This window comes from Malus sylvestris, chromosome 17, assembly GCF_916048215.2.
Source record: "Malus sylvestris chromosome 17, drMalSylv7.2, whole genome shotgun sequence".
NCBI classification, from domain to species: Eukaryota; Viridiplantae; Streptophyta; class Magnoliopsida; order Rosales; family Rosaceae; genus Malus; species Malus sylvestris.
This window is the reverse complement of record NC_062276.1, coordinates 27234696-27353745: the sequence shown is the minus strand read 5'-3', so window position 1 is coordinate 27353745 and position 119050 is coordinate 27234696. Positions and strand designations below refer to the sequence as shown.

General features: G+C 39.2%; 15 protein-coding genes and 2 long non-coding RNA genes across 21 annotated transcripts; 10 read left to right on the top strand and 7 right to left on the bottom strand.

Annotated features, from left to right (window-relative positions):
- The first annotated feature begins 216 nt into the window (after positions 1-216).
- On the top strand, positions 217-2743 carry LOC126609989 (chaperone protein dnaJ 8, chloroplastic). The gene is made up of 3 exons (XM_050277926.1): positions 217-619; positions 791-859; positions 2354-2743. The coding sequence occupies exons 1-3, from the start codon at positions 401-403 to the stop codon at positions 2543-2545; spliced, it is 480 nt and encodes a 159-aa protein (XP_050133883.1). The 5' UTR covers positions 217-400; the 3' UTR covers positions 2546-2743.
- A 4433-nt stretch (positions 2744-7176) lies between these two features.
- Positions 7177-11549, top strand: LOC126609975 (magnesium transporter MRS2-1-like). The gene is made up of 6 exons (XM_050277906.1): positions 7177-7538; positions 8050-8668; positions 10467-10595; positions 10689-11021; positions 11124-11171; positions 11275-11549. Exons 2-6 carry the CDS (start codon positions 8069-8071, stop codon positions 11503-11505), a joined length of 1341 nt encoding a protein of 446 aa, XP_050133863.1. The 5' UTR covers positions 7177-7538; positions 8050-8068; the 3' UTR covers positions 11506-11549.
- Positions 11550-11841: 292 nt separating this feature from the next.
- LOC126609991 (uncharacterized) lies at positions 11842-14343 on the bottom strand. Its single transcript, XM_050277928.1, has 2 exons — positions 14035-14343; positions 11842-12350 (listed from the first exon to the last, which is right to left on the bottom strand). The coding sequence occupies exons 1-2, from the start codon at positions 14234-14236 to the stop codon at positions 12256-12258; spliced, it is 297 nt and encodes a 98-aa protein (XP_050133885.1). The 5' UTR covers positions 14237-14343; the 3' UTR covers positions 11842-12255.
- Positions 14344-15967: 1624 nt separating this feature from the next.
- On the top strand, positions 15968-18865 carry LOC126611938 (putative disease resistance protein RGA3). Its single transcript, XM_050280243.1, has one exon. It carries the CDS (start codon positions 15968-15970, stop codon positions 18863-18865), a length of 2898 nt encoding a protein of 965 aa, XP_050136200.1.
- Positions 18866-21456: 2591 nt separating this feature from the next.
- Positions 21457-47733, top strand: LOC126609965 (putative disease resistance protein RGA3). Of its 2 annotated transcripts, XM_050277892.1 has the most exons (4): positions 21457-22028; positions 43599-46234; positions 46893-47021; positions 47099-47733. In XM_050277892.1, exons 1-2 carry the CDS (start codon positions 21774-21776, stop codon positions 46149-46151), a joined length of 2808 nt encoding a protein of 935 aa, XP_050133849.1. In that variant the 5' UTR covers positions 21457-21773; the 3' UTR covers positions 46152-46234; positions 46893-47021; positions 47099-47733. The 2 variants fall into 2 exon arrangements, with proteins under 2 accessions (XP_050133849.1, XP_050133850.1); XM_050277893.1 differs by lacking the exon at positions 21457-22028 and having other exon boundaries at positions 43282-46234; positions 47176-47733.
- On the top strand, positions 22714-24267 carry LOC126609988 (uncharacterized). The gene is made up of 4 exons (XM_050277925.1): positions 22714-23042; positions 23137-23319; positions 23834-23977; positions 24060-24267. The coding sequence occupies exons 1-3, from the start codon at positions 22742-22744 to the stop codon at positions 23836-23838; spliced, it is 489 nt and encodes a 162-aa protein (XP_050133882.1). The 5' UTR covers positions 22714-22741; the 3' UTR covers positions 23839-23977; positions 24060-24267.
- On the bottom strand, positions 23987-52380 carry LOC126609966 (probable disease resistance protein At5g63020). Of its 3 annotated transcripts, none has more exons than XM_050277896.1 (2): positions 49660-52380; positions 23987-24473 (listed from the first exon to the last, which is right to left on the bottom strand). In XM_050277896.1, the coding sequence occupies exons 1-2, from the start codon at positions 52092-52094 to the stop codon at positions 24362-24364; spliced, it is 2547 nt and encodes an 848-aa protein (XP_050133853.1). In that variant the 5' UTR covers positions 52095-52380; the 3' UTR covers positions 23987-24361. The 3 variants fall into 3 exon arrangements, with proteins under 3 accessions (XP_050133853.1, XP_050133852.1, XP_050133851.1); XM_050277895.1 differs by having other exon boundaries at positions 23987-24706; positions 49893-52367; XM_050277894.1 differs by lacking the exon at positions 23987-24473 and having other exon boundaries at positions 49116-52379.
- Positions 27506-29716, bottom strand: LOC126609985 (uncharacterized). The gene is made up of 2 exons (XM_050277922.1): positions 29420-29716; positions 27506-28983 (listed from the first exon to the last, which is right to left on the bottom strand). Exon 2 carries the CDS (start codon positions 28234-28236, stop codon positions 27562-27564), a length of 675 nt encoding a protein of 224 aa, XP_050133879.1. The 5' UTR covers positions 28237-28983; positions 29420-29716; the 3' UTR covers positions 27506-27561.
- Positions 52381-54035: 1655 nt separating the features above from the next.
- LOC126609997 (uncharacterized) lies at positions 54036-55134 on the bottom strand. Its single transcript, XR_007618337.1, has 2 exons — positions 55061-55134; positions 54036-54240 (listed from the first exon to the last, which is right to left on the bottom strand). It is a non-coding gene; the product is annotated as an uncharacterized LOC126609997 (long non-coding RNA).
- Positions 55135-63764: 8630 nt separating this feature from the next.
- On the top strand, positions 63765-67315 carry LOC126609972 (pentatricopeptide repeat-containing protein At1g80880, mitochondrial). The gene is made up of 2 exons (XM_050277901.1): positions 63765-64689; positions 65737-67315. Exons 1-2 carry the CDS (start codon positions 64088-64090, stop codon positions 66800-66802), a joined length of 1668 nt encoding a protein of 555 aa, XP_050133858.1. The 5' UTR covers positions 63765-64087; the 3' UTR covers positions 66803-67315.
- Positions 67316-69238: 1923 nt separating this feature from the next.
- On the bottom strand, positions 69239-70385 carry LOC126609996 (uncharacterized). Its single transcript, XR_007618336.1, has 2 exons — positions 69512-70385; positions 69239-69440 (listed from the first exon to the last, which is right to left on the bottom strand). It is a non-coding gene; the product is annotated as an uncharacterized LOC126609996 (long non-coding RNA).
- A 1205-nt stretch (positions 70386-71590) lies between these two features.
- LOC126609986 (lamin-like protein) lies at positions 71591-73320 on the top strand. The gene is made up of 2 exons (XM_050277923.1): positions 71591-71887; positions 72785-73320. The coding sequence occupies exons 1-2, from the start codon at positions 71695-71697 to the stop codon at positions 73120-73122; spliced, it is 531 nt and encodes a 176-aa protein (XP_050133880.1). The 5' UTR covers positions 71591-71694; the 3' UTR covers positions 73123-73320.
- A 117-nt stretch (positions 73321-73437) lies between these two features.
- LOC126609980 (serine/threonine-protein kinase ZRK7-like) lies at positions 73438-75221 on the top strand. The gene has a single exon (XM_050277916.1). The coding sequence runs from the start codon at positions 74102-74104 to the stop codon at positions 75119-75121; it is 1020 nt and encodes a 339-aa protein (XP_050133873.1). The 5' UTR covers positions 73438-74101; the 3' UTR covers positions 75122-75221.
- Positions 75222-78582: 3361 nt separating this feature from the next.
- LOC126609967 (putative receptor-like protein kinase At1g80870) lies at positions 78583-81366 on the bottom strand. Its single transcript, XM_050277897.1, has one exon. The coding sequence runs from the start codon at positions 81004-81006 to the stop codon at positions 78859-78861; it is 2148 nt and encodes a 715-aa protein (XP_050133854.1). The 5' UTR covers positions 81007-81366; the 3' UTR covers positions 78583-78858.
- A 3770-nt stretch (positions 81367-85136) lies between these two features.
- Positions 85137-86300, top strand: LOC126611937 (uncharacterized). The gene has a single exon (XM_050280242.1). It carries the CDS (start codon positions 85137-85139, stop codon positions 86298-86300), a length of 1164 nt encoding a protein of 387 aa, XP_050136199.1.
- A 16247-nt stretch (positions 86301-102547) lies between these two features.
- On the top strand, positions 102548-104914 carry LOC126609987 (phosphatidyl-N-methylethanolamine N-methyltransferase). Its single transcript, XM_050277924.1, has 2 exons — positions 102548-102892; positions 104461-104914. The coding sequence occupies exons 1-2, from the start codon at positions 102648-102650 to the stop codon at positions 104708-104710; spliced, it is 495 nt and encodes a 164-aa protein (XP_050133881.1). The 5' UTR covers positions 102548-102647; the 3' UTR covers positions 104711-104914.
- Positions 104915-105693: 779 nt separating this feature from the next.
- LOC126609973 (photosynthetic NDH subunit of subcomplex B 1, chloroplastic) lies at positions 105694-108807 on the bottom strand. 2 transcript variants are annotated; one of them, XM_050277903.1, is made up of 7 exons: positions 108171-108807; positions 107376-107566; positions 107242-107277; positions 106912-107169; positions 106602-106707; positions 106185-106270; positions 105694-105998 (listed from the first exon to the last, which is right to left on the bottom strand). In XM_050277903.1, exons 1-7 carry the CDS (start codon positions 108753-108755, stop codon positions 105833-105835), a joined length of 1428 nt encoding a protein of 475 aa, XP_050133860.1. In that variant the 5' UTR covers positions 108756-108807; the 3' UTR covers positions 105694-105832. The 2 variants fall into 2 exon arrangements, with proteins under 2 accessions (XP_050133860.1, XP_050133861.1); XM_050277904.1 differs by lacking the exon at positions 107242-107277 and having other exon boundaries at positions 108171-108806.
- Between the last annotated feature and the right edge of the window lie 10243 nt (positions 108808-119050).

Genomic DNA, 119050 nt, shown 5'->3' with positions numbered 1-119050 from the left:
ATTCTCCAAATACGACTCGGATAAAACCAGATAAGCATCGCAAAGAGGTAAGAAGGAGGACCCTCTCTCCTCCTCTTCCTTCTCTTTCTCCTCCTATCTTTTTATCCACATAACAACACAATACACGTCACCCTTTGAAACGGACCCCGTGGATTGATGGATAAGGACCCTCCTCCCTCTCCCTTCCCTCTATATATACACACACCTTCCCCCTCCCTTTTTAAAAAACAAGTCATCTTTCCTCAGTACCTCCATTTTTTTTGTTCTGCAAATTGCAATCGTTGAGTTTCAAGGAAAAATCTTCTGATTTAATTGATAGGGTCGCGTTCCCAACTCAAGAGGATCATTGGGTTTTCTTTAAATAGCCGGAGGATTGTTGGGTTTTCTGAGATTTTTTCGAATGGCTTGCGTTGGAGCTGGTTTGATCGGGGGCAGTGGGTCGTCCTGGAATCTGTTGAAGGATAATAAGGCGAGGAGGAAGAAGATGGTGAATGATAAGAGGGGGATGGTTTCTTGTGTTGCTTCATCTTCTGTGATGGATCCTTACCGGACCTTGAAGATTCAACCTGGTGCCTCTGAATCTGAGGTCAGGAAGGCTTTTAGACAACTTGCCTTGAAGGTTTGTATTTTTTTTTTCTAAATCTAATATCTAATCTGTATTTTTTTTCGTTTTTAGTTTTTTTTTTCCTATGGTTTATATAATTATAATTAATTAAATTTGGTTTATTTATAGAATTTTAAGTGATTTTTGTGGGACTTTTTTGGCTGATTGGGTTTTGATGAATTGCAGTATCATCCAGATGTATGCAGAGGAAACAATTGTGGAGTTCAGTTTCACCAGATCAACGAAGCCTATGATGTACGTAATTATATTCCCTAGTGTCTTATATTGTTTTTTTTATATATATTAAGCTTGCTATTTATTGAAAAATCGGGTCTAATTGCTATACTGATCATACATAAAATCAAAGAATAATTCATGCAGTTAAATTAATAATTTTATGCTTATGCTCATATAAACAATACCAAATGCACAAGAGAATTGGGTTAGAAACGGTTGAAATTGGTCGAGGCAAATGTTCAACATCATGTCCTGAATATAAGTTTACAACTTTTTATTTCCATTCAATTTGAAAAATTAATATTTAATATTTAAAATTTCCAACACTATTTTGTATTGGATGGTAGTGTCATATTTCCTTCTAATTTGTTTTTAGATTCTAATCATGCTAGTTTAGACGAAATCTGGTAACATCTTACAAAACGATTTTTGAAAAACTCTTTTGTAAAACGAAAATGACAATTTTACGTTTCTATGATTTGAAAATGCATCTGGTATTTTAGTCGAAAATGATTTTAGTAAAAAAGAAAAGAAAAAAACTGTATTTGGTAGTCATGGTGGTAGGTATGCAGGTGACAAAGAAGGTGTTAGTAGTGGTGGAATGTAGTAGCTGACAATAGCTTCAGGGAGCTATGATATAAACTGTAAATAAGATTAAATTACATACTAATAATTAGGCACTAAGCTAGTGGATATATAATAATTAATGGGACATATGTCATTAGTCCCTTGGCATTTGTCTGAAATTGTTTTCTGATGAATAAAACTTTGAAATTTAATGAAGAATTTCATTTAGTACTATGGTCTAATAGTATTCCTCTTCACTTGTAAGTGAATTGTCTTAGGTTCGTTTCTCGTTAAAGGCAAATTTGAACCACATTATTGCTAGCTGATTGTGAGGCTGAGCTACTCATTCCACGTAGTATAGATAATATCGTTTGTTTAAAAAAAAATAAAGAATTTGCATCATCTTTGTGAATTGTGTTTGTTTTCAATGATGTTGACGTAATGGGGCTACATCTCACATTGAATTATATAAGTATCTTTTGAGATATTCGCAAGAAGGTCTCTGGTATTAGGTTCCGGGATAAGCCTCTGATTGAGATGTTTTACCAAAGACTTTTAGCTAAAATGGTCATTGAGATGAACATCTTTGATTCTTGAGATTGAAAATTGATAGAAGTGATATTGAGTTTCTCCATCCGTCAATCATTTGGATAATTTCGTGAAAAATCTCTGTTAGTTGGAAAAGCAAGGGGAGGGTTGATTAGACAAAAATACTCTAAAGTTAACGGAGATTTTCATGGAATGATTAGAATGATTGACAGTAGAGAAAGTTAAGAACCACTTATCAATTTTTAATCTCAATGATCAAATTGAGGAGTTACGTCAAATCTCAGAGGCCATTTTAGCTAAAAAAAAACCATCTCAAATGGTATGGTCCATTACAATGTTTTGTGCCCACCTGAATAATCATCTGATATATTTCTTTTGTCGATGTGTCTGGTGCAGATTGTAATGAGCGATTTGAGAGGAGAAACGACGACGACGACTCCATCGCAGATATATGAGACGTACGACGAAGGGGATGACGAGCCGATGAGGGGAATGAACGATCCAGATTGGGACATGTGGGAGGAATGGATGGGATGGGAAGGAGCTGGAATTAGGGACTACACATCTCACATTAATCCTTATATTTGAAGGGAAAGTTGTAATTAATCAATCGATACATGGGTTTAAATCAAAATTAGTCCCATTGCAACCTAAAAATGGTTGTTCTTGTATATATAATGGAACTGAGGATCCGGTTGTCCATTTTGTACATAGCTCTCTGAAGCCGAGCAATGCCTTGGCAAATCAAATGAAGAGTGTCGAGATTTCTCGTCTTACTATTGCAAATTGTGTTTAATTTTCTGGTTTTATTTTTTTTTAGGACGAACGATATTAATATTCTAAGTTAAATCAAAAGAATGAGAGAGTTATCAACTTGGATGTAATTTTAGAAAGAAAAAAAAGATACACCAGTTGTCATGTTTGTCATCCGCAAAAAGAATCTTTTGTGACAGATCTACACATGACACGATCCTACTATCTTCATCCCACAATATATTTTGTTTCGGGATGGATTCAAATTGAACGAATTGTTTATTTTTTTAGGTCTTTCTTTAAAGATTGTTGTTATAAAAAATCACTCACATTTGAAACTTTGTGGTTATTGGATTAAGGGTTTAGAGTTGCTTTGTAAAATTGAATTTGTTTATTTTCTTTACTACAAATAAATGTCTTAATGAATTCAAATTTGTCTAATTTTTTAAGATGATTTATGAATGATGTTTTAAAAGATAGATAATTCGGATCGTTGAAATATATAATGAAGTGAGCCTTACAAAAACTCGTGTAAAAAAAAAACAGTATCACTGATCCAGCCGCATTTTGTTTTAGGATTCTAAAATTATGTTTTTAATATACAAACTGAAAATATAGTAGTATCTATTCTCTAGGAAGGTTGGTTGCATATTTCAATTACTTAAGGGGGGAAATTAGAGATCGTTATGTTCGCACTCTTAGTATCTCTATAAAGATGTTCTCAAATTTCTCTTGCTTCCGATGCTTTTTGTTTAATAATATTTGAATGCTTTGTCACTGCTTACATGTGCCACACCTGCGCCTGCATGCTTTGGCGTGAAGCACTCTCCTCAATTAAGTTTGAACTTCTAATCGTCCATTTTGTAGTGGCACATCCTAATAGACTTGATTTTATATTCGGAGGATGTTTGTAAGGAAAACTAATAAAAATGGTTTGAAAATTTTGAGTTTTAATGATAAGAACAAAATAAAGGGTAAAATAAATAGTACCAGGATTGACTTTTTAGTGTAAAAATATGGGTTTTCGTTAAAGTGAATAGTATCGGGAGCTTTTCATTAAAGTTTGCATGTTTGTAACCTTCTCATTTCAATTTTCTCACTTTTATTCATGTCACGTGTATTCCACCAGCATGCAAAATTAAAATTTTAAATAATTTTTAGTTTACAAACTAAAGTTTTAATAATACTAACAAAGGAAAACAAATAATGAAATTCTAATGTGATTAAAATTTTAGATTTGATTGATAGTAGTACACGTGACATGAGAAGAAATGTAAAATTACTCTTTCAAAAATTTGAATTTCTTGTACATCCTATTTGGACACCCACAAGGAGTTTGATATTAAAGAATATGTTCATCAAGGTGGTCAACTTGAGGGTAGGATGCAGTAGGACGAATTCCTTTTGCCATGCTGCAAAAAATATAAAGAGAAATATGTTTAGACTAAATTTCTATCCTAAACCCCACGCAAAACCAAAATATCTATTGCTCTTCTGTCTTGGGACGAGGAACATAATGTATGTTACTACCTTTTTAGCATTCTCTTGATAAGTAGGTTGCTAACGGCCAACATCATAAGCGGAAAGGAATGCAATCTCTTTTCTCTTCGAGTGAGAATGAGGCGAGGAAACCATTCATTTCTCCAGTGAATGGTCTAATCGAACCCACATGTCCCTACTGAACATTTTAAGCACATCCTAACTAAATTTTGCAGGTTTACGACCTAGGTTATTCAAGTGGGTAGGTTATTCAAGTTTTGCTATTATTATTTTATATGATTGTAAATAAATCTTGGTTATGTTTATAAAAGGAATATATTATTATCATTATTATTATTTTAGTTTCCTTTTACTTATTCAATTAGCACGCGTTCCAAATTCTGATTTTTTACCGACTCCGAGTTCGATATTCTCCTGATTGTATTATCAAGGTGATCAGCTTGAGGCTATTATATTGATCTTATTGGTTAATTAATGTGATTTGGTGTTAATTGGATAAATATTCTCTGGGTGTTTACATGATATTAAAATTTTTATTGGAATGTTATTCTTTGAAAATATGATCTGATCTATTTGAAACATGAGTTGAAATTATTTGTACACCAATCACATGTGAGAAGAAGTGGTTGGAACTTTATTGTTGAGAAAGGAATTGGAAATTAGTGTAGTTGGAAATGATCTTTGTTGAGTTTAATTCTTGGTAGGTATCAAATCTCAAGTCAACCTACAGTGCACATGGTTTTACCACGTAATTTAGGACTGGCGACAAAGCGTTAATCAAGATGAGTAACAAAAGGGGAAATTAGGATGATTATGTTACCAGGGTTGGTTTGTATAATAGAGCATTTGAACCACTACTGCAATGGTAAAATGCACAGTAAGGTACATGCAGGTCTGTTCATTTTATTATATGAACCAACAGGTAGAGACGAAGAGTATTGCATTGCACTCGTGCATTGTTATCGACGGTAATTTGACATTTGGTTATATGATTTCATGACACTTAATTTAGTATAGTTAATTTTATTTTGGTAATGTTATGTCCCTTCTGAGCTGTTGAAGTTTACCTCTCTATTGTTATGCAGATTTTCAAACTAGACAGTCAAAGGGATAAGCGGGATGAGATTGAATTAGATGCAAGACTAGAAGTGTTATTTATTTATTTTGACCTTATAAAGAATTCTTGATTTATAAGAGGATTTTATTTTCACCCATTTCAATTTTTTTTATTATATTTAATTTTAATTTTATTTTTACTCACACATATTATTTTTTCACCGATTCCGAGTTCGGATTTGAGGGGTGACAGAAAAGAGTGAAAGAGTCTTGCCCCTTGTTTTTACTCCATATCCATAGGGCAGCGACGATCATTCCGTGGAATCAACTACTAGAGATTGTACGCTATATATAATCTTTCTTATAAATAAAAATATATTTCTTATTTTTTCATAATAATAATTTTTTATTTAGAATAAATATACAGATGACTTTTTCGTACTCTCAAGTTTAATGTCTATATATATTTTCATTTTTATATTGGTATTATTAGTCTTCTTTCGCTAAGACCATCTCCAACCCTTGGGCTAAAAGTCAAATTTTTTAGCCCGGAAAATTTAGCTTTTAGCCCAGAAACATCTTTTCTGCTCCAACCCTTCTACCCTAAAATTTTAGTCCGGAATTATTAAAGAATGAAATTAGCCTAAATTTTTTTCTTAAATCAATTTAAAAAAATAAATAAATATGTAGATTATTGTAAATTAATTTTATGAACATTTTAATCTAAAAAAAATTTAAATTCCTATAAACATTTCGCATTTAGCCCAGGGGGAAAGCTGGGGGGTATTTGGCCCAGAAATAGCATTTGGCATTTAGCATAAAATTTTAGCGTGGGTTGGAGAGTGTTTGGGGAGGGTAATTTGGGGGGTAATTTGGCTTTTAGCCCAGGGTTGGAGATGGTCTAAGGAATTTTTCAAATAAGGTATTCCTTCAATGATTATTTCTACTAAAAATCATTCAAATTTAAAACTAGATAACGGTTGGATTAAATAGTATCCATTTTAGTGTTTATTTGAAGAAATTATATTATTCTATTTTCTTCACCACAATTAGATGTCATAATTATTTTAGATTTGTCTAATTTTTTACAAGAATAATTTATGAACGATTAATTAAAATTTAGATACCTCGGATCATAAAAAAAATTTACAAAAAATAAATTAGATGCTTGAAATTTGATAGGCTGAGTTTCAAGAGATAAAATATGAATTACATCCATTACTCCTAATTGATCAAATTCCTCGTCCGATAACGAGTTTTAAAGCGAAACCTATATACTTTTGTGTGTTTTAAGCATGAAAAAGTCGGAAATTAGAATCATTTTTCTTTCTTCTTCCGCACTCAATCCTAATAAGCAAATATGCTAGAAAAAAAAAATTAGTAAAGACACTTAATCAAAACAAAAGAAATGAAGAAGAAGAAAACAATTCGGTTGGATTGGGTATGAATGTTTTGGGTAGGCCTGCAAATGGGTCATGTTAGTCGGGTTCGTATCGTTTTCGTGTCATACCTGTTATCTTAGCAAATTCTTAATATGTGACCCAATCGTGTTGAATTAACGAGTTATGTAAGAAATTCTCATGTCTAACATCTAGATCCATCAAACAAAATCTTATCGGATTCTTAACGACTGCCCAATAACGACCTGACACGTTAATGAATTCTTAATGAATTTGCTAATAACGACCTGATTTTTTAATAGGTTGATCTAAAATCCATTATCTTTGAATCGTTTAATGTCCGATTAACGGATCATCTAAAAAATTGTCAGGGCTAGTTTTGGTTTTCATTTAAGGCCCGATTGACCCATTAAGCAGTTGAAGTAGGATCCAGAAAAAAACGGGTAGAAACAAAAGCAGACAAAACTCACTCACATTCTTCCTACTTTCTACTCCTGCACAAAACAAAACAAAACAAAACCATTAAATATTGATTTTATCTTCAGAAAAAAGAATTATTAATTTATTAATTATTTAAACCATTTTGAAAGTAGAGGATTTTGTTTCCAGGACGTTGCCCTCCCATCCCATGATTCTTTTGGTTCCTCCTCCAACGAACCGGTAGACAAACCACCTGATACGCCCGCCGCGAATTTCAGTTAGCATCTCGATTGGGCATGCTGAAATCCTCTCGATTTCTGAATCTAGGGTTCCGATTCTTATTCAGGCCAATCGATTCTTCAATTTCGTCCGGAAGAATTGTTCAATTGTGAGCTGAGCTGCTGACGATCATCAACAACCACCAGCTTTTTGCAGCAACCGACATTTTGCAGGTGCTTTTTCTTCTGCTCTATGTTATCTGGGTGTGCCTGTTTACGTGTTTTTATGGTGTGGAAACTGGGATTGTGGAGTTTGAGCCACCAAGCTTGTAGCTTTTGGATTTCTGATGCTTTCGTTTTTGTTTTGGTGGCACTGGGATTGGGATTGGAGTTCTTAAAATTTTGGTTTTAGATTTCCATGCTTTGTTGAATCGTATGCTTATATCCCATAATTTATTTTCTTGAAATTTTGATGAATTGGGTCTCTTTATTTTAGTTTAAGATATATTCTTGAGTAGATACAATCATATTTAGCACACATGAACTATAGAAAGTATTTTCCTTTATGGCGGAAATGATTTTCACACACCCCTGTTTATTTCTGGGACCGAAAATGGCTGTGAGGAATTTATTTCCCTTTATTTTAATCAAGAAGTTATGCAATCGTTGGCCCTGGAATTGTATGCATATAGATATAGACAAGTGTTACATCAAAATTAAAGTCGTTTGTTTTTTAATGTTGCAGCATTGAGAGCTCATACATAATGGAGGACCTCAAAGAGAGGCTGCTTCCACCAAAAGTCCCAAAACCTGCATCAGCTGTAAACCTTCGCGAAGCATCTTATCGATCATCTGCCTTTGGAAGGCAACCTTTTCAAGGAGTAGATGTTCTGGGGCTGAAGAAGCGGGGCCAGGGCCTTCGGTCTTGGATTCGCGTTGATACGTCTGGCAATTCTCAGATCATTGAGGTTGATAAGTTCACCATGATGCGTCGTTGTGATCTTCCTGCTCGTGATCTACGCCTGCTTGATCCTTTATTTGTTTACCCTTCCACCATCCTTGGAAGAGAGAAAGCTATTGTGGTTAATCTAGAGCAGATTCGATGTATTATTACGGCCGATGAGGTTCTGCTTTTGAATTCCCTTGATAGCTATGTATTGCAGTATGTGGTGGAGCTTCAGAGAAGATTGACAACAAATGGAGTAGGTGATGTTTGGCAGTCTGATGGTTCTGGCTTGAGTCGGCAGAGAGGAAATAGAAATTTTGATAGTGTGTTTGGGAGCACATCACCTGATTATTTGCCCTTTGAGTTTAGGGCTTTAGAAGTTGCTCTGGAGGCTGCCTGTACATTTCTCGATTCTCAGGTATGTAAGGGAACACAAGAATTTAGGATCTCTATCACTGCTCATTAGTAGATGTGGGCAATGACTGTTATTTCTGCAAGGACATATTTCTAAAAGTATTTTGATAACTATGCAACAGGACCGGTAAATACTTAATAGGTTTTGAAGACTTGTAAGTAATACAAAAAAGTGGAGTGCATACCCTAATAACCATATCTGTCACATTTTGTTTAGCTCAAGTACCACAGATGCTTGAGCTGGCATTGAGACATGGTGCAAATTGGCTATAGAACTTCATTCATTTACTGGTACATTTAATATTGCCTTTCTTTTACGATTATATTTATGTTTGGTTAATGAAATCTAGTGTTGTCTGTCGAATGCAAAAATGTTATTTGTTTTAGTGGGAGACTAGGCTATGTCGAATCATGCTTCTTCTGCCTTTTATTTTACATTGATAGGATCAAGGGTTTGTGTACCCTCTTGTCAAGGTGCTATTGCAATACCAAATATTGTTATTATTAAAGGAAAATGTTTTGTTTTGATTTTTTCCTCTTTTCTTAGTCTCTATATGATGCCAAACAATAGTATGGTTGTACTCTTTCACTAGTTGAAGAGATGAAGTTGCTGAGGATTTAGAAATTCAGTGGATTTGTACAGTCCATTACATAAGGATTTATATAGTTTTGAGTTCAGTTCCTTATTGGTGACTGATAATGATACTTGCCGAGTTGCCACAGCCGGTTATGTGGTTAAATTTTTTTTTTGTGATGATTGGAGCTAAGAACCGAGCGTAATGGCGTTCTAGGATTCATATAGCCGACCCCACTTAGTGGGAAAAGGCTTTGTTGTTGTTGTTGTTGATGATGATTGGAGTTAAGGACTTGGTTCCTTGTTACTTTGAGGACCTTGTGCCCCTTACGTTTTATTCATCAAGCACTCAACATAGTGGTATCTGTGGTGTGGTGTTTGAAATTGAAAACATGAGGCTTTAGACAGTGAAGAACACTGATGGTTGAATAATCTTTTTGTCATTGAATATTCGCATGTACTTTTAAGTTTTAAATAAATTGGTAAGTTATTGGAGGTCGAGTGAACCTTTTCAAATTAAATCAGCAGCATCTTTTTCTAGTTTTGGTAAGTGGGCACGAGACAGTGCAGACTTAGTTGGGGAAAAAGAAATTAGTTTATTCATTTCTACCCCAATATTTTACTTGTAGTTCAACATTTTGCATCTCCTTTTGCATTTTATTTCCGCACTTTTAGCATTTAGAGTTGTATCCTCGTGGAAATTCCACAGGGAGTAGTATACAGAACGTTGATGGATGCTATTAATTACAAAGTTCCTTTGATTATTGTTGTTGATTACAGCAGTTGCCATGTAGCCCAAAGAGAGATTGCATTTATTTGTACGTTGATGTTTTATTTTTTTTAATTTTTTTTAATTTTTTTCATCATTTTTAATCACGTCAGAGTTCAAGAAATGCCCCAACGTTGCTATTTTTTCTGCTTAGAGAGTTGTTTTTGTCAAAACAAAATTACTTCTTTTAGTTTCTTAGCTTCTAACTTCGGTATTCAGCAGACTTCTTGTTGTCTGTTTTGTATTCTTGCGAGATTAATCAATTTTAATAATATATTGTTTCTCTAAAAAGTAAAATATACATGGATTTGTTATATTTACAGTATGCCCGTTGATTATTAATGCTGTACACAATTTTGAAGACACCATCCGTAGTTTGAAGTATGAACTTGGATCATTTTCTTGGTGGCTAAACATTCTCCAAGTTAGTAACTCATTTATTAATGGTGTATTGTATAGGCAGCCGAACTAGAAATTGAAGCATATCCATTACTGGATGAGCTCACGTCAAAGATCAGTACACTAAACTTGGAACGTGCACGTCGTTTGAAAAGCAGACTTCTTGCCTTGACTCGGAGAGTTCAGAAGGTATTGTATATTTATCTACTAATTAGCTTCATCCTGCTTAAGCCACCATGACAACCAAAACTGTGTTCCAACATTTGAGCTGCCTCTGTTTAGGTTCGGGATGAAATAGAGCAGCTCATGGATGATGATGGAGATATGGCTGAGATGTATCTCACTGAGAAGAAAAGTCGCATGGAGTCAGCATTTTATGGTGATCAATCTATGATGGGGTACAGATCTACAGACGGTCCATCTCTTTCTGCTCCTGTTTCTCCTGTGTCTTCACCTCCCGATGGCCGAAAGCTTGAGAAAAGCCTGAGCATTGCAAGGAGTAGACATGAAAGCATGAGGAGTTCAGAAAGTGCCAAGGAGAGTATAGAAGAGCTTGAGATGTTACTGGAAGCATACTTTGTTGTCATTGATAGCACCCTCAATAAGCTGACATCGGTAAGCATAGAACTTGTTTTTTAAATTGACACCACTATATGTATATCGACGACTATATCTAATCATTCCTTGTTATATTAACCCGACTGTCCCATGTCTCAGTTGAAAGAGTACATTGACGACACCGAAGATTTCATTAACATTCAGCTGGTAAGTGCCTTGTTATCCTGAATAAATTTCTCTGCCTGGTTTCATTGAACTTTCATTGTATTGGTGGAACCGAATTTTAACATGAGAAAGTTTTTGCGCTCAGGATAACGTTCGAAACCAGCTGATTCAATTTGAGTTGCTACTCACGACTGCAACGTTTGTTGTTGCCATATTTGGGGTTGTGGCAGGAATATTTGGGATGAATTTCGAAATATCATTGTTTGATGAGCCTGCTGCATTTCAGTGGGTACTTATAATTACAGGAGTAACTGGCTTTTGCATATTTTCTGCATTTGTGTGGTTCTTCAAGTACCGAAGACTGATGCCACTTTAGATGTAAACTTAAACCTCAATCAAGGAATATTTGTTGCCATTTTATTTGTACCGTCTCAGAATAATCGAAAGTTGGCTCGATGCTTCAATTCTTTCGATATGATTCACAAGTCTGTATTTGATCCATGTATACGAAATTTTCTCCCGGTCTTGATGAACAAGGGTGGAGACCGAAGAACGAAAGAGGAAAGTGTTGTATGTGCCGGGCAATGGAAAAATTTAGGTGTCACAAGCACGTCTTACATCCTTCTTGAGAGAAAGTGACACCAAGCAATGAAGGGAAAATGCAACGTTTTAACTTGCGTTTCTTTCCTGTTGCCGCGTTAAAAACATCAACTACATCAACCGATCAACAAATTCGCCATTCACACAAGGGCGTCCTTGTTTTGGTTCAACAATCAAGACACCGGAGTTTTTAACCGAATGTTACCGAACAATGCAAGCTCAAGATGATAACGAATGGAACCCGTTGCGAGCTAGAAATCAAATGAATTCCTCACATGGATGCACCTCAACATGACTGGAAACAGAAGTTCGGTTCTGCCTAATCATTCAAAACGATGCCTCATAAGCCGTACATTTGTACCTATCGAAAAGAAAATAAGCAAAACAACCCATTGCTCCTCAAGGATCATGAGAAGCCACTCTTCTGGAAAACGGGTCGAGGAAGGCAAAAAGAGTGTCAGACAACAAAGATACATTGCACCTTCCAACCATTATGAAAAACCAGAGGAGATTCTTCAACATGAAATCATTTAGCAGCGGCAGGCGCCCCGGAAGAAAGTCTTTGACTCCTTGCCTTATCAGCTTTTTCCAAGTAATCTTGATGAGATTGATGCTTTGCCCCTACAGGAGAGAAGATGAATTATATTAGATTGGCCGATGAGGAAACAGAGACGGGCAAAATGGCGACTACCAACAGGTAACCGAAACAAAATCCCATAACGGCCCCTACAGGAGAGAAGATGAATTATATTAGATTGGCCGATGAGGAAACAGAGACGGGCAAAATGGCGACTACCAACAGGTAACCGAAACAAAATCCCATAACGGAGTCTTAACTCCATCGGACAAAGCATAGTCATGAACTATAACCATTCAATCAAAAAACTGCCACGAAATCGGTAACATGTATTTCGCTACAATATGGTGAAATCAAACAGGGCATGATGCTGTGGAAAACAGTAGTGTAGATTGCTGGCTCTCTTTTTTCACAGAATAGAGTAGCAGAACAAAATGCTGCTGAAGTTATAGGAGCCCAAATTCTTAAGTAATTGCATCCAAGATATAAAATATCGATGATATCATAAATATTGATAGTCCAAAAACACGGAAATTTCGATGGAAATATCAGGATATTATCGATATCGATAAAAATTGAATAAAAACCACGGAAATTGTAAGAAAAACTTGAAAATTTTTATTGAAACTTTGCAGGATGTTTATTTAGTCAATTATCTATTAGTTTATCACAAAAAATTGGAAGGAAATGCACTGCATGATAGATATAGCGAGCTAACAAACATTGTGAGTGTAGAAAATATGTAGTAATTAATGAAAGAAGTTTAAACACACCATAATCATTTATATATAATGAATTAGTACAATATTTTACACTTGAGTAAATTGTACAAATGGTCCCTCAACTTTAATCAAATTGGAGCAATGGTCCCTCAACTAAAAATCCATTACCATTGGTCCCTCAACTTATCAAAATGTGTAGCTATAGTCCTTTTCATCAATTTTGTCAAAATTTTGTCAAAATAAGCTATGTTGGAATGACCATTTATATAATTAGGGTCCCTTAACTCATCAAAGTGTATAATTATGGTTCTTTTCGTCAACTATGTTAAAAAATTTGTCAAAACGAGTTATATTGGAAGGACCATTGCTACAATTGAGTTAAAGTTAAAGGACCATTTCTCCACTTGAATTAAAGTTCAGGGACCAATGGTAATGGATTTTTAGTTGAGGGACCATAGCTGCACGTTTTGATAAGTTGAGGGACCAAAGGTAATGAATTTTTAGTTGAGGGACCATTGCTCCAATTTGATTAAAGTTGAAGAACCATTTGTACAATTTCCTCTTTACACTTTATACATTGCATGGTAAGATACATGAGTGACTTAGCAAGGTTTAAAATATCGATGATATCGGAAATATTGGTAGTCCAAACAAATATCGGTAGTTCAAAAACACGGAAATTTCGATGAAAATATCGGGATATTATGAATATTTTAAACCATGCTTGCAACAGTTAATTCATGAATGCAAATTAGAGTAACTTTCACTGCTCAGATAGGCATAACCCAAATATAATTGTTAACTAATACATTGTAATCAATTAACAGCAACCAACCAACTGCAAAATTTCAGATGATTACGGGAAATTTGATTTAATTTATACATTTCCAGTGTTTGGTTGCCAAGAAAATGAAGGAAAATTCTAAATCCTAAAATCCGTAGCTGTATTCACCAAAACCCAAAAACGGCAGCATATAAATCGAAAGCGAAGTAAGGAGATACGAACCTCGATTCATGAGGTACCAAGGAACGGCAAAGACGGCGCTGATAATAACGATGCCTGCAAATACGTGCTTCTTCTCACCGCTGTACAAGTAGTGCTCCATCCTCGCCCTAAATTCCCTTCCGCCACCTCCGCCACCACCGCCACCGCTTCCTCCTCCTCGTCCTGCAGCTGTTGTGCTATTGGTTTTGGCCTCGCTGCTCATCTTCTTTTGCTTTCTCGCACTCTTTCTTTTCTCTTGCGGTTTCTTACTTTTGCTAAAACTCAGGCTTCTGCGTCGTGTTTGGCCACGGGGTTTTAAGGCCCAGTCACTGTAGAATTCCAAGCCACCGGTTTATTTTCTTTGTATATTCTCTCTTTTATACAAATAAATATACAAAAAAAACAAAAAAAAGCGCTACTCATTTCGATCTAGTAATATTCTTTTTAATTTGTAACCAGTAGTTTAATTCGCGTCGAAGGAAAATTTAAAACATTATTGCTAGCCAATTTCAATACGATTATGAATACGAGCATGAAATACTAAAATTAGCTGAGGCAAAAATATATATTAAAGAAAAAGTTGTTAAGGGTGTTACTGAATAAAATGGCTGACTCATTAATATCATTGGTTGGATTTAAATATATGTTAATTTAATGGGTTAGATTTCGATAATCTGTTATAAAAATGATAGTTGTCGACCCGACTTAAGCCCATTAAACACAACCCATTGCCAGATCGAATAACATCAAATTGAAACTAACAAAATCAGTGGTTAGACAACTACAAATGTCACCCCTAAAACCAAGATTAGTACATCAGTAATCACAATTTAGATTAAATACCGAAAAGATGTAAAACTTTTAACATTCAACAGTTCAAATTAAGATATTTGCACGGTAAAAAGTGTTATATCACTGTACACAAGTAAATAGACAAACATTGTTCCTAATGAAAAATAAATAGTCATAAAATGACAAAAACACCCTAACCTATTAATTTTAAACTCCTAATTAGAAAGTTTTTTTCTATCAAGGTAACTTTATTACCAAGAAAATAAATTTACAAGAAAGAGACCGAATTGCAATAAGCACACAACAGAGGTATGGAATCAAAGTACATCAAAACAAGCCCAAAAGAAAATTATGGACCCAAAACAAAAGAAAAACCGAAAAAAAAATCCTAACAACTTGCGATCGTCACCATCGTCAGAAGAACACCTATCGAACTAGCGCCACCAACAATCGCCTGAAATCGAGCCAAACAGAGCCCTCGAAGTGGATAAAAAGAAGACTGCGACTTCCTCCAAGGAGCTCCACATAGTTCTGCACCACAAATTGAAAGAAGCTCGCACGAAACAACCCGCAAACAACAATATCAATAAGAGCAACAAGAAAAAATAAATAAATAAAAAAAGAGAAAAAGACTGGTGTAAACACACGAGCAGCGAAAAATCTGAAAGCTCTACGCACCTTCCTAGGAACTCATTCAAAAGGCAAACACTTAAATTGAAAATACAAGATTGAATCCGGATCCTCGCCAGATCCTCTTTGTGAGAATTTCGGGAATCCCTGAATCATATTCGTTCATCGTACATCATGCGGTTAGAAATTATTTTAAATATTTTTATTTAAAATTAAATACAAACAGTAGCTGACAAAAAATGACCACATAATGTACAATAAACGAATACAATTTACGGATATCAGAATCCTCACCAAAAGGATCGAGAGGATCCTGTTGGTACAAGATTAAACTCTATTTTGGACACACGTGAAACATTATTATAAAATTGGGCAACGGCATATTTGATATCTTTCTCATTCCCTTCCTTTTTCTTGTTTGGTCAACGTTCCTTTTTCTAATGGGTATTTTCTTGTACAAATGTATCTTCCTCTGTCCTAACTTTCCTACCCTTTTCCGTTCTTTCTTGTTAGTCAAGCTACAGCTCCGATCATGGCTGATGCAGTCGCCTTGGTCTCCAGACTCATAGACCAGCTCCAAGAAAAACACAGGTTCCCAGAGCTCGCCAGAATCCTCCGCGACATCGAACCTGTTCTAGAGGACGCCGAGAAGAGGGGAGTGAAGGAGGAGCCAGTCAGAGTGTGGTTGGACAAGCTCAAAGACGCCAGCTGCGACATCGAGGACGTGCTCGATGAGTGCTGCAGCGCTGCCGTCCCTGAATCAGAAGATACCCAGAAGGAGGAAGAAGAAGAAAGTCGTGGAATATCGAAAGCTTTTAGCTTTGTGAAGGTATGCTTTTCCCAACTCACCTCGTGCTTTTGTTGCACTGATATAGTCGATTGGCTTCGAATTGCAAAGAGGATAAAGTGTTTGAGGGAAAGACTGAGTGAAATTGCAACTGAGAGACATAGGTTCAAGTTTAATTCTGTAAAAAATAGAGAGATTGAACAATCCGGGAGACTAGGAATTGGAACTGCCACTTATAAGTTAATTGAAGAAGTAGAGTCCGCAATCTATGGTCGAGACGAAGATACGAAGATTTTGATAAGCAAATTGGTACCTGAGAGGAGTGAAGGGTGTTGGGGGAATGGTGTAATCTCAATTGTTGGGGTGGGTGGAATGGGGAAAACCACTCTTGCCCGGTTAGCATATAATGATCAAAGTGTCAGAACCCATTTCGATCTGAGGATATGGGGGTGCGACTCTGTTTCGCCTGATGAGCCGAGGGTTGCCAGAGAAATTCTTGAAGCTATCCCTCGTAAGAGTGGAACGTTGAACTCTGTTGAACGGGAAGCTTTGTTAGAGAGTATTCGTGCATCGATTGGTGGAAAGAAGTTTCTTCTAGTCCTTGATAATGCGTGGGATCTCCGGGATGGAGACTTCTCAAAGGGGTATGTTCTTTGGAAGCTTTTGCGTTTTGGTGCAGCAGGGAGTAGGATTTTGCTGACTGCAAGAACTAGCAACATTGCTAAGATGATGGGAGCTACTAGCGTAATTGATCTAAGCGCAGTGTCGCAGGAAGATGCGTGGTTAATGTTTAGACAGAGAGCTTTTTTCGGAAGGGATGCAAGTGAGTGCAAACAACTCGAAAGAATTGGTAAGAAAATTGTAAAGAAGTGCTATGGCTTGCCTCTTGCGATAAAGACCTTGGCGGGTCTCATGCACTTTAAGAATACTAGAGGACAGTGGGAATCTGTTTTGCGAGAAATGGTGTGGGAATTGGGACATGCCAACAACATAAGCACTTTTGACCTGCTTCTGTTTAGCTATCATGATCTGCCACCTGTGCTTAGATGTTGTTTCTCATATTGTGCAATATTTCCGAAAGGTCATGTCATTGAGAGAGACAATTTGATCAAAATGTGGATGTCGCAAGGTTATCTTGGTTTCAATGTCGACAGAAATAAAGAGAAGGAAATACTAGGCCAAGAATGCTTTATGAATTTAGCGATGCGGTCTTTCTTCCAAGACTTTGAAACAGACTATAAAGGGAGCATTGTAAAATGCAAGATGCATGAAGAAGTGCATCGCTTGGTCCAATATGTCACAAGGTATGACTGCTTTATCACGGGTATTGATTGCATTGAAGAGTCTGGCAGTGGAGGCACCTGTGACTCTTCTTATGTCCTAGCACCTGGGGCTGACCTCGGAGAGGCAAACATTGACGTAGCCCGTCATTCTACTTTTGTCCTAGCACCTGGGGCTGCATTTCCTAACTCAGCATGCAAAGGAAAAGGACTGCGTACACTCTTCACATTGAGTTCAATGAACATTGCGATAAACCCTGATATACTCTTGCATCTAACATGTCTGAGAACACTAACTCTGAGTCGCTGCTGGTTCAAAGAACTACCGGAGGACGTTGGAAAGTTTATACATTTGAGATATCTCAATTTATCTAGCAACGAAGAGCTGGAAAGGTTGCCTGAGACGCTGTGTGATTTATCTAACTTGCAAACTTTGTTGATCAACGATTGTATGCGAATTAGAAAACTACCAGAGAGGATGGGGAAGCTATTGAACTTAAGACACCTTCACATTGATTGTTCTTTTAATCTAGAGAGTTTGCCCAAGGGAATTGCAAAACTGACTTCTCTACAGACACTAGATATGCTCGTCCTACCACAGTATGACAACGAAGAAGCATTTAAGCTGGGAGATTTGAAAATTTTGAACAAGCTTGAAGGGTATCTTCATATATGTAGGTGTGGGAACCTAGAAGATGTGAATGAGGCTGAGAAAGCGGAACTCGTAAACAGAGGAAACCTTGTTGATTTGACTCTAGATTTTGATGGGAGTGAAGAGAGGGGGCTCGAAGATAAAATTATACTTGAAGCTTTACAACCACATCCGAATTTGGAATCTTTAGAGATTCGGAAGTATAGGGGCAGAACCGTGTCTCCAGATTGGATGATGAGTTTAACGAATTTGAGAAGGCTTATCCTGCATTCCTGCCTGGATTGTGAGTCTCTACCTCCTTTGGGGAAACTCCTGTCCCTTGAATCACTCGAAATATGTCATATGAAAAGCATGAAAAAGGTGGGGTGCGAGTTTTTGGGGATAGAAACCGGTGGTGCAGAGAAGTGCTGTTTAGTTTCATTCCCGAAACTGAGGGAACTTCGTTTTTCTTCCTTGTTCAAGTGGAATGCGTGGGTAGGGGCATCAAAGTCCAAGAAAGAAGATAGTTGGACCCAAATAATGCCATGTCTCATGTCCTTAGAGATTGACTCCTGCTTTTGCGTAAAGGCTTTGCCACACTTCTTGAAAGAGATACCGCTGCAGAATTTGACGATCAGCAAGTGTAAGATCCTCCAAAAACATTGCCAAAAGTCGAAAGGAAAAGAGTGGTCCAAGATTTCTCACATCCCAAATATCAAATTTAACGTTTGATGCGTGCATTCGAACAGGACACCTCTTGAGTTACGCTTTGAGACTCTCAGGCATTGCAGATTTGATGAACTTCCCCTTCAGACATTTTTTTTTCCTTTTCAAGGATATGAGTTTGTCATAGTTCGTTATTGCTTGTTTTCCTTCAAGTATTACTACATGAATGGAAGAAATGTACATACATTAGCAGTTAGATAACAAATTTTCGGGTTTGTATATATATTTGCTGGATCGACTTTGGATACATTAGCAGTCGGTAACAAATTTAAGCGTATAACGATTAACGAAGTGTGGTTGCAACCAGATAAAGCAAGCTGACTAGCCAGTCATCTGAAACTGAAAGCCCTGGTCAGCTTGCTGTATTGGGATGAAATAGTAGATGATGTTCTCGTATGCGCACCTGGGTTCTTAGTATATAGCTTAAGTTCTAATTCATGCAGAAAAGTAGATCATGTTGACGTTGATTGCAAGGGCAAACGTTTATCCATCCACGTAATCAATGTCAACATGAAAAGATGGTTTGACGCGTGGGTCAAGCAGAGATGATCCTTGAACTAAACTACTTACAATAGGTCCATTTACAGGTGCTTTTATGCCAACGAAATCTTGAGTGTTTTTAGTTTGAAGAGCCTTTGGATTTAATCCAGGAAGTACTCTTTGAAGATTGTAATCCTTCTTAATTTTTTAAAAGCATAATCTACTGTTTGGAAGTGAAACTTACATGGAACGACAAGAAGTTCGCAACTACAGTGATGTCACATTTTATTAATGTATTGGGTGGTGATGAACATATTCCATGTAAGTACACGAACATAGTTTAATGACTTAGTTCGATGATTTACTAGGATTATTTTTTATTTATAAGTGAGAGATCTTATATTTAAATATCATGAATAATGAGTTTGAGATCAATTTGTGGCCAGTTATATTAAAAAAAAAAATATATATATATATATATATATATATATATTTAAGAGTGCCGAAGGTGGAAGGAGAGTGCAGACTCCCCATTTATTTAATAAAGAACAAAAAACAAGCTTTTACCCAAAAAAATAAAAATGAAAACAATGTTAATTGCGTTTAAATCATCCGTCCATGGACTATTTCGACAATAAGTATTTTACGCTTTTCGACGAATACTCTAAACTATTGTTACACAGGGATTAAATTGGTGCAAGACGTGCTTCAAATGTAAATCCAATTTATGCCACGTCAACACTTAATTTTAACGGTAAATTACAAAAAATTAGCTTAACAATTGAGTTAACCACAGTTTCATACAACATCTTAAAAACATTTTAATGTCATACCTTATTTTCGAATTTATTGCAATGTCATACATTCCGTTAGTTTGTTTGTCAATTCTTCTATTAAATGCTGAAGTGCCTTGAGGCATGACCCATTTTCTATTAAAAAATTTAAAATACAATTATTTAAATATTTTTATAAAAATAATGTGGGACCCATCCACCTTCTTCCTATCCCACCCGTCTCCCCCACCCTTCCTCCCTTCACTCCAAAACCAAAACCCTACAGTGACTCTCCCTCGCCCTCATCCTCCCCACTTGATCGTCTTCTCCACCTAGCCACCCATCCATCGACACTCCGATCAAGCCATTCCTCTCCATGCCCGTCTTCCCCTACACCCCTCTCAGCTACCGCACATGCTGCTCCGTCCTCAACCCCTTCTCCACCGTCGATTACGCTGCCAAGATCTGGATCTGCCCTTTCTGCTTCACCTTCAACCAATTCCCTCCCCACTACACCTCCATCTCCGACGAGAACCTCCCCGCCACCGTCCGATGGCCGTACTCTTTTCTGATGGTGTGGATGAACACAGCAGACACCACGACGTCGAAGTACCCATCCCCGAATGACAGTCTCCTGAGGTCAACCATTCATTGACTGAGCCGACCATGTGCTGGGCGACGTTGTAATGGAGGGGGAGTGAGAAGTATATGAAGTGTCCAGATGCGAAGAAGAGGTAGAGGGCGAAAAGGGCGGTGACGGAGCCAGTGAACCTGGTGGCAAAACAGGCGGTGTCAATGGGGAGGATGTGGTGGAAGAAGAGGGTGACAGAGTTGAAATAAGTGAGGTAGAGGAGTGACAGAACAGTAAATAGGACATCATTGAAGAGAAGGAAGAGAATGGTGTGCAACTGGTCGAGACCGTAAATTGCGTAGATCTGATGGTTTCCCCATCTTCCTCTCTCTGAACATGTTTCCAGAAGGCATCAAATCTCCAAGACTTTCAACAAATTCGAAGAAGGTGGATGGGAAAGGAAGGTTGGGGGTTAGGGACACGGGTGGATGGGGAAGAATGTGGTTCTGGTTTTGGAGTGAGGGGAGTAACGGTGGGATAAGAAGAAGGTGGGTGTGTCTCACATTATTTTTATAAAAATATTTAAATAATTGTATTTAAAATTTTTAATATTTAATTAATTTTTAAATAGAAAGTGGGTCCCATCTCATGCCACGTCAGCATTTAACAGAGGAATTGATAGACAAACTGATGAAATGTATGACATTGTAATAAATTCGAAAATAATGTATGACATTGAAATATTTTAAAGATGAGATATAAAACTGTGATTGAACCAATAATTAAAGTAATTTTTTGTAACTTACCCTAACTTTTAAGTATACAGTGAAATTGACGATGAATAAAATGGTGCAATTAAAAAAACTACAAGGTGTAATATGCGAAACTTTAAATCGCGAGCTCATTTGGTAATAATCTAAATCTTGCGGTGTAAAATGAGAAAACAGTATGGTTTGACAAAAATTAAAATAAATAAAGTTATCTCCTTCCCTCTCTCTCTCTCTCTCTCTCTCTCTCTCGCGCGCGCATAGTCGTTGCCTTCTCTTTTCATTTCGTAGCTGGTCAATTAGGCGCGGCATCAGCTCCCACAATGACCGAAGCCCTCGTGTCCGGGCTCACAGACCGACTAGTAGAAAAGGGAGACACCCAACCGGCCGCCGTCCTCCGTGAAATCCAACCGCTGCTGGAGGACGCAGAGCGGAGACAACTGAAAGAGGCCTTCGTCCGTAACTGGCTGTGCGAACTCAAAGACGCCGTCTCCGACATGGAGGACGTGTTGGACGAGTGGGACACCGCTCTTCTCAAAATCAAGATTAAAAAACTCCAGTTCGGCATCTCCGACGAGGTACGGTTCTGCATACTCAACTCCTTCCTTTGTTTCAGTCAAGTCCGCCGCGTCGGTCAACGCCGTCAAATGGCCGTTAAAATGAATGAACTGAGGGAGAGATTGAGTGCTATTGCGTCCGAGAGAGGCAAATACGGTTTTAATTTGTTGAATAAGTTGAACAACGTTGGAGAGATTGAACAAATTGAACAACCTGCGAGATTGGGAACTACGTCTTTGATTGAGGAATCTACCATTTATGGCCGAGACGAAGATAAGAAGGTTTTGATGAGCAGGTTATAAGTGTGTGAGAGCAGTGGAGACGGTACGAGGCGCAATGCCGATGTCCTCCCTGTTGTGGGGATGGGTGGGATGGGAAAGACCACTCTTGCTCAATTGGTGTATAACGACGACAGGGTCAGAACCCATTTTGATTTGCGAGTTTGGGTGTGCGTTTCGGACCCTTTCGATGTCACGAAGGTTGCCAAAGCCATTCTCGAAGCTATTCTTGGTCAGACCCAGAAGTTAGTTGAGCTGGATCTTTTAATAGAGCATATACATGAAGTTTCCTATTGCTGGGAAGAAGTTTCTTCTTGTTCTAGATGATGTATGGAACGAAGACTCCTCGAAATGGGAACTTCTGAGGCGGCCTTTGGATGCCGGCGGTGTAGGCAGTGCGGTCTTTCTTCCAGGACTTTGAAAAAGATCATAAAGGAAATATTATAAGATGCAAGATGCATGACTTAGTGCACGACTTTGCTCAATTTCTCACAAAATCTGAATGTTTTATCATGGATGTTGATGGTGTTGCAGAAAAATATAACCCAGTGATTGAAAAGATTCGTCATTCCACTTTCGTTCTAGCACCTGATGCTGCATTTCCTGTGTCAACTTGGAATGGAAAAAGTCTACGAACTCTCTTCATTTTGGGTTCCACAAACACCATCATAAATCCTGCTATATTCTTGCATCTATCAAGTCGTAGGACATTAGATTTGAGTGACTGCTGGTTCAAAGAACTACCAGAAGAAATTGGTGAGTTTATGCATTTGAGATATCTCAATTTATCTGGTAATGATGAGTTGGAAAGATAAACTTACGACATCTTCATATTGGTCTTTTAATCTAGAGAGATTGCCGATAGGAATTGCAAGACTTGCTTGTCTTCAAACGGTAGATATGTTTGTTGTAGCACGTTGTGACAAGAATGAAGCGTTACAGTTGGGAGATTTGGTTTTCCAAGACCATTGTATTGATGGGAATGGCAAGGAGTGGGATAAGATTTCCCACATTCCAAATATCAACAGTTCTGGTAACTTCCTATTCTGAAATGTTTTCCTTCTTACTTTCCTTCTTCCTGCCCGTGATCTACGCCTGCTTTATCCAATATTTTACTTGTAGTTCAACATTTTGCATCTGCTTTTCCATTTCCCCCTTATATCTCAGCAATATTTAGAATTTAGAGTTGCATCCTCGTGGAAATTCCACAGGAAAGTAATATTCAGAACGTTGACGGATGCTGTTAATTACAAAAGTCCTTTGTTTATTGTTGTTGATTACAGCAGTTGCCATTTCGCCAAAAGAGAGATTGCATCCATTTGTACGTTGATGTTTTATTTTCTCAGTTTTTTTGCATCATTTTTAATCTCTTCAGAGTTCAAGAAATGCCCAACTTTTTTTTGTTTTTTTCTTTCTTTTGGAGAGCTGTTTTTGTCAAAACAAGCTTACTTGTTTTTGTTTATTAGTTTCAGCGGGCTTCTTGTCCTCTATTTTGTATTATTGTGAGATTAATTATATTGGCAGAATTAGCAACTTCTCTTCCACAGATTAACTTGCAAGTTTTCATATCGCTAAATCTACTTGCTGTGAGGGGTCGGAGACTAGTTGCAAGGCAATATGAGATCATCGCCACCATCATCATCCTTATTATCGTTCCACGCAATTAAGATTGTTATTCAAAGCATAAAATGGTCAGCACCTTTACATCTGAAATCATATTGCTTTCTTCTTGGAATAAATAGAAGTAACTAAAAGTACAACCATGGATTGTAGTTACAAAGTGCAGATGATGCATATGGAACAAAAGAGTAGAGGAAAAGAAGCGACAGAGAAATCCGGACTCCCTGAACTCCGGCATCACAGCTAACACATTGATCATGTGATGCAGAGGTACTCAATGACAATGAATACAAGATTACATAACAACGAGCCTAAATACATGTGTAAAGTTGCACTTATGAAATGAAAATTACCATGAACATGGCTCCTGCATCATGCACCGCTTACTTGTATGGTCTGAAACAAGGGAGGAAAGCCCTCTCAACAGCTTCATTCTCCCAACCGAGCATATTCCACTATTCTTCTTCTCCAGTGATGACAAGATCACGTTTCGGGAGGTTGAGGGGAAGCTTCTTTAAATTTTGACAGCCACGGGCTTCGATTCTCTTCAGATACAGAAAGGGCAAGGTTTTGTCGCCGTATATGCTCCCCAACTGCGGTAGACTTACCAATATCAATTCATCAAGCTTTGAGAATTGATTCATCTCATCTACTTGGGCAATTTCACCCAATTTTTCAAGTCGGATTATTTCTGTCATGTTGGAGCATGAGCGTATGGATAATGTCTTGAGATTTGGAGCAAAGACGAGCCATGTCAAGTCCGACAAGTTGGGGCAATCATGTACATCCACAGCTTCAAGGTGTTTGAAGGAACTTTGGTTTAAAACATTTAAGTTGTACTCCAGACCACAACTGTTAATAGTAAGAGAATATGCACGTTTCGTACACGCCAAAGGTGATATATCAAGAAAGCTTAAACCGTCAAGGCATAGAAAACGAGTGCAGCTCAGTAGCTTGTTGGAGGTGAAAAACCTTTCGGAAATAAGATCAGTTTGTATGGTAAAGGTTAGCATATCCAAGTGCTTCAAACCTTGCAATTCACTTTCCAGGTACGCATTATCCCCTAGAATGCTTTTGCAAGTACCGCTATTATGTAGTCTCAAAACTCTGAGTTTCGAAAAGCTAGACAGTAAATTCTGCGGAATCACATCAAGTTCACTGGTATGCTCCAAGTTCATATATATTAGCTTCACCAATGCCTGTAACTCAATTGGAAGCGCTGCTATGCATATCTCTGAAAGATCAAGATATAGTAACGAAACCAATTTCGATATTCCTGATGGCAACTGGGCTAAATCCTTGTTCTTGGACAAGTCCAAAACTTGTAGGGTGGACATAGAATTGAAGAAATTTTCATCGACCATCTTCAGACGATTATTACTGAGAAACAAGGTATGTAGATTGGGGCATGAAGGTATTGTGTCAAGATTTTCAATGTCATTGGCCATCAATGACATTCTTTTCACACCCTCCCATTTTTCAACATTCGGTATTTCCTTCAAAAGCCTAAGGAGGTACAAGCAAAGGTGAAGGCTAAGAAGGAATGTTGTAAAGCCTTATACAAGGATATGACCGATGAAAATGGTGAAAGGTATAGAAAAGCGAAGCAAGAGGCGAAGAAAGCTGTGAGAGAAGCTAAGTTAGCGGCTTATGACGATATGTATAAGCGACTAGATACCAAAGAAGGAGAGTTGGATATCTATAAACTAGCTAGAGCAAGGGAAAAGAAGACAAGGGACCTAAACCAAGTGAGGTGCATCAAGGATGAGGATGGAAAGGTTCTTGCTACAGAGAACGCGGTTAAAGACAGATGGAAAGGTTATTTTCATAATCTTTTTAATGAAGGACATGAAAGGAGTGCTTCTTTAGGGGAGTTGAGTAACTCAGAAGAGTGTAGAAACTACTCTTTTTATCGTAGAATCCGGAAGGAAGAAGTGGTTGTAGCTTTGAAGAAGATGAAGCATAGAAAAGCAGTAGGCCCAGACGATATACCAATCGAAGTGTGGAAAGTTTTGGGAGAGACGGGTATAACATGGCTCACTGACCTTTTCAATAGGATTTTGAAAACGAAGAAGATGCCGAATGAGTGGCGAATGAGCACTTTGGTGCCTATCTACAAGAATAAGGGCGATGTACAAAATTGCATGAACTATAGGGTTATTAAGCTAATGAGTCATACAATGAAGCTCTGGGAGAGAGTCATTGAGCATAGATTGAGGCAAGAGACACGAGTGTCGGACAACCAATTCGGGTTCCTGCCAGGGCGCTCAACCATGGAGGCAATCTATCTCTTACGAAGATTGATGGAAAGATATAGAGATGGGAAAAATGATTTACACATGGTCTTTATAGATTTGGAAAAAGCGTATGATAGGGTCCCAAGAGACATTCTTTGGAGGATTTTAGAGAAGAAAGGAGTACGAGTAGCATATATCCAAGCTATACAGGATATGTATGAAGGAGCAAAGACTGCCGTAAGAACTCATGAAGGACAAACCGAAAGCTTTCCCATAACTGTAGGATTACATCAAGGCTCATCCTTAAGTCCTTATCTTTTTGCGTTGGTAATTGATGAGTTAACAGGACATATTCAAGGTGATATTCCTTGGTGTATGCTTTTCGCAGACGATATAGTGTTGATAGATGAAACTCAGGAAGGGGTATATGCAAAGCTTAACCTTTGGAGAGAAGTGTTGGAATCTAAAGGTCTTCGCCTTAGCCGATCAAAGACAGAATATATGGAGTGCAAGTTCAGTGCAAATGGAGGCCAAAACGAGTTAGGGGTGAGGATCGGAGATCAAGAAATACCAAAGAGCGACCGTTTTTGTTACCTAGGATCTATCTTGCAAAAGAACGGAGAATTAGATGGAGATCTCAACCATAAAATACAAGCTGGATGGATGAAGTGGAAGAGTGCATCCGGCGTGTTGTGTGACCGCCGTATGCCACTGAAGCTCAAGGGAAAATTATATAGGACGGCAATAAGGCCAGCAATGCTGTATGGCACAGAATGTTGGGCGGTGAAGCATCAACACGTACACAAAATGGGTGTAGCGGAGATGAGGATGCTTCGTTGGATGTGTGGGCACACGAGAAAGGATAAGATTAGGAATGAGGATATCCGAGGTAAAGTAGGAGTAGCCGAAATTGAAGGAAAGATGAGAGAAAATCGGTTACGGTGGTTTGGACATGTGCAAAGAAGGCTTACTGACGCTCCGATTAAAAGATGCGACTATGGGACAGAGGTTCAGGGCCGAAAGGGTAGAGGAAGACCTAGGAAAACTTTAGAAGAGACCCTAAGAAAAGACTTAGAGTACTTGGATCTAACGGAGGACATGACACAGGACAGAACACAATGGCGTTCTAAGATTCATATAGCCGATCCCACTCAGTGACTTGGATTTTCCAAGTCTCTAACCGAGAAGTTTTCCTCACTCGGGAAATTAAGGGAACACTACCTCAACCTATATGCTCTACTCACAAAGCTTCAACATACAAGCTTCAACAAAAGAAAATTCAAAGAACTTAGCGAAGAAGGCTTTGGTGTATTTAACACAATACGTTGAAATGAAGGAAAGCTTATTTATTGATATCCCCGATAAGTTACAAATATGTACATATACTTGAGTCAAAATAAACAAACAAGAGGGAGCCTTCACAAAGGTTGCTTAGGAGAAGTTTCAGCAGTCGGTAGAGCCCCAGAAAGAGAAGGCACCGGAAGGGGATGATTCGGAGCCTCAGTACTGGACAAAACCCTAGAAGGAGGAGGCATCAGAGGTTGATCATTTGGAGCTTCATTACGCGGTACAGCCCCAGAAGACGAAGGCAATAAATGCCTTTGGAACAAACCCACAAATCTCTGATGATCAAGTACAACCTGACCATCAGATTCCTTCATCTGGTCAAGCTTCCTCTTCATGTTTGTAGCATAGTCATGTGCGAGCCGGTGCAACTGTTTATTCTCATGCTTCAGCCCTCTAATCTCCTGTTTGAGACTCATCACTTCAGCCGCCAATGATTCAACTTGGCGGGTTCGAGCAAATAGGCGTTGGGCCATATTAGACACAGAACCTGCACACTGAACACTGAGAGCCAGAGAATCCTTAACAGCCAACTCATCAGACCGTTTGGAAAGTAGTCTGTTATCTTTGGGAGTGAGAAGGTTCCTGACCACTACCGCAGCGGTCATATCATTCTTCATCACGGAATCCCCAACGGTAAGAGGACCAGTAGGGGAGACGAATGATGTGCGCCATATGTTGTCTGGAGAAGGCGGGGCTGCCTCTTCAACAAGGTTCAAGTCAAAACGACGGTCGGAGGGGCCAAACATTTTCGAAGGTGTTGAAGAGAGAAGAGGTCGGACAAATCAAGATCTTAGAAGTGCAAGAATGGAGCTTCTACTGGTGGATATTCAAGTGTGCTTTGGAACTTAATGTCAGCCCCTATAAAAATCTGCACTCGACGAAGCTTCAGAAATCGAAGAGGCGCCTGCTCAGAAATCGAAGTGGCGTTTGCTTTCTCAAAAGCTGGGCTGCTCAGAGACCACGAGGGTCGATCTCAGAAATCGAAGAGGCGTTTGCTTTCTCAAAAGCTGGGCTGCTCAAAGACCACGAAGGCCGATCTCAGAAATCGAAGAGGCTTGCTTTCTCAAAAGCTGGGCTGCTCAGAGACCACGAGGGCCGATCTCAGAAATCGAAGAGGCACCTACTTTTCCAGCCTTGTCAGCACCTGTCACACGCACACTCAGCTTTGCGGAAATTATGGGCATTCTGTCGAAGATTTCTGGCGAAGTAGAAAGCACATGAATCGTACTGTTCAATCACCCACTTCCCACACGCAACAGTAGCTCATGGGTACCACAGATAACTTTGCCAAAGTTCTCTGACAAAGTTGAGACACGTGAAGCTTGCAGCTCTCACTACATCGCTCTGACCAAGAAGGGTAAAAGAATTGCAAAGAAATGACACTAATAAAGTTTAGACACATAAATTTTGAAGGTCTAGCTACCATATTATTACCCACAAGGGTAAAGGAACAGTACCACTGCTGGATAATTGGAAAGTCCCGGTGTGTCAACCTCTGTGCTTCGTGGCAATGTAGACTAGCAAACATGCCCATCCTTTACTCACATTCGAGAAAACACTCCCAACAAGATTGCTTGCTCCAAAATCGAAGAGGCACCGCCCTCCGAATCTCGAGAGCCAGACTCCCAACATGATTACTTTCTCAAAAATCGAAGAGAGGGTAAAGGAACAGTACCACTGCTGGATAATTGGAAAGTCCCTGTGTGTCAACCTTTGTGCTTCGTGGCAAGGTAGACTAGCAAACATGCCCAACCTTTACTCACATTCGAGAAAACACTCCCAACAAGATTGCTTGCTCCAAAATCGAAGAGGCACCGCCCTCCGAATCTCGAGAGCCAGACTCCCAACATGATTACTTTCTCAAAAATCGAAGAGAGGGTAAAGGAACAGTACCACTGCTGGATAATTGGAAAGTCCCTGTGTGTCAACCTCTGTGCTTCGTGGCAAGGTAGACCAGCAAACATGCCCAACCTTTACTCACATTTGAGAAAACACTCCCAACAAGATTGCTTGCTCCAAAATCGAAGAGGCACCGTCCTCCGAATCTCGAGAGCCAGACTCCCAACATGATTACTTTCTCAAAAATCGAAGAGACACCGCTCTCCGAATCTCGAGAGCCAGACCCCCAGCAGGATTGCTTTCTCAAAAATCGAAGAGGCATCGTTCTCCGAATCTCGAGAGCCAGATCCCCGACAAGATTGCTTGTTCGAAAACCGAAGAGGCACCACTTTCCTAACTTCAAGAGCTGGATCTCCTTGGATAAAGCTTGTCTGTAATCTTCACATGCAACATCAGCTTTCCAGATACCACAGACCACTTTTTCAAAGTGCTCTGACAGAGTTAAAACATGTGAAGCTGGCAGCTCCCACTACTGTGCTATGACCAAGCAAGGTAAAGGAATAACATTATTACTTGATGTTAGGGAGACTCCTATATATGTCGACCTCTATCCCTAACGGACAGGCAGACTTGCAAAAATGCTCAACCCTTTCTCTTATCTGAGAGGGCACTCCCAACGAAGCCTTTCGAAATATTCAGCTTTCTTTCCCCCCGATAATACCTCTGTAAACAAGCTATACTAGAGCAAGAATATCTCATATCATCAGGGTTAAAAGCAAGAGTATCCTATATCATGCTTTTTCCCTGTCTTTTCCTTTGGCCTTGTTCTTACCTGCAAGACAAGGAGAAAGAGAGCAATCAGTCAGCACTTGGAATCAAGCTTCCAGCCAGGAACTGACTGCCTGGAACCCCTTACCTGATTACTTACCTGGCATTGCTCTCGAGTACTCATCTTCAACATCTTATGCTTCCAGGGAAGATACCGCATCTGCCTGAGGAACAGATAGGGCAAGTGAGAAGGATACAAGGAAGCATGTGGAGACAAGCGTAACAGCACATGTGCCGATACATCCACTACTCTGTCAAAAGCAAAAGTATCCCATATCAGCAGGGTCGAACATACTCTAGATTTGATGGACTTGTTTTGACCCTCAAATTCTTCAGTCGGCCTTATACTCTGGAGGAAACCAGAAAACCCTCCAACCCAGTTCAAGAATAAGCCTGTAGAAAGTTACTTCTTCAAAAGCAAAAGTATCCCATATCATCTATTTTCATTTTTCTTCTCTTTATCCTTCATGCTGCCTGCAAGATAGGGAGAATGTGAACAATCAGCCGGAGCTCTGATTGCTTACCTTGTCTGTCACCTCTTTCAGCAGATCCCCTAGCTCGGCGACTTGGGGGACTCCTACTACATGGTTTGTATCGCGCTTGACCAAGCATGAAACTACAAGTAAGCTTCAAGTGAAATTGATACATTACCTTGTGCATCTTCACCAGTTACAGATACCACCCCTGGATGGAGGAATAGTACTTCCAGAGAAGATGCCACATCTACCTATGAGACAGATAAGGCAAGTCAAGACGATACCACACTCCGGTACTTAGAAGTTTCGTGGCTACGAGATCATTCTCCTACAATATTTCCTAATGTCATTTGTACTAAATCATTCACTTGTACTCACTAAAGGAGAGCTTGAACCTATGTACTTGTGTAAACCCTTCACAATTAATGAGAACTCCTCTATTCCGTGGACGTAGCCAATCTGGGTGAACCACGTACATCTTGTGTTTGCTTTCCTATCGCTATCCATTTATATACTTATCCACACAAATGACCGGAGCATTCTAGTGAAGATCACAAAAAGTGACCGTTTTTGCTACCTAGGATCTATCTTGCAAGAGAACGGAGAATTAGATGGAGATCTCAACCATAGAATACAAGCTGGATGGATGAAGTGTAAGAGTGTATCCGGCGTGCTGTGTGACCGTCGTAGGCCACTGAAGCTCAAGGGAAAATTTATAGGACGGCAATAAGGCCAGCGATGTTGTATGGCACAGAATGTTGGGCGGTGAAGCATCAACACGTACACAAAATGGGTGTAGCGGAGATGAGGATGCTTCGTGGGATGTATGGGCACACGAGAAAGGATAAGATTGGGAATGAGGATATCCGAGGTAAAGTAGGAGTAGCCAAAATTGAAGGAAATATGAGAGAAAATCGGTTCCGGTGGTTTGGACATGTGCAAAGAAGGCCTACTGACGCTCCGGTTCGAAAATATGACTACGAGACAGAGGTTCAGGGCCGAAGGGGTAGAGGAAGACCTAGGAAAACTTTGGAAGAGATCCTAAGAAAAGACTTGAGTACTTGGATCTAACGGAGGACATGACACAAAACCGAGCGCAATGGCGTTCTAGGATTCATATAGCCGACCCCACTTAATGGGAAAAGACTTTGTTGTTGTTGTTGTTGTTGTTGGTATTTCCTTCAAAAGATGGCCAGCTTGAACCATAAAATTGTCTCTTGTTTCTTCGAGTTCACAAGCTAACCACAGTGCCATATCACGTACCACATCATGCATTTTTACATGGCTTCTTATATCTTCCAACAGACAAGAACGAACAAGAGTACCGATGATAGTGTAACCCTTGTTTAGAGCTCCATCTACATCAGCATACTCTTTCAATATTTCCTCACCCATCCATTTGTATATCAACTCAACTCATCTTTATGAATAGCAAAATCTTCCGGAAATAGCGCACAATACAAGAAACAAGCCTTGACTACGCCGCTAAATAAATTGTCGTAGCTAAGCTTAAGAAGATGGAGAACTTCTTTTTCCATACCTTCAAATTTTGAAGCCGATGTCCTCAAAACATCAATTGCATCTTTCCATTCTCTTGCTGTCTTCTTGCAAGACATTTCCCTGCCAATTATTTTCAGAGCAAGAGGCAAACCGGCGCACTTTCTTGCCACAGTCTTAGCCAGGACAGGGATTTCGGGATCAAGAGAAAGCACATCTTCCGCGTCGTTAACATTCTTCCTAAACAATTCCCATGCTTCTTCCTCCTCCAAACACTTGACTCTTTTCTTGCGACCACCCATTTTGCTGCACACTTCCTCGACGTGAGTAGTGAATATCAGTTTCGACCAATTTGTTTCACCGGGGAATGGAATTCCAACCCTCCTCAGATCTACCTGCTCCCACACATCGTCCAAAAGCAACACAAACTTCTGTCTCCACAATGCCCTGAGGATCTCCGCAGCTTTTTGCTGCTCCTCTTTGTTCTTCCATTTGTCACTGAAAATCCCGATTTTCCTCCCAATCTCGTTCTGAATTTTGTCAATCCTGTGATTTTTTGAAATCTGAATCCGGATTATGACATCGAAATCATTCGGGCTGTTGATGTACTTGTTGTAGATCTCATCAAGTAGTGTAGTCTTCCCCACCCCTCCCATTCCGTACAACCCAACAATTCCCACTTCTGGCTCCTCAAGTTGCTTCCATAGCTCAACAATCATGAACTCCATCCCCACAGTCTGCTCCGTCTGTCGCATCTCCGGTAGCGGTGGAGCCACCCCGGCCACCTCATCGAAAGTCCTTCCCTTCAAAGCATTGACTTCCCTCAACTTCTCGGTCACTTTTTTCCCGTATTCGTAGCTTGAATTTCAGCTACTCGAGCAGCACCCTCCTGCACATAACTTCTGAAGCTCCTGATCTTTGTCTCTCAACAATTCGACGACTTCCACTTGGATTTCTTCAACCCTCGACATCCACCTATGGACTTGGTCTAACCTCCTCCGTTCTTGTGCCTCGGCCCAGTTGACTTTGTCCTCGACGTCGTTCTTGAGCGCTTTCAATTCTCCCAACTCGTCTGTGAGAGATTTGAGATTTTCTTCCATGAAACAAAGGTAGGATGCTCGTCCGAAGGTGCAGTCCAGGCAGCAATTGATGAGGGCGTCGCATTGCACTTGCAGAGTGACTGAGCAGCAATTCCCCATCTTTGCGGCAAGAGAGGATCAATTCAGAAAGAAAAGGAAGAAATATTCTCAAAAGAATTGTATAAATGAAACCAACATCAACCGCAGCAGCACCAGTTTCTCGTCTTCACCAGTTGACTCCAACAGCATGTTACAGTGAACGGACGAGTTGCTTCTAAATCTAAGCATTCTATGTTTTCAATTATTAGGGGTATATTAGTATTTTTATATTAACTTTTGGATATAATTATCATAACTTTACAAGAGTGATTATAATTTAATGTTGGGTTCAAATTTTGGTTATTTTTCTAAGTTTTTCCACTATTTTTAGTTGAACATCAGAGGGCCTAATGAACAAAATTACAAAATAATAAGAATATTATTAAATACAAAAAATACAAAAAATGGCTATAAAATTCAAAGAGACTACATTGTGACTAACTTCTTCTCAACTAAATAACAAGCATGTTATTTATAATAAACCAACATCAACCCTAAAAGGTAAGAAACCAACCCTACAAGCACAACCATCACAAATAAAAGAAAATTTTCCCAGGACATAAGAGCACGAAAATATTCCTCATAAGCAAGTCACAAATAATGTTGCAAATAGTAATATTTATCGTGGGTTTGCGAACCCAAAAGAAGGAATAAAGTTTCAGCGCAAAACTGAAACTCCTACAGCGCGTCGCACTTGTGGCTCGTTTATTAATCCGTAATCAAAATTAGGGGAATTGAATTGAGACAAAATTAAATTGATGCAGAATTGGATTGGGGAGGAATCATAATCAGATTCCTATGAAAGGTGTTTACTAAATTGTCAGGAAACAGAATAGAAACGGTGTTGGTTTCATATAAGTTGTTTACCAATTCACTTTTGAATCGGAATCAAAACCATTTGATTCTAAACTACCATTGGTCTAAATGAATTATTTTATGTGATCATTAGTAAAATTTAATTTTCATACAATCTTAACTCATAAATGATTGAATTTTCTATCTTTTTATAAACTAATTTTTTAACCTTTTTTTTTACACCTTTTCAAACCTAATTTTTTTATACCCATCCCATAATTTCCCAAGCCAGGGGTCCAAGTTTTCTACCTTTTGAAACCTAATTTATCACGTCTTTTCTCTTCTCCCTTGTATCTTTCGTCAGTCCTCACTAGCCTTTACCGCCACCACTCTCTCCCTCCCTTTCCTCCATTTTATTTTCTGTGGATCCTTCATCATCATTTCATGCGCATCCATTGATCTCTCTCAGGCGTAGCACCTCCATCCCCACACGACCACGATACCACAACCAAAGAACAACCAGCTCACTACGATATCTGAAGACACCCTAGGATTCTTAAGATTGGTTCACTGGGGCACGGCGGGGATGTGAAAGGGAGGCAGGCAGAGAGGTCTGGGCTTGTTGATTTGAATGGCAGATTTGGAGTTTTTAGGAATTCGATGGGGTTATAATGGGTAGAAAATTGTATTCCGGATTCCTCCTTTGTCCTGGAATTCAAATGATACCTCATACTCAGGATTTCAATTCCTTCAAAATAAAAAATTTAATTCCTATCATTTGAGTGGTCCCCACCCATTTTGATTCTTCCAAATTTTAGTAAACACAAGAATAACCAGTAATCGGAATCACACTCTGACTTTTGATTCCGATTACGAACACATAAATACGCCCTTAATTCTCTCCCTTGACCACTTCCTTTTCCCCGCTATTTCGATTGAAAAAAGAAATATGAAGTTCTGCTCGCCCTAATTAGAATTCAATTGAAGATTCTGGAGTTTAATTGAAGATTCTGGAGTAGAATCAAAATTCTTATAAGCAGATTCTGGCGTACAATTCAAATTTTTGTAAGCCACTGCAACCATCTTCGTTAGTTTAAGTTCTTATCATTAAATAAAACTGACCCGTGAGACCCATGTGTCCATTATAGACATTGTTTATGAAACTGAACACCATTTTATGAAAATGCACTATTTATGAAACTGAACGGTACTACACTATTTCTTGATCCAATTTCATAAATAGTGTATATTTCTTGGTCCACTTTCATAAATAGTGTTTAGTTCTTGGTCATGTTTCATAAATAGTGCCTAGTTATTGGGTCCAGTTTCATAAATAATGTATAGTTATTCGTACAGTTTCATAAATAATATCTCTTTCTTGGTCTGGTTTCATAAATAGTGTCTAGTTATTGGTCAATTTCATAAATAGTGCCTAGTTCTTGGTCATGGTTCATAAATATTGTTTGGTTCTTAGTCCATTTTTTTAAATAGTGTATAGTTCAGTTTCTTAAATAGTTTTCACCTATTGATTTAGTTTTCGAAATAGTATAATTCTTATTTTCGTTTCATAAATAGTATCTACTTATTGGTTCAATTTCAAAAATAGTGTCTACTTATTGGTATATTTCATGAATAATGTCTACTTATTGGTCAAGTTTTATAAGTAGTGTTTAACTTGGTTCAATTTCATAAGGTTTGAAACTTAGACCCTTTTTGGTTTTGTAAGAGCATCCATTGCGCCGAAAACGATGAACCAAGAAGCGATCATTTAGATCAAAACCTTGAGAAGATTATGTTCTCAGCAATTACATTTAAAAAGCTGTTTTCAATTACCAAATTCAAATTTCCTCACATTTTTTACATACCTTCAATAATAAATGTAGCTCTCCATTCAATTTCTTGAGCTTGGGTCTCATCTTGGAGAAATTTTTCTTTGTGACTATAACACAAGTGGTACACCATGTGTTATTATATAAGTACTGAGAAATTTTATTTTTTATATTACTAATTTTTTAACACAAGAATCTCACAACTTATATAAAGACACGTGGTCTACCACCCCGTATTCCGGGCATCTTGACTACTATTGAAAAACAACACCATAAAAATAAAACTGAAGAATGTAATTCAATTTGAATTTTTTTTTCCTAAGCAAAAAACTATTAACGTACCTTACAATGGGAGAACAAAGTGGAGAGTGAATTTTTTTTGGGGGAACGGGGGACGTGCCCAGCCCAAGTTGGGTGTTTCATGTTTTTTTATTTTATTTATTTTTTTGTTCTTATTATTAAATAAAATTAGTGAATAATTTTTTATTAAAATTAAAAATTTGAAGTTATTTTCATTATTATTTTTTATATATAGAGATATTACAAAATATAGCATTCAATAGTGGGGAACAAAAGTTCTTAACGGTTGAAAACCTTTGGAGTTTGGAGACATAAGCTACTATTTTACTCATATACACAATGTAATAACATTTACTTTGGTTTGAAACTTTCTCACCCACCATTCGTTTCTTCTTCTCCTTTCAATATGTTGGCATCCACACATTTATATTTTATAACAAAAAGATTTCAATAATTAGGGGTCTCTGAGGCGTGAGGGGGTGGGGGAGCCTGAGTGAGGAGGGTCACAAAGGTGTTTGATTTTCACCATCATACAAGTCTTCCTTATTTACAGGATATGAAAAGTTTAAAGAATACTTTTAGAGAAAGTATTTTTGGTTCCAAAAATACTTGAAGTGTATTCTTTTTCAAGATTAATTTGCATTTTACTAAAGATTAGTATAAAAAATATTTTCTCTAAAAATATATTTAGTCACCACTTAATACTATGGCCTAGTGGTGTTCATTTTCACTTGTAAGAGACAGATATTAGGTTCGATTCTCGCTAAAGGCGAATTTGAACCACATCATTGCTAGCCTATTATGAGGCTAAGCTCACCACCTCCCCTTTAGCGTAAATAATATCATTTATTAAAAAAAATGGTGTTTTTAGTCATTTAAAAGCACTTTTCAAATGAGTCATAAGTATTATAGTAATTCAACTTCAAAATTTGCACTCACTAACACTCTGTTTTGATGGAGAAATTTTAAATTACTAAGGAATTTTAAAATGATGGAAATTCAAATGACGAAATTTTATTGTCTAGAATTGGTGAATTTTCTTGTTTAGTTAACCTAAAAGAATAATGAAATTTGAATACAGAATTTGTTACAAGTGCTCACTCATATATGTAACAGCCCGTCCTGAAAATTTACGGAACGAATTGGCATTTTTGTAATTTCACTAAGTTTGGGTTTTTATTTAAAAATTGTTTTTGGATCTTAATGTGTGTGCCTGTGGGGCCCACTTGCTTTTGGTTTGTCTCCCCCCCCGGCCCAACCTCCCTTCCTTTCTCTTTGTCTCTTTCTGTCTCTCACTCTCTCGAACCTCACTCTCCCCATCCCTCTCCCTTGTTGCATCCCTCTCCCCCGAACTCTCTCTTTTAGCTCTCACCCCTCTGTGCACCGTTGCACCACTTACACCACTATCATTCGGCCCTTCCTGCATCCTTTAAACCCAACGAAGAAGCACGAACCTTTCGAACCCAGACCTTCCCCAGCTTCCCGGCGATAACGATCGTGATCGTTGCAAGCGATCACAGCCATTTCTGACCACCTATTATTCACGAGTGAGGTAGTTTCGACTTCCTCGTCTTGTTATCTTCTTTGTGGGTCTAAATTTAGAGTACAATAGTGAAAGATTCGAGCTCCACCGGAGCTCGGGAATTTCCCGGCCAAAGTTCGGCCTTCTCCCTAGTAAAACCAGGCCGAGACCCAAACAAAAACCTTGGGGCAATTATGTGCTTAGGGGCAATTATTTGTGGCGTTTCCGTCTTCGCTAGTTTGCATGGTTTTTCGACGGCAAAGTATCTGTGAGTGGACCCTTTCTAAAATGCATGTTTTAATAGTAGAAATGCATACATAAAAACATGATTGAATGATTACGTTTTATGAGATATTATGCTTACTGAGAATATTTTGGAATATCATATATTTTATTGAACTGTTGTTCTTTGTAGTATATATGATGGATGACTATATACTATTGTTGACCCTAAAAGAACTACCAAGCCTACGTGGCGCGCAAGCCGAATAATTAATAAGCTAACTAGGTGTAACACCCCACACCTCCATTTTATTTAAAAAATAGTTTTGGTTCTTATTTGGTGAGCCTAAGGGGCCCACCCCCCTGATTTTGTTCCCCTGAGCCATTATCTCTCTCAGTTCACTCTTCTCTCTCCCTCTCATTCTTCCCTTTCCCGTATACTTCTATCCCTCTCTTCACAGTGACCACACACTCACACCCACAACTGCATCTGCTCGAGGACATCATCATCATCGTCAAACCTTGCCTTTGTCTCTTTCTCCCGTCACAACGAGATCGGCGAACCCAGGGAAATGAACCTCTGGCGAGTTTTCCTAAATTTTCCGTTTGGGTAAACTTTAGATCTCCTTTTAATCGTTGTTGATGATGCATGCATGATGTTTAATGGGTTTCATCTTGTTTTTATCAAGGTTTTAGGAATGAAATCGGCGCGGGGAGAGTTCACTCATCTTCGGCGAACCATGACCGTTGAGGAGGTTTTCCGATCACCTCTAGTCATTCTACGGCAAACCCAAGGTATAGAAATATTCCTCTTACCTTCCTCTACGTTTTGGTACCTAGATAGGAGCCTAAGTCATGTGTTCACTGTCGGCCGGAGCTGTAGAAGCTCTGGTGTCCTTCTTCGGTGAGCATTAGGCCTTTAGGCTGTTCTCAAAAGGCCACGGGCCTTAAGCCCATTTTGCTTAAGCCTAAAACCTTAGCCCGCATTCTTTTTAATTTTTCTTAAATTGTTTTAAGACCCAAAAGGCATTCGGGCCGTTTCATTTAGGGCCTGTGGCGCGTTGACCCAACCCAAAACCTTTTTAGATTTATTTATGTGTTTGTTTTAAAATTAAGGCCCTTGGGCCATTTTAATTAGAGCATTAGGCCCGTGTATTTAGAACCCATGCATTTAAGGCCTTCAGCCCCCTTTCCCAAACCCAATTTCCTAAAACCCATTAACCTTAAATCTAAATCCAAACCCTTAGAGCAAGTCCACCGGAGGATTTTTTGCCCAGCACCCAGCCAAAAAAATAGGCCAGGACCCAGTGAATCCCCTCCAACCGACCCAATTGACTGGCACCCAAACCATGCCAGTCTCTAGCCCAACCCATTTTTGACTGACCAAGGGACTGGCCTGTTTGCTTTTTTGCACTGGCGCGTGGCCTTCACGCTCGCGTGGGCGCGAGTAGGAGACAAGAAATCAGGCGGCGGGGCCCGCGCGCAGGCGCACTCAGACCACAACCCGGGCTCGGCGACGTGGCCCACTTGCAGCCGTTGGATTTTCAACGGTAAAAAAAATTGAATTTCACTTTTAAACTGGACCGTCCGATCACAGATCAACGGTCCACGTTTTTCCCCTAAAAAATTAAGAATTTCACTTTTAAAAAATACATAAACTTTTTAATAAATTTATATATTATTATTATTATTTTATTTTTTATAAATTCAGAAATTAAAAATAAAATTATTATTTTATAATAAAAAGTAATATTTTAATAAAATGGACTAGACAATTTTTTGTTAGGGGTGGAGATGCTTTGGCCTATTACTGTTCACTTGAGTGAATAAATGCGCTGGGTGCTGGCACAAAGTCCTTAGGGGTGGACTTGCTCTTAGGGCCCAATCGGCCCAACCCAAATTCAAGCCTAGTCTGACCTTTGACCGTTGACTCGGTCAACGGTCAGCGTTGACTTTGACCAGTTAACGGTCAACGTTGACTTTTAGGGTTGACTTTTCAGGATTTCGTCCGAGACCTCTCCTAGGCTAATTTCGACGTCATGGACCCGTTTTTGAAGTTCATTTTCCCAAATTCAATCATTTGAGTAGAGTTTGATTAAATGTACCCTTTATGTGAATATGTGCGATTATTAGCGGTGATTCCACTATTCCTTTTTGGTACAGCTTTGCACCATCGGTGTATGGTGAGTGGACCCTTTCTAAAATTTGCATAATTTTATAGTTTATTTTCATAAATGAAATGCATGCCTTACGAGTTTATGAACTGATTTTATGTTGAGCATGTTTATTGAAATGTTGATTATCGTCTCGTTATTTTGTAAGGAATTAATTGTTGGCCTATATTGAGCTATATTTTAATATATCGTATTTTCTATAAAAACCATGAACTGGTAGACCATATGATGGATGACGATAGAATGCTAGAACATGTTTTAGAAACCCCTCTTTATAGTATAGACGATGGATGACTTTATACTATGAAGTGGTTATTTATGAGAGGCGTAACTATTTGTGCGTACCTAGTGGACACTATGCCTAGGGGCGAGGATCTGGTGTTGGCAAATAGGCCGGGAGAAATAATCCCTAGCTACGGGCTGAGGGACACGAAGCAGACATTGGGCCGAGAGTTGGTAATCTCTGGCTACGGGCGCAGAGACCACGGTGCTGGCATAGGGCCGGGAGTTATTTTTATTCAGTGATCTTACTGGCAGCACACCTCGTTTACGAGACGATCTGTGAGACGATTGATATTTTGATTTCCGCTATATGTCTTTTGAGATGTTTTTGGCATGCTAGGATTTTCAGTAAAACTATAACGTAATATGCTAGTAGTTTTCTTTATATAAACTTGGGGGTTAGTACGTTGATAACTGTTTTATTATTATTGTATGTATATAAACTTGGTCCACTCACCCTTGTTTTGCGCCCCCTTTTAGGATTTAGAATCGAGGCATACGATCCCGACGTCCACGCTTTCGCATTGGTATATTCGAGTCCTCTCGGTGTAGGACCCACATCCTTTTATTTATTCAAATTTTTATTAATTCTTTTAGAGCTCTAGTTAGTTGTATGCTATGAACACGTTCCTAAATTATTAACTCATTGTATTTAAATTCATAACCCTTATTTACTTCTTATTCTTAGCTTTTGTATCAATTAATGGCTCTCGTCACCCTCGGGTGTCGGCCAACACGTGTCTATCCTGGTATTTGGGGAATATCAGGGTCGGGGCGTGTCACTACGTCCTTCAGTTGTGTGCGGGGCGTGCCAACTCGTCCGCCAAGTTCGGCCGGGGAGTAAAATATGTTGATGTGGCGTTGGGCGTGACACGCCCCAACCTAAATATCTTAATGACACCGGGTGACACGTGCGGGCCGACACTCAGGAGTGACGAAAGCCCTAAGTGTAGGAATAAACTCGAATGGCAAGGAACAAATAGGAATATGTAAGAACATGCAAATTCAAATTCATATAACAAGCGGAAATAATATGAAAATATGAATGCTAAATGACACAGTGATGATGCAAACATCCCATAAATGAAATAGGAAAATCAACAAATACAAGTCCGAAGTAAGGATACAATACGTCCAGAGCATTCCACTAAGTAGAGTACGAAAGAAAGGTGAGCGTCAAATTACAAGAGTCAAGAAGAGCCATACATAGATGAAAGTAAGTAGAGTCATTGGTATGGAAAAGCCTCGAAGCTCAGGTCGTACTCTTCGTTTTTATGTCCTGAAGGGGGTGTAAAAACAAAAAAAAGGGCGAGTGGACCATAATTTATAATAATATTGATAGTACAAAAACCAATTTATTTACCACGCGAGCATATACCCGGCATAAGATGGATTAACTGTTAGCTTAATCCTTGGTAAAATGGAAAACAATTCCGCCATGATATCCAAACCCAGCACCCATGTCAGATGATTTCACAAAAATAATTTCAAAACAAATAAACACGTCCCTGTCACTTGCCAACAAGGGCATAAATGTCAATTCACATACTCGGGGAGAAATTACAAAAAAAATTAGGGACAAGTCATCACACGTGGAGCCAAGGAGACTCACCCTACATGCGAGGCCAAGGGACCCACAATCATCGTGCAGGGACAAGAGAAACCACCCATCACGTGGCAGTACGTACGGGCCCACTCATTGGCTCTGATACCATGTAGAATTATCGTAGAGACGGGACTCGTCACACATGGAGCCAAGAGGACTCACCCTACATGCGAGGCCAAGGGGACCCACCATCATCGTGCGGGGCCAAGAGAAACCACCCATCACGTGGCAGTACGTACATGCTCGCTCTTTGGCTCTGATACCATGTAGAATTATCGTAGAGACGGGTCTCGTCACATGAGGAGCCAAGAGGACTCACACTACATGCGAGGCCAAGGGACCCACCATCATCGTGTAGGGCCAAGAGAAACCACCCATCACATGGCAGTACGTACAGGCCTGCTCCTTGACTCTGATACCATGTAGAATTATCGTAGAGACAGGCCTAAGGCCAACTTCCAACAACACCAGTACTGTCCCCAACTTGGTAATTACCACCTGCACATCATGTGTGAGGTTTTATCACAAAAAGTCTCAATGTTAGTTAGAATGGAGTTAGGATATTTAAACTATTACTTTTCTTTTTCTACGGCCGATGTGGGATTCAACAGAACACATCCCATGTAAGTACACGAACACTATTTGGTGACTTAGTACTACGATTTACTAGAATTATTCTTAATTTGTAAGTGAAAGATCTTATATTTAAATTTCGTAGATAGCGATTTTGAGATCAATTTGTGGCCAGTTATATAAAAATATTCGAGAGTGTCAAAAGTAGAAGGGAGTGTAGACTCCCCCTTTATTTAATAAAGGGAAACACAAGTGAAAAAAATGTTAATTGCATTCTACATCACAAGGTTTAAATCATCATCCAGGGCAATTTCGACAATAATTATTTTGTGATTGAAATGTGTTCACGCTTTTCAACGTCAATACTCCAAATTATTGTCACATAGGGATTAAATTGGTGCAAGGCGTGCTTCAAATGTGAATGCAATTTATATCACGTCAACACTTAACTTCTAAGACGGTGTCAACACTTAACTTCTAAGACGGTGACAGAGGAATAAAATGGTGCAATTCAAAAAACTATATGGTGTAATATGCAAAACTTTAAATCTCGCGCTCATTATTTAATAATCCAAACCTTGTTGCCAAAAATAAAAATAAAAACAATATCGTTTGACAAAAATTAAAATAAATACAGCAATCTCTCTCTCTCTCTCTCTCTCTCTCTCTTCTCTTGCCTTCTGCTCTTTTCATTTCGTACCTGGTCAATTAGGCGTGTCATCAGCTCCCACCATGGCCGAAGCCCTCGTGTCCGGGCTCACAGACCGACTTGTAGAGAAGGAAGGCACCCAACTGGCCGCCGTCCTCCGTGAAATCCAACCGCTGCTGGAGGACGCAGAGCGGAGACAACTGAAAGAGGCCTTCGTCCGCAACTGGCTGTGCGACCTCAAAGACGCCGTCTGCGACTTGGAGGACGTGTTGGACGAGTGGGATACCGCTCTTCTCAAAATCAAGATTCAAAAACTCCAGTTCGGAATCTCCGGCAAGGTACGGTTTTGCATACTCAACTCCTTCCTTTGTTTCTGTCAAGTCCGCCGCGTCGGTCAACGCCGTCAGATCGCCGTTAAATTGAATGAACTGAGGGAGAGGTTGAGTGCTATTGCATCCGATAGTGGCAAATACGGTTTTAATTCGTTGAATAAGTTGAACAACGTTGGAGAGATTGAACAAATTAAACAACCTGCGAGATTGGGAACTACTTCTTTGATTGAGGAATCTGCCATTTATGGCCGAGATGAAGATAAGAAGGTTTTGATGAGCAGGTTAGTGTCTGAGAGCAGTGAAGACGGTATGAGGCGCAATGTCGATGTCATCCCTGTTGTGGGGATGGGTGGGATGGGAAAGACCACTCTTGCTCAATTGGTGTATAACGACGACAGGGTCAGAACCCATTTTGATTTGCGAATTTGGGTGTGCGTTTCGCACCCTTTCGATGTCACGAAGGTTGCCAAAGCGATTCTCGAAGCTATTCTTGGTCAGACCCAGAAGTTGGTTGAGCTGGATCTTTTAATAGAGCATATACATGAAGCTATTGCTGGGAAGAAGTTTCTTCTTGTTCTAGATGATGTATGGGATGAAGACTCCTCGAAATGGGAACTTCTGAGGCGGCCTTTGGATGCCGGTGGTGTAGGCAGTAGAATTTTGGTGACCACAAGAAATAAGAGTGTTGCTCGGATGATGAGTGCAACTGGTATGATTACTCTGGGGACATTGCCCGAGGATGATTCTTGGTTGATATTTAGCCAGATAGCATTTCTTGGAAGGGATAAGAGTGAGAGCAAGCAACTAGAAGAAATTGGTAGGGAAATTGTAAGAAAGTGTCATGGTGTGCCTCTTGCTGCAAAGACCATGGGAGCTCTCATGCGCTTTAAAGATACTAGACGAGAGTGGGAATATGTTTTGCACAGTCTGATGTGGGAACGGAAAGATGTCAACACACCAGTTTTTGATGTACTCGTGCTGAGCTATTGTAATTTGTCCCCTGCACTAAGACGTTGTTTCTCATATTGTGCGGTTTTTCCAAAAGATTACATGATTGAAAGAGATAATTTGATTAAATTGTGGATGTCACAAGGTTATCTTCATTTCGACAGAAATAAAGAAAAGGAAATATTAGGTCGAGAATACTTTATGGATTTAGTAACGCGGTCTCTCTTCCAAGTTTTTGAAAAAGATCATCAAGGAGATATTATAAGATGCAAGATGCATGACATAGTGCATGACTTTGCTCAATTTCTCACAAAATCTGAATGCTTTATCGGTGTTGCAGAGGAATATAACCTAGTGACTGAAAAGATTCGTCATTGTACTTTCGTTCGAGCACCTGATGCTGCATTTCCTGTTTCTACTTGGAATGGAAATAGTCTACGAACTCTCCTCATTTTGGGTTCCACAAACACCGCCATAAATCCTGCTATATTCTCACATCTATCAAGTCTTAGGACATTAGATTTGAGTGACTGCTGGTTCAAAGAACTACCAGAAGAGATTGGTGAGTTTATGCATTTGAGGTATCTCAATTTATCTGGTAATGATGAGTTGGAAAGCTTGCCTGAGAAACTCTGTGATTTATCTAATTTGCAAACCTTGTTGATCAAAGATTGTATGCGACTTCGCAGACTCCCAGAAGCGATGGGGAAGCTAGTAAGCTTACGACATCTTCATATTGATTGGTCTTTTAATCTAGAGAGATTGCCGAAAGGAATTGCAAGACTTACTTCTCTTCAAACGCTAGATATGTTTGTTGTAGCACGTTGTGACAAGAATGAAGCGTTACAGTTGGGAGATTTGAAAAAGTTAAACAAACTTGAAGGTTACATTCGGATATGCAAGTGTGGCAATATAGAAAACGTGGGGGAGGCTGAGAAAGCAGAACTTATGTATAGCAAGCTCCTTGTTAATGTGAAGCTAGATTTTGATTGGAGTGGAGAGCGGAGGCTTGAAGATGAAATAATACTGGAATGCTTACAGCCACATTCAAATTTAGAAGCCTTAGAGATACGGAAGTACAGAGGCACCACCATTTCTCCGGATTGGATGATGTCCTTAACTAATTTGAGAAGGCTTGTCTTGTATTCCTGCCAATACTCTGAGGCTTTGCCTCCTCTGGGAAAACTTCCATCCCTTGAATCACTTGAAATATGTCTTATGAAAAGTGTGAAAAATGTGGGGCTTGAGTTTTTGGGCATAGGAACTGATGGTGCAGAAATATCATCATTTGTTTCATTCCCAAAATTAAGTGAACTTCGGTTTTGTTCCTTGGGAAAGTGGAAAGTGTGGGAAGGGAGCGTAAGGTCTATGGAAGAAGATATTTCGTGTAGAATAATGCCATGTCTTCTTTCCTTAGAGATTAACTCCTGCTTTTGTTTAGACGTGCTGCCAAACTTCCTGAAAAAGACACCACTACAGAATCTGACGATCACTGACTCTAAAGTTCTCCAAGACCATTGCATTGTGGGGACTGGCAAGGAGTGGGATACGATTTCCCACATTCCAAATATCAAGATTAATTTTGAAAGCGTTCAAAGAGACGACCTCTGAGTTCACCAGCCTGTGAAGAGTATGAAGCTGAATAACTCTTGGTTCAACAAATGTGGCTCAACTAATCTCATCTAACAGTTCTGGTAACTTTCTATTCTGAAATCTTTTCCTTCTTCCTGCCCGTGATCTACTCCTGCTCTATCCAATATTTTACTTGTAGTTCAACATTTTGCATCTCCTTTTACATTTTCCCCTTATATTTCAGTACTATTTAGAATTTAGAGTTGCATCCTCGTAGAAATTCCACAGGAAAGTAATACTCAGAATGTTGACGGATGCTGTTAATTACAAAAGTCCTTTGTTTATTGTTGTTGATTACAGCAGTTGCCATTTCGCCAAAAGAGTGATTGCATTCATTTGTACGTTGATGTTTTATTTTCTCAGTTTTTTGCATCATTTTTAATCTCTTCAGTGTTCAAGAAATGCCCAACTTTTTTTTTTCTTTTGGAGAGCTGTTTTTGTCAAAACAAACTTACTTCTTTTTGTTTCTTAGTTTCTAGCTTTGGTATTCAGCGGACTTCTTGTGCTCTATTTTGTATTATTGTGAGATTAATTATATTGTTTCTCTAAAAAGCAAAATAGAAATGGATCTGTTATATATCTAGTACGTCCATGGATCATTAATGCTCTACAGAATTTTGAAAACACCGTCTGTAGTTTGAAGTATGAACTTGGATTATGGTCTTGGTGGCCAAACATTCTCCAAATTAGAAACTCATTTATTAATGATGTATTGTATAGGCAGCCGAACTAGAAATTGAAGCATATCCAGGACTGGATGAACTCACGTCAAAGATCAGTACACTAAACTTGGAGCGTGCACGTTGTTTGAAAAGCAGACTTGTTTCCTTGACTTGGAGAGTTCAGAAGGTGGTGTATATTTCTTTTTTACTATTTTGGAAATAATAATTCTACTGAAATATAAATGTGGAGCACGCTACCTGCAGGAGGATTTTACAATTGTTCAACCATCGAGAAAGGCATTCTTAGCAGGTCTAACATCTACATCTTCATACGACAGCAGGTGATGAACTGGCTGTCAGTCCCCTGTCAAGACTGAAATGGTGGGAAAGATGTTACGAATACATCAGACGTCCTCCTCCAAGGAACTTGAGTACTGTTTCCTGTTTCGTCTCCTGCATTCTTCCTTCAATGCAAAGTGCACTTTCAATTGTGTAAGTTTGTAACTGCACTTTAAGCCTTTAGCAACTATTGAGATTTCAAGACATTGCTTCAGTTCATTGTTTTGTCGCTGAATCTGTTTTGTTTTGGAACGATTTGAACTGATTATCGATCTCTGGTTTGGTAGTTTTAGATTTTGAGGGTTGGAAAAAGTGAAATTTCGATTTTGGACGAGGAGTTTTGGTCGTGAAGAGTATTTGGTTTTTTTTCAATCATTCACTGCCGAACAAGAGGTCGCACTTGGTGCGATGGCAAGTGCCTTCGTCCATGAGCGGTAGGTCTCGGGTTCGAGACTTGGGAGCAGCCTCTCCATAAATGGGGGTAAGGCTAGCCGACATTCACCTCTCCCAGACCCTACGTAAAGCGGGAGCCTTGTGCACTGGGTACGACCTTTATTCACTGCCGAACAACTCCCTTGTTAATTTTGGTTTGTCGAACAAGCTGCCAACTCAAAATTTTAAAAATCGTGAAATAATTAGTAAATCTCTAAAGAAAGTGTTGGCATACCTCATCTGGAGCTCCCCAGACGATGCTTTTGTTATCCACCATTTTTTTTTATCAATTTATCATGTAATGTGAAAGAGGAAAAATGTTTTAGTGTACGGGGAACAACTTGGTACACTAATTGTCACAATACAAATGGTTGAAATTTTTTGTTTTTAAATATCCAACTACTTGTATTAGGACTTAGGTTACTGTGCCATGTTCCAACCCACTGAAATTTCTCTCTCAGTTATGAGCCTAAGCTCATTTTAGTTTTTTGGTTTAGTCCATTAACATGACACAAACAAGGACAAAAGTTTAGTGTTTCATTTGAGTCTTAACGAATAGGGTTGAAAGCAAGTGGAAGCCAGAGATAAAGCAATTAAGTCGCATGCTCGAACACCGTATTTCTTGTTCCACTAATGTTCTTGGGTAAATTGACGCGAATGTCAAGTCAAGACTGCCATGACTCATTACCTCATTCCTTGATTGCCATGACTCTAGTGGTAAATTTCTAGCTCCGGCTCCGCCACATTTGATTTAATTTTCTTTTATAGCTGATGTGTTAGTTTTCATGCATGCATGAAGGATACGCAACTAAGTAACTGGGGTTTGCCTTCAGTAGTTCGACTCTTTATCCATTAAATTGGCAAGTAAGAAAAATAGTATTTCTTTAATTCAATCATGAACGTTCAGTTTTTCGTATTACTGAGTAGTTCAGACTATCGAAGAAAGTAACTGACCGCACAACTTTTGTGTTTGCCAAACAGCCTGAAATTACACTTCAAGGGCAAGAATTTTTTTTGTGAATTCAAGTGCGGCAGTTTCATTGATGGCTTGGTTGTGTTTTGTGTATGTGATCATGCCGACAGATCAAATTGCTCGTATTGTTAGACAGCATGAAAACTACGACAGCATCTGCATAACCATCCTCAACTTTTTCGGACTGCAATGTGCCGATTACAAAATCCAAACCTTGACCTTCACAGCGGACGCTTTCCCCGAAAAAGACCATTTCATCTCAATTCCCTCGCGAGCACATACCTGACATAAGAATTCGGCCATGATATCCAAACCCGGCACCAATATCGCAAAACATCACAAAAATTGTTGGCAGCAAATTATACCTTTCTGTGCCATGTCTTTTGAATTATGAACAAGATGCAGCAGAATTAGCAACTTCTCTTCCACAGATTAACTTGCAAGTTTTCATATCGCTAAATCTACTTGCTGCGAGGGGTCGGAGACTACTTGTAAGGCAATATGAGATCATCGCCACCATCATCATCCTTATTATCCTTCCAGGCAATTAAGATTGTTATTCAAAGCATAAAATGGTCAGCACCCTTTACATCTGAAATCAGATTGCTTTCCTCTTGAAATAAATAGAAGCAACTAAAAGTACAACCATGGATTGTAGTTACAAAGTGCAGATGATGCATATGGAACAAAAGAGTAAGGGAAAAGAAGCGAAAGACAAATCCGGACTCCCGGAACTCCGGCATCACAGCTAACACATTGATCATGTGATGCAGAGGTACTCAATGACAATGAATACAAGATTACATAACAACGAGCCTAAATACATGTGTAAAGTTGCACTTATGAAATGAAAATTACCATGAACATGGCTCCTGCATCATGCACCGCTTACTTGTATGGTCTGAAACAAGGGAGGAAAGCCTTCTCAACAGCTTCATTCTCCCAACCGAGCATATTCCACCATTCTTCTTCTCCAGTGATGACAAGATCACGCTTCGGGACGCTGCTAAGGTTGAGGGGAAGCTTCTTTAAATTTTGACAGCCACGGGCTTCGATTCTCTTCAGATACAGAAAGGGCAAGGTTTTGTTTCCGTATATGCTCTCCAACTGCGGTAGACTTACCAATATCAATTCATCAAGCTTTGAAAATTGATTCATCTCACCTACTTGGGCAATTTCACCCAATTTTTCAAGTTGGATTATTTCTGTCATGTTGGAGCATGAGCGTATGGATAATGTCTTGAGATCTGGAGCAAGGACGAGCCATGTCAAGTCCGACAATTTGGGGCAATCACGTACATCCACAGCTTCAAGGTATTTGAAGGAACTTTGGCTTAAAACATTTAAGTTGTACTCCAGACGATCACAACTGTTAATAGTAAGAGAATATGCACGTTTCATATACGCCAACGGTGATATATCAAGAAAGCTTAAACCGTCAAGGCATAGAAAACGAGTGCAGCTCAGTAGCTTGTTGGAGGTGAAAAACCTTTCGGAAATAAGATCAGTTTGTATGGTAAAGGTTAGCATATCCAAGTGCTTCAAACCTTGCAATTCACTTTCCAGGTGCGCATTATCCCCAAGCATGCTTTTACAAGTACCGCTATTATATAGTCTCAAAACTCTGAGTTTCGAAAAGCTAGACAGTAAATTCTGCGGAATCATATCAAGTTCACTGGTATGCTCCAAGTTCAGATATATTAGCTTCACCAATGCCTTTAACTCAATTGGAAGCGCTGCTATGCATGTCTCTGAAAGATCAAGATATAGTAACGAAACCAATTTCGATATTCCTGATGGCAACTGGACTAAATCCTTGTTCTTGGACAAGTCCAAAACTCGTAGGGTGGACATAGAATTGAAGAAATTTTGAGCGACCATCTTCAAACGATTATTACTGAGAAACAAGGTATGTAGATTGGGGCATGAAGGTATTGTGTCGAGATTTTCAATGTCATTGGCCATCAATGACATTTTTTTCACACCCTCCCATTTTTCAACATTCGGTATTTCCTTCAAAAGATGGCCAGCTTGAACCATAAAATTGTCTCTTGTTTCTTCGAGTTCACAAGCTAACCACAACGCCATATCACGAATCACATCATGCATTTTTACATGGCCTCTTATATCTTCCAACAGACAAGAACGAACAAGAGTACCGATGATAGTGTAACCCTTGTTTAGAGCTCCATCTACATCAGCATACTCTTTCAATATTTCCTCACCCATCCATTTGTATACCAACTCATCTTTATGAATAGCAAAATCTTCCGGAAATAACGCACAATACAAGAAACAAGCCTTGACTTCGTCGCTAAATAAATTGTCGTAGCTAAGCTTAAGAAGATGGAGAACTTCTTTTTCCATACCTTCAAATTTTGAAGCCGATCTCCTCAAAACATCAATTGCATCTTTCCATTCTCTTGCTGTCTTCTTGCAAGACATTGCCCTGCCAATTATTTTCAGAGCAAGAGGCAAACCGGCGCACTTTCTTGCCACAGTCTTAGCCAGGACAGGGATTTCGGGATCAAGAGAAAGCACATCTTCCGCGTCGTTAACATTCTTCCTAAACAATTCCCATGCTTCTTCCTCCTCCAAACACTTGACTCTTTTCTTGCGACCACCCATTTTGCTGCACACTTCCTCGACGCGAGTAGTGAATATCAGTTTCGACCAGTTTGTTTCACCGGGGAATGGAATTCCAACCCTCTTCAGATCTACCTGCTCCCACACATCGTCCAAAAGCAACACAAACTTCTGTCTCCGCAATGCCCTGAGGATCTCCCCAGCTTTTTGCCGCTCCTCTTTGTTCTCCCATTTGTCACTGAAAATCCCGATTTTCCTCCCAATCTCGTTCTGAATTTTCTCAATCCTGTGATTTCTTGAAATCGGAATCCAGATTATGAAATCGAAGTCATTCGGGGTGTCGAGGTACTTGTTGTAGATCTGATCAAGCAGTGTAGTTTTCCCCACCCCTCCCATTCCGTACAACCCAACAATTCCCACTTCTGGCTCCTCAAGTTCCTTCCATAGCTCAACAATCATGGACTCCATCCCCACAGTCTGCTCCGTCTGTCGCATCTCTGGTGGCGGAGCCTCCCTGGCCGCCACATTGAAAGTCCTTCCCTTCAATATCAAATCATCGACTTCCTTCCACTTCTCGTTCACCTTTTTCCCGTATTCGTAGCTTGATTTGCAGCTACTCGAGCAGCATCCTCCTGCACATAACTTCTGAAGCTCCGGATCTTTGTCTGCCAACAATTCGACGACTTCCACTTGGATATCTTTAACCCTCGACATCCACAACTGGACTTGGTCTAACCTCCTCTGTTCTTGTGCCTCGGCCCTGTCGACGTCGTTCTTCAGCGCTTTCAATTCTTCCAACGCGTTTGTGAGAGATTTGAGATTTTTTTCCGTGGAACAAAGGTAGGCTGCTCGTCCGAAGGTGCAGTCCAGGCAGCGACTGATGAGGTCGTCGCATGTCAATTGCAGAGTGACTGAGCAGCAATTTCCCATCTTTCAGGCAAGAGAGGATCAATTCAGAAAGAAAACTGACAGGAAGAAATATTCTAAAAAGATTTGTGTGGATGAAACTGGAGATCAACCGCTGCACCGGTTTCCCATCTTCACCAGTTGCCTCCAAGAACCTGTTGCAGTCAACGGACAAGTTGCTTCTAAGCCTAATCATTCTATATTTTCAATCATCAGAGGTATATTAGTATTTTTATATTAAATTTTGGTTATAATTATCATAATTTTACAAGGATGGTTATAATTTAATGTGAGATTCAAATTTGGTTATTTTTCTAAATATTTCCACTATTTTTAGTTGAACATCAGAGATGAACAAGATTATAAAATAATAAAAATATTATTAAATAAAAAAAATACAAAAAATGGTTATAAAACTCAAAAAAGCTATATTGTGACTAATTTATTCTCAACTGAATAACAAGCATGCTATTTATAATAAAACAACATCAACCCTAAAAGGTAAGAAACCAACACTACAAGCACAGCCATCACAAATAAAAGAGAATTTGCACGGGACATAATAGCTCAAAAATATTGGTGACCCTATTATAAGTAAGTCACAAATAATGTTGCAAATAGCAATATTTATCGTGGGTTTGCGAACCCAAAAGAAGGAATAAAGTTTCAGCTTGAAACTGAAAAACCCAGAGCGCGTCGCACTTAGTTCTCTCCCTTGACCACTTTATTTCCCCCACTTTTTCGATTGAAAAAAGAAATATGAAGTTCCGCTCGCCCTGATTAGAATTCAATTGGAGATTCTGGAGTAGAATCAAAATTCTTATAAGCAAATTCTGGCATACAATTCAAATTTTTGTAAGCCACTGCAATCATCTTCATTATTTTAAGTTCTTATCATTAAATAAAAATGACGCGTGGGACCCGTGCATCCATTACAGACATTGTTTATGAAACTGAACATTATTTATGAAACTGAACACTATTTACGAAATTGCACTATTTATGAAACTGAACGGAACTACACTATTTATTGGTCCAATTTCATAAATAATGTCTATTTCTTTGTCTACTTTCATAAATAATGCCTAGTTCTTGGTCATGTTTCTTAAATAATGCCTAGTTATTAGATCCAGTTTCATAAATAATGAATAGTAATTGGTACAATATCTCTTTCTTGGTCCATTTTCATAAATAGTGTCTAGTTATTGGTCCACTTTCATAAATAGTGTCTAGTTCTTGGTCAAGTTTCATAAATATTGTCTAGTTCTTAGTCCAGTTTCATAAATAGTGTATAATTCAGTTTCATAAATAGTTTTCACCTATTGATTTAGTTTTGGAAATAGTGCATAATTCTAGTTTTCATTTCATAAATAATATCTACTTATTGGTTCAGTTTTATAAATAGTGTCTACTTATTGGTATAATTTCATGAATAGTGTTTACTTATTGGTCAAGTTTTATAAATAATGTTTAACTTGGTTCAGTTTCATAAGGTATGAAACTTAAACCCTTTTTGGTCTTGTAAAAGCATCCATTGCGTCGAAAACGATGAACCCAAAAGTGATCATTTAGATCAAAACCTTGAGAAGATTATGTTCTCAGTAATTATATTTAAAAAAAGTTGTTTTCAATTACCAAATTAAAATTTCCTCACATTTTTTACATACCTACAATAATAAATGTAGCTCTTCATCCAATTTCTTGAGTTTTGGTCTCATCTAGGAGAAAATTTTCCTTATGCCCGTAACACAAGTGGTACACCATGTGTTATTATGTAAGTAGTGAGAAATTTTATTTTTTATGTTATTAATTTTTTAACACAAGAATCTCAATCCTTATACAGAGCAAATGGTGTATCACCTTGACACACCCCGATCCTAGAATCAAGGCGTGCTGGCCGTTACGTGAGTGTGACGTAACCAAAAGTGTGACGCGAAAGCAATAGGTAAGAGAAATACGAAGAAATAAAAACCAAATAGTAGCAATAATATCCAACTGACATGCTAGAGTGAGTTTAAGTGTGAAACACACATATTCAGAGCATAAGTACTAGGTGCAGTCAAGTAGGACCATAACTAAATTACAACACCCGAAGGTGAGTCCTACATTTATGTAGTCTGTCAGTACGCCGTGGGAATCCTCGTGGGCCACCAACGCTGCTAACTAGAACCTGGAGGGGCACAAAACAAAATTGAGTGGGTCAGTAAAACAAAGCTTTTTGAAAACATTTCAATTAATAACATTTCTAATCCCTCGCTGTAAAACCTGTATACTTTCCCAGAAAATAACATAATATGCATATAATCTTCATATATCTCAAATCACAATTCTTTATAAAAAAATCAGAAAGTATGCCATGCTATAAATGTCAATAACAGAATAAGGATGCATCAATATAACAGGTGAAATAATGAATCAACCGGAGACCTTGCAGTTGGTCCTGTACGGTTAATTCTAAAGCTCAATATCCACTTCAACCGGAGTCACCGCAGTGACCTGTACGGCGCTACTCTGCACATAAATCGGAACTACCTGAAGTAGTCTGTACAATAAGAAAGGTGTAAGAATACGCTCTAGTGTTTCTCTCATCAACAGCTGTATAATAATCTAAAATCACCTACAAGTCAGAACCACCTCTCATGGTCTGTACGACATGTCGGAACCCTCTAATGGTCTGTATGACATGCACCTACTTGGATCCAAGGTGAGCGTGCGGTGCAGGGTGAATAATATAAGCACTAACATCAGAGGTGCAAGTTATGAGCTTTCAACACAATTCACATCATCAATAGTTCACATGAATAACATAAAACTCACCTGATACTCACATGTGCGTCCACAACACCATTTCACTTATATATGCATCAATTACTAATTCATATAATTCATAATATGCATGCATGGCATTTCAAAACACACTTTCATTTAAATTCAATTTCTGGGAAGAATCAATAGTATATAGGTAAATACAAAAAATACTGCCCACTCACTGGTAAGTCGAAGGGTCATAACCCCCGTGACGTCCTTGAATGCGCTTGTCCTCGGGATAGGTATCACCTATATGCGAAACAACTATAAAAATGTTAATTAAAGCACATAATCGACAATTCGAAATAACTTCTCATACGATACTCAATTTGGGTATATGAATATACCACAGTGACCTACTCGACGTCACGGACATCGAGGTATTTTTAGAAAAAAAATTCGAGGCCGCACGCGCGTCACCTTCTTCCTCCAATCGCCGGACTGGTTTTGCCAGTCGCCGAAAAACTGGAGATTTTTCAATCTCCTTATTCTCCATCATTTCTCAACCATTTTTCACGCATTTTATATCAAATTGAAGCCCTAAGCGTGTAGAATCACGTTACACTACTTTAAGGTTAAAAAACATACGAAATCTCACCAGAGAAATTCCAAGAAAACCGGCTAACTTCGAACTCGGCGATCTCGACATCCAAAACCTTCAAACTAAACACTCCGAGCTTCCTTAGGACCTTACTAAGCTCACTGTAAGCTTAGAATTCCCTGAAATTCAACAATTCACGTGTGCATGAATAGTGCACATTTTCGGGGTTATGGTTTCACGATGATATCGAAGGTTTTAAGTTCTAAAATTATTATATTTGAACTCAGGGACTCAAGAGGAGTTCGATTCTTACCTTAGAACCTTCGATCTGTGAAGATTTGAGGGTCCTTGGTTCTTGTCCATATGGTTTCGAGAGAGAGAGAGAGAGTGAATTGAGAGGGAAGAGAGAGAAAGGGCACAGGTAGGAGAGAGCATATGTGTCCCGTGTGTGATCCAACAAAAACAACACAATCCAATTCTTTAAATCCCTAACCACACAAAACATGCATACCAAACTTTTAATCCAACTCAAATTATTTTCCAAGATTTTAGGAGAGTAGGCATTTATTCAAATAACGCCACATGTACCTTAGCAACCGTCAAGGGCAATTTCATCATTTCATATCAACGAATATGAAATTCCGGGACGGGCTGTGACACACCCTGTATTCCAGACATATATTGAGAAACAACACCACAAAAAATATTTTGTCTATTTTTTTTTAAAATTATTTTGTATGTAGTATTAAATAAAATTAGTCGATTACTTTTTATTAAAATGTAAAGATTTGAAGCCATTTTCATTAATTTTTTTTTCTTTTTATATAGAGATATTACAAGATATAACATTCAATAGTGTGGAGCAAACGTTCTTAACGGGTGAAAACCTTTGGAGACATTATACATATACTAAAACCCAACATAAAAACATTGTTCATTAACAGTGGTTTGACCAAAATGCCCTCGGTTTCTTCTTTGGATAAGATACTGTTTTACGTTTTCTACAGTAAAAAGTCTATTTTGCCCTTCCCAGACACGGGCCTTTCATCATTTCTTTCTCTGCTTCGACCGCATCGTTTTTACTTAACCTTTTCATGTGTCAAACATCGACCCACCTTCTATCCTATTTTCCTTTTGCTTCGGTCTTGCATGCCCTCTAGCTAGATCTCTAGAATTTTCCTTTGGTTTCTATCACACATCCAATCCATCTGACTCGCCATTACACCCCCACTATTCACTCAACCCTCTATTCACTTCTCTTCACTTCTTTCTACCCCACTCAGACTCCCCCAACTCCCAACACCGTCACTCTTTCTCATCCCTCACTACTCTCTGCCTCTCCCATCTGTACCCCCTCTACAACTCTCCTTCTCCCTCTCGGTAAAACCGAGAACCACCACCGTAATCCCTGGAGCTTTTGCACTGATTCCAGTTTTTTAGTGATTTCCAAGAAACGCAGTCTGCGATGCCTGATCCGGCCTGATTTGAAGAAGATTTCTCAAGCGACTGTAATTTCATGGTAAGTTGGCTTAAAACATTTACTTTGGTTTGAAACTTTCTCACCTACCATTCGTTTATTCTTCTCCTCACACACATTTATACTATAATAAAAAAAATTCAATAATTAGGGGTCTCCGAGGCCTTTTTTTTAAGGGGGTGTGAGTGAGGAGGGCCACAAAGGTGCTTGATTTTCACTATGATACAAGTCTTTCTTATTTACAGGATATGAAAAGTTTAAAGGGCTCGTTTGAAAAGTGCTTTAAATTACTGAAAACACTTTTAGGGAAAGTTTCAAGATTAACTTGCATTTTACTAAAGATTAGGATAAAAAATATTTTCTCTAAAAGTGTTTTTAGTCACCACTTAATATTATGGCCTAGTGACATTCTGTTTCACTTGTAAGTGAGAGGTCTTAGGCTCGATTCTCGCTAAAGGAGAATTTGAACCACATTATTGCTAACCCATTGTGAGGCTAAGCTCACCCCTTCCCCTTTAGCATAGATAATATCGTTTATTAAAAAAAATGTTTTTAGTCTTTTAAAATCACTTTCCAAATGAGTCATAAGTATTATAGCAATTCAACTTCAAAATTTGCACTCTGTTTGGATGGGGAAATTTTAAATTACAAAGGAATTTTAGAATGATGGAAATTCAAATGACGGAATTTTAGTTTCTAGAATTTGTGAATTTTTTTGTTTGGTTAACCTAAAAAAACAATGGAATTTGAATACGGAATTTGTTATTCTTAAGTTCTTACTAATATAAATTTGGAAATGACATCTATTTACATGGAATTTAAACTTGGGAATTGGAAGTTTCAAATTCTAAGTTTTTTTTCTACGCGGAAATTCTAAATTTCTACGTTTATAAATCCAAACAAGGGAATTGGTGCATGTGAATTTATAATTTTTTTACTTTTGTCAAAATTTCAAGTTTATTTCCCTTATCCAAACATATAGTAAAAATTTTAAATTACTAAGGAATTTTCAAATGATGGTAATTAAAATGACAGAATTTTATTGTCTATAATTTGTGAATTTTTTTGTTTGGTTAACCTAAAAAAACAATGGAGTTTGAATACAGAATTTGTTATTCTTAAGTTTTTACTAATAGAAATTTGGAAATGACATCTATTTACATGAAATTTAAACTTGGGAATTGGAAGTTCCAAATTCCAAGTTTTTTTTTTCTACACATAAATTCTAAATTTCTATGTTTATGAATCCAAACAAGGGAATTAGTGCATGTGAATTTATAATTTCTGACTTTTGTCAAAATTTCAAGTTTATTTCCCTCATCCAAACATATAGTAAGTCACTTCCAATTTCATTATTTTTAACACAAACGATAAGTAATTGTTAAAGCGTTTAAACCCTAAATCCAAAGAGTGAAGTCAAGTCTTGCCTAAACACGGACGACACATGTGACATCCCACATGGCCCAGGGGAGTGATCCTTAAATGTATATTCTCATCTCTACGTAGCATAAGACATTTTGGGAGCTCACTGGCTTCGGGTTCCGTAGGAACTCCAAAGTTAAGCGAGAATGAGGTCATAGCACTCCTAGGATGGGTGACCCACTGGGAAGTTGCTCGTAAGTTCCCAAAAACAAAATCGTGAGGGAATGGTAAGTCCAAAGCGGACAATATCGTGCTACGGTGGTAGAGCGGGCCCGGGATGTGGTGGACCCGGGCCGGGATATGACAGCACAAGTGTTCCCATGTCACTTGAAACTTAAATGACACTACACGTGGGGGAATTTGAACTTGAAACCATAGAGCAAAACACAATACTATAACTAACTTTTCCAAAATACTTTAAAAAAAGTAATTTCAACACACTATTTTTTTACTAGTACACTCCTATTTGAACAATACTTGAATACTCAATGATGAGTAGGAACTCCTACTCAAAACTCTTAGTGTTTTAATCACAGAGTTTTGTGCTTATGATCAGAACCGTTCATATTATGAATGACATTGTAAAGATCATCTCTGCAAAAAATAAATTAAAACTAAAGTCATTTAGTCAATGTATTGTAGCGAATACATAGATGGTTCGTAGTGCTTTTACCAATACCGTTCATTGTTTTTAAACAGTTTGATGACTAAACGACCTTAGTTTTAATTGATTTTTTGTAGAGTCGATCTTTATAGGGTGATTTATAATATGAACATTTCTAATTATAAACACAAAATTCTATAAATTCACAATGAACAATTTTGAGATTTTTTGACAAGTAGTTCCTACTCATCTTTGAGTAGCCAAGTAATGTTCCTCCTATTTCTTTGTTAACCTTAAATTAAATTAATCAAAATAAAATAAAAAGATAAAATTAAACATAATCATGTCCTTTGTTCATGCTCAACCTTTTTTTTTCTTTTTCCTTCCAATGTTTGCATCGAACATATTAAATTAATACAAAATGACAATAAAGGTCATCCAATAATTAAAAAACGAAAAACCTTTAACAAATGTTCCCATGAAATGACAATAAGGACAACACACTCGGTGACTCAAACTCCCTCCCTTCAAACCCTTAAGACAATAATTCTATTTCGTGTTAGGCACACTGAAAAATTTCTTTGTGATTAAATGCGAACTAAACTGAATTTGAACCATCCCAATCCGGATTAATTCAATTTCCGTGATAACTTTATAAGAATCGAAATGATCAAACCGTAGCATTTTTTCTGATTCCAATTTCAGTTTGAAAAGTGAACCAGACCGTGCCCACCCTTAAATAAAATGTATTTTGGTCGGGTCGGGATTCTCCGGAGAGGATCCTATGCCATTTTAGCAAGCTTCCCATTGACTTTTCCGAGGCAGAAATATAAAGCTTTAAGGGCTTGCCTCTCTGAGGTGGCATGAACACTGGTGGAGAGGCTAAGTAAGCTTTTATTATGTCAAAAGCTTCTTGGTGTGGTGGGCCCCACTCAAACTTTTCTTTGTCTTTCAATCTTAGCAGAGGAGTTAGCAGCTAAATCTTGCCCGTCAAATTAGTAATGAATCTCTTTAAGAAGTTGATCTTCCCCAATAGCCTTTGCATTTGTACTTTGTTGGTAGAAGGAGGTGATTCCATTATTGCCTGAGCTTTGTTCTTGTCAACCTCTATACCCCTTTGATGAACAAGGAAACCCAAAAAGTTGCCCGACCTTACCCCAAAAGCACATTTCTTAGGATTCATTTTCAGCTTATGTATCCTCATTCTTGTTAAGGCTTGTTTGAGATCTACCAAGTGTTGCTCTTTAGTTTTAGACTTTACCACGATGTCATCAATGTATACCTCCACGCTATGGCCGATTATGAAAAATGGCATTCATCACTCTTTGATAGGTTGCACCAGCATTTTTGAGCCTAAATGGCATCACTAAGTATTCATATGCTCCAACATGACCTGGGCACCTAAAAGTTGTTTTGTGTATATCTTCTTTAGCCATTTTTAGCTGATTATAACCAGCATTCCCATCCATGAAAGATAGGACTTTATGCTTGGCAAATGTATCTATGGATAAGTCAGCCATGGGCATGAGATATTCATCTTTAGGCGTGGCTCCATTAATGTTTCTATAGCGAACACAACATCGAACTGCATTAGTTAAAGCTTTTAATATAGGTACAATGTTTGCCAACCACTCGACATATTTGGCAAGCCTAATAAATCCAGCCTTTACCATGACTTTCTCTTTGATCTCATTTGACATCCTCCGTGGTGCTTGCTTCACAGGTTTATATCCCTCCTTAATAGGCATTATGTGTTCTACTAAGGTTGAATCTAAACCTGGCATCTCGGTGTAATGCCAAGTAAAAAAGTCTTTGAACTTGTGTAGAAAGCTGACTACCTTTGCTCGATCGTAAGCTTCCAATAGGCCACTGATTTGTATAGGTCTTGGATCTTCTTTAGTCCCCAAATCAATGGTCTCCAAAGGGTCTTACACCTCTGGTGGTGGCTTGTTAGGTTCTGCAACAAAAATTCGACTAACTATGGATTCTCGGGCAAGTTTTCTAGCCCATCCAGGTCATATATACATTTAGCCATTTGTATGGCTGCCGCCAACTCTTTTCTAAAAAAACTCTTCTTCATTTTTATTCTGGCTGCTTGAAGTTTTTTCCCCTTGTTCATCGGCCAAGCCCTCATTTTCTTGATTTCTCTTTCTTCCATACACCAACAATTTTTTGATTAAGGACCTGACTGCAACTACTTGGTCATTTCTTCTTTGTTTTGACATTACTGGTGTTGAGGAGTTGGGATAATATGGGGTCTATCCCATTCTTCCTTTGTGAGGAACAATCCTTGCTCCAAAAGCTTTTGAGCCGTCACCTTAGTCAGGCGGCCGTTCTCATCTGCTCATAAGCATTGGAAAATCCCAACATTGGGATTGTAAAAGCTGGCTTCTGCTACATTGTCAGTGGGGAGGAATGGCCGTGACTCGGCCTCCTCCATCTCCCAAAATTCTGGTCACATGGCTCATTCCTTGTGGTAAACAGCTACCCGTTGGTGTAGGGTGGAAGGCACAAAAAGACTCTGATGAATCCAATCTCGGCTTAGTAAAGCTCCATAAGTGGAAGTGTTATCCACCACGAAGAAGGCTAGCATGATTTGCTTGGAGCCCAAGTCAACCTTCAGGGTCAATATCCCATGAGTTTTAATGATGGTTCCAGAGAAGCTGGAAACTGTTAGATCTGTGGGGATGAGATCCTTCTCACTTCTACACATCCTCTTCATTTGCTTGTACGACAACACATTGGCTGCAGCTCCTCCATCAATCAAAACCCTCTTGAAAGGTACTTCCTCTTCATAATGCTTTTACCAATACCGTTCATTTGCTTGTACAACAACACATTAGCCGTAACTCCTCCATCAATCAAAACCCTCTTGAAGGGTACTTCCTTTTCATAATGCTTTTACCAATACCATTCATTTGTTTTTAAATAGTTTGATGACTAAACGACCTTAGTTTTAATTGATTTTTTGCAGATGCGATCTTTATATAGTGATTTATAATATGAACGATTCTGATTATAAACACGAAGTTCTATAAATTGACGACGAACAATTTTGAGAAATTTTAATAGAAGTTCCTACTCATCTTTAAGTAGCCAAGTATTGTTCTTATATTATTTTTATATAAAATATTAAATAAATTGAAATAATCTTCTAATATTTAGATTATTAATAATTTATTTATTTATCCACGTGTCATAAGTTTGCTCCAAGTTAGCAAAATGGGGCCTCCAAACTTGCCACATCATCACTTAATAGAAAATTTAACATATTAACTAACGGTTGTATACAATTGAAATAAATAACAACTAAAGGTATGAGATTGAAATGTTTTAAAGATGTAGTATGAGATTGTAATGGCACCCAAATCTGAGGTGGTAAATGTAATTAGCCCTTTATACTATAATAAAAAATAAAAAAAATCAATAATTAGGGTTCTATGAGGCATGAGGGGGTGGGGGAGCCTGAGTGAGGAGGGCCACAAAGGTGTTTGATTTTCACTATGATACAAGTCTTCCTTATTTACAGGATATGAAAAGTTTAAAGGCTCGTTTGAAAAGTGCTTTAAATTACTGAAAACACTTTTACGGAAAGTATTTTTGGTTCAAAAAATACTTGAAATGCATTATTTTTCAAGATTAACTTGCATTTTACTAAAGATTATTATAAAAAAATATTTTCTCTAAAAGTGTTTTTAGTCACCACTTAATACTATGGTCTAGTGGGATTCCTTTTCACTTGTAAGTGAGAGGTCTTAGGTTCGATTTTTGTCGAAGGTGAATTTGAACTACATTATTGCTAACCCTTTAGCGTAGATAATATCGTTTATTAAAAAAAAAGAAAAGTGTTTTTAGTCATTTAAAAGCATTTTCCAAATGAGTCATAAGTATTATAGTAATTCAACTTCAAAATTTGCACTCACTAACACTCTGTTTGGATGAGGAAATTTTAAATTACTAAGGAATTTTAGAATGATGGAAATTCAAACGACCGAATTTTATTGTCTAGAATTTGTGAATTTTCTTGTTTGGTTAACCTAAAAGAACAATGGAATTTGAATACGGAATTTGTTATTCTTAAGTTCTTACTCATAGAAATTTGAAAATGACACATATTTACATGAAATTTAAACTTGGGAATTAGAAGTTCCAAATTCCAAGTTTTTTTTTCTACGATTAAATTCTAAATTTCTATGTTTATGAATCCAATCAAGGGAATTGGTGCATGTGAATTTATAATTTCTGACTTTTGTCAAAATTTCGAGTTTATTTCTCTCATCCAAACATATAGTAAGTCACTTCCAATTTCATTTTTTTTAACACAAACGATAAGTAATTGTTAAAGCGTTTAAACCCTAAATCTAAATAGTGAAGTCAAGTCTTGACTAAATATGGATGGGACAAGTGCCTCCATGTCACCTAATATTTGTTGTCAAAACTTAAATGACACTACATGTGAGGGAATTTGAACTTCTAAGCATAGAGCGAAACACACTACTATAACTAACTTTTTCAAACCACGTCTACTTTAAAAAAGTAATTTCAACACACTATTTTTTTTTCCTTATACACTCCTATTTCTTTTTTAACCTTAAATTAAATTAATCAAAATAAAATTAAGATAAAAGTAAACATAATCCTGTCCTTTGGTCATGCTCAACTTTTTCTTTTTCGTTTTCTTTCCAATGTTTGCATCGAACATATTAAATTAATATAAAATGACAATAAACGTCATTCAGTAATTAAAAATCGAAAACCTTTAACAAACTTTCTTATGAAATGACAATAACACACTCAGTGACTCAAACTCCCTCCCTCCAAACCTTATGACAAGAATTCTACTCCATGTTTTAAACACACCAAAAAATTTCTCCTTAATTGAATGCGAACCGAATTGAATTTGAACCGTTCCAATCCGATTTAACTCAATATTCGTGATGAATATTTATAAGAACCGAAGCAACCAAACTGTAGTTTTTTTCCGATTTCAATTCCGGTTTTAGAGATGAACCGGACCGTGCTCACCCTTAAATTTGATATAATTTTGGTCGGGTCAGGATTCTCCGGAGAGGATCCTATGCCATATTAGTCATCCGTTTCAATTTTCAATCTCTTTTCCTAATGCCACTGTTTACGCCCAATGCTGCTTCTGGTGTGGTGAACTGATGGCACTTCCCGCCATCGCAAGAAGACTGCGAAGCAAACATTCCCAGCTCTTCCTATCACACACCCTACTCCCATCCATTTCTTACTCACCGTCTCCGCCTTGTTCCTCACAACCTCTCCTCCGCGATCTCTGTCAGACATTTCATCGAACACTTCTCGTGCTCCCTCAAACCCCTCGCCATTTCTGTTCTCTCCAACCCTTCTCAGCCCAAACCCTCAACGAACCCTTGGGCTTCAATGGCCAACGATTCAACACAGACCATCCCCGCGACTCGCGTTTCACCCAATTTCTCGAATTGCTCAAACGCGCCGCCGATTTTGCCTCAGAAGCCGAGGCCATGGCTTTTCTCGACGAGTCGGGCATCGAGGTGGATCGAGAAACGGTGCTTTTGGTGATTTGGGAGTTGAGAGAAGATTGGAAGTCGGCGTTTTTGGCTTTCCAATGGGGTGAGAAGTGGGGCTGTTGCAACGAAGAGGCTTGTAGTCTGATGGTATGGATTCTGGGGAGTCACAAAAAGTTCAGTACTGCTTGGTGTTTGATACGAGACTTGCATCGGGCTTTGATGGATACGCGGCGTGCAATGCTTATTATGATTGATAGGTATGCTTGTGCTTTGCTTTTGGTTTTTTAATTTTTGATTGAATGTTGGTTATGGTTTGAATTGAAATTATATATGGTGTTTGAAAAGAGGTTTCATTTAGCTGGAGTGTTTGGTTGTTAGAACTAGACATGGTTGTAAATTTTCTGCGTTCTATTTTTTTGTTTCACTCTTAAAAGTTTGAAATTTGATATGTATTTCAATGGTTGCTCCAATTCTTGTTTTTGTGCAATCAAACAAGATGCTTTAACTTCATGAAACTCCGAAAATCAAACGGTTTTTTCATTTTAAAGTAGGAATCTTTACAGAATTAGTTCTTGTTCATTTTTTCTGGCTTCAGGATATTTGGATTTTTGTTTCAGGATGATGGATGATGAGTTTAGTTTAGAATTTAGGGATCTTAGTCTTGAGCTGTGGTTTATACGATAAATGTGAGACGAATCTGAAACAACATGAATGAAACAATAAAACTCGACTTTATTTACACCCCTAATCTCTCTATTTGAGTATGTAGGTGTTGGATACTTGTAACTGAAAGCTATCCAAATTTTTTTTCAATGAGGTCTTGGAAACATGCCCAACAACACTATTGGACTGTTATGTGTTCCAGATACTCATTGGATTTTAATACATTATTTTTGCTGGAGAAGTATTATGACTAAAATTATTGAAAGTAAATGACACCGTTGTAGCTATTATTTAAAGTAAAGATTGCGTGTAATTAGTAGGTTACTATTAGTTATGTTTATATACGTTTTAAATTTCTTGAGAGAGAGAGAGAGAGAGAGAGAGAGAGAGAGAGAGAGAGAGAGAGAGAGAGAGAGAGAGAGAGAGAAGAGTTCATAAATTTTAAAAAGGAGGAAGTGGCTTAAATACTTGTAGACATCGAAATTTGAAATTCGTGTTTATGTATTATCTAAGCTTTGTCCGTTTCTTGGAGTTTATTTGTTAGCATCCCTGAGCTTATGCTTTCTCAAACTCATACAGGGTTTACAAGTTCTGATAAAAAAATCATAATCTTTCCTTTTTTCTCCTTTGTCGTTCATCAGATATGCATCTGCGAATGATCCGTGTAAGGCCATTAAGACATTCCAGGTAATGGACAAGTTCAGGTTGACTCCTGATCAAGAAGCATTCCACATCCTCTTGAATGCTCTCTGTAAATATGGAAACATCGAAGAAGCTGAAGAGTTCATGCTTGTAAATAAGAAGCTTTTCCCACTGGAGACCGAGAGCTTTAACATTATTCTGAATGGGTGGTGTAACATATCTGTTGATGTATTTGAAGCCAAGAGAGTTTGGAGAGAAATGTCAAAATGTTGTGTTACACCAGATGCAACTTCTTATACGCACTTGATCTCCTGCTTCTCAAAGGTTGGGAAACTATTTGACTCCCTTAGGCTCTATGATGAAATGAAGAAGAGGGGTTGGATCCCTGGGATCAGCGTTTATAACTCATTAATTTATGTTCTAACTTGTGAAAATTGTTTTAAAGAAGCTCTCAAAATATTGGACAAATTGAAAGAAGAGGGTTTGCAGGCAGATGCTACCACGTATAACTCAATGATATGTCCTTTATGTGAATCAGAAAAGCTAGAGGAGGCGAGGCAGATGTTGAGCGCTATGATTGCTAATAATCTCAGCCCGACCACTGAGACTTACAATGCGTTTCTCCAGAGCACAGGTTTAGAGGGAACTCTTGAAATTCTTAATCGGATGAAGAAAGCTAGTTTAGGTCCCAGTAGCAGTACCTTTCTTATGATTCTTGGAAAGTTCTTCAGATTAGAGCAACCTGAAATGGCATTGAAGATTTGGACGGAAATGAAGCAGTATGGAGTAGTGCCTGATTCTGCACATTACACAGTAATGGTACAAGGGCTGGCAGCTTGTCGGTTGTTAATTAAGGCCAAGGAAATATTTTCTGAGATGAAGACTAACGGATTTGTAGAAGATCCAAAGCTTAAGAGGCTTTTGGAGGTGCCAGGTAGTCGTGTTAAAGGAAAACGGAGACGGATACCAGTCAAGCAAGCAACAAAGGTTAATCAAAAGCAAGGTAGTACAAAGAGATGGAATAGTCTACGCAAATCAAGAAAGAAAAAGGCATCAATTAAATAGTTTAATCTCAAATTCCACTGCATGCGGAACATTTCGAAAAGATATGGGTTGTAGTTATTGACCAAGTCATTGAGGAAGCTGCTTCTGCAAACATCGACTCATAGAAACAGTACCACCTATGCTATCTGGTTTTCATCCGTGGCAGCCGATTAAGACAAAAATTGATCTGGCATTGAGAAAGAAGCTCAGCTTCTTCAATAATGCAAAAAGTTTATCAAAGAGCGTTTAATTCACAGTTTTCTGGTATATTCGGGAATCATTGCTGTTGTTTCTATATGTTCCTGGTATGTTTTCTACTTGATCCCTCGTGTTCATATTGTACTTTTGGCAGATGACTCCAACTTTGGTCAATTAGTTCGTGAACTCGACTAGTTTATCGTGGTTTCAATGATTTGGAAGTATACTATTTTCCTCTTTTCTTTGTTGCTTTTGTTTGCTCATACCGAACAAAGACTTGTTAACATTTGGCGAACGAAGACATGTTTGGAAGTATAGTATTTTTCTTCTTCTGCAGCTTCTCAGTCATCTATGCTGGTGGAACCTACTATCTGTAGATTTAGAGATTCCTGTTCGGTTTAAACGGAAGAGAAGAATGAAAAACCCTTTGCTTTATAACTCATAACTGTAAACAACTCTTCATGTAAGAAATTTTACGTTTTCAATCCTACTGTAATAGCGCGAAAAAGCGAGAATCTGATTGTGGCACCCATCATTTGTTTTGTGAGCACTGGATAGCGATACGGGCAAAATTTCTAGCAGTCCGTGGCCTCTCCTCTATGATTCGTCGGCAGAGGCGCAAGTGTCGTTTTCAAGATGGGCACACACGCCGTCGTGTATGTATTTCTTGGCGACTTTGAAAACATGCATTTACCACCATGATTGAGCATTATCCTCTTTGTACAAGAAGGGTGGATCTCTTAGCATATTAGCAGCTGCCACGGATGAACCCAGACAGCATTAGTGGTAAGGATTCTCTCCGGATCCTCTTTGTGAAGATCCCGGGATCCTTCAATCACATTCATTCATGGTACATTACCAATTTTCGTTAAGTACTATTTATGTTTAATTTTAAATAAAAAGATTTACAATGATTTCTAGTCGCATGATATACAATGAACGGATGTGATTTGAGAATTCCTAAGACCATCTCCAACCGAAGGCTGGCCAGATGGCTCGTTTGAGCCCTCTAGCCCTCCAAGATTCCCCAAGATATTAATATTTTAATGAACAGTACAGGGCCATATTTGCCTCCGTCTCTAGCCGAGGGCCAGAGGGCCAAAGGGCTCGTTTTAGCCCTGTCACAAAAAACCGTCTCCAACCGAGGGCCAAAGGGCCATAGGGCCAAACATAATTTATTATTTAAAAACTACAATTTAATGTTGTATAAATGGCCTAGGAAGTTATACGAAAAAAATAGAATTGAAAAAAAATATGAAACAAATTTTGTGAAATAAAAGTTATAGGAAAAAACCGACATCATTAAATTTGTTTCATATTTTTTTTCAATGTTTCCTATTGCTGTCGGTTAAAACCGACAGCATTAAAGAGCTTTTTTTTTTTTTTAAATAGTTCTACTATTAGTGTCGGTTATAACCGACACTAATAGTTTGAAATGTTTTTTAATGTAACGGCTAGTAGCCGTTGGATTATTAGGCCTCTTTTTTTTTTTTCTTTTTTTTTAAATGAATTTAAACTTCTTTTTTTCCCTTTTTTTTCCTTTTCATATGAATCAAATTTTTTTTCATATTTTTTTTCCTATAACTTCTATTTCACAAAATTTGTTTCATATTTTTTTTCAATTCTATTTTTTTCGTATAACTTCCTAGGCCATTTATACAACATTAAATTGTAGTTTTTAAATAATAAATTATGTTTGGCCCTATGACCCTTTGGCCCTCGGTTGGAGACGGTTTTTTGTGACAGGGCTAAAACGAGCCCTTTGGCCCTCTGGCCCTCGGTTGGAGACGGAGGCAAATATGGCCCTGTACTGTTCATTAAAATATTAATATCTTGGGGAATCTTGGAGGGCTAGAGGGCTCAAACGAGCCCTCTGGCCAGCCCTCGGTTGGAGATGGCCTAAGATTCTCACAAAGAGGATTCGAAGAGCATCCTCATTCGGTTTCTATTATCCTCTTGGTCAGATCTCTTAGTATTAGTACGTTTTTCTTCTAGAAAGACCTTTAAGTGTTTTTTCAAAAAATCAACAAAGAAAAATGACAATTAAAGTAAAATGACGATTAATGAACTTGATTAAAGACCTTCAAGTGTTTTTTTATTTTTTACGTTCTTAATAACGATTAAAGGACAAAGTTCCACGTGTCAAGGCGTTAGAAGTCCCATGTCTGGACCCACTCCATTTGGACCCATTCACTTGATGCCACGTGTAATTTGTTTTACCATAATATGATTCATCTCCCCCTCCGACACGAGAGCAAATTTTCTGCACCCAAATGAGGCTGTGGCCTCTCTGTGGCTTTCATACAAAAGCGACACCTGTCCATTCACTTACACAACTTAACTCTGTTAAGGTTTCTGTTATCTCCCAAATTAAAAAAAAAAACCAACCGTCTTTCTCGCTGACTCCCCATTCTCGTTTCCGCTTCCAAAATGGCGAAAACCCTAGCCTGCACACAACCACCTGAAACCTCTAATGTGAATAGCATACTCAAAATAGCAAAGACGCAGATGCCAAATTGAACCCTAAATTACCTTAAGCTTGTCAATTTGGGGAGAAAGTTATCAAATTGGAAAGAAATTGGGAGGCTGCAACCCGTGAAGCAATTGCTCCCTCTTGCCATTGTCTTCAACCTCCATCTCCGGTAAAAGCTTCGAGGCTGACCATGGAGTACTGGGTCAGGAAGTCTTGCCATTTTTGGGTGGTGTTGGCGTGGAAGATGGTTTTGAAGAAGTTGATGGCTCGGGTCTTGACAACCTCGATGTTCAGCTACTACTGCACGGCATCGTTGAGTCTCTCCACCGCCATGGGTTGCGATGGTTGTTGGGGCTAAGGAGGTTGGTGCTGGAGAATGCCTTTCACGGCCGCCATGTCGCTTGAGAACTAGGGAGGGGCTGGAGCAGAGAGACGCGTTTAAACTTGAAAGGCGAAGGAGATAACAGAAACCTTAACAGAGTTAAGGTGCGTAAGTAAGTGGACAGGTGTCGCTTTTGTATGAAAGCCACAGAGAGGCCACGGCCTCATTTGGGTGCAGAAAATTTGCTCTCCTCCGACACCGGGACATAGGTAAAAGAGATTTAAGGGTGCGTTTGTTGCACCGGACTGTTTCGAACTGGACTAGTTGCAGAGACTAAGCTGGACTGGTTTAGACTAGACTAAGCTGCACTAGATTAGTAAAGTGTTTGGTGCAGTGTCGGACTAAATTATAGACTAAATTATTTTTTGAATAAAATATTTTGTCATTTTTTTTAAGGGGTGTGATATCCACACACCCCATTTTACTTTTTACACACCTTTTAAATTTTCGACCGTCGGAGTGGATGAATTGAAGAAGATCAACGGACAAAAATTATCAAGGGTGTGTGAGAAGTAAAATAAGATATGTGGATCGCACACTCCTTTTTTAATTCTTTCTCTGCACGCTCTCTACCTTCTTCTTTTTTTCTCTCTTTTTCTTTCCAGAGGCTTCTGGTCTCTTATTTTTCTCTTCCTTCTGAATCTCAAATATTTCTTTGCCTGCTATCCCCGCAAGTGCTTCTAGTCCCTTACTTCAAATCCCTATTTTTTTTCCTAATTTTTTTCCATCCCTCTCCCTCTTTTTCTCCCCTCTCCAGCTTTGCCTTCTCGATCTCAAACCAGATTCCAAATTCTTAATGTTGCTTTGGATTCTTCAACGGTTGGGAGGGACGGGAAGAAATATACGAGATTGTGGGCGATGAGAGGCGATGAGGAGGAGAAGGTGAGGGAGGAGGCCGTCAACGACACTTTCTCGCAGGATGAGCGAGGATCTCTCTCGCATGAGCGCATGAGGTCTTACGAATCCGGGCATTTTTGGGGTGCTTCACTAGGAACTCCTAGCGAGGGGTTTAATCCGTACGAGTCAGATCTAATCCCATTAAACCTAATCCTTGTCCATACCAAACATCAGACTATAGTGTAGTCTAATCCAGTCCCACCTAAGAAGGTCAAACAAACACCCCCTAAGACTCTTTTCACTGGTTTAAAAACTCTTCATTTAAAGTAAATTTTCTAGAACCCTCTGCCTCAATCTAGAAATGTATAGAAATAAACATGTCATGGAGTGCATCTAAAATGTGCCCTCTCCGATTTCGGTTAAAACCTGACAAACCTACATGACTCGTTAACATACTAAGGAAAAATTAAAAATTTGCCATTTTTAAGTTCAACAAGTTGACACGACGATATCTTAAAGTTCATATTAAAAACCTATGACTTACTTTGCATTTGTACCTTCTTCAGCTATTTATAATAAATGAATTATCGGCTATTGATGCAAGATCACATCAACGATCCACAATCACGTACACACGCTTAAGTGATCGATGCTCTAACACTTCGAAAAAAAGTTAAAGTTGCATCGTAGAACCAATACAATACGAGCACATATCCTTAGAGAGTAGGTCACTTGATAGTGCTAATATAGTATTCACTTTTATTTGATGCTTTAATTCAAATCCATATCCTTCCAAAAACTAAACAGTGGACCACTCTGTCAACATAGTTGGATTGGACCCCCATATATGAATATAATTGTTGTGTTGTGTGGCTCCCACACAACCCAGATAATTGAACTTTTGAACCGTCTTTCCAGACTCCACTAGAGTGATATTATAGTGAGTTCTGAGAAGCGGAGAGAGAGAGAGAGAGAGAGAGAGAGAGAGAGAGAAGAGAGAGAGGGAGGGAAGTGAAGGAAGAGATGTCCAAGTCCTCATCCAACACCAAATTCCACGACCACATCTTGCTTCTCGTTTTCATCATCTCGGGGCTTGCAGTGCTCACTCCAATCCTTGCCACTGACCACATTGTTGGAGCCAACCGTGGCTGGAATCCTGGCCAAAACTACACCCTCTGGGCCAACAACCATACTTTCTATGTTGGGGACCTTATCTGTAAGATAACAATCTCTCTCTCTCTCTCTCTCTCTCTCTCTCTATATATATATATATATATATATATATATATATATATGTGTGTGTGTTTCTGCCATATGTTTTAACCGTTAGATTTGATTTCCTAAACTGTTTAAATCTATTATTTCAGTTTTAGCCATTTATTTTTGTATCACTCTGCTATATACCATCGGAAAATTTGCTTATATTTTGTTGATGTAAAAAAATTTATAGAGAAATGAGAAATGCCATATTATTGTACACTAGAATTGAAACTAGCACATACATTTTGAAAATCTTTAAGGTATGTTCGGGTGAGGGACTTTCAAATTATAACGCCATTAGGTAAAATGAAGAAGAAATGGATCACAAAAAATTACATACGAGGAATTAGAAAATGCACCACATGAGCATTACAAATATGCTTAAATCCCTTAGAATTTGGAAGTTCCTCACCCAAACATACCCTGAAGTTTACCTTAATTTTCTATTTGAGAAAGTTTTCTTTCACAAATTTCATAGCTCAAGGACCATCAATCTTGTTCTTTGAAAAATTTCTATTTGTGCATGGGGTTGGGTTCGGTATGGTTACCATATCAAAACCCTCGTACCAATTACCATATTAAACTTTTGGTGTGTCAAAATTTATTATCATTACCATGCCAAACTTTCAGTATATCTAATGGTTTTGTTTACCATTATCATCACCAATTGGTACAACATGAGTATGGTACGGTATTTGGTAAAATATTCCACCCCTATTTGTGCAGACGCATTTTGTGACTACCAAATTAAATATTTTGGGCCAAATCAATCAATTTATCTTTTGTGCAAGTTTTTCTTATTTATCCATGTTTTTCTATTTGTTCTCAAAGTGGAGTGTTTGTTAAATTGCAGCGTTTAGGTACCAAAAGAACCAGTACAATGTGTTTGAAGTGAACCAAACAGGGTATGACAACTGCACCTTGGATGGTGCAGTTGGGAACTGGAGCAGTGGCAAAGACTTCATCCCCCTCAATCAGGCGAAGAGGTATTACTTCATTTGTGGCAATGGCCAGTGCTACAGTGGCATGAAGGTCTCTGTCCTTGTCCATCCTCTGCCTTCCCCCCCAACGGCCCCCGTCAGTGCTCATAACTCTTCATCAGATGCTGCTGTCCTGGTGGTTCCTCAACAGGGATTTCGGGCCTTGGTGGTTTCCTTGGCAATGCTGTGCTTGGGATTTGGATGGGTGTAGTGCTTGTGGTATAACTCAGGGAAGTGTTGAATTTATTTGTTCCGAGTTCTTACGAATTTGTTTATTTCTTTTCTCTCTTAATGTATTCTCATCAGACTTTCACGTTATGTGATTTAGGCTGAAGTGTTTTGAGGTTTTTCCTTCTCCTCTCAAATGTATTACCTGAACTTTTATTTTTCAAATGACTAGATTTCGAGAGCCCTTCGACTATTTTCAACTCCGGTTGTTTATAGTTTTGATCGTTTGAGCTATTTCTAGGCTGGCATACATCGAGGCATTCACACTAGTTTTATAGCAGCGTAGGCCGTCACTGTTAAGACCATAGACTTGGCAGGGAGTCGGTGACTACATTCATTTGCCTTCCAAGAGTAGGCTAGCTATAACCCCATCAACTGTTTTCCATTTTCAGTTGCTATTGATGTCAGCAGTTCTTGAGCGAGCTGCATCTACTTCGACATGAGGTGTAGGAAAACCGAGCCTTCTGCTCATATGAATTTGATGATCAGTCCATTTGAATTGGATCACAATTTCCATCAAAATAATGTATGAGTGGCTTCAACCTCGCAGCTCCATTCCGCAGAAAGTATCCTTTTTGCTCTTTTTTTGTGGTTTCTGAAGAGTGATTGCATATTGGTTTCCGTTAGGTTTAGCTCCAGTCTTTTGGCCCCGTTCAGAAAGTCAGCCAACTTGGGGCTAAACGCAGTCAAGTTGGTTAGAGGAGTGTGCTCTTCTCACCAAGTTCGGTTCCCCTCCCCTCCCTGTAATTTAAAGTAGATTATTACCCAATTTAATTTAATTTTTAATTGTCTTCAATTTTTTACTTGAAGACTTCTCGAGGGCCAGTCCATTTTCAAAGTCTTCAAGATTTTTTTCAAAGTAAACGATAGTCGTGAAGAAATTTAATCACACTATCGATGTTTTGCGCGTTAAGCCCCAAATAAAGTTGTTACTTCGGCAACTGAAAAGCATATCTTCCAATATGCTATCAAGATTCAGAAACAACAAATACAACAGGGAAAAGAAGGGCTGCTTCTTGAAGAATGGAGCCGCTATGTTGGAACAGCTCATACATTCTTTCGATGGAAGTTGTAATCCGATTCGGATGCACTCCGAACGAGACCTCAACAAGGCAACGAATGACTACGGCTGGGATGGAATGATACATAGGGATTGGAATTCTCGACTTTACAAAGGAGTCCACGAAGAACGCCAGATTTTGGTTAAGAAGTTCGAAGCAGACTCAAGTAGTTACATGGATCCTCTGGAATTGATTGCGAATGAAGTAGCAATTGCCTCGAACATGAGCAAGCACAAGAACGTTTTGAAGCTGTTGGGTTGCTGCCTTGAGACCGAGCTGCCTACACTAATTTATGAATTCCCAACAAAAGGTAATCTCTCCCACCACATCTATGGAGATGGTGAATCGCTAGCGTGGCCGATCAGGTTAAAGATTGCAATTGAAGTAGCAGGTGCAGTTGCTTATCTCCACTACGGCATGCCGAAGATGATCATCCATCGAGATATAAAGACGGGACATATCTTCTTAGACCAAGACTATGTCGCCAAGCTGTCCGAGTTCCGAACCTCAGTACCAATTCCTTTTGGTAAAACTCATGTAGATGTTGAAGTGATTACCGGAACTCAAGGGTGCCTGCCTCCTGAATATGCTATATCCGGACGTACTTCAGAAAAGAGCGATGTCCACAGCTTTGGAGTTCTATTATGTGAGATCTTTGCAGGAAAGAGATGGGGTGGTTTACTAGATTGGTATATGGAGAACGATAACAACGCCGCTTCAAGCTCATATAACGATCACCAGTTTACGATGTTAGCAAATCTTTGCAAAACCTATTTAGAGGCCAAGGTATTGGAAGAAGAAAACAAGAAGCAAGTAGTGGAATGTGCCAAGCTCATAGGGAGGTGTCTCAAAACAAATCCGGACGAGAGGCCGATCATGACGGAGGTAGCACAATCACTCAGAGTGATAAAAAACTTATGAGATTCACATCACTCAGTCTCAGAGTGATCAAAAGTTTATAAGATTGTTGCTGCTGTATTCTAGTTATGATATTGATTAAATGAACCAGTGTTGAAGAAAATGACGCGAATGAGCAACTATGTTTTTTCTTGATCAAATAATTCAGTTTATAACTTACTGAGAATCTAGAGTACAGTCGGAAATATAAATCATGCAATCTAACCACGACTGCAAAACTTACACTGAGCTAAACCACCCGTCTGGGAGGAATTTCTGTAACGTGTCATGTTGCGTGCTGCTATAGCAATAAGATTTTTACAGCAAAATAGCGAAATCGAAGAACTCTTGAGAATGAGGAACTTAGCTGACCTAAAAAAGAACAATCAACAACAACTCCACAGCCTTATCTCACTAAGTGAGATCGGCTATATGAATCCTAGAACGCAATTGTAGTCGGTTTTGTGTCATGTTTTTCGTTACATCCAAGTCATCCAAGTCGTCCAAGTCTTTTGTTAGAGTCTATTTCCAAGTCTTCCTAGGTCTTCCTCTACCCTTTGGCCCTGAGCCTCTGTCTTGTAATCGCATCTTTTAATTGGAGCATCCATAGGTCTTCGTTTCACATGTCCAAACCATTTTAACCGATTTTCTCTCATCTTATCTTCAATTTCGGCTACTCCTAATTTACCTCGGATATCCTCGTTCCTAACTTGTCCTTTCTTGTGCCCCACATCCACGAAGCATTCTCATCTCCGCTACACTTATTTTGTCTACGTGTTGATGCTTCACCGCCTAACATTCCATGCCATAAAGCATTGCTGTGATCAATAAACAATAAATGGATAGAGAAAAAAGAAGAGTAGCAGTAGAAACTTAGATACCTGTGATCAAGCTGATATAATTGACTCAACACATTTAACAGCAGATCGATAAAAGCCAGGCCCGTCAGTACAGAGCCTAAGGGATCAGAAGAACACGATGATGCAACAGAAATTCGATTTCAAATCTCATCTCAGTAGCTTGATTAAAAGTAAGATAATCGACACGTGATCAACGTAGTAATATGTATTCATTGATTCATTCCATTGTGCTTTGTAGTACTAGTAGTGGGCATGTCGCATTAGTTACAGCCTACAGGTAAGATTGACTTGAAGTGTGTTAAGCCTGATCTTTAAGGCTAGACAGAATTTGAGCATACATGTAGCTTGGACTTCCGTAGGGTTCACAATATCGTTGGCTTGACGATCATCAACAAGTCCAGTCTCACCAGCTTCTAGTACTCCGTGATCATCATCCGTTTGGCACGATTTATATGTACTTGGACCGTGTTTCGCTTACTCTTGATCTTTAACATATTTCATCATGCATATAGAAAAAATTAGCAACGGTAAGCCGTTTGATAATTATCTCATTTTAAGTTTTCAGTTTTTTTTTTCACTTAAAGAAAAGAAAAAAAAACTGAAATTTACTTTTTTTTTTTTAGTTATTAAAACTTGGCTTTACAAGTAGTTACTAAATCAAATTTTTTTAAATGAAAAATGAAAACTAAAAACTAAATACGAAATGGTTATCAAACGGTCTCTTAAATATGTATATCTTTCGAGTAATGTTGGATTGCAGAAGAAGATTGTGACTTCTTTCTCCATTCAAGTGGATGTCAATTGAGTGAAACCGAGTTATACCCAGTTTCATGTAGCCCGATATTCTGGTACATCATTGATTTGATGAGGACGGATGTCACCTTTCTCATATACTTGAAAAATATCTTCTGATATTGCTGCAATAAGATGAAAACTAAATAGTATGAAATGTCTTGCATGTGATATAATATCCTAGTGGATAAAGTGTTGGGTTTCTACTCATACGTCACAAGCTCGAAACTCCCCCCTCCTCTAAAAAATTAGTATAAAATGTCTTGCAACAAGAGAACAATGTCATTAGGACTGAAAACATCATAACATCCAAAGCAAAAACTCATGGTTTAAAATTCTAACGTTTAGAATTGCTGTGACATGATTAATTTCTAATATCTGACCAGGCAAAAAGAATCCAAGAATAAATTTAAAATGAACCACACCATATTCATAAAGTTTACTAAATATGCTTTATTTGAAAATAGTACTATTTAATCATCAATAAAACGCTACCGTTTTCCTGAAAAAGTATACCACATTGCCATCCAGCAATAGTCCCACCAAAATGATGCTTTCAACTGATGGCAGGAAAAAAAAATGATTATGGTAAAAGATTTCAGAAGGGAAAAAAACTTAAAAGTGAATTGTAACAATAGTTCTTTAATTTTAACTTAATTTAAGTAATGGTCCTGTAACTAAAAATTCATTACCATTGATCCCTCAACTCATCAAAACATGCAATCTATGGTCCCTCAACTAAAAATTCATTACCATTGGTCACTCAACTTTAATTCAACTGGAGAAATGATCCCGTAGCTTTAACTCAACAGGAGAAATAATCCCTCAACTTTAATCCAATTAGAGCAATTATCCTTTCAACATAACTCATTTTGACAAAATTCTGACGAATTTGACAAAAATGACCGTAGCTACGCGTTTTAATGAGTTGAGGGACCCCAATTGTAACAATGATTTTTCTTCTTTCTAGGAGTGTGAAAATCATTATTTTAAAGAATGCAAATATTGCTTCCAAGAGGTGTCCCCCTAAGTTCACATCTATTTTTAGCTTGCAAAGGCCCCAGACACGGAGCAACGTCCTTTTTTCCTTCTCTTCTTTCTAGGAAAGCAGAATAACAATGATAATTCAGCAGAAAAAATTAAGTGGAAAAATATTTCTACGACTTTATGCACATCCTTTTGTTTTGAGTGAGTAGCGTTAAGCCTCTCGTGGGTTAATCATTCACACTTTAGTAGTACTCAAACAGCTTTGGCCCATGACTACGACTCGAGTGCTTCATGGCTTACAAAAATTAGCTCCAACCGAATTTGAGCGATGAGGGCTTCTCTGAAAAATAAGACTTTCTATGATCTTTTGTCGTTTTATATTCGTAGCACAATATCTTATAATATTGATATAAAAATTAACGTTAAACTGTAGAGTGACAGAGCTTCATAAAAAAAATCAAATTTTGGGAAAATCACATTAGCATTTCTCTTAAACAATCAATCACCTTCTATGTTTGTCAAAGTTTATCTGACCAGGGTTTTTTTTTTATATGTGGTGGGAAAAGCCCTTTTTTAATAAGTAACACATGAGAACGATCCTTCAAGTCTCGTTTCCTGTCTTTGATTGGATTGAGTGGTTCACTAGATTCAATGTGCATCGAAGGAAAAAATGAAAACCGACAGTCAAATTTTGTCCAAATTAACGACGGAAAATGAATTAGTCAGCCCCAAATTTTATAAAGAACGTACAATTTGTGGGAAAAGTCCCTACAATTGTTTGAAGGCAGAACCAGAAAAACCATGCATGCCTGACAAGTCCATGGATAAAACTGAGGGCCTATAAAATCCGTAAATTCAAGGAGTCTTTTGGTTTATTATGGTTGAAAATTCTGGTTTACATGAAACAAGAAAGGGAAGTCAGGTGTACTTGAACATGAACCCATTTAATGGAAAAAAGAAAACAGAAGCATCTACCTAGTGTACATACAACAATATGATCCTCATGCTACACATCTTTCAGACTTCACCAACGATTTCGGATCATCTCTTATATATTACAATCACCATAACCCCGGCGAGGAATGATCAAGGAGAAGTAAAATGAAGAATGTGTTGCAGTGCCTAATCTGCAGAGGCGGTACGTTTTCTCCTTGACCTGCTGTATAACTTTGAAGGCGGGGAGGGAGAGAACTCGAACGGAAGTGGTGGGAGATCCATATCCCCTCTCAAGATCTTAACAATCTCCCCAATTTCCGGACGCAACTCTGGCATCTTCTGTAAGCAAGAGAGAGCCAAATTTATGCACAAATTTGCCTGGTCCTTATTGTACTCGTCTTTCAATCTCTCATCTACAAGCTCAAGTATGTTTCCTGCTTGCGCCAACTGTCGACACCAGCTTATTAAATTCGCCTTTTCGAGCTTCATGGGCGATGCAAGAACATGTAATGGTCTTCTACCGGACACAACCACGAGGATTAGAACTCCGAGACTGTAAATGTCAGCCTTCTCCATCAAGTATCCACAGCCACCATACTCTGGTGCAACATAGCACAAAGTTCCTCTCATGCTTGTTGTGCTGCTGAGTTCACGACTAAATATATCGCCACTGTGGACGTCACTGCCAACGGAATGTGCATTCTTTTTCTTCCATCCCCTCCTAAAACTGAACTCCCCATTTTGATCACATCCATCTTGACTCTGCTCCCTGAAATTCTTTCGTCTGTGAAGGTAAAGCCATTTTCCAAGATCAAAACGCGGCATTTTGAAGCCCTTCTTCCACTTTGTTTCAAGATTTTTTAGCTTACTACCCTTCTTGCTAATCTCAGCAAGGTGCTCTTCTTTCCACCACTCTTGCATCTTCCTCGGTTTCCTTTTACGATTTTTCCTGCCCTTGGATTCTCTTTTCTCAAACCCCTTATTGAGGTTTTCGAACATAAATTCTTGCAAACGGGGCTCATCTGCATTTTCTGATTTATCCACCGGAGTCGACACATCCACGTCACTCTTCTCGGGAATGCTCTTCTTTTCATCATCCCAGTCAGGATTCGAAGACGGGCAAATCTGACTCCCTATCCACTCTGTAACATAATCTTTACTGCACAATTCACCACTTCCATCCTGCTTCCACCACCAATCCTTCCCCCACTGTTTCGTATCCTCTGCATCATCGACACCATTGCAGGCAATAATATTCAACTCCTTACTGTGATCAATGCTACTAAGCTCGTCATCGTAAGGCACAAACCTATTATTCCAATCATCCCCACCAAAATCTACACTCGAAACCTCTTTCCCCTTAGCATGTTTACTCTTAACATCACTCTCACAAGCAATGTTGGCATTATAATTCACAGAATTCAAGTTCAAGGCCTTAACATTACAACTTTTTTTACTATTTTTCGACGAAGAAGAAGCTTGCAAAGCAAGAGCAAAATCTACCTCGCTAGCACTCTCCACGGGGGTACCGATTGCTGGAGTTTCCGCCGCCAAGTTCCCAGACAGATCCTGACTCTTCCACAGCTCCTGACTCTTACCCAAGTCCTGGCTGAACATATCAACCCCAAACTCACCCTCCACCTTAATCCTTGACAACCCAAAATCCGAAATCTTTGCCCGATAATCGAAATCAAGCAAAATGTTACTCGGCTTAATATCACCATGAATAACAGGAGGATCACATCCCAAATGCAAGAACTCAAGCGCCCTGGCAACATCTAAAACAATCTCGAACCTCCTCTCCCAACCCAAACTCAAAAGCCCTTCTCCAAAAAGCGATTCCTGGAGACTCCTATTGGGCATATACTCATAAACCAGAATCCTGTTATTCTTTTCCACACAATAACCCAAAAGGGTCACCAAAAATGGCGATCTCAACCCACCAAGAATCTGCAACTCGTTCTGAAACTCCCTCTCGGACTGCAGATTCAAAGCATCCAATCTCTTGACAGCAATCAACTTACCACACTTGAGAATGCCTCTGAAGACGGTGCCGGAGCCTCCTTTCCCGATAACGTTAGCAGCATCGAAGTCACTCGTTGCATTCTTGAGCTCTTTGTATTGGAATCTCTCAAGCTTGAGAGGATCACTGGAGTCAAATGGGATTGTCTTGTTTCTGTTGACAAGCGAGTGCCAAAAATGGTAGAGAAAATAGATGATGGATGAGATTATCACCAAAGTGGCTGAGATTGTGAGGGCCAAAAATAAGATCCTGGTTTTTGTCAAGAAACTGGGTGGCCTCAGAGTCGTGGCAGGTAAGTGTCTTGAAGGCATGGTGGTGGTTGTTTGCTTCTTCTGGGTCTTTAGGGTTTGTGGGTTTGGCTTCAAAAGTGATGAACAAGAAGATTGAGAGACATGGGGATGCTCATGATATGCATTGCTGCAATTTCTTTTGCTTTTTTTCTTTGTTCTTTGTGTTTGAGCAGCATCCAATGTATGCGGGTTTGCTTTACAGTTGGAAAATCTATGGAGATTGTTGCTAATCACTGTTGTTTTTTTATGATAATTGTGTTTTTGATTGTGGATTTTTTCATTTTTTTTATGTTGTTGTGATTGAGAATTTGGATTAGAAAAATGGAGTGCGACTGGGAGTGGTGTGGAAGGCAGGGTCCCAAGGTGGAGGTGCTTTTGACTAAAGATAAATGCTTTGCAGAGAAAGTCGTATGTATCTTGCAGAATTTCAGATAACAAAACAAACACAAAAGAAAAAATTGGAGGGAAAGATGGGCTCCAGTTAACCGGTGAATTTTTAGAATTTTAAGATGGGTTTCTACTTATTTTTGTTTTTTTTACTATTTAATCTAAATAGAAATTTCAGCTTCAAAAGAAGTGAATAATCGTAATCCGTCATCAGTTGTATCTTAAAATAAAAATAAAAAAATAAAAAAACTAAATAGAAACCCACCTTTTCACCATTATTGCAATTTATTTGTAATGTAAAAAGGTAGCACAAAGTGAATTGCAAACACAAAAGTTCGACATATAACAGCTTCTCCAGTATAAGATGCAAAATACCTTGAAATCAGCATTCGATATTTTTTTGTTGACCCAAAATTTCTCCAAATAAATGATGTAAAATATCTATCTTTGTCAAAAAAATGTTAATAAAAATGTAAACGGATTCTAAATTAGAACTGGACTCCGTAAGTAGAGAAAATTAAATGTGATCCTAAGTTTTGCATCTCCTCTTTCCACAAGAGTAAAATTCACGTTCAAATTTTCTGTAGATGCAAAATGAGATGTAAATATGATTTTTACTTCTCAAATTCGCGTATCTCCACTGTAAATGCTCTAAAGAGAGGGTTACGACCTAACATCATCTCCAACAAACGCTTGAACATCAAAATTTGGATCTCATTTTCTCTACAATTTTGAAGGCATCTCTCACTGTTCATCATAACTATTTTTGTATCAAAAACTCAAACAGTGTGCAACATACGGTGAATACCTTGTTATTGCTGTGGAGCCAAAAATATTCACTAGGCGACACGTGGATTTGTGAACGAAAGAGGACAAAAATACCCTTGAGGTATATCGGGATTCCTACGCGCAAGTAGTGGGTAATCATCCTCAACCAATTCAAAAATGCTCCAGAAGAGGTAACTAATTCCAAATTATCTTATTTTAGGTAATTATTTCCAAAACTTAATTTCCCTAATATATTATTTAGTTAATTAATTATCTAAATAATATATTCTTCCCATATCTCCTAAAATCATCCCTTAATTACCAATTTGAAACATCCACTCAAACCTAAAAAATGGGATAGGGCCGGCTACCCCATTCAAAGTCTATTCCATCACCTTTTTTCTACCTTTTCCACCTTTCATTCCCTTTTAAATTAGCCAATCAATACCATAAATAATAAAATATCTCCTTTCATATTTAATTAGCCAATTAATTGGCTAATTAAACCTAAAACAAAACCTAAAAATCCCATAGTAACCGGCCATATTCCCTCCCATCTTTTCCCTACCTTTTTTTTTTATTATTTTCCTCCACTTTATTACTCAAATAAAGCTAATCATTTAAGACCCCATTCATTTCTATTTTATTAGCCAATAAAGGGGCTAATAAAAAACCACAAATTGACTAAGAAAAGGAAAGGGTGTGGCCGGCCCTTCCTTGGTGAAAAATGGGGAAGCCTAATCCTATAAATAGGCTCATATTCTCACCAAAAATTCGGTCCAAACCTCTTGCAAAAATTCCAAAACACTCTAAACACTATTTCTCTCTAAATTTCTAACTTTGGCATCGGAGGTTCTTCGGCCAAAGCCCCCCCCCATTCATCGTGGGCGCGTGAGGCTTTTGGCCTTAACCTAAGGTGCTAGTTGTTTTGTAGGTGCAAAATCGTCCAAGATCGAAGAGGAGAAAATTTGCATCCACAAATTGGTGCTTTCATTGAGAGTTGTAATCCATACTCGTAGAAGACTCTCGTACAAAAAGGTTTTTTCTTTATTTTCTAGTCTATTTGAATATTTTTCATACGTTCTTATTATTAGAATTTTCTACTTGCAAAGGTTCTTTGATAAAACGTATAAGAAAAATATAATGACTAGAAATTTAGAAAATTCCGCAAGTAAAAATTCTAGTATTCAAGAAATTGGACTACGGAGATCCATGAGGCAAAATGCGACAAGAAGGGGAGCGACATCATCACCACGAGCTTCCACCATGGGAACCACCGTGATGGCTACCTCGGTAGCCACCCGCGGCGAGGTCCATGGTGCCTTCACCACGGCCGCCATGGGAACCACCACGGTGGCTACTTCGGTAGCCGCTCGTGGCGAGGTCCATGGAGCCTTCACCACAGCCGCCATGGGAACCACCACGGTGGCTACTTCGGTAGCCACTCGTGGCGAGGTCCATGGAGCCTTCACCACGGCCCGAGTCGTGCCATCCAAGTTTACGTGGACCAAAGCCCAAGCCTCGCATTCACATGCACCGCGCATTGAGCAGCCTGCTCCCGTGATCCAGCCTGCTCTTGTAGCCCAGCCTGCTCCAACGATCCAGCCTGCCCCCGCAGCCCAGCCTGTTTTCATGGTTTCCCAAGCTGCCCAAGTCCGCCCGAGACAATCTCAACCATCCGGACCAATCATCGAGGCTGAGGCGTTTTCACCACATTTCTCTGCAGATTTGACATTCCCCAACTCAAATCTCGCACTTGGAGTCAACCACCCTTTCATTGTTCAAGGAGGTGCATTCCATCCAAGTTCTTCCAATCCGAATGGCGAACAAAACTTGTCCCGACAAGTCATAGAATTGACGAGCGCCCTTGCACAACAAACCACCTTGGTGAATCAACTTTTACAACGTACTGAGATGCATCGCGCTCACGATGAAGTTTCCCGGAGTAGAACAAGGGTAGACAAGGAGCCTTTTAAACAGCGTCCTGGAAAGCAGCCATTCAACCCATCACAAGTGGAGCATTCAGACAGTGCACACTCTCGATTGGGCCCCCGAAATAGCGTATACTCCCGTCTTAGCGCGCGGATGAGCGTGCACTCTCGGTTAGGCCCACGAGCAAGTATACATTCACGGTTGGGGCCACGCTTTGATAATCAACATGGGCAACCTTCCAGGCAAAGCATTCATTCGCGATTAGGCTCACAAGGAGTATCCTCCACATCACATCGGAGCAGGCAGCCTGACAAACGGAATGAAACGATCGTTCAATCTGGCTCTAGTTCAACCGGTAGCCTGCAAAGAAATCCCTCGCCTGCTAGGAATCTATCTCATCCATTGCAGCCACAGCGTAGACGAGCCGAGCGAGAAGAAGAGCAGCCTAGACCGGTAGAAAAAGACCAAGGGCAGCAAAAAGCTCCGCTACCCCAACAAAAGCAAATCCAAGAAGAGGTAGAAAGGCTTTTCAATGAGCGGATGCGTGATTTTCGGCGCAACGAAATGGTTGATGAGGCACTAAGGCGAGATATGACCAACATGAGCAGGTCACTTTCGCGGATGAGATCGAGCAGGCAGAGCCTCCGCGCAAGTTTAGCATGCCACACTTCACATCTTTCAAAGGAGATGGGGATCCCGAAAGACACTTGAAGCATTACCGAAATGCGATGGTCCTTTATCGGAATAATGACGCCCTTATGTGCAAAATATTCGCCACTACTTTACAAGGCGAGGCACAAGATTGGTTTCATACCTTGCCGGCACGATCCATCCTGAATTTTGATGATCTTTCCTTGGTCTTCACCAAAGAATACTCATCTTATCGATCGATCAAGAAGAAGTCCGATCACCTGTTCAACGTAAAGAAAAACCCAAAAGAGTCGCTTCGCGATTACGTGAAGAGATTCAAAGCAGAGAAGGCGAAGATCGTCGGATGCGACAACTCGATAGCAAGTGCAGCCTTCCAAAAAGGACTACCAGCAGACCACCCACTGTTTGGAGAAATGATCATGAAAGAAGACCTAACTCTAGCAGATTCCTTTGCTCTGGCAGAAAAGCATGCGCTTTGGGACGAGGCTCGACAAGCAGAAAAGGCTCCCGAACAACCTCGAAAAGAGTTGGCAGCTACTCAAAAGAAGGATGAAAAACAACCCAACAAGGGCAGGCAGGAGTTCAAGCGCAGGGACCGACCCACGACCAAAGAAGGCCCGATGACCAACAACTATTCTAAGTTCTCAATTCCGATTCATCAAATCCTTCGTGACGTCAAGAATGAACCATGGTTCAAGTTGCCGAAGCAGTCAAAAGGAGATACTTCCAAGTTGGACCACACTAAGTATTGTGCATTCCACCGAGGTCCCGGTCACACAACCAACGATTGCTACACTTGGAAGAACTACCTAGAGAAACTCGTGAAAGAAGGCAAAGTCGATAGATATTTGGACAAGCCAGCTGAGCAGCAAAAAAGGAATGCAGACGGAGATGAGGAGCCACCAACTAAGACGATTCGAATCAATGGCATTTTCGCTGAGTCCGAGCACTTAGGGGCTACTAATAACTCCAAAAAGAGGAAGATCCAGCAGGCCTTACTAATCTCACAAGTTCATGCAGTCGGTACCCAACCTGGACCTATCATTGGCTTCACGGAGCAGGATGCAGAAGGAGTCGACTTCCCACACGACGATGCATTAGTAGTATCTGTCCAACTAGCCCATGCTATAGTCGACAGGATGATGGTTGACAATGGAAGTGCGGTCAACCTACTTCAACTTTCAGTCATTCAGAAGATGGGCCTGGAAAGTACAATCATACGCCGGGCAGAGGTACTTACTGGATTCAACGGACACACCTCAACTGCCATCGGTCATATCATACTTGACGTAAAAACACCGCCAGTCGTCTCAAAGCAAACATTCACGATTGTAAGCGACCCATCTCCCTACAATGGGATTCTTGGGAGACCTTGGTTGATCAAGCTGGATGCTGTCACTTCCGTCAAGTATCAAAAAATCCGATTCCGCATCCCGGGAGGAGGAGTCGGAGAGATCAAGTCTGACCAGGCTTCATCCCGACGATGCACTGTGCAAATGTTAAAAGAAACAAAGAAAAAGACCTTTACCCCCGTAGAGGTTACCGAAGTCCAAAAGGGCAAAGAAATTGCCAAATAGCAATTACAGCAGGTGGATCGAGAAGATGGCACCCAAGCAGACAGGATAGGATGGAAACCCGAAGAGGACGCCGAAGACATCATTCTTGATCCCCAGCAGCCGGAAAAGACGGCTAAAATTGGCTCACGACTAAGCCCAGACGAGAAGGAAGAACTCACAATTTTCCTTAGGAAAAACCGAGATATCTTCGCATGGTCACCATCCGACATGCCCGGTATTGATCCCAAAGTGGCCTGCCACAAGCTGCACGTCGATCCAACTGCCAAACCGGTAATTCAAAAAAGAAGACATTTCGCTCCCGAACGAGTAGCGATCATCGAGGCAGAAATCGACAAACTATTGGAGGCCGGTTTCATAGAAGAGGTAGCACACTCGGCATGGCTTGCTAATGTCGTACTAGTCATGAAGAAAGAGAATGGCAAATGGAGGGTTTGCGTAGATTACACTGACCTCAACAAAGCATGCCCAAAAGACCATTATCCTGTCCCCCGGATTGATCTATTAGTAGATTCAACTTCTGGAAACCAGTTACTTAGTTTCTTAGACGCATACTCCGGCTACAACCAAATAGCCATGCATGAGCCCGACAAGGAGAAAACTGCGTTCGTGATAGAGCGAGGCACTTACTGCTACAAGGTCATGCCTTTTGGCCTCAAGAACGCGGGAGCCACTTACCAAAGGTTAGTAAATATGATGTTCAAAAAGCAAATTGGGGTAACCATGGAGGTCTATGTCGACGATATCATGGTAAAGGGCAAGCAGCGATCAGATCACATTCGCAATTTAGCAGAAGCTTTCAATATCCTTAGAAGGTACAAGATGAAGCTCAACCCCACCAAGTGCACGTTTGGAGTATCTTCAGGTCGATTCCTAGGGTACTTAGTAACCCAACGAGGAATTGAGGCACATCCCAAGCAAATCCAAGCAATCATAGAGATGAAATCTCCAACTACCTTGAAGGAGATCCAAAGCTTGACCGGACGAGCAGCCGCCCTCAATCGCTTCCTCTCACGATCCACCGATCGATGCAAACCCTTTTTCAAAGCTATCAAGAGGGCACAAAGAAACAAATGGGATGAAGAATGCGAAAAAGCTTTCCAAGACTTGAAGAGTTATCTCACATCACCTCCCTTACTATCCAAGCCGGAAGCAGCGGAGGATTTATATATTTATTTGGCAGTTTCCGAGGTAGCAGTGAGCTCTGCTCTCATACGAGAAGAGCTGGGGGCCCAACTGCCGGTATTCTACACTTCTAAAGCTCTTCTCGATGCAGAAACAAGATATCCGAAGATCGAAAAATTAATTTTGGCGTTAGTTGTTGCGGCTCGAAAGCTCAGACCCTACTTTCAAGCTCATACAGTCATTGTTATGACTCAATATCCCTTACGATCAATATTACATGGTCCGGACGCTTCTCAACGAGTGATGAAATGGGCATTGGAACTTGGCCAATATGGTTTAGTTTTCCAACCTCGCACAGCGATAAAGGCCCAAGCCTTGGCGGATTTCGTGGCAGAATTCACACCTAGCCTAGGCAACGCAACAGTGCGGCCCAACGACGCCCCAGAAGCAGCAGAGAGTACCTTAGCCACACTTACTCCATCCAATAAAGATTTCTGGAACTTGCATGTCGACGGTGCATCCAACTATAAAGGCTCGGGAGCAGGTGTAGTTCTTGTTACTCCAGATGGCTCAATGCTCGAGCAGGCGATCACTCTAGGTTTCAAAGCATCCAATAACGAAGCAGAGTACGAGGCTCTACTAGCGGGCCTCCGAATGGCAAAAGACTTGGCGGTGAAGAAACTCGCAATTCATTCTGATTCCCAACTAATCACCAGCCAGGCTACTGGGGAATACACTGCAAAACACCCAAGGATGGCACAATACCTAGAGAAAGTACGCCAGCAGCTTGAAGCATTTCAGACTTACACTCTCACTCAAGTTCCGCGGGCAGACAATGCACATGCAGATGCACTAGCTGGTTTAGGCTCCGCCCTTGACCACCAATTCAAACGCTCTATTCCGGTGGAATATCTAGACAAGCCAAGCATAGAGATGGAGTCGATAGCCGAAGTGTCACAGGTTAGTGTAACTCCCACTTGGCAAAGTTCAATTATAGACTACTTGGTCAACGGCACATTACCCACAGAAAGATTGGAGTCAAGGAAGCTTCAAATTAAGTCGGCACGCTACTATATGTGGAATGGCATTCTCGTCCGAAGATCCTACACCGGACCACATCTCCGCTGCCTGGCACCTCCCGATGACTTGAAGGTTCTAAGCTCAATCCACGAAGGCGTTTGTGGGAATCACTCTGGAGGTCGATCCTTAGCCCAAAAGGCTCTTAACGCAGGCTATTACTGGCCTACCATGCACCAAGATGCTAAGGAGTTAGTACAAAAATGCGACCGTTGCCAACGCTACAAACCAGTACCAGCACTACCCGCCAGTGAGCTACACCCGCAAACGAGTCCTTGGCCATTCATGCAGTGGGCAATCGACCTGGTAGGGCCTATGCCGCCTGCTACGGGGGGCAGATGCATGATGATCGTGGCAACCGACTATTTCACCAAATGGGTAGAAGCAGAACCCATGACAACCACGACTCAGACGGATATAGAGCGCTTTATATGGAGGAACATCATTTGCCGATTTGGCATCCCTCAGTCCATCGTCACTGACAACGGTCCTCAATTTGTGGGAAAAGATTTGGCAAAGTTTTTCCAAAAATACGGCATCAAACAACACATGTCCACACCAAGATATCCTCAAGGCAATGGGCAGGCTGAAGCATCCAACAAGACGATTCTCGACTGCCTCAAGAAATCCCTCACCGACAAAAAGGGAAAATGGCCAGATGAGCTCCCTGGATGTTTATGGGCATATCGCACCACCAAAAGACGAGCAACCGGTGAAACTCCTTTCTCTTTGGCGTTTGGTTCGGAGGCAATCATACCTCCCAACATCATCGTGCCAAGCATCAACACTCTATTGCCAAACGTTGAGCGGAACAGTAAAGAAATGGCCACAGATTTAGATCTGGCAGAAGAAAGGCGCGAACAAACCATCACCCGCATCGCAGCCTACCAGCAGCAGCTCATTTCCAGCTACAACAAAAGGGCCAAGATCCGGCAGTTCCAACCTGGAGACCTAGTCCTAAGAAAAGCTTTCATCACTGCCTGCAGAGAAGGCTCGAAAAAAATGGACCCCATCTGGGAAGGTCCTTACAAGATCAACAGAGTCGGCGGCAAAGGCAATTATACTCTTGCTACCATGAATGATAAAGAGATCGAGAAGCAATGGAACGCCTACAATTTGAGGAAATACCATGTGTGACTTCACACTATATCAAGACCCGAAGACTCGAGCATCTCAACGGTCACCACCTCGTAAACCGAGGACTATCCAATCATCATGCAGTTTTTGCAACCAAGTTATTCGCTCATTTTATTTTTCAATAAAGAATTCAAAAGTAATTTGTAATTTGGCTTTAATATATGTCTACAACAACTTATTTCTTTTTGCACTTCAAAAGAAAATTACACCCCCCAAGGGACCAACTGTGCTCTCCAAGGAGGGAGGATAAACTCAACACTCCGAATATCCAGACGTGGATGAGCTTGGCTGCCCTAGAATGACTAGGTGCATGATGGCTTGCGCCGGGATTCCTAGAAGTAGCCACAATGGTCTGTTTCAAGGCTTAGCTAGTTGAAGGATTATGGGTATATCGGCTTAATCCGCAGGGAACCGGGCCCTAGATACGGAGGGGGCACATTATGCAGCACACCCAATGGGCGGCTGCCCTGGAAACCTAAAGCTGCTACCGAGTGCACTAAGGTAGCCTACGGATTTCCAGAAGACTGCCTACGGCTTGCCCTTCGAGCAGTAGAACCACGCTAGACTTATGCAACCGCACATTATTGTGAAAGGTTAAACAAGTTAGCGTGCACACACGAAGATTTTATCCACTACCGACATGCTACGTAGTTGATAAGCTTCACCTCTGTCAAACGCAGAATAACTTATACCAAATCCTAAAGTGTTGTGATACTTGCTACACGGCCTACGGAATTGGAAAAATCCAAGGTTGAATAACCAAGTGGTTACGCGGATTCGTCTGCTTCTGTAAGTAAGGCATCCGGCTGCCAACCCTATGGTTAATAACTTTGCAGAAGTTTCTACATCAACACCTACGGTTGCATAGGCTATGTGGGCCTGTCTACTTATAGAAAAGTAGCACGCCTGCCACTGGCTTATAAGGTCTAAAGGTTAAAAAAAAAATGGGAAAAGCAAAAGAAGCGAGTTTATTAAATTTTATAGCAAAATTGATAAACAACAAGCAAATACCAAAGGAGTTCAAGCAAAAGCAACAAAGGAAAGAAAAGGAAACCCTAAAAGCTACCTAGAAGACTACTCTTCGGTAGTTTGGACATCTCCCAACTGCTCGGTTGTTACACCTTCAGCAGCCTTGGTGTTCTCAGCAGCGGCATCCTCCGGACCTTTACCCTCGACTGCTCCAGCCTGGGTATCAACTCCTCCAGCTATTTCACCGATAGAAGACTCAAAGGTAAAATCGAGCAAGTCTTCTGGGGAAATAGAGAAGGTCTCGAAGTCTTTACCGGAAAACTCAAAGTCAGACGACCGCCCATAGAGATGATCTACATAGCCCAGCTTGTAGAAATCAGATTGGTTCTGAATAAGCGAAGCCTCGAAACCATTTTTCTCACTCTTCAACTGCTCATTCTCCTCAAACAGGCAAGCACGAACTCGCTGCAACTCCTCAATTTCTTTCTTCAGATTGTCGTTGGTCTTCAAAACACCTTGAAGTTCCGACACTTGAGGCTCAAGCCTGTCAGCAACCTCTTTGAAGTGGATCGCTTGGTTGTAAGTAGCAATCAATTCTTCATCCTTTGCATAAGCAGCGGAGCGAAGTTCAGATATGGAGCGTTCAAGATCTCGAATCTGAGGTATGTAACGCTCGATTTCCTTCTCTGCACTTTCATTCTTTGTTTGGACCGCATCAAACCTAGTCTTCAAATCCATGATCTCCTGGTGAGCGGCCTCAAGCTGCTGAGAAGTGGGGTCAGAAGTATGAGATTCCTTCAAAGCAGCAAGCTCAGATTCCAATTTTTTGATTTTTTCAACCGAGGAATAAGCTTCGGCAGCCATAGTTCTTGCCATCTCTTTAGCAGCCTTGGTGTCCTCTTGGTCAAGGAACATAGATTCGGCTGCCAGAATTGTTGTTTTCTGCATCATGGCTAGCAGAGCAGTCTTCCTATACTCGGGTGTATGCTTTGCAAAAAGACTCGGACCAACAATCTCTTTGACGCCATCAACAAACTGGGCGCATACATCCATGTCTTCAAGAAGATCTGGTTTCAAAAGAGCACAAATCTTAGCAGCCTCCTCAGAAACGGCCTTGGCGGATTCTTCAAGCCTGCCTGAGCGAGCAGCTTCATTCTTATCAGCAGACGAGATGGTTGCAGCAGCGGAAGAAGCAGTATTCGGCGCCACTTTAGCAGACAGGGGCACCTTATCACTCTTCATAGTAGCAAGTCTCTTCAAGGGTAAGTCAGGTTTAGTCCCGGACGGACGTTTTGGCACAAACTTCGGTACCAAAGGCACGGAAGAACTTTTACGCTGAGCAATTTTTTCAGCAATCGAGCTAGCAGCCTTCGAAGCAATAGGCGTTACTGGCACAAATGTAGCAGTTCGTTCTTTCTCGCCCTTAGAGGAAGTCAGGTCAATCACAATCTTGGGAGCAGCCGGAGAATCCCCACGAGCAGTCTTCATTTTCTTCTCAGCAGGTATCTCTTGAGCAGGCGGGGAATGTTTCTTTTTCCCACCTTCATTGGTAGTAGGCTCCACCACAGTGATAGGACGAGCCATCGCGTCTGCCTTGATCCGTTTTATTTCTTCTTCTGGGGGTAGTCCACCTTTTTCCCTACGAAGAGGACTAAGCAGCCAACGCCACTCACGATACTCGGAAGGAATACCCAGAGCGACATGCACTTTTTTCATATCTGGAGAAACCCTAGGAGTTGAGCCAAATTCCGAATCTACAAAAAAAAAAAGAAAAAAAAAAAACAGAAGACAATCAGAAAATTGAAGAATGATTTGGCACTAAAGCAAAGCAGCCGAAAAGACTAAGCAGTCTGCTTACCAGATATGAAGACCGTTGATACACGCAGCTCGGGAGAAGAATCAGATTCCCATTCTCCACTTATCTCCAAAGTCTCTTTGGCCCAATCATGATCTCCTTTACTCGAATTATCAAAAAGCTTATGACGGATTCGCAGTTGTCCAACTCCATCAATACGACCTATGTCAAAGAAATACCAAAATTCGTTGGTGGTTAGTCCCAAGTCAAAGAATTGGTTCAAATTGTGGAACCCCACCATCACTCGGACCGCATTCGGGGAACATTGGGCAGGCGCACATTTCATAGAGCAAAGCACTTCTTGGAAGAAACGCGGTATAGGGAAAGTAAACCCTAACACAAAATAGTAAGGATGGAACTTGATAGTTCTCCGAGTTCCACTGCATGGTTCTCGGCTGCTACCATCTTTAACTCGTCTCACACGCACTCCCGACGGAATGGCATGCCAATACGTTTCAAGAAAATCTCTAAACAAATTGTCGGAGCTAATCTTGATGTGAGCAGCTTTGAAGTAGCCAATCTTGCTCAAAGACCCGCCTTGACGGTACAGCGGGGGCACACCATCATCATTCTTACGGCTCGAGGAAGACATGCTTGAAAATTCTACAAAAGTACAAGGAAGATTTGTTAGAGAGTTGTTAAAAAAAAAAAAAAAAAAAAGAAACAGCTCTCGGCAGCAAAAAAAAAAAAAAAAAAAAAAAAAAAAGAATTAGGCTTAAAGCCGCAGGACCAGCAAACCTGCCAGGCCCCACGGCCTGGCTTGCTTCAACGGCCAGCAAGAAAAAAAAAATATTTTTTCATGGCATTACCATGCCATGGTTCACCAGATCAACCTATAACAAGTCTCTGATTCCCATCAGGCCAAGAATCAAGATCCAAAGATTCCAGAAAATCAAGAAGACAAGAAAAATAATTTTTTCTTACCTGGAAGCAACGAAGAGCGATCCTTTACACGGGCAAGACGTAGAAGATTGCTAGAGGAGGGGGAACAAATATCCTCTAAGCTCTCTTTTTCTCTTGTAAGGATGAATAAGTTTCACTCTAAAAGTTGATTTAACAATCCACTTAAGGTGGACTTAAATAAGCTTTGGGGAAATTTATTTCCTTTTCCTAGAAGGATTTAATTTCCTATTGAAAGAAAGAATCAACAACAAAATAGGAAACAGTTCAGAATTTCCTAAAGCAAAAAAATCTCTACACCTATTGCCCTTTTCTGCAAACAGCTCAACAGGTGTGGGGGCATTTGTGGAGCCAAAAATATTCACTAGGCGACACGTGGATTTGTGAACGAAAGAGGACAAAAATACCCTTGAGGTATATCGGGATTCCTACGCGCAAGTAGTGGGTAATCATCCTCAACCAATTCAAAAATGCTCCAGAAGAGGTAACTAATTCCAAATTATCTTATTTTAGGTAATTATTTCCAAAACTTAATTTCCCTAATATATTATTTAGTTAATTAATTATCTAAATAATATATTCTTCCCATATCTCCTAAAATCATCCCTTAATTACCAATTTGAAACATCCACTCAAACCTAAAAAATGGGATAGGGCCGGCTACCCCATTCAAAGTCTATTCCATCACCTTTTTTCTACCTTTTCCACCTTTCATTCCCTTTTAAATTAGCCAATCAATACCATAAATAATAAAATATCTCCTTTCATATTTAATTAGCCAATTAATTGGCTAATTAAACCTAAAACAAAACCTAAAAATCCCATAGTAACCGGCCATATTCCCTCCCATCTTTTCCCTACCTTTTTTTTTTATTATTTTCCTCCACTTTATTACTCAAATAAAGCTAATCATTTAAGACCCCATTCATTTCTATTTTATTAGCCAATAAAGGGGCTAATAAAAAACCACAAATTGACTAAGAAAAGGAAAGGGTGTGGCCGGCCCTTCCTTGGTGAAAAATGGGGAAGCCTAATCCTATAAATAGGCTCATATTCTCACCAAAAATTCGGTCCAAACCTCTTGCAAAAATTCCAAAACACTCTAAACACTATTTCTCTCTAAATTTCTAACTTTGGCATCGGAGGTTCTTCGGCCAAAGCCCCCCCCCATTCATCGTGGGCGCGTGAGGCTTTTGGCCTTAACCTAAGGTGCTAGTTGTTTTGTAGGTGCAAAATCGTCCAAGATCGAAGAGGAGAAAATTTGCATCCACAATTGCAGCATAAAATACTCCCAAAGCCAGCCCAAAAGTGCCAATAGTTGTAATTACGAATTTTGTTGATCCCAACGGTCCATGAATGCACTCCCCAACACATGTATATCATTATTTTATAATTTGCACATGCTTTTGTTGATTTGTAACGTTGTACTAAAAATATGAGGTGTCAAAGAGTCAATAAAGAGTCATATTTTAATATAGTCTCTTTAGCATTTCTCTTTTAGTCAATTAAGTGATAAAAACAAATAAGAGTGTACAGAAGTCGTAAGTAGTTAGCAAAAATGATAACCGCACACTATTTTTTTTTTTTCCTTACATTTTTGTTTAGTTATGTTCTACATTTTTATTTGTTTTATTTGATTTGATGTGTGTAAAAAAGAAAAAAAAATATGGGACTGTCATTTTCTAAGGGATATGCACTAATCATTTCCCATCTTCTAAAGGAAATAATTTGGTATAATGATGTGTGGGCAATAATTTTGTTCTTTACATTGAAATAACTGAAAATATGACTTTAACCCCTCAAACTCAATTTCTTTCATATAAAACCCGACATAACATTTTTACTCGAATAAAACCCAATGACTAGACTTCACATAAGCAAATTCATTAATTATGACATTTTAAAATTTTTGAATGCCTAAAATACCCCTGTTTGCATGTTTAATGTGCACAATTAAACATATGCAGATTTTAAGGAGGATTAATGATTTTACAAAAATAAAATAATAAAAAAGGCACAAATATTCTAAATGCATTGCATGTTATATGAATTTGGTTGATTCATGTTTCTCTCACTTCATAAAATTTGCTTCTAATTTGATATAGGAATTAATTTGGAAAGTTTTCTTAATCTTAATAACAATTTTCAATTTAAATATATTTGTAATGAAATAGTCTATCTTTTAAAATATTTATCAATAAAATAATGTACCTATATATATATAATTTTTTTTTTTGCCAACTATAAATTTTTACCATAATTTACCTATATAATAATGTACCTGTTATTTAATTTTTACAACACTAATGTATCTTAAAAAATAATTTACTTATTGTTTAGTTTTAGCAAAAATAATTCACCTACTGTGTATAATTGGTGAAGCTAATGATGTACATATTGTTTAATTTTTAAAAAATTAATGTATGTACAAAAATAATTTATCTATTGTTCAAATTTTAGGATAAAAATTTACATGTTTTTATTTAACAATAATGTATCTACAATTTTATTTTGTTATGAATATAATTTACCTACTTTTTAATTTTATATGAAACTAATTTACCTACTGTGTCAGTAATGTATCTACAATTTTACATACAATATTTACCTTCTTTTTTTTTTTCACAACAATAGTGTATCTACAATTTTGTTTTTGTATGAATATAGTTTACCTACAATTTAACTTTTCAAAAAATGTATCTTCTATTTTATATTTTACTATCATATATATGTTTCTGTGTTCGCAAAATAATTTATCTAAAGTTATATAGTTAAGAGATATGCTAATGAATTATATTAATTCATTATTAGACTGATATAGGAAATTGTTAAAAACGTTAGCCATAATGGTTGGCTAATAATGGTTGTATGAGAACAGTTATAGAAAGTTGTGGCATAAATTGTAAATAACTTATATTAATAGGTTACTTATTTTCTTATGTGGTAATTTATTTAAATTTTGGGTTTTGATTGAATGTTTATTCATAGGTGGGTTTTTATCTGAAGTATATGAGTTGTATGGGTCTATATCTAAACAACCCTTGAAATAATAATAAAAGGATCTAAACCTAATATAGTTTGTTTAAAAATTGAATGATTATATATGGAATGGAGTAATATGAGGAAGACCATCTATTTAAACCATATTTTATAAAACATGATTATTAATGATTGAATTATTACTTAAGTTTCTTATTGATGACACATCACATAATTTACAAATTTGGTCTAAAAAGTGAGAAATGCTAAGTTGACTCTCTCAAAAGTGAGACTATCCATAAACTCTTTGTCACCTCAAAGTTAACGTCAATTCTTGTGACATCGTTATAAATCATTGTGCCAAAAATATGAGATGGTGGAGAGTCCAATGAGAGTCTCAGTTTTGAATGAGTTCCTTAGCATTTCTCTTAAAAAGTTGATTTAACTAGCATTACTCATATAAATAAATCATTTATTACATATTGTCTAATATCCTAATGTATAGAAAGTTGAGTTTCTATTTATACGATCTGGACTCAAAACTCTCCTTCATCTAAATTATATAATCATTTTGAATCCTCTTTTTTTCCTTAATATATTAACATTAAAAATAAAAATCCTTTGTAGCTAGTGAATAGCCGGTATTGGTGGGAATGTTTCTTTAATTTGGAGTAGTCCTACAGACAGGCCATGATTGGTGGGCCAGGAACGCGTATATCACTTTTTTTTATTGGATTATTTGACTGTGCAGGTTCACACCTCACATGTTTGGTCTTCATCACTCTGTGTACACATGGCACTGACAAGTCAGATTCCTGTTTTTTCAATCATTCCCATTTGTGAAATTAGAATATTCAGCTCTCGTCGTAATTTTTCTTGAGAACGTATTAATCACTTTTGTGTCAGTATGACCAAAGAATAAGTACCAACTTTTACCTAATTAGGCTACGTAAATGCGTTCGATCATGAAATGAGTGAGTCCCAACTAATTAGAGTTTTTTTTTTTTCTTCTTTAAATTTACCATGTCTCGAATTCAGATAAATATTGTTTAGAGCAAGTCCACCTCTTCTTTAATTAACTAGGCAATAGCTCATTTATTCCCTTTCCTCCATTCCCCTCCTCCAAAAACCCATTCCACCCCAACTTATCCACTAGGCTCCAGGGGAGTCTAGCAAGTCACCCAACTGAAAATCGACTGACCCATTACCCAGCTGAGTTGATGTCTAACGTCAGCCACATGCATTTTTTTTTTTTTTTTTTTTGTGTCAGGCGCGTGGGAATCACGCTAAAGTGGGCGCGCGTTATCCGACAACTTGCAGAGGGGCGCTTGTGTTGGCAAGTGCACCAAGGGCCTTCGGGATAGACGCAATGTGGTGTGGTGATGGCCGATGGATTTCCAACTACTAGTTTTCTGGACCATTGAATTTCCAAAGGTCAAAAATTTTTGAATTCAAATCCAACTGCTTGTGATGTGGCAAAATTTAGATCGTTCAATTTCCAGATCAACGGTTCAGGTTTTTCGACCAAAAAATAAAAATAAAAATGTCAGAAATCTTATCGTTGGCCATGTGTCCAATTTTGGGCACTTGGATTTCAATCTTTTTAAAATCCAACGGTCCAGATTAAGTAACTTAATACAAATTTATCAAAAATTATAAAAAAAAATTGTTTAAAAATACAGGAAAAAATAAAATGAAAAATTATTATTATTTTCTATAAATACCTAAAAATCTATCCACAAAAATTCTACTTCTGGATAATGACATGTGTCGTGATAAGATTGATTAAAAATTCCATTCGAAATTGAAAATATTTTTTTATTATTTTATAAAAAAAATTAATAATATTTTAGTACGAATGGACTAGGCAATTCAATTTAGGGATAAAGGTGCACTTTGGTAGTTACTATTCATTGCAATCAATTACGATTCATTTTGATGGATTGAATTGACTTTTGACTAGGGGAGTTTTTAGGGATAGAGTTGCTCTTAATATAACATTTTGAATAATCAAACGTAAGTATTTAGGAGGCACATCCATAACCGGCAAGTCTAAATGATTCTCCGAGTACGATTTAGCTAAATCATTCATGAGTTATCTATTTTTAAGATTTGAATTGAATAACATTCCAAAAGAAACAATTCTTGTTTTGTTACGAGGAAAAACTTCATCTTTAAGGTTGGCATTGATAGAAGTAAATCAAATTTCATGAATTAGATGGTTTATGAATTTGTGTTGATTCATGTATCCCTTTAGTGACTCGTGTATATATGTTTCAAGTTCATGCGCTCCTTAAAAAAGAGAATCATTTTTATTTTATTTTTAGAATTTTGATGATTTGGATGAAATGAAAAAGAAAAAAAACTTGTTTTCGTGTATTTTTCAATAAGAGCTTACAAGTCGATAGATTCTAATGCCCAACAATCACATTACATAGTTGTGTGACTGTATACACAAATTTGTGCTCATGTATTAGAAATTTAATTTCTAATTAAATTGCTTGTGAAAGAGGCTACATGCGGTTGGCAATACACAACCTACCGAGTCATGCGTGGAGTGTACATATGCATGACCTTAATCTTTAGGGTGGGTGTCACATCTAAGGGACGGCCTCACTTTAAAGGCATAATAAATAGCAACTCTAGAAGCCTTCAAATTATGGGCAGTTCACACGCGCATAGAGAGGACATGCACCGTGTTCTTTTCATGATATGGAAAGGGAAGAAGAAGAAAGAAATGAAGTTATGGCCTACGGTTGGTGCAATGTTGCTATTGTGGTCATGTCGTCTACTGCACACAGTTTGCTTTTGTATGCTTAGCATATAGTGGCAGTGAGTGAGCATACAGAACATGGATGGTGGTGGTTCGTGGGACCTGTCCACCAGATCCATATGGGAGGAGGGAGATATCATGGTGATATTTTGATGGGAGATGGGATATATCCTTTTACCTCTCACAAATCTTTCATAATTTTGTAGAATAGAAAGAATTGAAGATAATCAAATAACATTAATTAACGAGAGACGTATGAGAGTTAAAAATGAGTGTGTGGATAGAACTACCTGTATTTTCTTTGAGGCACCATGCCTCCATAAGTTATGGATTTTGTAATTATCTCATATTTTAGAAAATGAAAATGAAACTGATTCATCTCATATTTTTATTTGGTTTTTTTATGCTGAAAAGAAATATATTTATTTGTTGTGTTATGTATGTTTGTTGCAATTATGCACTTATAACAAGAGTTTCTTCCGACTAAAAGTCAGTATGTTTATCAATAATTCATGGTCTTGTATCTTTGAAATTAATAATAAAGGTTGAAATTAAAACACGGGTGTTTGTTGCAGCCGATAGATTTGGCTTGGACTAATTGCAGGACTAATTTGAATAAACTTGGCATGATCTTATTTAAGGCTCACATTTTAAATGGCTTAAAATGTAACATGTAAGTGAAGGTCTAATGCTAATACATCTAGTTTTCTAATTAACTTCATGTTTTGTCTAGGATTAGATTGGTCTAAACAATCAAACGCTTTTAAAACACATTTATTTATTCTCCACGCTTACTATTAAATTTAAAAATAAATGATCATGCATTATTTAGTCACCCAGTAACCAAGAAAATAGTTGTCTTATAAGATATATCGAAGAGAAAAAAACAAAAGAAGTTATGCAATTATAATATGTTGTAAGGATGGAGAGGCCCAAAAAAAGGTAGAAGGCAACAAGATGGGGCAGGTTCGATATGTCAGTTCCCATTGTGGTAACAAAAAATCAACGCCCATGAGGGGGACGACACATGAACTGACCTCGATTGACGAAATGCCTTTAAAGCACTTGCGAGATTTCAAGCCCGGGCAACTCGAGCGTGGGAGTTTGCTCGAGGGACATGCCAGGAAAAAGGACCCGAAAGCCCGGCCTACACACTTCAGCGTGTGAAGCTTGAGGGACAGTGGAGGCCCGAGCATCAGGCATGTGAGGAATTGTCAGCCCGTAAGTTTGAAGTGGATCTGACGTAGGGCTGACGTCATCCAGGCGTCAGTCTAATTTTTTATTTTTTTCTGTCAGGCGCGTGCACCTTACCTGCGAGTGGAGGCGCGTCACCCGACACAGTTTCAGCCCTTAAGGCCCACGGCACCGTTTCAAAAAGTTACCTTTGGGAAGCCACGTGGCTTCCCATGGTCCGTTGGATCTCAACGGCTATATAATGTGGACCGTCCGATTTGCAACGGTAAAAAATATAAAAAAATCTTATTTAATATCAACCGTTGGATCTGAGATCAACGATTGATATTATTCTCCTTTATAAATAAAAAAAGTTTTAAAATAAAGAAAAGTTACCGTTGTGCCACGTGGCACAATCTGGAGTATTGGAATTCTTTTTTTTTTTAAATCCAACGGCAAAGATTAATTAGTTGAATAAAAAAAAATTTTAAAAATTGTAAAAAATCCAAAAAAAAATTTTAAATTTTTTTTTAAAAATTTGTTTTTACTTTTCTATAAATACCTTCTCATTATCATCTACCTTATCGGAAATCCATCACTAATAATTGTCTTTTTCATATTATGACACATGGCACAATGAGAACGATTAAAAATCTTATCCGAAATTACAAATAAAATTATTTTGTATTATTTTATAAATAAAAAAATAATAATATTTTATTGTCTATTGCCATGACTATTGAAGTGCAACGGTGGAAATGCAAAAGACGGTTACTGTTCATTAAGGGTAGTTACTGTTCATTGGGTGGATAACATGGTGTATTACTTGGAGGGGTTCCCACGCTGGAACTGCTCTTAAGGACAAACGAGACACCACCTCCAGAATCTCACTCGGCAGTGGAGATAGCTCTATGGCGCTAGCATGTTAGACACACTAGTGACGGATTCAAGATTCAAATTTTGGGAGTCCTCAAAAAAAAAATGTAGACGAAAAATTGAATTGAGCGACGCGAGGTGAGTGGCTAAAGGCGATAGCCTGAGTGGTGACGGCACAGCAACAAGTGGTGGGGTTTGGGGTAAGGGTTGGGACTTGAAGTTTGCATGTTTATAATGCAAGACAGCCTCTACTAAGTCTTTATTTACAAGGGGTTGAAAGTTTCCCATATCCAACAATGAGAGTAAAGCTTTTTGAACAAAAAAAAAAAAAAAAGAGCCCTTTCTAAATTTTTCTCTATTAATGTTAGGTTATTATAAATAAAAATGTCAACTAAGTGGGATTAATCCTTTTAGATTTGATAGAGTAAATGATTCCACGTGCATCCCTATGTGGATCCGCCTCTTGACACACCTCATATGTTGGGTATGTGCATTGTTGGGATCATTGATTATTCACAAAGGCATGTGAGACTAACCTTCAACCGTTGAAGAAAAATGCTCTATGATATGATTCAAGAGTCTCTTGTCATAACACATGAACATGATTTAGGAAGTATGTTCCAACCAAATCACATTTACGATAATGATATAGATAAGATAATTACAACAAGTAGTAGGCATGATTAAACTGTCAACCTAACAATATGATCAAGAATATTGATATAGAGAATGACCTTATTGCATTGTAATTCCAACTGACTATGTTCTCCACTACTTTTTCTTAGCTTGGGTAACCATAACATACTGTTAGGTATCACTCATGGCTTGTGAAAGCCCTGAAGATTTGCAATTACTAATCTTTACTAAAAGGAGAATTAAAAGTAGTTTCAATTCACAATCAATTAGTAAGAGTTATAATTACACACTGCCTTGCTAATCATAACTAATAGATCGCATACCGTGTATCATACATATTGAAGAATACCACGAAATTAAGTAGAAATAATTAAAAAATTGAATTGTTTATGAATTATGGCTAGGATTGAATTAAAAGTTATCTAATCAAACGGATAAGTTTGAATTGGGCCTTAAGTTAGTTTCAAGTTTCATCACCCAATGAGCCGTGATCACAAGTTAAACAGTTTAACTTAAAACTAAAATTCCCAAAGTCCCTATGTCATGCATCTCCTCTTTACATCTCTGCTTGGTTGTAACATTCAGGTTCAAAACTTCATATCCCCTTCCTCCAATATCGCTTGTATAAAATATATAAAAAAAAAAAAAAAATCCTTTTATGTGCTTTTGAAGATGCGATACGTCAAAGCCTGCTAAGGATCGGGCTGTTAACATGGGCCTGCCACCGACCTCATATAACCAATACAAGCACACAAGAGCTCAGATTCGATGAGCCAGCCGGAGCCACCCATGAAAGGAATCGTTTTCCAGAAAGTGAGAGAAAATTAGGTGAGAAGGAGAACAAAGAAAAATGGGGATAGCGGCAGCAATAGGAGTGCTTTCACCCTTCCCATTCTACTATTGGCTATGGAGTTACCCACAAACATGGGTAGAGCTGTGTGGGAAGGGGCGTGACCCATGCAAAGTGATGGCCTATGTGTCTCATTTCCTGAAGCTGATTCAGTTCCTTTCTCTTTTCTCGGTCTCTACCTTCTCTTGGCCTCCCCCTCTTTACTTCTGGCCCCTCATTGCCTTTGGCCAGTTCCTCAACTTCAGGTTAGTCCTTTTTATAGATGTTTTATTTGTTGTTTTGAGACGTGGGTATTTCCCAGTTTTCAGTTTTATTTGGATGTGTTTTTATGTTATGGAATTTGGGTTCATTGATTAGGTAGTCGGTGTGGTGAGCTTTTAATTGTTTGATTAGTCAATTGATTTACATGTCCTGAATCTGTATGACACTAAGTAGGATTGAGAAATTCTTTCTAATCATGCTTAATTCGTTCATGTTCTACAACTGATGGACTTGAGGGAAAATGGTTTTCATTTTTCATGTTGGTCATAGTTATATGTCATGCTGCACAGCTGCAGGCTATGGTAGTTTGGCTGCTCTTAAACTGAATATCTCTTTTGGGTATTGGCGACGCGTATATTTTTCATGGCGGATGTGGAGAACAGGGTGCATTTTAATCCAAAGGAAATGTGGTTCAGCTCGCATTTTGTGATGCTAGTATAGATTATAGATACACTGATGTGAGATCTGTCATCATTGCTATGAATATCCTTTTTCAAATTGTACTTAAATGTTACGGGGGCACATTGCAAGCCCATCTTTCGTATTCTGCATCTATAGACGGGTCTTCCTAGTTAATGGGAAACGAGGCGCTTATACGTAGAAATCCTGACAGAGGAAAAAGATGCATCGAATGTATGAAATCATATAATTCATAGGAGTGAAATTATTTTACTTCATGGTGTAATGGGAAAAGGAAGAGTGGGATTGAGACAAAAATAATATCTGTTAGAAAAATTAATGTGCTAGAACTGGTGTTTAGTTCATCGCCCCTAGCCTGATGTCTAGTTCCTTTTGATGTTCCCTTGGTGTATTCCGTCACGGTAAACATCTGGTTGATTGAACCACAAATAATTTGTGTTAACATCCTTGTTAGTTAGAACTTTAAGGTAATTTTTATGTTCCCTATCCCAATGGAGCAAAGAGGGAGATGAGGAGAAGAGAGCACTGAGTTTCTTCTTGTCAAAATTATTCTTGACTATAAAGATAATTAGGGCATTGCAAACCTTTACCACCACTTGATAAACTATTTCAACTTTTTGTTCTGAAAATTCTGTTGATAACAACATGCTTTTGCATTTCAACCAAATAATTGGAGCAAATTGGAGCAAACCGGTGCTGTACGCATTATTGTGCAGTCATCACACTGAAAATTATCTGCAGTAGTTGAAATAGATGAAGTCTGCAGAATGGGAAGCATAATGAGAGTAAACCTAGTGCCTTGTAAGATAGTCCCGACGGTGGACATATTAATATTTCCATTGAATTTGAAGTACAATGAAAATGTGCTTCATATAATTGTAGCCTGCGTTTCAGTTGTATGTGACAAGAACCAGAAGCGTTGAATGTTTAAAAGAACTTTGTGATCAATTTACTCTCTTAACCATTCAATGTAACTGTGATTTATGTCAGACCAAGAGTTCTGCAGTTGGGGTTTTAAGCCGCCAAGTTTGATTGTTCGCTTTTCTCTTTGATAAATCGATTGTTTGAAATATATAAGTGACTATTTGCATGCGTATCGTGGGTGACAGAATTTCCATTTGATTATTTGTAGGGTCTATCAGTTGCTCGGTGAATCTGGTACGTATTATGGAGTACGTTTTGGGAAGAACATTCCCTGGGTGACAGAGTTTCCATTTGGGTACGTAAAAGATCCTCAGTATGTGGGAAGCATTTTAAGTCTTTTTGCATGCGTATCGTGGGTACCATTTCAGTACATTTCGTTGTGGACGTTGGGTTATGTTGCAATGATATATTTGGAGTCGAAGGAAGATCCTGCAACTCGCGCAAAACCGCCCTCATAATTCAACGTTTGAATTAGACCAGAGAATCAGAATCAGTCAAGATTCGAACATCAAATATTCTTCAATTGAGATTACAGTGATTTTGTTGAGTTTGGTTTCTGTCTCCGTCGTAATGTACTCTCTTCTCTTTTCTTTTCTTTTGGAGAAGTGCTTGTATCCCTGATTTTTTCCCGAACAAGTTCAATGGCATTACCGGTACCTAAATTGTTGTGTTCTATACTTACTGCATTTTGTATTGCGTTACATTGTTAACCATGCCAACTGCGATGATCTTGGACGATTTCAATATGATAAGATGGGATGATGCATCACTTTTCTTTGATCTGTTCTGTGTAAATTTTACGCACTCTCGTAATAACTTCTACTGTTATCTTATGACCTTGAAATCAATGACCTCAAGAAATTTTCGAAAGAAATTCTCACTCATTTTTATTCGAACGTAGCGGAAAGTATAGAAAACCCTTCGTCCAGCGTCTAATGACGTTAGAAACCTACCGAAAGCAGTCCCACTTGCGAAAAGAGCTGGAACGATGCACCTGCATTATCCACTTGTTTGAGCTGCAGTTCTTGCTGATGCTGGAACATGTGTTACTTGTGAAACTCAACAGGATGCTACTTTTGCGAGGAACTGATATGGAAAACCTTCAGCGCCAGATACCCGTACTCATGGAAGCAAGAACAGCCGATTGTCTCATAGCAACCAGCATTGTTGCTCGGACAGCAAGCTACAGAGGTGTGTAAACATCAAATGTGTTCTCAGAGTTCTGGAACAGGATGCCGGCCCTAGTCCTTTTAGTTCAAGCTCACCGAACAATGTGATCCTGTCATCAGGAAAAGAACTGGTTCTGATGTTTTGTCCTCTCTTAATGTACCCTTATTGTAGGATTGTCCTTGAACTATTTTGGTGTAGGATTCATACTTGTGTATGGAATTCCCTTGCCCGTTTAAACGATTTGGGAATATGTTAACTCTCAGAACGTCGATAGCAGAAAAAATATATCCTGATTTTATTAATCAACATTGGCTTAATGGTCTGCTATACAAACTGGGGTAAAGATAGCGTATTAATACAACAAGAACAAAAGTAATTAAATCACTAATCAGGGTGAGCTTTAACCCCTTTTAGACTAGAGCTAGGGACACATTGAAAATTGGAAGTGCATTTTTAACAGCTTCAGTGTCAATGTCCTTTAACTTTTTTGTCTTGGATGAAACAATAACACAGTTCTTCTCCTCTGCGTTCGGAACGAATAGTTTCCCCTTCTCTGCAGAGCCAAATAATGCAATGCTGCAAAACAATGACATTATGAGTTCAAGGGTATCAATATGTTTAGAATCAACTTGATTTGAAAATCAAAATCCAAAGGTGAGAAAAAATAGATCCCACGAAAAAAACGAAATGGAGAACATACGGATATGCTCAAACAAGTACTTATCTAACACAAGAAAACTAGTATTCACATATGTCATTTACCAGGGTTTTTGGCGTGCATTTGCAAGTTGGATAGCTGCGGTATTTGTAGTTATCACACCAGCCGAGTCATTGATAAAAGCGGCAAGCTAAAGAAGATAAAAAGGAAAGCCATTAGAAGTCGATCATGCTTCATTCATTGACTATTTTGTAGGCAAAGCCGCAAAAGTCCTTGATAGAATTTAACCATTGCTCTGAATGAAGGAGGATTGAGATCACGAAACAAAAGTGGTTTCATTTTTCCAGCAGGAGACATTGGTAAGGTAAAGCACCGGAAAAGTGTTTGTATGGCAGATGGTTTTCCAACCCATCCATCTCTTTACAATAATATTTACTCGAAAGTTTTATGTGTATAGTTCTCCAAGCTGTTTCGTTTTTGTGCAAAAAGTGTGGGAAATTGATGAAGTAATTTATCCCTACCTGCCCAGGGGTTGTTATGAACACAATGCTGGTATCTTCTCCAACTATTTCCTCCACATTTTCCCTTTCCTTCTCATGTGGAATGACAAAAACTGGCCTAAATTCCCTGTCGGCATTAGAACAACAAATGCAGCTCTGGATCAATACTTACAAAAACTTCCTGGCCAACTATAAATTAAACATTCTCATTCAGTAGGGTCAATGCATATAAACTTTTTTATTCCTTTTGTGTGTGTGTGTGTGTGTGTGTAGGTTTGTGTTGTATGTTTCTGGAAGAACCTTCAGAACGGAAATTCCATAAATTTATTACCTTATACCGCGGACTATTGCAGCCCAAGTTTCGATGGGTAGCAAGCTATCACTATCCCCCTTAGACTGCATTGAGGCTTTTGAATCCGACTCCAACCCGTGAATCACAATATACTTTCCTTTATCTACACCTGCTTTCTTGTATTTTGACTCTACAGTCTGCTTTAGCTTCTTTGAAATTGATATTTTAAGCGGGGGCAAAGCTTGTCGTGGCACATCCCGCACTGGTCTCCCCAACCAATCCACCATCTGGTGATACCTGAATTGACAATCACGTGTATAAATTTTCTAAATACAGAATTAGTATCAAAACGCAGCATAATAATTTTACCAATGCTTGTTCCAGCTATCCCTGCAGAACAATTTTCTGCTTCAAAATAAAAGTTCTCACTATTGCATCCAAGGAGGTGTTCATTTTTCATAGGAAGTATCAAAATCATCTGTGTTGTATTATTATAAACTCACATGTTATACCCGCCTTCAGCGAGATTCATACCATTCGGTCTAAATGTTTCAGATAGAAACAATCCAGCTCCTGCAGCGTTTACATTTGGATAAATGTAGCTCACCCTCTCTCTGGCTGTTGTCATGAACAAAAATATTCCATGGCCGAGACCTGCTAGCTTGGTTGATAAGATCATGTCGTAGTACCTACTCTGTAACAGTTAACGCAATCGGTTACAAATTTAAATCAAGTAGGAAACTCATTAAGTATGAAGTTTAACAAGATGAATCCTTTATAGCCAAAAACCAAGAGCATTCTCAAATAGGCACTTAATAATTTAGTTCCAGTTTACTTGAGTATGAAGCGTCGAAGCTGCCTTCCTAAATCTTTAATTGCTCACATGCCTCATTGCAGAAAAGAACCGTCAAGATCATTCTTGTCGATAAATTTCTTTGCATTATTGTTCTGTGATTCAAGAAGCGGGAATCATTCCGCGACTTTCGAAGTCGTTTGGATGCACATTTGGAAAAACATTATCTTCTATCCAAGTAGCGAAACCCTTCTTGTATGAGAAACCGAGTTTGTAAGGAAGACACTGAAAGAGAACATCTCCACGAATGATCGAAATTGCAACATTTTACCAGATGCATTCTTGAATCTTGAAAGTGCAAATCCATTTTCTCGTTATCATTTCTATGAAAATATTCTCCAAAAACGTTACCAGACGGGCCCTAATCCTTTTACATAACATAGAGATAAACGAATTGCCCAAATGATTTTAAAGAAGAATAATAGAGATATTTGTACCAACCAACCTTAAGGAGTCCAACCATGTCAGTGTACTCCGCAGGCTCAGGAAAATGATCATCAGGATCATACACATCAGCCCATCTCACATTCTTATTCAACTCATAAGCTTGCTTCCCTCTGGCCGAAGCCACCACATCCACTTGCACGCCGGGATACCGGTCCTTAAGCAACTGAATTACCGGAAAATACAGCAAATTCTCATACACACCACCAGAAACCACACAGCAACACCTCCTAACATCCCCCCTCACTTTCAATGCCAGTGATGCTACTTCCACACTGTACCCCATTGGGAACTTCAAGAACCCGTATGGATTATCGGGGTTTTCGGGTGGCCTATCGTCCTCGTCCTGCTTCCCTTCCGCGAAGAGGGATCCGTACTCCATGTCAGGGTCCTCCCCATCATCAAAAGGGTCGAGCCAGGGGTTCTTCTTCTTGGCATTTGTTTGAAGGTTGGGCCTTTTTGTGCAATGGGGGTGGTCCTGTGGGTTGAAAGACGAGAGCTTGGTGAAGAGGGTTGAGGGGAATGAAGGTGCGTTGGTGAGAAATGGTGGGAAGGATTTGGGAAGCAGAGAAGTTGTAGTGGCCATGACTTATGGCTGCCAAGTGCCAAGTTTGTTTCTGGTATTATTGTTAGGTTTAACCGGAGGACATATAAAGGTTGCCATTTGATTGTGTGGAAGGTAGTTGGATAAGTGGCGCCCATTAGTTGGATAGGTGGGGTCTTTCTTTTGATCCTATTTATTCTTAGCATAGTACTATCACACGTCAATTTTAATCTTTCACACATTTTTTTTGTAATTTTCGACTTTCGAATTAGTTGAATTGAAAAATATCAATGAACAAAAATTAATAAGAATGTGGGACGTAAAAAGGAAAAAGGGTGTGCGAATAAAACACTAATCATTGAAATTTTACTCTGCAATGTGTACGGAATTTTCTCATGATTATAGCTTTTTCCCTAGTTACATATAATAAGACAAGAAATTACAAGGCAAAGTCAGGTAAAATTGCACATGATTGGTGAAATTATTCTCAACTTCTAATGAATCCACATTTTCTGCTCAATCTTGTTTAATCAACTCCCTCCCTTGGTGAAAGTAAGGTAAAATTGCACATGATTGGTGAAATTATTCTCAACTTCAATGCGTCATTCCAACCCCCAAACAATCTACCAAGCAACAACCCACTTAAATGGCAAACCACCTGATGGTCGACTGCGAATCAATGTGGATGGTGCTTGGACGGAATACATGAAACTCGGTGGGGTTGGGAATAGTGATCCGAGAGGATGATGGCAGCTGTATCACTGCTCGAATGAAACGGTTCTCCTACGTTTCTTTGCCCCTTCACATTGAAGCCCTACCAGCTCATGAAGGTCTTATGTTGGCTGCGGAAAGGGGTTTTCTAAACTTTTCTCTTGAGAGTGATTCACTCCTGATCGTGAAGGCTTTGAACTTATCTACTCCAGATCTCTCCCATGTGGGACTTGTAGTGGAAGATACAAGGGATTTGCTACTCAAGATCACTGAAGCATTTGCTTCCCACACGCGCCGACAAGCAAACGAAGCTGCCCATCGTCTTGCTCACTACGCACTTACCAGCTCCACTAAGGTTTCTTGGTTTGAAGAACCTCCAAACATTTTACTTGATGTTTTGTTTAAAGACTGTAATCCTTAAAGTGGCTAGATTTTTTCCTGGCCAGCTTACCTGCTATTCCCTTTGACTTATGAATATATCGTTGCTTTCAAAAAAAAAAAAAAAAAAAAAAAAAACCTCCCTCCCTTGACTTGTAACATTATGGAAATGAAGACTGAGGATAGAATTCGTGAGTATTTAGGAAAAGATCATAGAATTATATGTATATAACACTAATTAATTATATGGGTTGCCAGGCTTGTTGTATGATTCGGTCCAGACAAACTTTTTATTAATTTTTATTTTTTTAAGAAAACTTCGACAGTACAAGAGAAATAAATTGATTGATATGAAAAAAAAAAGTTGCACTTAGTGGAGGGACAAAAACCTGATCTCTAGTAAAGCAAGAACAAGAAAAGAGGGGAACATACACATTACCCCTCTTAAAAAGAAAATACAAGAAAAAGGGGGGACTAGACTCCAATCCTTTTGAAAAAGGAAAAAAAAAGAAAAAAAAGGAAGTGGACATAGGACCAAAGCTCTCTAAAATAAAACCTAAAAGGTAAGAACCTGCAAGTCTTATCCTTGATGGTCCCTTCCCTTGATTTTTTGAACGATTCGCCATCACTGAAGCTGCTTTCGGAGTTTCCATTCACTGCTTCATTCACGATATTGTTACTGTTGGTGGTGGTGTTGTGGCTGCTTTCAGACTTTCTTTTCTTTGAAATTGGGCTGAGCTCCTTCTCAGGGTTCTTGCTCATGTACTCCAACAGTTGGGTTCTCAAAGCATTGTAGTTCTCTCCCATCACCGTCAATATTTCGGTTAGCTTCTTGTTCTCTACACCGTCAATTCTCGTCTCTGTGAATCAAAGCAGATCATAAAACCTTTTGGCCATGCAACCCAAGCATTTATACTTCATGATATCAAACTATATATGCTCTGATATCATGTTAAGTTTTCAAATAGACGCTTCAGCTGCCTACTACTAATTAAGCATTTATATTTCATTGTAGCAAACTATGCTCTTACTAATGCCATGTCTACACTTCTTAGAGATTGACTCCATTTTTTGCATAAAAGTCCTGCAGGACTTCCTGAAAACGATACCACTGCAGAATTTGGCAATCAATGATCGTAAAATTCTTGAAGAACACTGTAGAATGGGGATAGGAAAGGAGTGGGGCAAGATTTCTCACATCCCAACTATCAAAATCAATTTCGAAAACTTTCAATGAGATGGCCTTGAGTTCACAAATACAATGATTTATAGAAGAGAAGTTTCTGACACTTTTCAACTATACCGCATGCTTGGTGAATTCTGCCAGTTAATGAAGGGAAACTGCAAAAATGTGACGCGCTTCAACTTTCAGTTCCACAAGTATCATCCTAGTGTTCTGGTAACCTCTCCTTCCTCTTACTCTACTTAATCATGCCATTTACTTACATGTTTAAATCTGTTTCCTACGTTTCCTTCTATGTTTGAAATAGTCGTGTAGTGTCAGACTTGAATTTTTTCAAAATCACATTGGAGGATAATTTTATCAGTTTTGAAGAAACTTATTGTTAGTGTGCAATTGCCAAAAATAGTGGAGAATATCTTCGGTAGGAGTAATCGAAATTTTTTATGTTATGGTTGTCATGAGTATGGTATTTAACAGTACTAAATAGAATAAAGGAATATTACCAAACTAATTTTACACCCTCATTGAAGCTTTACTTTAACTCCGCCTATGTAAGTTTATCTTACATTGCCGGTCCCAAGCCCGGATAAAGGAGGAGGGGGAGGGCGTCAGGTAGTCGACAGCCGGCACTCCATAGTTACGTCGAATCCTTATGACAATGAATCCTGTTGATGCACAAAACCGGATGGTCTTGGTACAACGTAAATCCGACTGTGAATCTGCATAAAATGTAAATGACACAAGAGTTATCGTGGTTCACCCCAAGGTTTGGGCTACGTCCACACTGATTGTATTATATTTCTCTGTTGAAGAGGGAGAGAGAGCTTAGAGCTTAGGGGATGTGAAGAGGGAGAGAGAGCTTAGAGCTTAGGGGATGTGAGGAGGCTTCTTGTTTGTGAGGGTGAGGATGCCCTTTTATAGAATAAGGGCTCCTCCCCTAATTACATATTTGCCCCTTCCTTTATTACGTAATTACATTTACGTCCCTCGAGTATTTATACGAGGTCTAAATACGAAGACCCTAAATATGGTATAAACAGTAGTCCCCCAAGTCTTCAGTCAAGAGAGTATTTTGGCTGGAGACTTGAAATTCAGTCCATGTGTGGGCCGAAGTAACTAGATGTTGTCTTGAACTGATGCTCGATATGAGGCGGTGCTCAAAGTGAAATGATGCTCAACTAGAAGTAACACATGTTGCGAGGCTGCTCGGCTCGTGGCTTATGTTGCCTTGTTTGGCTCGGCTTGTGGCGTTTTGAAGGTGAGGGAGTCCCTTTTATAGAATAAGGGCTCACTCCTTAATACATAAGTGATGGGTTATGAGTGATGCTCGCGGCGAGGCGGTTGCTCAGCTGGCGGCGTTGCTCTCTAATGAAGGTGAGGGAGTCCCTTTTATAGAATAAGGGCTCGCTCCTCAATACATAAATGATGGGTTAGGAGTGATGCTCACAGCGAGGCGGTTGCTCAGCTGGCGGTGTTGCTCTCTAATGAAGGTGAGGGAGTCCCTTTTATAAAATAAGGGCTCGCTCCTTAGTACATGAATAATGGGCTAGAGTTGATGCTGCTCTAATGATGGTGAGGGAGTCCCTTTTATAAAACAAGGGCTCGCTCCTCAATACATAAATAATGGGCTAGAGTCCCCCAAGTATTTTTCATGAGGCCCAATATATGGTACCTAATGTAGTCCCCCAAGTCTGCGGTCAATAGAGTCTGTTGGCTGGAGACTTCAAATTGAATCCATGTATGGGCCGAAGTGGCGTTTGTTCGGAGGCGGTATTTGTATACCTTGCACTTAAGCTTTGTTAGTGAAGCTTTGCAAGTGAAGCTTTGAAGCTAGAGCTCTGTAAATGAAGCTTTCGAAGCTGGAGCTTTTGTAAATAAAGTTTTTGGAGCTGATTGACATGAGTGATGTTCATGAATGTTTATGTTGATTGACATGAGTGATGCTCATGGATGTTGTCATGAGTGATGCTCATGGATGTTGTCATGAGTGATGCTCATGAATGTTGACATGAATGATAGTCATAAGTGATGCTCATGAATATTTATGTATGAATGACATGAGTAATGCTCATGTATAATTTGGAGTATTGGGCGTACTTTTGATCACCTGGTTGGTGGCATGAAGGAGAGTGCAGGTTGTACATTTCATCACCTGGTTGGTGACATGAATGGCTAGTTGCCAAATGATATTAGAGTACGGGTTGTACATTTCATCACCTAGTTGGTGACATGAATGGCTAGTTGCCAGATGATATATTAGAGTACGGGTTGTACATTTCATCACCTAGTTGATAACATGAATGGCTAGTTGCCAAATGATATTAGAGTACGGGTTGTACATTTCATCACTTGGTTGGTGGTAATAGCGGCAGGTTGCCGAATACTTTTGGAGTACTGGGCGTACGTTTGATCACTTGGTTGGTGGTAATAGTGGCGGGTTGCTGAATAATTGTGGGGTACTTGGCGTACTTTTGATCACCTGGTTGGTGCTATTTTAGGCTTATGGGCCTTCGCTTTCTACACAACATTCCAGCCCATTTATTTTGGGCTCAGCCGTTTTTTTTTTTGTTTTTTTTGTTTTTTTACCCTCTAATAGGGTTTATACAGATATCTCCGAATGATACGGAAAATAAATTACATCATTCAAAAATAAGGAAAGTAAACCACATCACTCTGGTGAGGTGTTATTCCTTGCTTTTGTAGTGTACCCATGTGCTCTCGCAGAGGAAAGCCTTCCCTTTGCTTTCTGCTTTTTCTTGGTTTTTTCTGCTTTGCTTTTGCTTTTCTGCAATTATCTCCGAGACTGATTGAGTAGTGGGTTGTTTCATCATTCTCTGGTGGTGGCTTAGAGAAGCAAATAATGATAAAGCAAAATAATAAAGAAAAAGGGATCTTATCTGCGATCACGGAAGAATTAATTTTTTTTTGGTAGTCCAACCTTTTGTGCGTCAGCAGTTGATTTGTTTGTGTTGTCCACGTCGGCTTTTCTAGAAAAGCTTCTTTAGTCTCTATCTTCCTCCAAATTTCAGAAAAGCACTGATAAAGCTTATGAGGCATGTGAAAACATTGTGGGACGTCGGCATTTAATATAGCATTTCTAGCTCCTGATTCTTTAAAAACACCTTCCTTATATCTGGGCCCGGCTTTACACTAGCACATGGTGGGACTGGGGGTAGACATAGACCATCCGTCTTCCCTCTATTTGCATATGGCTTGGAATAATAAAGAAAAATGAGTCTTCCCTGCCTTTTTCTTTTTCTTTTTCTTTTGATCGTACTTTCTCTAAGAATAATCATCAGGTGGAATATCAGCCAAAGTTTAGTCAAAAGTGGAAGAGGAAGGCTGGACACCGAGGATAGTGCAAGCAATGGAAGTGGCGGAGAGAGGAGGAGCATCATTTCTACAGTTCTTCACTATGAATCGTGGCTTATCCAGGTGCAGCAGCAGCAGCACGAATTGGGAACTGTGGAAATGCGAGTGAGGGCTGACGATGGACGACGACCGCCGAATGTTGATTCCCACCTGGTCTTGGATATGCTGGTATGAGAATCTTCATTGCACGAAAAATAATAAGGCCAGTAGCTGCCAGATCTAACTCCTCCAGACGGAGTGGGCAAACTTAATGGCCTTCTTACGTCTACTAGCCGACAGATCCCGATGACGTCCTTTGTTGCCTGCTGCTCCGTCGGCATTTTCGCCGGCTAGCACCACGCCCTTCTCAACGGGCCTCGATTCATTCTCACTCTCCTCTCGCAGGTAATCGTCAGCAATGGCATCACCATCGTCCGGCGGCATCTCCAGCGGCCTTTTTGGGTAAGACCAGAACAGTCATGGAAGAAGGCCATCTCGGGCTGGATCATAACCTGGTGGAAGGTATGGCGTTGCACAGCTCTTGGAGCGTTGTTCGAAACGGGATCCAAAGCAGGCTCCTTTCGTAGGAAGTTTACCACGTCGGCAAGAAAGCCAGCAAAACATCCCGCTGTGCAAGTCGCGATTTCTCGTCGTAATACTGAGAGGAGGAGGGAAGCTTGGATGTGGTCGAAATCATGATGATCCTCGGTGTTGCAGGATCTAGTACGAGAGGAAGAGTTGTTGCAGGTGATGCGGAGAGATTTGAGCGCACGACACCGTTTTGATGGTCTGATGAATCCTGTTCCAACCGTGAAGACCAAGCGATGCAAAGAGGAAAAAGAAGGCGAAGTTTTTGGGACCGGACGGATGGCAGCTGAGCGATCTATCACGTGGAGTTGAGCTCCGGCTCCGAGCATTGTTCTAAACCAAAATATCAACCACTGAGAGAAAGAGGAGAGAGTGCTTTCTTGTCAAGCTGTCGGGCCTTTCAATTTGGATTTATGCGGTCCTCCCTCCTCATCCTGTCTTTCACGCTCACGAGCTTGACTTCAAGAACCCTTATCGATCGAATTTCCTTCTGAAAGTATTATCTACTCCAGCAGCAGAGAGAAGTTGCAGAGAGGGATAGAGATTTCTGGAATCCAATGTTGGATGCTATTGGGAGTAGTGCAGAATGTGTGTGTCTCTGCTTGTGGGTGGTTTGGTACTTGGGTTTCTGCAGATTTTAGGTGGAGGTTGTGGTGAGGTTTCACGGTTGAGGTAAAAAAAATGAAAGAGAACAACATAGTTTTTTGTGTCGATTCCCACAGACGGCGCCAAATGTTGTTGCACAAAACCGGATGGTCTTGGTACAACGTAAATCCGACCGTGAATCTGCATAAAATGTAAATGACACAAGAGTTATCGTGGTTCACCCTAAGGTTTGGGCTACGTCCGCACTGATTGTATTATATTTCTCTGTTGAAGAGGGAGAGAGAGCTTAAAGCTTAGGGGATGTGAAGAGGGAGAGAGAGCTTAGAGCTTAGGGGATGTGAGGAGGCTTATTGTTTGTGAGGGTGATGATGCCATTTTATAGAATAAGGGCTCCTCCCCTAATTACATATTTGCCCTTTCCTTTATTACGTAATTACATTTACGTCCCTCGAGTATTTATACGAGGTCTAAATACGAAGGCCCTAAATATGGTATAAACAAATCCAGAACGAAATCGCGCTAAAGCTAGGACGTCACCCGTAAGTGGCGCGCTGTGTGGCCCGAGCACAGTGATAAGTGAGCAAGGGTCGCTGTATCTCCATCGGCACCCGGATGCAGTGTTAAATGAGCAAGGGGGCCATAGAAACTTCTTTTCGAACGACTCCACTCAAAGTTGTTTGGGGGCATATGCTCCTATCAACTTTACACAGGACACACAAAAGAAGTACTTTGATCCTATTAGACGGGGGATGGTGAAGAAGCTAGGACAGAAGGGTAGAGTTCAAGAGAGTAGAATGCGTTTAGGAACGTGGAATATAGGAACCTTAACGGGAAAACCTATGGAAGTAGTGGAAGTTATGGTGAGGAGAAGGATAAATATTATGTGCCTACAAGAAACTAAGTAGGTTGGTCTTAAGGCAAAGGATCTAGAAAACTCAGGGTTTAAACTTTGGTATTCGGGCACAAATAGAATGAGAAACGGTGTTGGCATCATTGTGGACAAGACCTTGACACAAGATGTTGTAGATGTCAAGAGGGTAGGAGATAGAATCATGGCAATCAAGATTGTAATAGGACAAGAACTCATCAATGTGATTAGTGCGTACGCACCTCAAGTAGGGTTAGATACGAGTTCGAAGGAGAAATTTTGGGAAGACCTTGGAGACTTGGTGCAAGGAATTGCTCAGACGGAGAAGTTATTTATAGGAGGAGATTTAAATGGACACGTGGGCAGGGAGACAGGCAACTATGGAGGTTTTCATGGTGGCCATGGTTTTGGGGAGAGAAATGAGGATGGGGAAGCTATCTTGGATTTTGCAATGGCATATGATCTCTTCTTAGCCAACACCTTCTTTAAGAAGAGAGAAGAACATGTGATCACCTACAAGAGTGGGTCGTCAAAAACACAAATAGATTTTCTTCTAATGAGGAAAAGGGATCGTATAACTTGTAAGGATTGCAAAGTTATACCGCGGGAGAGCTTGGCTAATCAACATCGCTTGTTGGTGATGGATGTACATATCAAAAGAGTGAGAAAAAAGAACAAGACTTGGAAGTGCCCAAAGACTAGATGGTGGAATCTAAAAGGAGAAAAACAAGTCATTTTCAAAGAGCAAGTAATCACCCAGTGTGTGTGGGATAGAGAGGGGGAAGCTAGCCAAATGTGGGATTCCATGGCTAGCTGTATCTGAAAAGTAGCAAAAGAGGTATTAGGAGAGTCCAAAGGCTTAGCTCCACACCAAAAGGAATCTTGGTGGTGGAATGAGGAGGTACAAACAAAGGTGAAGGCTAAGAAGAAATGTTGTAAAGCCTTATACAAGGATAGGACCAATGAAAATGGTGAAAGGTATAGAAGAGCGAAGCAAGAGGCGAAGAAAGCTGTGAGAGAAGCTAAGTTAGCGGCTTATGACGATATGTATAAGCGATTAGATACCAAAGAATGAGAGTTGGATATCTATAAACTAGCTAGAGCAAGGGAAAAGAAGACAAGAGACCTAAACCAAGTGAGGTGCATCAAGGATAAGGATGGAAAGGTTCTTGCTACAGAGAACGCGGTCAAAGACAGATGGAGAGGTTATTTTCATAATCTTTTCAATGAAGGACATGAAAGGAGTACTCATTTAGGGGAGTTGAGTAACTCAGAAGAGTGTAGAAACTACTCATTTTATCGTCGAATCAGGAAGGAAGAAGTGGTTGTAGCTTTGAAGAAGATGAAGCATAGAAAAGCAGTGGGCCCAGACGATATACCGATTGAAGTGTGGAAAGCCTTGAGAGAGACAGGTATAGCATGGCTCACTGACCTTTTCAATAGGATTTTGAAAACGAAGAAGATGCCAAACGAGTGGCGAAAGAGCACCTTGGTGCCTATTTACAAGAATAAGGGCGACGTACAAAATTGCATGAACTATAGGGGTATTAAGCTAATGAGTCATACAATGAAGCTTTGGGAGAGAGTCATTGAGCATAGATTGAGGCAAGAGACACGGGTTTCGGACAACCAATTCGGGTTCATGCCAGGGCGCTCAACCATGGAGGCAATCTATCTCTTACGAAGATTGATGGAAAGATATAGAGATGGGAAAAAGGATTTACACATGGTCTTTATAGATTTGGAAAAAGCGTATGATAGGGTCCCAAGAGACATTCTTTGGAGGATTTTAGAGAAGAAAGGAGTACGAGTAGCATATGTCCAAGCTATAAAGGATATGTATGAATGAGCAAAGATTACCGTAAGAACTCATGAAGGACAAACCAAAAGCTTCCCCATAACTGTAGGATTACATCAAGGCTCATCCTTAAGTCCTTACCTTTTTGCGTTGGTAATGGATGAGTTAACAGGACATATTCCAGATGATATTCCTTGGTGTATGCTTTTCGCAGACGATATAGTGTTGATAGATGAAACTCAGGAAGGGGTAAATGCGAAGCTTAACCTTTGGAGAGAAGTGTTGGAATCTAAAGGTCTTCGCCTAAGCCGATCAAAGACAGAATATATAGAGTGCAAGTTCAGTGCAAATGGAGGCCAAAATGAGTTAGGGGTGAGGATCGGAGATCAGGAAATACCAAAGAGCGACCGTTTTCGCTACCTAGGATCTATCTTGCAAAAGAACGGAGAATTAGATGGAGATCTCAACCATAGAATACAAGCTGGATGGATGAAGTGGAAGAGTGCATCCGACGTGTTGTGTGATCGTCGTATGCCACTGAAGCTTAAGGGAAAATTTTATAGGACGGCAATAAGGTCGGCGATGCTGTATGACACAGAATGTTGGGCGGTGAAGCACCAACACGTACACAAAATGGGTGTAGCGGAGATGAGGATGCTTCGTTGGATGTGTGGGCACACGAGAAAGGATAAGATTAGGAATGAGGATATCCAAGGTAAAGTAGGAGTAGCCGAAATTGAAGGAAAACTGAGAGAAAATCGGTTACGGTGGTTTGGACATGTGCAAAGAAGGCCTACTGACGCTCCGGTTAGAAGATGCAACTACGGGACAAAGGTTCAGGGCCGAAGGGGTAG

Excerpts from the sequence above, each read along its gene's own strand:
- LOC126609989 (XM_050277926.1), top strand. The coding sequence starts at position 401 with ATGGCTTGCGTTGGAGCTGGTTTGATCGGGGGCAGTGGGTCGTCCTGG. Across the intron at positions 620-790 it reads TTAGACAACTTGCCTTGAAG|TATCATCCAGATGTATGCAG; the intron begins GTTTGTATTTTT and ends GATGAATTGCAG. Across the intron at positions 860-2,353 it reads AGATCAACGAAGCCTATGAT|ATTGTAATGAGCGATTTGAG; the intron begins GTACGTAATTAT and ends TGTCTGGTGCAG.
- LOC126609975 (XM_050277906.1), top strand. The coding sequence starts at position 8,069 with ATGGAGGACCTCAAAGAGAGGCTGCTTCCACCAAAAGTCCCAAAACCT. Across the intron at positions 10,596-10,688 it reads TGACTCGGAGAGTTCAGAAG|GTTCGGGATGAAATAGAGCA; the intron begins GTATTGTATATT and ends GCCTCTGTTTAG. Across the intron at positions 11,172-11,274 it reads ATTTCATTAACATTCAGCTG|GATAACGTTCGAAACCAGCT; the intron begins GTAAGTGCCTTG and ends TTTTGCGCTCAG.
- LOC126609991 (XM_050277928.1), bottom strand. The coding sequence starts at position 14,236 with ATGAGCAGCGAGGCCAAAACCAATAGCACAACAGCTGCAGGACGAGGA. Across the intron at positions 12,351-14,034 it reads TTGGTACCTCATGAATCGAG|GGGCAAAGCATCAATCTCAT; the intron begins GTTCGTATCTCC and ends TCTCTCCTGTAG.
- LOC126611938 (XM_050280243.1), top strand. The coding sequence starts at position 15,968 with ATGGCTGATGCAGTCGCCTTGGTCTCCAGACTCATAGACCAGCTCCAA.
- LOC126609965 (XM_050277892.1), top strand. The coding sequence starts at position 21,774 with ATGACCGAAGCCCTCGTGTCCGGGCTCACAGACCGACTAGTAGAAAAG. Across the intron at positions 22,029-43,598 it reads AGTTCGGCATCTCCGACGAG|GTACGGTTTTGCATACTCAA; the intron begins GTACGGTTCTGC and ends ATCTCCGGCAAG.
- LOC126609988 (XM_050277925.1), top strand. The coding sequence starts at position 22,742 with ATGCATGACTTAGTGCACGACTTTGCTCAATTTCTCACAAAATCTGAA. Across the intron at positions 23,043-23,136 it reads AGAACTACCAGAAGAAATTG|AGAGATTGCCGATAGGAATT; the intron begins GTGAGTTTATGC and ends CTTTTAATCTAG.
- LOC126609985 (XM_050277922.1), bottom strand. The coding sequence starts at position 28,236 with ATGTTTGGCCCCTCCGACCGTCGTTTTGACTTGAACCTTGTTGAAGAG.
- LOC126609966 (XM_050277894.1), bottom strand. The coding sequence starts at position 52,094 with ATGGGAAATTGCTGCTCAGTCACTCTGCAATTGACATGCGACGACCTC.
- LOC126609972 (XM_050277901.1), top strand. The coding sequence starts at position 64,088 with ATGGCACTTCCCGCCATCGCAAGAAGACTGCGAAGCAAACATTCCCAG. Across the intron at positions 64,690-65,736 it reads ATGCTTATTATGATTGATAG|ATATGCATCTGCGAATGATC; the intron begins GTATGCTTGTGC and ends GTCGTTCATCAG.
- LOC126609986 (XM_050277923.1), top strand. The coding sequence starts at position 71,695 with ATGTCCAAGTCCTCATCCAACACCAAATTCCACGACCACATCTTGCTT. Across the intron at positions 71,888-72,784 it reads CTATGTTGGGGACCTTATCT|CGTTTAGGTACCAAAAGAAC; the intron begins GTAAGATAACAA and ends GTTAAATTGCAG.
- LOC126609980 (XM_050277916.1), top strand. The coding sequence starts at position 74,102 with ATGCTATCAAGATTCAGAAACAACAAATACAACAGGGAAAAGAAGGGC.
- LOC126609967 (XM_050277897.1), bottom strand. The coding sequence starts at position 81,006 with ATGCCTTCAAGACACTTACCTGCCACGACTCTGAGGCCACCCAGTTTC.
- LOC126611937 (XM_050280242.1), top strand. The coding sequence starts at position 85,137 with ATGATCATGAAAGAAGACCTAACTCTAGCAGATTCCTTTGCTCTGGCA.
- LOC126609987 (XM_050277924.1), top strand. The coding sequence starts at position 102,648 with ATGGGGATAGCGGCAGCAATAGGAGTGCTTTCACCCTTCCCATTCTAC. Across the intron at positions 102,893-104,460 it reads GGCCAGTTCCTCAACTTCAG|GGTCTATCAGTTGCTCGGTG; the intron begins GTTAGTCCTTTT and ends GATTATTTGTAG.
- LOC126609973 (XM_050277903.1), bottom strand. The coding sequence starts at position 108,755 with ATGGCCACTACAACTTCTCTGCTTCCCAAATCCTTCCCACCATTTCTC. Across the intron at positions 107,278-107,375 it reads GCTGAAGGCGGGTATAACAT|AAAATTGTTCTGCAGGGATA; the intron begins GTGAGTTTATAA and ends ATTTTGAAGCAG. Across the intron at positions 107,170-107,241 it reads GATAGCTGGAACAAGCATTG|GTATCACCAGATGGTGGATT; the intron begins GTAAAATTATTA and ends TTGTCAATTCAG.